The sequence below is a fragment of the Triticum aestivum genome, chromosome 7B, assembly GCF_018294505.1.
Source record: "Triticum aestivum cultivar Chinese Spring chromosome 7B, IWGSC CS RefSeq v2.1, whole genome shotgun sequence".
NCBI classification, from domain to species: Eukaryota; Viridiplantae; Streptophyta; class Magnoliopsida; order Poales; family Poaceae; genus Triticum; species Triticum aestivum.
Window position 1 is genome coordinate 332,340,602 of NC_057813.1, and position 144,179 is coordinate 332,484,780.

Here is a 144,179-nt window from a genome sequence, read left to right on the forward strand (position 1 = left end):
GACCCGGCGCACTAGGGCATGAGGATGTTGTTAATGGATCTGTATGTATCTTTATCTTTTCGTCAATTTCATGTAGTAGTATATTGTACTAGTAATTATCTTACCTTTCGCATCAACTTCATAGTTTTCGTACGTACTTCATGCATGAACCGCACCAGAACCGAACTTCTCATTGCACTAGGAAAATCGTTATTTCTATCTACCGGTCGCGCCGTAGAGCAGAACCAAATTTTACAAGTTACAAGTTCAAAAGGAAAACCCTGCTGTGTTCCCGTCGCACCCCCACATGGTTGGTCGGCACACCTCTCAAGGGGGGATGCGTGTTGTGTTGCATTTTCACTTACAAGTGGGACCGCAGTTGAGCAAATCGACTATCGAGAAACCCCCACCCCGCCCACCACGCGATGGCTGAGTTAGAGAAAACAAGAGGGAGAAGAGATAGCTATAGCTAGTCCTGGTCATCTCAGGCCCGGCCCTGTCGGCCCACCCAGGCCCTGCCCTAAATCCAAGGCCTAGGCCCGATGGGCTTGCCCGTGGGCCAGGTTTGGGCCTGAGTTTTGAGCACACCAGCAGGGCCTGGATGGCTTGGGCTTGGCATACTGGCATTTTAATAAAGAGGCCCGGCCCATAGCCCTAAGCCCTAAGGGCTTTTCACGGCTTTTTACCAGATTGGCTGGGCTTGGGCTTGAAAAGTAGGCACGATGGTAGGTCCCGGGCCTCAGTTTTCTACCATGGGCTTTTTAGGCCCGTACCAAGCCCGGCCCGGCCCATCCCATGGCCAGATATAGTTGTAGCACGGACTCCAAGAAATTGGTGTCAGATGGGACTCGTGTGGGTGGCGTGTGGCGTACTGCTAGATGTGAACACTAGGTATGGCGCATGCCACCCCACTATATCGAGGTGCTGGTTACATAGAGCGAACACATTATCTCTCTAGGAGTACAGTACACCACTAGTACTACTCACATTGTCGTGAAATTTTCTGGAGTCCGTGCTCAGCCGTCCTCTCTCTCTCTCTTCTCAGCCAGCCAGCAGACGCACAGAGTGTGCCCATCGTCTGTTTCCTCACATTCGGTCCCACATGTCAGTGAAAACACAAGACGACCCACTGAAATTGCATATCTTTCACCTCGACGTGCTGGTGATGAAAAACAAATCCAATAAAAATCTTCGGTGGCCGCTTTGGGAGTAACTCGAGAGTAAGATTCTATTTATAGTTTAACGAAATATGCACATCACATGGCTTCAACTAGCACTCCACTTTCTTGCATGACGTGACCTGGATACTAGATGTCCCATGTGTCGGGAAAAGGAGGAAGAACTCGGCCAAATCTTCTCCACATTTAGACCGGAGGAGTAGGAAACACGACAAGCCATGTGCCTACATCATACGTAGTGTATAGGCCCACCTCACGTATCACCATATTTCTCGGCCTCCGTGCGACACCTAGCTCTAGTTGATGGTATACTACTACTAGGACTAACTATTGTACTATCATACTACTACTAGGTTGCCTCTATGTGATGTGGCAACTTCATATAACTAGATGTTGGCTATACTACTACGATACTCACACTCCAAGAAGTGACTCAAAAACAATTCATAAATTGAGTTTGTCACATGCATATGCAAATGTACCATTCATTACATACAACAAGTCATCAACATACAATGATAACAAGGATACATGTTGGATTATAGATTATTTCCAGCAAAACATTCGAGTAAATACTAAAAATTTTATCACACAAAAAATAACAAGCAATGAAATGAACTTCAGGTCAACCAATCCTCGGTGTTGGAAACACTTGCTTTGAACCATAACTGATTCTCTGGGAAGGGCCAACTATTGTCAATCCCGAGACCAATACAGGACTCATCATCCAGGCTGAAGTGGCCTATAGCAGGACGCATATTGTGATAGCCAGTGTAGGGAACCATAGCAATATTCGAGGTATAGATACAACTGCTTCTCATAAATGCTTGTAACGTTGTGCCAACAGCAGCTGGATTGCCTTTCACCATCAGTGGATAGTTTTGTCCAAGGAAGATAGAGTTTTCTTTGAGATTATGAGTGCGGAACCATTCAGAAGGTCCTGGCGCTAGCACACTAGTATCCATCCTGAATACCCTGCAACGGATGTTGGAATAGGTCCAGAAAGTGCGACCATGGGAGACAACACCTGCTTCCTTAGTAATATCAGCAGGGCCTTGTATACATACAAGAAGAGGTCCCTATGGGAAACCACGGCCACCTATGGGGGTCCCTTGCTGGTTCGGCAAGGGGGATGCCACGTCGCACATAGAGCAGAAGAGCGTGGGGCAGCATGGCAGAGATCACATGGGCAATTTTACCCAGGTTCGGGCCGCCGTGAGGCGCAAAACCCTACTCCTGCTTTCGTGGATTGATGGTGGAAGGATGGTGGTGGGGCGCAGTACACTTGCCCGGCAGGGTTGCCTATGGGCGACAGTGGCTACGCATGTAGGAATGTGTGGGTATCCAACCTTCCAACCCCTCCTACGGTCGCCATGGGCCTCCTTTTATAGGTTAAGGGGTCACCACAATGGCAAAGTGGTCATAATGCACTGTTAAGATAGCAAGTAGTGCTATCATACGTAACCCCGTAGGCTGATAGGGCACATTAAAAGCCCCGCCCAACGTCACATCATCGCTTGCCCGACAAGCCTTGTCGGGCTGTCTTGCCAGCTTCACACCTGATCGCTTGACACGTCACAGGACTGGTGTCATTCGTAGGGATTTCTCATAGAAAGAGGCTGCCATGTGGTGAGTGGTTGCCACTTAATCACTTTGCGGCTTGACACCGCACTGATTGACGGCGTGGGTCATGGAAGAGTGGTTGGGTGAGGTGGTTTTCGCCTTCGTGAGTCCCGGCAGGCCCTGCCGAGATGTCATGGATGTTTTCTTCCGGGGGAGACCCCGCCCTTGCCGACCTCATCTGCCCGGTAAGGGAGATTTTTCTCCTGCCGACCTCTTGATTCTCTCGCTTGACCTTGGTCCTCTTGATCTGCATGTTACTCCTTCAAAGATCTTTGTCTCCTCTACTATGGCATGGCCTGGTGCCGTAATCTTGTTCCTGTGCCTGTGCACAGTCTAGGCAATAGACCCAGGGTTTATTGCACCGACAGAAGCTTTCGGGCCTGCCCTGATTGCCCTGCCGAGCGTCATTGGGGTAGGCCCTAATAAGTGCACAGGCAGGGGCACCGAAGAGGGTGGTCTTTTGATGTCTTCTTTGCTTCTTCATTAATCTTGACCCTGGGCTAGTTTCCTATTTCTCCGCGCGTCGTGTAAAGCAAATAGTTGTGGGGACTCTCTTGTAATGCCCCGTGAATGACTTTAACACACGGGGTAGAAACTGCCAATTCACTCTTCCCACCACGCCTTATCCCCTGCCACGTATGGTGCATGCATCGCGCGGGGTAGGTAATGGTGCGGGAGAGCATCAGGGCGAGGGCCTGGTCTTCTTGAATTGGTGGAGGAGGATGGTGGTCACTTGTTGAGGGAGAAACTCTCCTCCTCGGCCCGTCTATAAAAGAAGGGGAAAAGGGAGGGCTAAGCCATCAATCCTTGTGTTCCTGCTCCTCCTCTATTTTCTCCTGCCCATTGACGATGTCGAAGAGAAGAGCCTGGGGCCAGCCCCCAAGCTCCTATTTGAGGCTGGTGCCGCCAAATGTCGGTGCTGGTGCTCGGGGAGTGAGCCTGGTCCATGTTCAGAGAATGCGTCGTGGACGAACCACCAGTGCCGCGGGAGATATAAAGCTTCCCCATCGTGGGGAATCGCTTGCTCCTTCCGCCACGGTTGGCTGCTTGTTGAGTAGTGTCGTGCCCAGCTCTGGCTACTACTGGTTGTGGGCTGGGTGATTGGGTCCTCGGCATCTTCGGAGCTTGCCAGGGAGGCAGGGCTGGGGATCGTTGGTAATCCCAGCACTACCCCTTCTGGAGGTCCTGGGGCTGATGTTGACGAGAGGCGCACCTTCCTGCCTGCCGAAGTGGGGAACGACGCGCTTCGAGCCCCATGGCCATCTTGGTCGCTCGCCGTCTCTCCACAGAAGGCGCCGGGCTGGAGTCCTGGCGCTCTTCAGGAGTAATGATGACGGAGATAAAATGAGAGAAGACGGAGAAGGCGGGTGGTGGGGGGCTAGGTCGAAGTACGGTGGCGTGGATGCCTTCGCCTCCGACTGGCGACCAGCTGCCTCATCTTAACGTTCTTCCCCTACCTTCCTGGAACCATCATCACTGGCATCTTTGGGTGATAGCCGGGGAGGGATGTTCCCTTGGTGCCTTCGCCTCCCCTTCAGTAGCCTTCCGGCTGAGCTTTGCTGGATGACTCCACCGGGGCTCAAGCCGAGGCTTCTTGCCGGTCCTAGAGGTGGTGACCAAGGGAATGCCGCTCTGCTCACGCGCTCATCCTTCACAGCCTCGCCACTCCCAGTTTTGTCAGGCCGCACCAGGCAGACCGCGATGGGACCGGGAGGGGCTCCTGCTTGGGTGCCTCTCATGTCTTTTCCTCCTTCCACCGCAGTGCCTGGTGGAGGGAAAACAAAAAGAGGAGATTACAGGGAACTTATCTTTTTTCAATCTTAAATCTGTAGGCACTTGCCAAATTCTAATTCTAATAATGTAATCTCTCGAGTCCATGTGTGTGTTCTATAAGGCTTGTACTTGTAGGATCAGCATATTAATGAAAATGATGAACCTTGACGGGAACTCGTGCATGTATATGTCCATGCAGAGGTGAAAATGACTCTATCGTAAACAAACGAGTTTTCCTCTTCAGGCTATCCTACCGGTACCCTTTTCATTTTGTTGCCAGGGACTAGAGTCTACTGGGCAAAAAATAAAGGGACCAGCCCCCTGCCAAATCCTTTGCATCAAAGGCCACTGTGACCATCCAGGCCAAAGCAACGTTCGAGCCAAGGGTGGGAGCACCTAAGTTTTGAAGAGCGGCAAGGTTTTCTTATGCACAAGCTTAACTTACAGAGCACTTATGGACAAGAGGTAGAACTTATCTGTTAGGCTTGCCGGGGATCACAGTGCTGGTCGATCTCTCGAACTCCTTGTAGAAGCCAAGTTGACGGCAGGAACCTGTAGCTTCATGCAGATGAGAATGATGGATGATGCGATCCTATCTATATGCACATGCAAATGCTCATGAAATAGTTATGCAATGCTCTTGAAATGCTCATGTAGGTATGCAACTTGGTCGGGGCCCCTCCAGCGCTTTGTTTATTTCTCTGTTGCTCAGGGTCATCGCTTGGCTTTGTACAAGGGGTTACATGTAGCTGAGGCAAGGCCTATACAAAAGGGTGGCTGCCGGGCAGGGCCCGACAGCCGCGCCTTACGGGTAGAACTTGCAGAGATGCTCAATATTCCATGAGTTTTGCAATTGAATGTCATCTCCGGTCTCCAGACGGACTGCGCCAGGTTTGGTGAATCATACTACCCGGTAAGGGCCTTCCCACTTTAGCGTCAACTTGTTTGTACCCTTGGTGGACTGAACGCACCTAAGGACAAGGTCACCTTCCACAAAACACCGGGCATGAACCATGCGGCTATGATAGCGACGGAGGGCTTGCTGATAGAACTATGGAAAAATACACTTCCGTGATGATATGTGTTTGTCACAATAGGTCATGTTTTCTATCGTGCATGTACATCCATGACAATTTTATGACAGAATCAAGATAGTCATACCTGTGCTGTCGTAGAACTGTTCCATGACATTACCAAAATTATCATCACGTAAGTGTCCACTTCCATGATGATAAACCATGTGTCATGGAAGTGCCTTCGTCAAGGGTGATTGACACATGGCATCCACCATAACGGCTCGCCGTTACGCTATCGGGTTTGGTTTTGGATCCGATAACCCGTTAACAGTCCCGACCAATGGGGATTTTCCACGTGTAAAATCATCATTGGCTGGAGAAAACACGTGTCGGCTCACCGGTGGGACAGTTGTCATCCACTCATTGGACCGAAGGCGCCTATGATATGTCGACACGTGGCATGGCCCAACAGAGGCCCATTCCAATGAAAAGACTGGCCCGTTTGACTTGGTCAAAAGGTGGCGGGCCGGCCCACGGAAAGCCTGTTAATGGCCTGCTCTCATATAGCCCATTTACAGCCCGCTAACCTAGGGCCCGTTATGACCTATCCGAATTAGGCCTAGTAGCATCATCTGGGCCATCCTATATTATTCCAGCCCATTTTATCTTTCAGCCCATGTATGGCCCATGACATCTTTCGGCCCATATGAGGCCCTTTGTAACTCTTGACCCATTAACGACCCATGGTGAAACTGGCCCGTAATGAACAGTGTATCACTTTATACACATTAATGTCCCATCATTCCATTGGGCCGTTTCCATCCCATGTTATCTTTTGGCCTTCTCAAGGCCCATTTATTCTTGGGCTCATTTCCAGCATTCGGTTACTTACGGCTCGTTACTGTCATTTTCTTCTTCTGGGCCAATTTCAGCCCATAGTTATAGTCGGCCCGTTTGTGGCCTGTTAATACGTTGGGTCGTTTTCATAGCGTCATCAAATACAGCCGACTAACGATGGACCATTATGGTCGGCCCATGAACGGACAATTCCAACTCTAGCCAGTTTACGATAATAATGCGGTCTGTTATTGGCCCATGTTTGGCCAATCGATCATACGGCCTGTATAAGGCCCATTGATGATACAGCCCGTAGAAGGCCCATTGTGTCTACGGCCCATAGAAGGCCCATTGTTTCTACTGCCCATAAAAGTCCCATTGTTTCTACGGCCCGTAGGAGGCCTAGTGTTACTACAATAAATATGTAGCCCATGGTTATTGTGGCCTAGTTTTAAAAAATAGGTTATTGCGGTCACTAGCAAACTACGGAAAAAGAATTGCACTGACTACAAGCAAAAAAATAAACAAGATAACAAGGAAATAAATAAGCAAGCAACTTACACTAGGCTATTACACATATTACATCCACTGGGCATCAAAGTTCGACACCAGTGCAAATATAGGGAACAAAGCAGCATATAAACGCCGCAGCAAAACAAGTCCAGAACAGAAACCACTTCAGAAGAGCTTAAGAAACAATATCATGGGTACCCATAATGCTGGCAAGATGCTTAGCAAGCTTATTAACTTTCTCTTGTTTGGCGCTTAAATCCTCCAACGCTTGTTGTTGCACAAGAAAGTATGCACCTGAATTCTGCAGGGACTTCCTCAGTCCTTCGGCTTCTTGCCGCAGCACAGCTGACTGATGCCTTTCATCTTGTAGCTGAGACTGAAGAAGCCGAAGTGATTTAGGTAGCAAGTTCGAAGAGCTTGTGCCAGCGGTACTTGCCAGTAACTCGAACACTACATCAATGCAGGATTGTGGGGTTTTCTCACTGTCTACAAGATCGTTTTTATCACCTTTCTTGGAGACCTATAGGGTTGTCTCACTATCTTGAACCATATCTGCATTACTTTCTCTACCATTGCATAGTGGGGTGCTCTTCTCCAATATTCTATTCGCATACTACAAGAGAAACAAGCAGACACATCATAGGTTATAATGTAGTATACGAAACTCATTTTGATAAACCAGTTCTGTAGTAAGGTGGACAGGATAACAACATGAAACAAACATATATCTATGTACTATGGTCACTGTATTGTCCATATCATTCTAGTTTATGTTGCCTAATCAAGATAGAGACACAGTTCAACTCATATATTCTTAAGACAACAACATAGACAGAATATAAGGGTGAGAAACTACACAGCATTGGCAACACTTGTAATGTGCATCACATGAGAACATAACTATTTATACAACTGAACTGAAATCAACATAGAACAAGAAGTTATAACAACAATCCAGTTAAAGAAATAGGTTTAAAACATACCAGTTGCCCCATTGGAGTTTCAATTTGACCCTTCAAATTCGAAAGTAGTTGGTATGAGTAAATACAGTGATGCAACAAAAAAGGAGTATGGACCATAGCTACGGAATCTGACCTGAGAACAATTGTTCTTCTGCTTTAAACATGGAGTTTGGGTTCGCTGTGGTGGTCTTCGTGCTTTGGGCACTACAGTTGCTTTACAAACTGCTCGTGTGGGGGTACTCTGTTGTGGACATGGTGCTTTGTCAACTAGAAGTGGGTTACTATCCGTTGGGGTTGCGATTAGATGGGTTGTAGCTGGTTCTCTGCCCAACGGTGTAAGTGTGCAATCTGGAGAGTCTCGATTATGTGTGGTGGGGCTAGTTTGTGGGTCAGTACAACCATGGTTCTATCTGCATCGACGGGTCGCACCATCTTTTGTGAAGAACGAGTTTTTGCTCCCTTAGATACTGCCATCACCCCCTCCAATTCAAATGGCTTATAAACAAGAAAATAAATTGAACGTACAGACATTGTATGATAGACAGATGTGGTAATTCACATATATGTTGTCTAACCAAACAGGACAGCATGACACAATTTCACATATATGATGTCTAACTAAACATGATAGCATGACACAGTTTCGGATATATGATGGCTAACTTAACAGGATATAATGGCATAATTCAACATATGATGAGTATCTAAATAGGATGACATGACAAAACTATATGATGTCTTTCTAAAATAGGTTGGGATGAAATAATTCACATACATGTTATCTAAGTATACAGGATGGCATGATATAATTGACATAATTGATTCATATACTAAGAAGGTGGCACTCGCATGTATGATCTCTAAACTAAGCAGATGGAATTCAATATTGTGCATATGATGTCTAAACTAAGCAATGCAAGACACCATATGCATGATATGAGAAATACAAACATTGCAACTTAGAGCATACACCTCAGGTGGGATATAGGACTGGTCATTTGTCTCTGAAACCTCCTTTGAGGAGCTCCCTGTAACCATCGAGATATATGCTTCAACAGGTACCATTGCCTGCTCTGAAGACCTTGTTTTCACTCTAGATTTTTCCATAACCAGCTCAAATGGCTAATACACACGAAGAGTAGTTCAATATGCACAGATTGTCGACAAATGGAATACGTAATGAAAAAAAGATGTCATGAGATAATTGACATATATGATGCCTTGCTACATGGCGGTGCATAATTCACATATATGATAACTGGCTGAAAAACATGGCATTGCATAATTCACATATCTGATATAGAAAGAGCATGTCTAATCTAAGCAGATGTCATGGCAATGCAAGACACCATATGTATGATATGAGCAATATAACCCTGCCAAGTTAGAGCATGCACCTCGGGGGGTGGGGTGGGGGTATGACTGGTCATCTTGCTACCTCTTGAGCACTACATTGGTTTTCCCTTGAAGAGGAAAGGGTGATGCAGCAAAGTAGCATAAATATTTCCCTCAGTTTTTGAGAACCAAGGTATCAATCCAGTAGGAGGCTCCTCAAAAGTCCCTCGTACCTACACAAACAAACAAGAACCTCGCAACCAATGCGATAAAGGGGTTGTCAATCCCTTCATGGTAACTTGCGAAAGTGAGATCTGATAGAGATAATAAGATAAGATAAATATTTTTGGTATTTTTAGGATATAGATTGGAAAGTAAAGATTGCAAAATAAAGATAAATGGAAAACTTATATGATAAAATATAGACCCGGGGGCCATAGGTTTCACTAGTGGCTTCTCTCAAGATAGCATAAGTGTTATGGTGGGTGAACAAATTACTGTCGAGCAATTGATAGAAAAGTGCATAGTTATCAGAATATCTAGGCATGATCATGTATATAGTCATCACGTCCGCAACAAGTAGATCGAAACAATTCTGCATGTACTACTATTACTCCACACATCGACCGACTCCTGCCTGCATCTAGACTATTAAGTTCATAAGAACAAAGTAACGCATTATGAAATATGACATGATGTAGATTGATATACTCAAGCAATATGATATAAACCCCATTTTTTTATCCTCGATGGCAACAATACAATATATGCCTTGCTGCCCCTGCTGTCACTGGGAAAGGACACCGCAAGATTGAAACCAAAGCTAAGCACTTCTCCTATTGCAAGAAAGATCAATCTAGTAGGCCAAACCAAACTGATAATTCGAAGAGACTTGCAAAGATAACCAATCATACATAAAAGAATTCAGAGGAGATTCAAATATTTCTCATAGATAAACTTGATCATAAACCCACAATTCATCGGATTTCGGCAAACACACCGCAAAAAGAGTTATATCAAATAGATCTCTAAGAAGGTTGAGGAGAACTTTGTATTGAGATTCAAAGATAGAGATAAGAAGCCATCTAGCTAATAACTATGGACCCGAAGGTCTGTCATAAACTACTCACAATTCATCGGAGAGGCCTTGGAGATGATGTAGAGGCCCTCCGTGGTCGATTCTCCCTCTGGCGGAGCACCGGTGAAGCTTCCAAGATGGGATCTCGCGGATACAGAAGGTTGCGGCGGTGGAATTAGCTTTTCGTGGTGCTCCTGGATGTTCTCGGGGTACATGGATATATATAGGAGAAAGAAGTAGGTCGGTGGAGCCATGAGGGGCCCACGAGGGTGGGGGGCGCGCCCACCCACCTAGGGCACGCCGGGCACCCTTGTGCTCTCCTCGTTTACTTCTTGACGTCCACTCCAAGTCTCCTGGTTTGCATTTCTTCCAAAAAGATCACTCCCGAAGGTTTCATCCCGTTTGGACTCCATTTGATATTCCTTTTCTTCGAAACACTAAAATAGGCCAAAAAGCAGCAATTCGGGCTGGGCCTCCGGTTAGTAGGTTAGTCCCAAAAATGATATATAAGTGTAGAGTAAAGCCCATAAACATCCAAAACGGGTAATATAATAGCTTGGAACAATTAAAAATTATAGATACGTTGGAGACGTATCAAGCATCCCCAAGCTTAATTCCTGCTCGTCCTCGAGTAGGTAAATGATAAAAACAGAATTTTTGATGTGGAATGCTACCTAGCATAATTCTCAATGTAATTTTCTTTATTGTTGCATGAATGTTCGTATCCAAATGATTCAAAATAATAGTTCATATTGACATAAGAGTAATAATACTTCAAGCGTACTAACAAAGCAATCATGTCTTCTCAAAATAACATGGCTAAAGAAAGCTATCCCTGCAAAATCATATAGTCTGGCTATGCTCTATCTTCATCACACAAAGTATTTAATCATGCACAACCTTGATGACAAGCCACACAATTGTTCCATACTTTAGTATTCTCAAACTTTTTCAACTTTCACGCAATACATGAGCGTGAGCCATGGATATAGAACTATATGTGGAATAGAATGGTGGTTGTGGAGAAGACAAACAGGGAGAAGATAGTCTCACATCAACTAGGCATATCAACGGGCTATGGAGATGCCCATTAATAGATATCAATGTGAGTGAGTAGGGATTGCCATGCAACGGATGCACTTGAGCTATAAATGTATGAAATCTCAACAAAAGAAACTAAGTGGGTGTGCATCCAACTTGCTTGCTCACGAAGACCTAGGGTGTTTTGAGGAATCCCATCATTGGAATATACAAGCCAAGTTTTAGAATGAAAAATTCCCACTAGTATATGAAAGTGACAACATAGGAGACTCTCTATCATGAAGATCATGCTGCTACTTTGAAGCACAAGTGTGGTAAAAGGATAGTAGCATTATCCCTTCTCTCTTTTTCTCTCATTTTTTATTTTCCTTTTCCTTTTCCTTTTTTTCTCTTTTTTTATTTGGCCTTTCTCTTTTTTTATAAAGTCTGAAGTCTCATCCCAACTTGTGGGGGAATCATAGTCTCCATCATCCTTTCCTCACTTGGGACAATGCTGTAATAATGAAGATCATCACACTTTTATTTACTTACAACTCAAGATTACAACTCAATATTTAGAACAAAATATGACTCTATATGAATGCCTCCGGCGGTGTACTGGGATATGCAATGAATCAAGAGTGACATGTATGGAAGAATTATGAAGGTGGACTTGCCACAAATACGATGTCAACTACATGATCATGCAAAAGAAATATGACAATGATGATGCGTGTCATAATAAACGGAACGGTGGAAAGTTGCATGGCAATATATCTTGGAATGGCTATAGAAATGCCATAATAGGTAGGTATGGTGGCTGTTTTGAGGAAGGTATATGGTGGGTGTATGGTACCGGCGAACGTTGTGCGGCACAAGAGAGCCTAGCAATGGTGGAAGGGTGAGAGTGCGTATATTCCATGGACTCAACATTAGTCATAAAGAACTCATATACTTATTGCAAAAATCTACAAGTCATTGAAACAAAGTACTACGCGCATGCTCCTAGGGGGATAGATTGGTAGGAAAATACCATCGCTCGTCCCCGACTGCCACTCATAAGGAAGACAATCAATAAATAAATCATGCTCCAACTTCATCACAAAGCGGTTCACCATACGTGCATGCTACGGGAATCAATAACTTCAACACAAGTATTCCTCAAATTCATAATTACCCCACTAGCATGACTCTAATATCACCATCCTCATATCTCAAAACAATTATCAAGCATCAAATTGATCATAGCATCCAATTCACTTTCTATGATAGTTTTTATTATACGCAAACTTGGATGCCCATCATTCTAGGACTAATTTTATAACCATAGCAAATACCATGATGTTCTAAAATACACTCAAAATAATAAAAGTGAAGCATGAGAGATCAACAATTTCTACAAAATAAAGCCACCGCCGTGCTCTAAAAGATATAAGTGAAGCACTAGAGCAAAAATTATCTAGCTCAAAAGATATACGTGAAGCACATAGACTATTCTAATAAATTCCAAGTCATGGGTGTCTCTCCCAAAATGTGTGTACATCAAGGATGATTGTGGTAAACTAAAAGTAAAAGACTCATATCATACAAGACGCTCCAAGCAAAACACATATCATGTGGCGAATAAAAATATAGCTCCAAGTAGAGTTACCGATAGACGAAGACGAAAGAGGGGATGCCTTCCGGGGCATCCCCCAGCTTAGGCTTTTGGTTGTCCTTGAATTTATTGGGGTGCCATGGGCATCCCCAAGATTAGGATCTTGCCACTTCTTATTCCATAGTCCATGAAATCTTTACCCAAAACTTGAAAACTTCACAACACAAAACTCAACAGGAAATCTCATAAGCTTCGTTAGTCCAAGAAAGAAAAACCACCACATAAGGTACTGTAATGAACTCATTCTTTATTTATATTTGTGTTAAACCTACTGTATTCCAACTTCTCTATGGTTCATACCCCCCGATACTAAACATAGATGCATCAAAATAAGCAAACAACACATGAAAAACAGAATCTGTCAAAAACAGAACAGTCTGTAGCAATATGTAACTTTCGAATAATTCTGTAACTCAAAAAATCCTAAAAAAATAGGAAGTCCTCGGAAATTTGTATATTGATCTACTTCGAAAAGAATCAACGCAAAAGCACGTTCTGTGATTTAAAAAAATTATTCTCGTGCGTGCAAAAGTTTCAGCTTTTCAGTAGAATCAAATTAACTATCACCGCATGTTATCCTATAGGTTCTACTTGGCAAAAATACTAATTAAAACATAAAACCACATCTAAAAATAAGCTAGATGAATTATTTATTACTAAACAGAAGCAAAAAGCAAGGAACAAAAATAAAATTGGGTTGCCTCCCAACAAGCGCTATCGTTTAACGCCCCTAGCTAGGCATAAAAGCGAGAATAGATCTACGTATTGCCATCTTTGGCATTCAATTCATAAGTGGCTCGCATGATAGATTCATAAGGTAATTTGAATTTCTTTCTTGGAAATTCTTCCATGCCTTTCCTTAATGTAAATTGGAATCTAATATTCCCTTCCTTCATATCAATAATTGCACCAATCGTTCTAATGAAAGGTCTACCAAGAATAATAGGACATGAAAGATTGCAATCTATATCAAGAACGATAAAATCTACGGGCACATAATTCCTATTTGCAACAATAAGAACATCATTGATCCTTCCCATAGGTTTCTTAATGGTGGAATCCGCAAGGTGCAAGTTTAAAGAGCAATCATCAAAATCATGGAAACCTAGCACATGACATAAAGTTTTTGGAATCGTTGAAACACTAGCACCCAAATCACACAAAGCATAGCATTCATGATCTTTAATTTTTAGTATTTATAGTAGGTTACCACTCATCATAAAGTTTTCTAGGTATAGAGCCTTCCAATTCAAGTTTTTCCTCATAAGATTGCATCAAGGCACCTACAATATGTCTGGTAAAAGCTTTATTTTGACTATAAGCATGTGGAGAATTCAACACGGATTGCAACAAGGAAATACAATATATTAAAGAACAATTATCATAATTAAATTCCTTTAAATCCATAATAGTGTGTTCAATGCTATGTAAAGTTTTGACCTGTCCAGTCCCACTTTTACCAAATTTAGCATCAAGATCTAAAAACTCCAAATCATTGGGACGCCTTTTAAATAAAGTTGACTCATCTCTAGTCCCATCATTATAAAGATTCATATTGCAAAACAAAGATTTAATAGGGGACACATAAATAACTTTTAGATCTTCATTATTATTTTCATGGAAACTAGAAGAACACGCTCTTACAAAGCAATCTTTCTTAGCACGCATCCTAGCAGTTCTTTCTTTGCACTCATCAATGGAAATTCTCATGGCTTTGAGAGACTCATTGATATCATGCTTAGGTGGAATAGATCTAAGTTTCAAAGAATCAACATCAAGAGAAAGTCTAATAATGTTCCTAGCCAATTCATCAACTTTAAGCAATTTTTATTCAAGCAAAGCATTGAAATTCTTTTGAGAGATCATAAATTCTTTAACACTATTCTCAAAATCAGAGGGCATCTTATTAAAATTTCCACAAGTGTTGTTGTAGGATTACGATAATTATTAGAGGAATTATTAGGAAACGGCCTAGGATTAAAGTTTCCTCTATAAGCATTGTTACCAAAATTATTCCTACCAACAAAATTCACATCCATAGATTCATTATTATTCTCAATCAAAGTAGACAAAGGCATATCATTGGGATCAATAGGAGCACTCTTAGTAGCAAACAATTTCATAAGTTCATCCATCTTTCCACTCAAAACATTAAGTTCTTCTATTGCATGAACTTTTTTACTAGTAGATCTTTCTGTGTGCCATTGAGAATAATTAACCATAATGTTATCAAGGAGTTTAGTAGCTTCTCCTAACGTTATTTCCATAAAAGTGCCTCCCGCGGCCGAAACTAAAAGATTTCTAGAAGCAAAATTCAATCGGCATAAAAATTTTGTATGATCATCCATAAATTCAAACCATGATTAGGGAAATTGTGAATCATTAATTTCATTCTTTCCCAAGATTGGGCAACATGCTCATGATCAAGTTGTATAAAATTCATAATATTATTTCTAAGAGAGATGATCTTAGCGGGAGGAAAATACTTAGAGATAAAAGAATCTTTGCACTTATTCCATGAATCAATACTATTTTTAGGCAAAGACGAAAACCAAGTTTTAGCACGATCTCTAAGAGAAAACAGAAATAACTTCAATTTAACAATATCATTATCCGTATCTTTCTTCTTTTGCATATCACATAAATCCACAAAGTTTGTTAGATGAGTAGCGGCATCTTCACTAGGAAGGTCGGAGAATTGATCTTTCATAACAAGATTCAACAAAGAAGCATTGATTTCACAAGATTCAACATCATTAAGAGGAGCAATCGGAGTGCTAAGGAAATCATTATTATTGGTATTGGAAAAGTCACACAATTTGGTATTATCTTGTGCCATCGTGACAAGCAATCCAACACACATGCACACAAGAAGGCAAGCGAAAGAGAGAGGAGAATGGGAAAGAGAGGGCGAATAAAACGGCAAGGGTGAAGTGGGGGAGAGGAAAACGAGAGACAAATGGCAAATAATGTAATGCGAGGGAGATGAGTTTGTGATGGGTACTTGGTATGTCTGGACTTGAGCGAAGACCTCCCCGGCAACGGTGCCAGGAATCCTTCTTGCTACCTCTTCAGCACTACATTGGTTTACCCTTGAAGAGGAAAGGGTGATGCAACAAAGTAGCGTAAGTATTTCCCTTAGTTTTTGAGAACCAAGGTATCAATCCAGTAGGAGGCTCCTCAAAAGTCCCTCGTACCTACACAAATAAACAACAACCTCGCAACCAATGCGATAAAGGGGTTGTCAATCCCTTCACGGTAACTTGCAAAAGTGAGATCTGGTAGATATAATAAGATAAGATAAATATTTTTGGTAATTTTATGATATAGATTGGAAAGTAAAGATTGCAAAATAAAGATAGATGGAAAACTTATATGATAAAAGATAGACCCGGGGGCCATAGGTTTCACTAGTGGCTTCTCTCAAGATAGCATAAGTATTACGGTGGGTGAACAAATTACTGTCGAGCAATTGATAGAAAAGTGCATAGTTATGGCAATATCTAGGCATGATCATGTATATAGTCATCACGTCCGCAACAAGTAGATCGAAACAATTCTGCATGTACTACTATTACTCCACACATCGACCGACTCATGCCTGCATCTAGACTATTAAGTTCATAAGAACAAAGTAACGCATTATGAAAGATGACATGATGTAGATTGATATACTCAAGCAATATGATATAAACCCCATCTTTTTATCCTTGATGGCAACAATACAATACGTGCCTTGTTGCCCCTGCTGTTACTGGGAAAGGACACTGCAAGATTGAACCCAAAGCTAAGCACTTCTCCTATTGCAAGAAAGATCAATCTAGTAGGCCAAACCAAAATGATAATTCGAAGAGACTTGCAAAGATAACCAATCATACATACAAGAATTCAGAGCAGATTCAAATATTTCTCATAGATAAACTTGATCATAAACCCACAATACATCGGATCTCGGCAAACACACCGCAAAAAGAGTTACATCAAATAGATCTCCAAGAAGATTGAGGAGACCTTTGTATTGAGATTCAAAGAGAGAGAAAAGGCCATCTATCTGATAACTATGGACCTGTAGGTCTGTAATAAAATACTCACAACTCATCGGAGAGGCATTGGAGATGTTGTAGAGGCCCTCCATGGTAGATTCCCCCTCCGGCGGAGCGCCGACGAAGGCTCCAAGAAGGGATCTTGCGGATACAGAAGGTTGCGGCAGTGGAATTAGGTTTTCGTGGTGCCCCTGGATGTTTTCGGGGTATGTGGATATATATAGGAGAAAGAAGTAGGTCGGTGGAGCCACGAGGGGCCCGTGAGGGTGGGGGGTGTGCCCACCCCCCTAGGGCACACTGGGCACCCTCGTGGCCACCTCGTTTACTTCTTGACGTCCACTCCAAGTCTCCTGGTTTGCATTTGTTCCAAAAAGATCGCTCCCGAAGGTTTCATCCCATTTGGACTCCGTTTGATATTCCTTTTCTTCGAAACACTAAAAATAGGCAAAAAAACAGCAATTCGGGTTGGGCCTCCGGTTAGTAGGTTAGTCCCAAAAATGATATAAAAGTGTAGAGTAAAGCCCATAAACATCCAAAACGGGTAATATAATAGCATGGAACAATAAAAAATGATAGATACATTGGAGACGTATCACATCTGTCTCTGAATCCTCCTATGAGGATATATCTGTAACCAGCAAGAAGTTTGCATTGACAGGTAGCACTGACTGCTCAGAAGACCTTGTTTTCACTCCAGATTTTCCCATGACCGACTCAAATGGCTGAAGCATAGGAAGAGTAGATGAATGTATAAACATTGTTGACAAATGGAATACATTATGAAAAAAAATATGGCACGATACAATTCACATATACGATGACTGGCTAAACAGGATGGCATTGCATGATTCACGTATATGATGCCTGGCTAAAGAAGATGGCATTGCATAATTCCCATATACTCCCTCCGTTCCTAAATATTTGTCTTTTTAGAGATTTCAAATGGACTAGCACATACGGATGTATATAGACATATTTTAGAGTGTAGATTCACTCATTTTGCTTCGTATGTAGTCACTTGTTGAAATATCTAAAAAGACAAATATTTAGGAACAGTGGGGGTACGATATAGAAACCGAACAGGTGGCATTAACACAAAGCAAATCTAAACTAAGCTAATGACATATAAGATGTATAATGTAAGCAATGTGAGGCACCATATGCATGATTTGACCAACATCAACATGCCAGGGTAGAGCAAACACCTTAGGTGGTAAATAGGAGTGGTTGGCTCCCTCTGAATCCCCATCTGAAGAGATAAGTTCCTCTAGAATGCAATCTGGAATGGCGGGAGGGGGGCCCACTTTGCCCACCATGGAGCGGCGTATGCATGACATTATATTCCCACACAACGGTCTTCTCTTTTTCTCTACATGTTCAGTACGATTGTGTACAATAACTGACACGCATAATAAAAAAATAGTTATATTTTGTAAGGCCTAAGGGGTGCATGCAAAAATCAAGACTGATGGTAGCAAATGAGTGGATAGATCCAAAACTAATGATAGCAGGTAGATTATAGCTTCAGTTTAAAAAGATAGCAGTGGATCATCTATTGTTTGTTGCCCACCCAACATGAACCACATAGAAGATCCCAGATGAACCAGATAGTAGACAAATACTATTCGTTGTTGCCTCGATATGAGACCCACGGGCATTTTAAAACTCAAGTTTGAATGAAAAAGTAGCAGGTAATAATAACCGATGTGTAACGTAAGCAAACACAAAAGACTGTGATCTCTCTTCCGGAACTGTGTAGTCCTCAGGTTCACCTGCTCAGTCGATGATGGTAATGCAGTTGCCGTGGCTGCCGGCAACAGGGAAGATGATCTGAGGCGGCAAAAGAAAGTCTGCATGGGGAATCTCTGCTGCAACGAATGCTTCTGTTGATGGTGCACCTCAGGTGGGGTGGATGACGGCACGGCAGGAGCAGGACATAATACACAGAGTTTACTTTGACGCCTGTCTGAAAATGAAGTAAATCTATAAGGGCTCCTTAGAATTAGAGGATTATATAAACGCAAGGACAGGGAAAACACATGGATAGGATAGGAATGCGCGCGCAAAACAGAGCATTTGGAAACATAGGATTTCTGTCAACCCGGGTGTTTGGTTCACCTGAATTGGAAGAACACAGGATGGAGAAACATGGTCAAATTAAAGTCAAATCATGTGAAAATGAGAAAATAAGAATCTTATTACGCCAGTAATGCAATTAGTTCTATTCTTCATGCATATTAATTTGAAAAGGACGTCCAAGTGAATATTAAAATTCCTATGTTTTTTCTTTGAAAGAGACACCAAAGGAAAAAAAATCCTCCAGTTTTGCTTTGCTACACTCCTTCTAACCAAATGCATGAATAGTAGTACCATAGTAGTTCCATAGCGAAGGATCCCTGAGGGATCAACATGAATGTAGAGTAACAAAGTGATGTGACGAGTGTACAACCTCTTTGGCATAGCCTTGTGGACCTCAGCATCATTGCGTTGGACGTGGAGGATGGTGATGCTGGTGTGACTGTCGAAGGTGGGTAGAAGATATAAGGCCTCTAGAAACGGCGCCGAGGGTACTGCTCCACTGTGATGGACGGTTCCGTTGTTGGAGCAGCTCTGGTGAGGTGTACGGCAGCAAGGCCGAAGCAGGACAAGACAGACAATGTTAATCTGAAGTGGGACTCTAATATCATGTGCAATAGATGATGTAAAATACATCACCAAAAAGTGCTAGATGTAAAACGCATCAGCCACGCCACGTCCGCTCTAACAGATGTTGTAAGTACTGTTCACTCTGAACTTAACTGAAGAAACTAAACTTTATAGTCGAAACTGAATTTTACTGTCGAAACTGATTGAACTAGTACTAGTGCATTGCAATAGATGTTTAGGGCGTTCGAGCACTAGTAGCAGAGAAGCAGTGATCTAAATCAGTAGACGCTCGAGCAGGGAACACACTAGAAGAGAGCAAGTCATGCAGTAGCACTGCGAGCGAGTGCTAAAGAAGCAACTCATTTAGCTTCCAGAGGTTGTGCAGCAGCAGCAGCACGAGCGAGAGCAAGAGCAGAGCAGCAGCATGATCGAGAGCAAGAGCGGAGCAGCAGCGCAATCGACAGCAATAGCAGAGCAGAGCAACAGCACGAACGAAAGCAAGAGCAGCGCACCAGTGCGACTGACAGCAAGAACAGAGCCGCAACGCGAGCGAGAGCCAGAGGAGCAGCAGCTGCATGAGCGAGAGACAGAGCTGCTGCAGCTAGTGCCGGTGTGGAAGTCGCCGCCGAGGAAGCAATGACGTGGGGGAGAGACACTGTGGATGAAGTGGCCGGCGATGGCACCGTCGATGGAGACCCGCCATGGCTGCTCGGTATCGAGCACCGGCAGCCCCGTGAGTTGGAACAAAAGATAAAATGCAGCGATAAGTGCAGAACCTCCTTGGTGGCTCCGAGTTGGCCTCGGTTTCATCGGAGGAATTGGTGAGCGTGCTGCGGTTCCGGTGGGGCAGGTCAAGATGGCGTTGTGGGGATGGAGGTGGCGCGATAGACGAGGCAAACGTTGGGGTAACTCCTCGGAGGTGGAGGATGGGGCGGCTGATCCGGCGGGACGACGAGATCGATGATGGATCCTCATCCAGTGCGGTGGATTAGGGACGACGAGCTGTTGTGGTGGACGACGTCCTCGGGGTAGAGTCTTCGGCTGGGCAGCGGTTGGGAAGCCGATGGAGGAGCATGGGGTTTTGCAGGTTTTGGCAGCCTCGGTGTATGAATGGGGAGGGCCGAAGGGGAAGGTAGGGGGAGCCATGGCTTAGGGACGCGCTTGTCCGAAATGTAGGGTAAGTTATCATCATACCCCCACCGGTTTTGACACCGCGATGTCGAGCCGGCATTTCTGGCTGAGGGGTAGAAGGGGGATTTCACGTGTCTGGGCTGCGGGACCGATTTCGGATGAGGAGGGACTTTTCGTGCGTCGAAATTTCAGGATAACAAGGCGCGGTGCAGGTTGAAGAGGCGGGAGTTTCAAAGCAGGTGAGACAAAAGATACTCGAGCTTGAAAATTTCGGGATAATAAGGTGTGGATTCCTTGTTCGGCAGAACAAATTTAACGTGTACAAGAAAACAATTCATATCAGACACAAGAGAGTCATGTCCCCTTTTACTATATTGCTATAAATGCTATTGAAAAAACTACAAGAAAAATGTAAAAAAAATCGGGAGAACAAGATTACCCTGTACTGTACCAAATCGATTTGCATTTCCCTCGACAACAACAAAAAACAAATCAATTCCCACCAAAAGAAAGAGTAATGTCTCTTTTTATATGATTACAAATGCCAGGATCTCAAATTTCAATTTTTGAATCCACGTTATGTTGAATCCGAATATATCATTAGGTGACCTTGCAGTTTATAATTGATGTAGTTGTACATTTTGATCTTCCATCATATATGAACATTTTAGTCCACCCTATGAACATATATATTGTCGTCTACCATATAGACTAAATTTGAATCAATTTTCCTTATTTGAATACGATTGTTCTCAAGTTATACAATCATTTAAATATTATCTTCATAACAAAAAACATGCATGTAGCAGTAATTATATTTCACTATGAACTACATGTACCATATGATCTCCAATTCAAATATTTGAATCCATTTTATGTTGAATTCAAATCATAGTACATTGGTCTAGGTAGCGAGATGTTCGGGATAATCTAAACCATGTTTTCATATGTATAATTTTTGGCTGAATTGGGACAAGTTTTGGTATAAGCTTCTTGCAAAACCGGAGATTCTCTCAACAACCCTCGTGGTTCCGAGAGGGAACGTGTCACCTTTGTGTGCGAAACGATATACGCTGCCTCCCCCCTGATTTTTGTTTACAAAGGCAACATAGAACTATATGAGTGCCCTGTTAAATTTTGGAATTATTCCGGGTTCGTTTAGCCTTTTTATACATTAATTGAGTTTCTGGACATTTAATGTGCACAATCCAAATTTGAACTGCAAGCACATGCTCCGGTGCATCAAAGTTGGTTGAAAAATTACATGTGTGTCCTTGGTTGAATTTCTAGGCCCCATGCAAGAAATGAGAATGAAATTCAAACATCTGGGCATCGTGACTCGGCCGAGAACATCGAGAAACCTGCATTTTAAATTCATGAAAATCCAAAACTTGCCTGGAAATCATGAAACTTGGCATAGTGTCATGTCATGGAACAAACATGCTGTGGCAAAAAATTGGGCCGATTTGGAACAAGTTTTGGTATAAGCTTCTTGCAAACCAAAGCTTCTCTCAAGAAGGCTCGTGGTTCTGTGAGGGAATGTTCCACCTTTGAGTGTGAAACGATATACGCTGCCCCCTTGAGTTTCTTTACTAAAGCAAAGTAGAAGTACATGAGTGCCCTGTTAAAATTTGGAATTATTCCGGGTTCATTTGGCCTTTTTATACATTAATTGAAATTCTGGCCATTTAATGTGCATAATTCAAATTTGAACTACAAGCACATGCTCCCATGCACCAAAGTTGGTTGAAAAATCACATGTGTGTCCTCGGGTGAATTTCTAGGTCCCATGCAAGAAATGGGAATGAAATTCAAACATCTGGGCATCGTGGCTCGGCCGAGAACATTGAGAAACTTGGTTTTAAAACTCTTGTAAATCCAAAACACGCCTGAAAATCATGAAACTTGGCATGGTGTCATGTCATGGTACTACCATGTTGTGGTGAAACAATTGGCCGAATAGGAACAAATTTTGGTATAAGCTTCTTGCAAACCGGAGCTTCTCTCAAGAAGGCTTGTGGTTCTGAGAGGGAACATGTCACCTTTGTGTGTATAATTCAAATTTGAAATACAAGCACATGCTCCAGTGCACCGAAGTTGGTTGTAAGATCACATGTGTGTCCTCGGGTAAATTTCTAGGTCCCATGCAAGAAATGGGAATGAAATTCACAATCCTGGGCATCGTGGCTCGGTTGGAAACATTGAGAAACTTGGTTTTTTAATTCCTATAAATCCAAAACACGCATGAAAATCATGAAACTTGGCTTGGTGCCATGACATGGCACCAACATGCTGTGGTAATTTTGCTGTCCGATTTGCGAAGGCGCACACATTAACAATCAACGAAGTCATTTTGCAACAAGTGATGTCACGTTACAATCGGAAACACAAGTATTATTGAAACCGTGTGCATTCTATTTACCATTTACATGCCACCACGCGTCCCCTTTTTTATTAGCTAGGAGGCGTCGTGTGTTGGGGAACGTAGTAATTTCAAAAAAAATCCTAGGCACACGCAAGATCATGCTGATGCATAGCAACGAGAGGGGGAGTGTATCTTCATACCCTTGAAGATCGCTAAGCGGAAGCGTTTATCAACACGGTTGATGTAGTCGTACGTCTTCACGATCCGACCGATCCAAGTACCGAATGCACGGCACCTCCGAGTTCTGCACACATTCAGCTCAATGACGTCCTCGCCTTCTCGATCCAGCAAGACGGGCGAAGTAGTAGATGAGTTCCGGCAGCACGACGGCGTGGTGACGGTGTTGGTGAAGTACAATCTCCGCAGGGCTTCGCCTAAGCACTACGGAAACTATGACGGAGGATAAACTAGAGGGGACGGGGTTGCCGGCACACGACTTGGTGTTTCTTGATCTGTCTTTGGTGCTAGCCCTACCCCTCTATTTATATGTTGAGCCTTGGGGTCGAAACTTGGAGTAAAAGCCTCGACAAAGTCGGTTTCACCCGAAAGGCAAGAGTCCTTCTCGGACTCCAGGGCCAGACGCCAGGGTTCCCGGCGTCTGGACCCAGACACCAGGGACCATGGCGTCTGGCCCCTGGACTCGGCAAAACTTCCTTTTGCGCTTTCCAAAAACCTTGTGGGCTTTCCCCTTTGGCCCAAATAACGTGTTCTCGTACCCAAACATTTCGGGAAACATCTTGAACCCCTTCCGGTGAATTCCGGAACCTTTTCGGAGATCAAACACTATTATCCCATATATCAAACTTTATCTCCGGACCATTCCGGAGTTCCTCGTCATGTCCATGATCTCATCCGGGACTCCGAACAACATTCGGTTACCAACATACATAACTCATATAATACTATATCGTCAATGAAATGTTAAGCATGCGGACCCTACGGGTTCGAGAACTATGTAGACATGACCTAGAACTTGTTTCCGGTCAATAACCAATAGCGGGACCTGGATGCCCATATTGGCTCCCACATATTCTATGAAGATCTTTATCGGTCAAACCGCATAACAACATACGTTGTTCCCTTTGTCACGGTATGTTACTTGCCTGAGATTCGATCGTCGGTATCTCAATACCTAGTTCAATCTCGTTATCAGCAAGTCTCTTTACTCGTTTCGTAATACATCATCTCACAACTAACTCATTAGTTGTAATGCTTGCAAGGCTTATAGTGATGTGCATTACCGAGAGGGCCCACAATAAACATTTATCATGATATAAGGAAATAAATAATAACTTTATTATTGCCTCTAGGGCATATTTCCTTCAGTCTCCCACTTGCACTAGAGTCAATAATCTAGTTCACATCGCCATGTGATTTAACATCAATAGTTCACATCTTTATGTGGTTAACACCCATAGTTCACATCGACATGTGACCAACACCCAAAGGGTTTACTAGAGTCAGTAATCTAGTTCACATCACTATGTGATTAACACCCAAAGAGTACTAAGGTGTGATCATGTTTTGCTTGTGAGATAATTTTAGTCAACGGGTCTGTCACATTTAGATCCGTAAGCATTTTGCAAATTTCTATGTCTACAATGCTCTGCACAGAGCTACTCTAGCTAATTGCTCCCACTTTCAATATGTATCCAGATTGAGACTTAGAGTCATCTGAATTAGTGTAAAAGTTTGCACCGATGTAACTTTTACAACGAACTCTTTTATCACCTCCATAATCGAGAAATATCTCCTTAGTCCTCACTAAGGATATTCTTGACCGCTGTCCAGTGATCTACTATTAGATCAAAATTGTATTCCTTTGTTAAACTCAGAGCAAGGTATACGATAGGTCTGGTTCACGGCATAACATACTTTATAGAACCTATGACTGAAGCATATGGAATGACTTTTCATTCTCTTTCTATTTTCTGCCATGGTCGGGTCTTGAGTCTTACTCAACTTCATACCTTGCAACACAGGCAAGCACTCCTTCCTTGACTGTTCCATTTTGAAATACTTCAAAATCTTGTCAAGGTATGTATTCATTGAAAAACTTATCCAGCGTCTTGATCTATCTCTATAGATCTTGATGCTCAATATGTATGCTGCTTCACCGAGGTCTTTCTTTGAAAAACTCCTTTCAAACACTCCTTTATGCTTTGCAGAATAATTCTACATTATTTCCGATCAACAATATGTCATTCACATATAATTATCAGAAAGGCTGTAGTGCTCCCACTCACTTTCTTGTAAATAGAGGCCTTTCCAAAAGTTTGTATAAAACCATATGCTTTGATCAACTCATCAAAGCGTATATTCCAACTCCGAGATGCTTGCACCAGTCCATTGATGGATCGCTGGAGCTTGCACATTTTGTTAGCGCCTTCAGGATTGACAAAACCTTTTGGTTGCATCACATACAACTCTTCTTTTAAGAAAACCGTTAAGGAATGCAGTTTTGACATCCATTTGCCAGATTTCATAAAATGTGGCAATTGCTAACATGATTCGGACAGACTTAAGCATCGCTACAGTTGAGAAAATCTCATTGTAGTCAACACCTTGAACTTGTCAAAACCATTTTGCGACAAGTCGAGCTTTGTAGATAGTAACACTACTATCAACGTCCATCTTCCTCTTGAAGATCCATTTAATCTCAATGTCTCGCCGATCATTGGGCAAGTCAATCAAAGTCCATACTTTGTTTTCATACATGGATTTCATCTCAGATCTCATGGCCTCAAGCCATTTTGCGGAATTTGGGCTCACCATCGCTTCTTCATAGTTTGTAGGTTCGTCATGGTCTAGTAACATAACTTCCAGAACAGGATTACCGTACCACTCTGGTGCGGATCTTACTCTGGAAAACCTACGAGGTTCTGTAGTAACTTAATCTGAAGTTTCATGATCATCATCATTAACTTCCTCACTAATTGGTGTAGTAGTCACAGGAACAGATTTCTGTGATGAACTACTTTCCAATAAGGGAGCAGGTACAGTTACCTCATCAAGTTCTACTTTCCTCCCACTCACTTCTTTCGAGAGAAACTTCTTCTCTAGAAAGGATCCATCTTAGCAACGAATAACTTGCCTTCGGATCTGTGATAGAAGGTGTACCCAATAGTTACCTTTGGGTATTCTATGAAGACGCACTTCTCCGATTTGGGTTTGAGCTTATCAGGTTGAAACTTTTTCACATAAGAATCACAACCCCAAAATTTAAGAAACGACAACTTTGGTTTACTGCTAAACCATAGTTCATACGGTGTCATCTCAACGGATTTAGATGGTGCCCTATTAAACGTGAATGCAGCTGTCTCTAATGCATAGCCCCAAAACGATAGTGGTAAACCGATAAGAGACATCATAAATCGCACCATATCAAGTAAAGTATGATTACGACATTCGGACACACCATTGCATTGTGGTGTTCCAGGTGGCATGAGTTTGTGAAACTATTCCACATTGTTTTAATTGAAGACCAAACTCGTAACTCAAATATTCGTCTCCGCGATCAGATCGCAGAAATTTTATGTTCTTTTTACGATGATTTTTCCACTTCACTCTCAAATTCTTTGAACCTTTCAACTATTTTAGACTTATCCTTCATTAAGTAGATATACTCAATTCTGCTCAAATCATCTTGTGAAGGTCAGAAAATAACGATACCTGCCACGAGCATCAATACTCATTGGATTGCATACATTAGTATGTATTATTTCCAACAAGTCAGTAGCTCGTTCCATTGTTCCGAAGAACGGAATTTTAGTCATATTGCCCATACGCCACGGTTCGCAAGCATCAAATGATTCATAACCAAGTGATTCCAAAAATCCATCTTTATGGAGTTTCTTCATGCGCTTTACACCGATATGACCCAAACGGCAGTGCCACAAATAACTTGCACTATCATTATTAACTTTGCATATTTTGGCATCAATATTATGAATATGTGTATCACTACGATCGAGATCCAACAAACTATTTTCATTGGGTGTATGACCATTAAAGGTTTTATTCAGGTAAACAGAACAACAATTATTCTCTGACTTTAAATGAATAACCGTATTGAAATAAACATGAGCAAATCATATTCATGCTCAACGCAAGCACTAAATAACATTTATTTAGGTTTAACACTAATCCCGAAAGTATAGGGAGTGTGCGATGATGATCATATCAATCTTGGAACTACTTCCAACACTGATCGTCACTTCCCCTTCAACTAGTCTCTGTTTATTCTGTAACTCCTATTCCGAGTTACTAATCTTAGCAACCGAACAAGTATCAAATACTCAGGGGCTACTATAAACACTAGTAAGGCACATATCAATAACAAGTATATCAAATATACCCTTGTTCACTTTGCCATCCTTCTTATCCACCAAATGTTCAGGGCATTTCCGCTTCCAGTGACCATTTCCTTTGCAGTGTAAGCACTCAGTTTTAGGCTTTGGTCCAGCTTTGGTCTTCTTCAAGGGAGTGACAACTTGTTTTGCCATTCTACTTGAAGTTTCCCTTTCTTTCCCTTTGCCCTTTTCTTGAAACTAGTGGTCTTGTCAATCATCAACACTTGATGTTCTTTTTTGATTTCTACCTTCGTTGATGTCAACATCACGAAGAGCTCGGGAATCATTTTCGTCATCCTTTGCATACTATAGTTCATCACGAAGTTCTACTAACTTGGTGATGGTGACTAGAGAACTCTGTCAATCACTATCTTATCTGGAAGATTAACTCCCACTTGATTCAAGCGATTGTAGTACCTAGACAATCTGAGCACTTGCTCACTAGTTAGCGATTCTCCTCCATCCTTTAGCTATAGAACTTGTTGGAGACTTCATATCTCTCAACTCGGGTATTTGCTTGAAATATTAACTTCAATTCCTGGAACATCTCATATGGTCCATGACTTTCAAAACGTCTTTGAAGTCCCGATTCTAAGCCGTTAAGCATGGTGCACTAAACTATCAAGTAGTCATCATATTGAGCTAGCCAAACGTTCATAACGTCTGCATCTGCTCCTGCAATAGGTTTGTCACCTAGCGGTGCGTCAAGGACATAATTCTTCTGTGCAGCAATGAGGATAAACCTAGATCACGGATCCAATCCGCATCATTGCTACTAACATTTTTCAACACAATTTTCTCTAGGAATATATCAAAATAAACATATGGAAGCAACAACGCAAGCTATTGATCTACAACATAATTTGCAAAATACTACCAGGACTAAGTTTATGATAAATTTAAGTTCAATTAATCATATTACTTAAGAACTCCCACTTAGATAGACATCCCTCTAATCCTCTAAGTGATTACGTGATCCATATCAACTAAACCATAACCGATCATCACGTGGAATGGAGTAGCTTTCAATGGTGAACATCACCATGTTGATCATATCTACTATATGATTCACGCTCGACCTTCCGGTCTCAGTGTTCCGAGGCCATATCTGCATATGCTAGGCTCGTCAAGTTTAACCTGAGTATTCTGCGTGTGCAAAACTGGCTTGCACCCGTTGTAGATGGACGTAGAGCTTATCACACCCGATCATCACCTGGTGTCTGGGCACGACGAACTTTGGCAATGGTGCATACTCAGGGAGAACACTTTTATCTTGAAATTTAGTGGGAGATCAACTTATAATGCTACCGTCAATCAAAGCAAGATAAGATGCATAGAAGATAAACATCACATGCAATCAATATAAGTGATATGATATGGCCATCATCATCTTGTGCTTGTGATCTCCATCTCCGAAGCACCATCATGATCACCATCGTCACCGGCGCGACACCTTGATCTCCATCATAGCATCGTTGTCGTCTCGCCAAATATTGCTTCTACGACTATCGCTACCGCTTAGTGATAAAGTAAAGCAATTACAGGGCGATTGCATTGCATACAATAAAGCGACAACCATTTGGCTCCTGCCAGTTGCCGATAACTTGGTTACAAAACATGATCATCTCATACAATAAAATATAGCATCATGTCTTGACCATATCAAATCACAACATGCCCTGCAAAAACAAGTTAGATGTCCTCTACTTTGTTGTTGCAAGTTTTACGTGGCTGCTACGGGCTGAGCAAGAACCGTTCTTACCTACGCATCAAAACCACAATGATAGTTTGTCAAGTTAGTGTTGTTTTAACCTTCGCAAGGACCGGGCATAGCCACACTCGGTTCAACTAAAGTTGGAGAAACTGACACCCGCCAGCCACCTATGTGCAAAGCACATCGGTAGAACCAGTCTCACGTACGCGTACGCGTAATGTCGGTCCGGGCCGCTTCATCGAACAATACCGCCGAACCAAAGTATGACATGCTGGTAAGCAGTATGACTTGTATCGCCCACAACTCACTTGTGTTCTACTCGTGCATATAACATCAACACATAAAACCTGGCTCTGATACCACTGTTGAGGAACATAGTAATTTCAAAAAAAAATTCTACGCACACGCAAGATCATGGTGATGCATAGCAACGAGAATGGGAGTGTATCTTCACACCCTTGAAGATCGCTAAGCAGAAGCATTTATCAACGCGGTTGATGTAGTCATACGTCTTCACGATCCGACCGATACAAGTACCGAACGCACGGCACCTCCGAGTTCTACACACGTTCAGCTCGATGACGTCCTCGCCTTCTCGATCCAGCAAGACGGGCGAAGTAGTAGATGAGTTCCAGCAGCACGATGGCGTGGTGACGGTGTTGGTGAAGTACAATCTCCGCAGGGCTTCGCCTAAGCACTACGGAAACTATGACGGAGGATAAACTAGAGGGGACGGGGTTGCCGGCACACGGCTTGGTGTTTCTTGATCTGTCTTTGGTGCTAACCCTTCCCCTCTATTTATATGTTGAGCCTTGGGGTCAAAACTTGGAGTAAAAGCCTCCACAAAGTCGGTTTCACCCGAAAGGCAAGAGTCCTTCTCGGACTCCACTGCCAGATGCCAGGGTTCCCGGCGTCTGGACCTAGACGCCAGGGACCCTGGCGTCTGGTCCCTGGATTCCACAAAACTTCCTTTTGCGCTTTCCCAAAACCTTGTGGGCTTTCCCCTTTGGCCCAAATAACGTGTTCTCGTACCCAAACATTTCGGGAAACATCCGGAACCCCTTCCGGTGAATTCCGGAACCCTTCCGGAGATCAAACACTATTATCCCATATATCAAACTTTATCTCTGGACCATTCTGGAGTTCCTCGTCATGTCCATGATCTCATCCGGGACTCCGAACAACATTCGGTTACCAACATACATAACTCATATAATACTATATTGTCAACGAAACGTTAAGCATGCAGACCCTACGGGTTTGAGAACTATGTAGACATGACCTAGAACTTGTTTCCGGTCAATAACCAATAGCGGGACCTGGATGCCCATATTGGCTCCCACATATTCTACGAAGATCTTTATCGGTCAAACCGCATAACAACATACGTTGTTCCCTTTGTCATCGGTATGTTACTTGCCCGAGATTCGATCATCGGTATCTCAATACCTAGTTCAATCTCGTTATCTGCAAGTCTCTTTACTTGTTCCATAATACATCATCTCACAACTAACTCATTAGTTGTAATGCTTGCAAGGCTTATAGTGATTTGCATTACCGGGAGGGCCTAGAGATACCTCTCCGACAATCGGAGTGACAAAACCTAATCTCGAAATATGCCAACCCAACATGTACCTTTGGAGACACATGTAGTACTCCTTTGTAATCACCCAGTTACATTGTGAAGTTTGGTAGCACCCAAAGTGTTCCTCCGGTAAACGGGAGTTGCATAATCTCATAGTTACAGGAACATGTATAAGTCATGAAGAAAGCAATAGCAGAATACTAAACGATCATGTGCTAAGCTAACGGAATGGGTCTTGTCAATCACATCATTCTCCTAATGATGTGATCCCGTTAATCAAATGAAAACTCATGTCTATGGTTAGGAAACATAACCATCTTCGATTAACGAGCTAGTCAAGTAGAGGCATACTAGTGACACTCTGTTTGTCTATGTATTCACACATGTATTATGTTTCCGGTTAATACAATTCTAGCATGAATAATAAACATTTATCATGATATAATGAAATAAATAATAACTTTATTATTGCCTCTAGGGCATATTTCCTTCACCGTGCAGGGTAGCTATTTGAGTACGAGAGGGGCGTGATCAGACCCCTGCGCGTGCTTATCGGGAGGAGAGCCCTTTGACCTCCATCTGCCGCCCACCTCTCTCCCAAGGTCTCTGTTTAATGGCACCCAACCTCTGTTTAATGGTGTGCCTATGTCTCACCCGACTGAGACTTAAGAGAGAAAAAAGAAAATCTGAAAAGAAAATTTTGCACGGATCTTGATGTAAGATCCGACGGACCTATATATCATCTACTTCGACTTATATCAAGACTGATGAATATATAAGGACGACGATAGTGGATAATAATTGTCTTACATAATTAGGAAGATAATTGAAAAATCCACATGCGGCTACGCCCGAAACACACAATGGCAGAAGGAGAAGGAAGACAACAATATGGCTCACTGATCTCTACTTTCTTGATGAGTTGCTGCAGGCCGCGGGAACTAGTCTCTGCGGCGAGCGGCGATGTGCTCTTTCGTGTCCTCAAGACGCTTCTTGAGAGCATCCATGGATTCCTCCACCAGCCTTTGGCACCTGATGCGGAGCATGTCATTCTCATCGATAAGTTTCTTGACAATGACGCTGGTCCTCTTCAACAAGGCACTGGTCTCCTCCTGCTGGTCTGCACTTCGGACGATCTTCACCCTCAGCAGGTCGCGCTCAGCCCGGAGCCTCTCATTGCCCTCCCTTAGTTGCCGGATGACGCCGGTAGCCTGTTCAAACAAGGCTTTCATGTTGTCTTGCAACCTCGCCCAGCTGGAGATATGATCCATCTGGCTATGGACGATCACATGCATGTGCTTGTAAGAGTTGCCGCCTGCCCGTGAGACATTTTCCCAGGCCACCGCGGCGCGGCGGGACATCTGTGCTTTATTTGCGGCACAGCAGGACATCTCTGCTTCTTCCGCGGCGCGGCTGGACCAGCCTGCCGCATCGACGGTGTGGCGGGACCTCTGTGCTACTTTGGCGGTGCGGCGGGACCTCTGTGCTGCTACTTCCGTGCGTGTGTTCTCTCACACACGCATCTATAGCTACGAATTATAGTGTTCTCAACCATCTGATTGGATCTATCATAGGTTTCATGTTGCTCCTTGGCCTTGAGATTGAGAAGTTTAAAATGTGGAGGCTAAGCTGGAGGCACGAGGTTTTGGTTAATGTGCGGGCCGCACACGGCACTAACACGACACAAGCTTCATCTGCCTGGTGCGCAGTCAGGTGAGTTGTCCAACACAACCAGGCCCTGCTTGGTATCTGTGCCTTGACTTATGCGCAAAGAAATTAGGGTCAGAGGGAGTACTACTAGTAGTACTACTACTTTGATGTGTCGTGTCAACTCGCACAAGTATGAAACACTTCGTGAACAAACAAGCATATAAGCTCCCTCCGTCCGAAAATACTTGTCATCAAAATGGATAAAAAGGGACGTATCTAGAACTAAAATACATCTAGATACATCTCCTTTTATCCATTTTGATGACAAGTAGTACTTCTTTCCCAAAGGAACTTTATATCCAACAGACACAAAATATCCGTTCGACTATTGGAAATTACTGATCTGATGTCGAAGTAATTGCTGCATCGCCACCAAAACCCACCATCTCTTAAGCTAAAGTAGACCGAGCTAATCCCTATATTAGCATATTACTAAGATAAACAAAAGGCACTGTAGAAACATTTAGTACGTGAGCTTGTCAATCTGAATGTGGAGGGACACCAGCTTAGCCTCGTCCAGTAGCTTGGGCAGAACTGTGAAGAAGGTCAGCTCCTGCACGGCGACGTCCCCGGGATCCTTGCTGCTTGTCACCTCCATTTCCACCTTTACGGCATCGGTCGTGCATTTGGGCTCCCTCGATGGCCCGTTCTCCCACATCTTGGCCACGTAGTGCGGCAGTGGGGATGCCTCGGCTCTGATGCAGACGACCGGACGACGATAGGCACTCCGATGTCGAGCACACCGCCGACCAAAAAAATGCGTGGCCGTCCTGTGCACAGGCATGGGATGCACGATGCTAATGTGGTGGAGGAGCGTCGGCAGCGGGCCTTCGTAGCCGCAGACGGGCATGGGGCATTTGCAGGGCGTGAGTGGACACATGCTCTATTGATCGGCGAGCTTGTGGTAAGTGACATAGAGCCCATAGCCCTCGTGCGGGCACTCCATCCTCACCAACGAGAGGACAGCGTCCACCGCCATGTTCCTCATGTTGAAGCCACCACCACGCTCGCATTTCTGGCACTATCGCTGGTTCTCGGGGCGCTCGACGCGGCATTCCATGTAGGCAGGTGTCGTCCCTTGAACTTTACAAATCAATTGAACAACACATCAATCAAGAAATCTACACCTTGCTCAATCAACCAAACGGACGAGGTGTATTCGAACCTCATACACTGGAGGCTTCAAGGGGCGGAGGCACAAGGGGCATTGGAGCAAGGTGAGGTCCATCGAGACCATAGAGAGCTCCATCGTCGGGTCTTGTTCCGTTTGCATGATCTCGCCCTCCTCATGCACAACCATCCCTCGCTTTAGGGGTGGGGCATTACAGAGCTTTACTATCACATATTCATACTACTTCAAGGTGCATTAAATCAACACATGCAAGTACCAACAGGAGAGTCACGTCATGCATGCATGCGTTGTAATTAATGCATCGGTAAATGCAATTTATTGAAATATATCGAGTGCAGTTCTTTGATGTGTCGCGTCAACTCGTACAACAACGAGAAGTTTTATTTTCCTCTCCCTCGCGGACTGAGCTCCGGTGCCTTAACTACACCTGCCTTTGGCTGTATGACAGGTGGGACACCCACCTGTTGGACCCACCTATCATACACGCAAATGCAGGAGCACTAAGTCAATGAAGTTGAATCCCTCCCTCACCCATGAGCGTGGTTGCTGGCAGGACTAGGAAAAGCTTTCGCTACATGCTCCCCCCCCCCCGCACGCGGTGGACATGCAGCAGTTCAATCGGTGTCAGATGGCCAGAAGCATACAGTAGTACTCCTCCACTGTAGTAGTACTCCATCATTGTTCGACTTCCCGAAGAGGCGAAGAGCCAAGCACAACCCAGACGCTCGTGTGGAAGTTTCATGTGTAGTGTAGTCTAGGATAGCGTGTACCGTGCCTATAAGCTTAAAATCGTTGGGGTTGGCCCCATGCTATGTGGCCGTCTTGAAGCTTTTTTTATTAAAATAATCTTATGGCCCTACCTGTCATCCTGGTGATTGTAGTTTGCACGCTCATCTGGTCAAGATAGGAATATATATTTTAATTTACGGTGGGTAAATGTTAGAGGTTGTAGCAAATATATTGTAAACTACGGGTCTTTTAACCAAGTTCAGAGGCAAGCATGTGGGGCCTATGCTATGATGTGTTGCGTCAACTCGTACAAAGAGGAAAAGTTTGATTTTACTACTACACGCCTTCTCACTCGCCCATGCACGCGGTGGCTCGCAGATGAGGACAGGCTTTTGCTTATAGTACTACAACAAGCTATCCCTCCCCCTTCGCGGTGGACGGACACGAAGTAGTGGATTCGATACTGTAAAAGCAGTAGTAGTAACATCATTGTTCGTCTTCTTGAAGAGGCGAAGAGCCAAGCGCAACCCGAAAGTGGCAGGTTCAAACCTTGGAGCACGCATATAGCCAGGCTCTTGCATGAGACAAAATTGCTATGTCAGCTCACTATTATAGTACTTGCTAGTATAGCCCTGTAAACCAGAAAGGAGTATTTGCCTTTCTAGAGATTTCAACAAGTGACTAGACTACACCGAGATGGAGTACATATGGAGCAAAATGAGTGAATCTGTACCGTAAATAAAGACGTAGTTCTCTCGTTTTCCTCTCCGCCTTGGTCGCGGTGCACGATATTGAGTATACTGACTAGTCTCTTTTTGACACGCATTTATGTTTTTTAACACATTACAAACGCAAGCGCTCATATACATGTGCATACTCTCACCCCTATGAACGCAAACACACACACACCCTACCCCTATGAGCACCTCCGAAAGACTGAGCCGACACTATCATCTTGAAATTTACGAAGTCACCATAGGCACCTCGTCGTCGACGGGAACGTCTCCTGACACGCGATAGACGCGAGCGGCAGTCGCCTCCATAGGTGCTTGAATGCCAAGGAGGGAGAGGGTAGCAGTTCCCAAGACGTTGAATGGTCAATGATGCATCCTTAATTACATCCAGAGGGAATTAATTGGAGAAGCAAAATAGAGCTAGCACGATGTGAATGCAATAGAGTTTGGACTCTCATATAAATGCGCCCCACCACTCCAATCCATCTACTCCTAGTCTCTACGCAACACTGCTCACTCCAATCCAAGACCAAGTGACCAGAAGCCACAAGCACCTATGGAGGCAATGGACGCGAGCGGCAGTCGGTTGTGCCAAATCATCCAAGGCACCGGCCTGTGGCACTGCACAGCGCAGCGTTTCCATACGGTGCTGGCGACCACCGGCATCGTAGCCCTCGCTGACGCTGGCTTCTCCTCTCGCATGGATGACATGATGGTCAACTCCATCTGCAAGTTCACCACCGTCAAGAAGCGCGTGGATGACCTTGCCGTACTGCTCCAGCCCGCGCACCTAGGCTCCTCATTGCCTGCCACCCTCATCGGCCTCCATGGTGATGTCCTCTTTCAAGCCCTGGTGGTCCTGCAGGTGCCAGAGGTCGCGACGAAGAATGTGCACCTCGAGGCCGCGCTCGCCGCGCAGCGCCTGGCCATGCAAGAAACCGTCGACCTGCACATCCACGTCTATGAGGAAATCGTCTACATAGGCCACTACAAGGCAAGCAAGGACAGAAAGATGTTGGCCTTCTTCCAACGGCTGGAATCTTTGGACGCCATTGTTTAGAAGGACATCGACCTGGCCATGAAAGCTGCTGCTACTTAGCCGCCGTTTGGTGGGTCGGCGCCCTGAGTCGAGGAGGTGGACATCGTCGAGGGATGCATCTCTTCTTCTTACCTCATGTAACCAGCACTGCATCGCCTCGTGGCCTTAATGTTTTATTAGTATAGTACTCCCTCCGTTCCCAAATATAAGTCTATCTAATGATTCCAGCAAGTGACTACATATGGAGCAAAATGAGTGAATCTACACTCTAAAATATGTCTAAATACATCCGTATGTTGTATTCCATTTGAAATAGTATCTAAAAAGGCTTATATTTAGGAACAGAGGGAGTATGTGCAATTTTTATTCTAGTCGTAACATTTTCACTGTGAGGTGGGGCCGTAGTTGAGCAAACCGACCATCCCCAAATCCCTACCCCACCCACCGGGGGTCGGCCGAGTTTAGAATTAGAAGAGAGAAACGAGGGAGAAGAGCTAGCTGTAGCACGGACGCTGTTGTCAGATGGGACTCGTGTTGATGGAATAGGAGTACTGAGCACTCGTACCTCTTTTTGTGAGGGAAAATAGTCGTATGTCTAGTACCACTAGTTGGGTGCATGCGACCTATAGCTGCCATCACTTTAGGTCTTCTTTTAGAACCGCAGCTACGCTTCACAGTACATATTTTTTCACGTATTTATCTTCCTATATGTACTCCTAGGCTATTTCCACGTCCTCCCTTTCACCGACATGTGGGACATAGAACATCTGGGTCATAGTGCATGCACGACTCAGAGCATATGCCAGGGTACTTTACATTTCAGACCACATGAATTACATGCAAACCCTCGCAGAAGAATAAATAAATGAATGAATTACTACATGAAACCAGATTATTTTCGTAGAAACCGGAGCACGTTCATTAATTTTTGATCATAACACATTTATAAAAAATGACCGGACCTAAATGAGTCTAAGGGCCTTTTTTGATTTTTCCCGCAAAAAAAGGGCCTCTTTGATTCGCAGGATACTGAAAACACAGGAATGGGAAAAGTATGATGGCGATGAACTGAGATGAGGAGAACTCTAACTAAGTTAGAGGTTAGAGTTAGATTCTAACCCTGAACTAACTCTAAACCAAAGAGGCGTATGGATGGCAGGGTTAGATTGACAATAAATGCTCTTTCTCAATCATTTGACTACTTTGGACCCTATTTCCTGCCGGATTTGGTGTGGCCGGCTCTTGTGTGGCCTCCTCCCGCTCACAATTGACATAAACGAACCATCTTTACAAACCAAACATGCAAAACATGATAAATTTTACTTTTTCCATACAAATGAGATATCCCACTTAAACATACAAGTCAGCAATCAAGCTTGACAAAAAAATACACTCCATGAAACAAAGCATGACCTAACTCATCACGGAAGTCATTCACGATAGGGAGGGAGCCCGGAGCCCCTCACGCACCCAGGGAGGAGCTCGTCATCGTCGCTTTGGAGGAAGGCTCTGTAGAGCCCAAGCCCCAGGAACCCCTCCGACGCCGACGCTTGCGAGTTGAGGTCGACACCGGCATGGGTAGCAGGGCCGCTTGCCGACGACTACGAACTTATTCTTTTGGCCTCTAGAAATAATACAAGCTTGAAACTGAAATACCTAGAAATGTGAACTGAATTTCTAGGCCTCTAGAAATAATGCAAGCCTGAAACTGAAATTCCTGGAAAGGTGAACTGAGTCTTTGGGCCTCTAGAAATAATGCAAGCCTGAAACTGAAATACCTAGAAAGGTGAACTGACTCTTTGGGCCTCTAGAAATAATGTAAGCCCGAAACTGAAATACATAGAAAGGTGAACTGAATCTTTGGGCCTCTAGAAATAATGCAAGCCTGAAACTGAAATATCTAGAAAGGTGAACTGAATCTTTGGGCCTCTAGAAATAATACAAGCCTGAAACTGAAATACCTAGAAAGGTGAACTGAATCTTTGGGCCTCTAGAAAGATTTATTACCTCCTCAAGCAGCATCAAACAATTCCATGCGTGCACCACAAATCTATACCAAGTTCGATCAGGATCTACTTTTCCAAATCAGAATTAGTGCTAGAGCGAGCAAGATCAATGATATGGCTGTGAGATAGAGAAGGAATGAACAAACTCATCCCTCTCGCGACCTCCTTGGTAGATGCGCCGCCGCCGCACATGACAGAGGGAGAAAACGACCGGTGAAGGGGGAGTGGGGCGACATTCATAGTCCGGAGGGAGAGGGCGGCCGGAGGAGGGCGCTGGACGAGGGAGTCCTGGATTACGGGGTCCTCGCATAGCTGGACTATGTACTTGTGCCAGACTGTTGGACTATGAAGATACAAGATTGAAGACTTTGTCCCGTGTCCAGGTGGGACTCTCCTTTGCGTGGAAGGCAAGCTTGGCTATTGGGATATGTAGATCTCCTTCTCTGTAACCGTCTCTGTGTAACCCTAGCCCCCTCTAGTGTCTATATAAACCAGAGGATTTAGTCCGTAGGACAATAACAATCATAACCATAGGCTAGCTTCTAGGGTTTAGCCTCTACGATATCGTGGTAGATCAACTCTTGTAATACTCATATCATCAAGATCAGTCAAGCAGGAAGTAGGGTATTACCTCCATCGAGAGGGCCCGAACCTGGGTAAACATTGTGTCCCCCGCCTCCTGTTAGCATCAGCCTTAGACGCACAGTTCGGGACCCCCTACCCGAGATCCGCCGATTTTGACATTGACATTGGTGCTTTCATTGAGAGTTCCACTGTGTCGTCACGATAAGGCTTGATGTCTCCTTCAATCATCTACAACGATGCGATCCAGGGTGAGGTTTTCCTCCCCAGATAGATCTTCGTATTCGGCGGCTTCGCACTGCCTGCCAACTCGCTTGGCCATTTGGAGCAGATCGATAGCTACGCCCCTGGCCATCAGGTCAGGTTTGGAAGCCTGAACTACAACGCCGACATCCACAGAGACTTGATCTTCGACGGATTCGAGCCCATGACAGGTGCGCCGAATAGTCACGAGGAGTATGACCTAGATCTGCCATCGGACGGTGTTCGGGAGATCACACCTGCGGCTGCCCCGGCTCTTAATCCGGAGCAAATCGTGCCATCCGAGGACGGGTGGATGGACCCTGCCACGGAGGCCGCACACTCAGCGGCGTTAGAGCCGAACATAAACTTCGCCTCCAATGAGGCCTGTGTCATCGAACCCTCAGACTCGTCTCCGGCCATAGGCTCCGAACTGCATGCATCCATGCCTATCGAATCTTATTGGGCACCGATCATGGAGTTTACCTCCGCGGATATCTATCAGCACTCGCCCTTCGGCGATGTGCTAAATTAATTAAAGTCTCTCTCCCTGTCACGAGACTCTTGGCCGAACTATTCTGGCCTGAGTGGGAAGCGGACGACGAAGAAATTCGTCCCCCACCCACCACCCACTTAATAGCCATTGTCGACGACTTAACCGACATGCTTGATTTTGACTCCGAAGACATCGAAGGTATGGACGGCGATGCAGGAGAAGAACAGGAACCACCGCCCAAAGGGCGCTGGACAACCACATCATCATACAATATATATGTGGTGGACTTGCCCAAAGAAAGCAATGGCGATGAGGCAACGGAGGATAATCCCCTTGATAAGCAATCTAAACACCGATGGCGCCGCTCTAAGCCCCGCCATAGCAAAAATGGCGATACCGGCACAAGAGACAATAGCACTCTGGATGGTGCCGAAGATGAAAACAATCCTGCCCAGCCAAGCTTCGAGCAAGCCAGACATGAGGATGGGCAAGTTAGCCCTGATAAACAGGCAATGGATGGAGATTCGGAGGATGATAATTACATGCCCCTCTCCGAAGATGAGGTGAGCCTCGGCGACGAAGAATTCATCGTGCCTGAGGACCCCGTCGAGAAGGAGCACTTCAAGCGCCAGCTTATAGGCACCACGAAAAGCCTGAAGAAAAAGCAGCAGCAACTTCAAGCTAATCAAGATCTGCTAACTGATAGATGGACCGAGGTCCTGGCAGCCGAGGAATATGGACTCGAGCGCCCAACCAAAAGTTACCCAAAGTGTAGGTTGCTACCTCAACTCGAGGAGGAGGCACTAAAGCCTACACTACCAGCGCAGGATGCGGTGGACCGGCCACCTCGTGGCCGAGACAAAGCGGTGTATCAGCCCGAAGTCCAGCCCGCACCCCGTTACCAAACAAGCAAAAACACGAAGGCCCGGGGCTACACGCATGACCTGCAAGATAAATCGGAAAACAAAGGAGGACAGTCAAGATCGATCTACGGATCACGGGGGCGCGCCCCAACGCGTGATGATGACTGTCACGCCAGATATACTAAAAAAAATCCGGGCGGGCCGAATACAATAGACCAGACTCATTTGAACTGCGTCTTGATGTAGCCCGGCACAGAGGCACTGCCATCCCCTGTGCTTCACAGATGAAGTAATGGATCATGAATTCCCAGAAGGGATTAAACCCGTGAACATTGAATCATATGATGGAACAATAGACCCCACCGTATGGATTGAGGATTTCCTTCTCCACATTCACATGGCCCGCGGCGATGATCTACATCCATCAAGTACATCCCACTAAAACTCAAAGGACCATCTCGGCATTGGCTGAATAGCCTGCCAGCAAACTCCATTGGCAGCTGGGAGAACCTAGAAGACGCATTCCTTGACAACTTCCAGGGCACTTATGTGCGACCCATGGATGCTGATGACTTAAGTCACATAACCCAACAGCCCGGAGAGTCAGCCAGGAAATTCTGGACTTGGTTCCTAACTACAAAGAACCAAATTGTCGATTGTCCGAATGCCGAAGCCCTAGCGGCCTTTAAGCATAACATCTGCGATGAGTGGCTCGCCCGACACCTCGACTAAGAGAAGCCGAAGTCCATGGCAGCCCTCACGACACTTATGACCCACTTTTGTGTGGGAGAGGACAGTTGGCTGGCTCGTAGAAACAACACGTCAAGAAATCCTGGCACTTCAGATGCCAGAGATAACAACGGCAAGCCCCGAAGCAACAGACATAAGCGTCGCAACAATGGCGATAACACCGAAGACACGGCAGTCAATGCCGGATTCAGTAGCTCTAAGTCTGGCCAGCGGGAAAAGCCATTCAAAAGAAATAATCCGGGTCCGTCCAGTCTGGACCGCATACTCGATCGCTCGTGTCAAATTCATGGCTATCGGAGTAATGGGCAATGGGTAGCCTCACCCGAGTCCCTGAACCTGTCAAAACTTCAGGCCGACTTCGCCAAACAATACCCCAAAATGAAGCTCCGCCCTCCGGAGGCCGGCTGGCTTAATGGCCGGCCACTAGAGGACGTCCAACCACCAGCAGACGGCACCAGGAGCGGCTGGCTCTAGTCAGCTGGCCTCTAGAGAGGACGACATCATGCAGGTGGCCACCTGGCGCCCTTAGAGTCTGCACCCCCATCAAGAGGACGAGACAGGGCGTGGCTACAATGAAGTCCCTCACCCCCGAATCTTGGGCTTGACCTGGCCAAAGTGCCCCATACAGTCGGGGATCTCCGCACGGTGCGGCATTGTTGCCACTCCCCCCTTGACGTCACACCAGACAGATGGAGCCCTGTTCCCCACGACGACCTATCGGTACGGCCTACGGGCTGCGGGCCCTATCAGGCAGTGATAGCCCGGAAGACGGTGGATGCCAAACCAGTCGGACTTGGGGAAGGCCGGCCTCCAGCAGGCGGCCGACCCCTCCCTTGAAGTAAGTGCGCCATGAACCTGATGAGACAAGGTGTGGCTACAGTGATCTCCCACCAGGCGGCGGGACTGTAGCCACACTGAGCTGACCAAGCCCGTGTCATTAGCAGCACGGCTACAGTGAACAGCAACAAACCAGACCCGCTAGCAGCGGGAGCGGCCTGTCGGCTCCGTACCAGACCGGTCGGGGGGGCCACCAGGAGGCGGGCCCCAGTAGTCGGCGGAGAAGCCGGAGGCCAGAGATACTGACAGCCGGGTCCAGCACCCGGCCAGATTACCGTTGTACCCCTAGGGGGTAGGCCTATATAAACCCCCCAGGGCACCCATGCAAAGGGTTCCCCCTCCATTAGAACTAGCCACCACCCTAGAGCAGGAAGAGAGCTAGCCTTGCCTCCTTCTGCCTCTAGCACACAGCTCAAGGAGCACCATTGTATCACTTGTGCCTTAGTGATCATGCAGAGACCCCGCAGAGCAGGACTAGGGGTGTTATCTCCTAGGAGAGCCCCGAACCTGGGTAAAGTGCTCCAGCGTACGTATCTACGCCTTATCCCGCTTCCAGGCACCGGCGACATTCTACTCGCTCCCACCATGATAAGCCATCCATTGGCATATGTGGCACCCAACCCCCGACATTTGGCGCCCACCATGGGCGAGCTACATCGTCCCCCGGAGACCTGCTCTGGACGAGAACCTTGTTCCTTCCTGGCGAGCGAAGCCAACCCAGCACGCCCGACGGTGTCAGCCTCGACGCGCTGCACGGCACGGAGATTGCCTATGCAGCGAGCTGCCTCACCGACCTTGTTGGCGAGATTCACCTCTCCGACGAGCCGGCCTCCGACGCGAGCACTGGCTGCCCCGAAAGCCGTCTCACCAGCCTCCTCGACCAGCTTCAGGTCACCAGCGAGCCTGCTGTGGACCTGGAGTTTGTTGGCTCCACCGACCCAATGATCGTTGACTCCGACACGGTGTTGCTTGATGCGTTCCCCACCAACATGGTGATCTACGACGAGCCGCCTCCTCGCGAGCACAACGGCGGGAGCACCGTCACGGAGGTGCTTGTCATCAACAGTGGCTAGCATTCGGCCGGAGACGCTGGAGACCCACTCGATGCAGTGCTGTGAGACCTGTCAGTGCCTATTCCAGAGGATGCAGACGCTGAGATGTTGGAGGCACGCCGCGTCCAGCTCCTCGAAAGCGCTAGCCAACTGGCCAGCATGCGACGCCTCTCGGACGCCTACCGACGCGAAATGGACCGGGCCATTGGTGGCACGCCGGCTCCTGAGGGTCCTAGCCGCATCGGCTCGATCCGGCAGCATGGCACGACCATCGCCAGCATGTTCGGGGCAGAACGCCCCATCTACGCGACGCCTGCACAGAACATCCGAGCCGCCCAGGCGGTGACGGACGAGCTGGACAAGTACGAGGGCAACGAGCGTCGCAACATGACGGAGCAAGTCCAGCAGCTCCTAGACGCGGTGCTGAAGTGCCCGCCCAGCAAAACGATGAACCGCCCCCTCGCCAGGACCATGGCGCAACGTCCCAGACACCGACTGGTGGCGCCCGCGGAAGAAGAGGCAACAAGCCGGCTGCCAGCCGCAGCCGGACTCGCCTCTCCATTGAGCGTGACGAAGAAGGCCGCCCTCGAGCAGTGGAGTGGCGAGGCGACCCTCCTCCACCTCCGCCTCATGGAGCAAGGCATCCTACTCCGCCGCCTGTCACGCACCCGACACTCGGCGACCGCCTTGGTCGCCGAGAGGGAGTTGGAGAGAATGACGCCCGCCATCGGATCGATCATCTCAACCGATCCCTGGCACTAGAAGAAGAAGACTCATTGGGCCCGCCCTGTTTCGGCCCACGAATCCGAGATGAGCCTTTTCCCAAAGGGTTCACGCTCCCAAGAGATACGCCCAAGTACACCGGCTCCGTGAAGCCGGAGGACTGGCTGGTCGACTACTCCACGGCCGTCAGCATAGCGAACGGCAACAAGCGCATTGTCGTGAAATACGTCCCGCTCATGCTTCAAGGCACGCCCAGACGTGGCTCAACAGCCTGAAGCCCCGTAGCATCAACAGCTGGGTTGATTTCACCGAAGCCTTCATCCACAACTTCACCAGCACATACAAGCGGACTCCCAAGCCCCGACAGCTCTCCTTGTGCATCCAAGGGCCCAGTGAAACGACTCGCGACTATCTCACGTGCTGGGTCGAGCTGCGCAACTCCTGCAAAGGCATGCACGAGGTGTAGGAATTCGAGTACTTCGCCGCTGGGTGCCGAGAGGGCACCCTCCTCAAGCACCGACTTCTCTGCGACGAGCCTGCGACTCTCAACGAACTATTGATCATCGCCGACAAGCACGCCACGGCCGACTCCTCCATGAAGGCAGAAATCTTAGTTGACACGTCCGGCAAGGTGGCACCTCAGGCCCCTCGGACTCCGGCTGGTGACACCAGTCGGCGACAGCATCCAAGCGATAGCAAGCGGAAGGCTGCCTAGCTGGCATCCACCAGCCGGCAGGTGGCGACAGTCGAGGACCAGCAGCCGGAGGGGCAGCCAGCGCGCAAGCGTCAGATGGGCGGCAAGCCCAATTGGTTGCCCGCCTTCTCTTACGAGTATACCCTAGATGTACCCTGCAAGTTCCATAGTGGTGCGACGCCATCCAACCACACCACACGGAAGTGCCATTGGCTCAGCAGGATAGCCAAGGGAGATGGACTCCTGCCTCCTCCGCCTGCCGGCCCACCACCTCCTCAGCCCCAGCAGCAGGCAGCCCGGCCAGTCGGTGCCATACAAGACAAGTATCCTGAGGAGCACGGAGCTTATGTTGTGTTCACCAGCGTGGCCGATGACAGACCTAGCAGACGGCAGCAACAGCAAGAAGTGCAGGTAGTGGCCTCAAATACTCAAGAATTCATGCATTGGTCTGAGAAGCCCATCAGTTCCAGCAGGGCCGACCACCCGGAAGTGATGCCTTCCCCTGGTTCCTACACCCTGGTCCTAGATGCTACCTTTGCAACGGAGAGGCGGGTAGCTCGTTTCTCCAGAGTCCTGATAGATGGCGGAAGCAGCATCAATATCCTGTACCGTGACACGATGGAGAAGTTAGGAATCAAGCAGAAGCAGCTCCACCCCAGTCATACTGTATTCCATGGCATAGTCCCTGGCCTTTCCTGCTCACCAATCGGCAAGACCCAAATTGGAGACAAGAATCATTTCAGTCATGATCTAGTGTGGTTTGAAGTGGTGGACCTTGAAAGCCTCTACCATGCGCTGCTTGGCCGGCCTGCTCTGGCAAAGTTCATGGCGGTCCCCCACTATGCTTACCTCAAGATGAAGATGCAGAGTACCAAGGGGATCCTGACTGTAGTCGGAGACTACAAGAAGTCGACCACCTGCGCCGCGGACAGCAGCCGGCTGGCCGAGTCCCTCGTGATTGCGGCTGAGAAGCGGCTCCTTGACCGGGTGGTGGTGATGGCAGGCAAGAAGCCGGAAATGTCAGCCATCCCCAAAGAGTCAGAGGTTGAGGGCTCGTTCAAGCCGGCAAAGGAAACGAAGAAGATACCCCTGGAGCCGGAGCACCCAGAGAAGCACGCTGTCATAGGTGCCAACCTGGACAGCAAATAGGAAAGCGAGCTCATCGATTTCCTCCGTGAGAATCGGGACATCTTCGCATGGTCTCCCAAAGACATGCCGAGTGTTCCGACGGATTTCGCCGAGAACAAGTTACATGTACGACCTGATGCCAAGCCGATCAGGCAGCCCTTGTGCCACCTGTCAGAAGAGAAGAGAAGAGTTGTCGGAGAAGAGATAGCCCGGCTTCTAGTAGCCGGGGGCGTGATGGAACTATTCTTTCTAGAGTGGCTGGCCAACCGAGTTCTGATGTTGAAGAAAAATAAGCAGTTGCGCATGTGTATTGATTATACCAGCCTCAACAAAGCTTGCCCCAATGATCCCTTTGCCCTACCAAGACTTGACCAAGTAATAGACTCCACAGCTGGATGCGAGCTGTTGAGTTTTTTGGATGCATAATCTAGGTACCATCAGATAAAGCTGAACCCGGCCGATAGGCTGAAGACCGCCTTCATCACGCCATTTGGAGCCTAATGCTACCTGACCATGACGTTCGGCTTAAGAAACACCGGCGCCACGTTTCAGAGTTGCATGCAGAAGTGTCTCCTCAAGCAACTCGGCAAAAATGCCCATGTCTATGTGGATGATGTGGTGGTGAAGACAGAGAAGCGTGGCACGCTGCTGGAAGACCTCAAGGAAACTTTTGAGAACTTGCGCCGATTCCAGATCAAGCTCAACCCAGAGAAATGCATCTTTGGAGTACCAGCCAGCCAGCTCCTCGGATTTCCGGTCTCAGAGCGCGGCATAGAGTGCAACCCAGTAAAGATCAAGGCCATTGAGAAGATGGAGGTGCCCACCCGACTGCTGGATGTACAGAAATTCACCGGCTGCCTGGCATCTATCAGCCGTTTCATCGGTCGGTTGGGCGAGAAGGCTATCCCCCTGTACCATCTCATGAAGAAGACCACTTTTTTTGAGTGGAACGACAAGGCAGATGAAGCTTTTCTCCAACTCAAGAAGATGTTGGCCACCCCGCCTATCTTAACGGCTCCAATTGAGAAAGAGCCCGTGCTCCTCTACATCGCCGCCACCAGTCGGGTGGTCAGCATAGTCATAGTGGTAGAAAGCAAGGAGGAGGGTAGAGCATTTCCGGTCCAGAGGCCGGTATATTACTTGAGTGAAGTACTATCCGCCTCCAAGCAAAACCACCCACACTATCAGAAGATGTGCTATGGTGTGCACTTTGCCACCAAGAAGCTGAAGCCTTACTTTCAAGAGCACCCAATAACTGTTGTCTGCACTGCTCCGCTTGCTGAGATCATTGGAAGCCGAGATGCTTCTGGCCGAGTGGCCAAGTGGGCTATTGATCTGGCCCCTTATACCATCTACTACCAGCCTCGCACCGCCATCAAGTCAAAAGCACTGGCTGACTTTCTCGTCGACTGGGACGAGACCAAGTAATTGCCGCCAGCACCAGACTCTACCCATTGGCGGATGCATTTTGATGGTTCAAAAATGTGCACCGGTCTGCGAGCCAGCATCGTCCTCACCTCTCCCAAAGGAAACAAGCTCAGATATGTGCTGCAAATCCATTTTGCCGCCTCCAACAATGTAGACGAGTATGAGGCACTCATACACGGGCTCCGGCTTGCCAAGGAACTCGGCATTCGCCGGATCCTGTGCTATGGTGACTCTGACTTGGTGGTCCAGCAGTTGTTCGGCGACTGGGACACCAAGGACGCGAATATGGCAAGCTACCACTTCCTCGTGCAGCAACTCAGTGGATACTTTGACGGGTGCGAGTTCCTCCATGTGCCAAGAAATGACAACGAGCAAGCAGATGCCTTGGCACGGATCGGCTCCACCCGGCAGGCGATACCAGCCGGCGTCGCCTTGCAGCACCTCCTCAAGCCGTCTGTCAAGCCATCACCAGAGTCCGACTCCATCTTCATAACGGCCCCTCTTGAAGCAGTCGGATCCGACTTGAGGATACTAGAAGCCGGCGCGGGGACTTCGGCAGGCGGCCCGGGGACTGCAGCCGTTGCACCCAGCCCGGGGACTTCAGAACCCGGCTCGAGGACTGCAGCAGTAGGCCCGGGGACTTCTTCAAAGCAGCAGGCGGCAGTCGACTCCAACCCGCCGCCTCTCGGCCCAACCACCCTTGTACAAGTTGCAGTTGTGGCAGTCGGAGAGATAGCAACACCCTCATGGGCTCAACCCATCCTCAACTTCCTGGTGAACAAAGAGCTACCGGCCGATGATATCCTAGCACGACAAGTGCAACAGCGGGTAGTAGCATACACCATAGTCAACAAAGAACTGGTTCAGGGCAGTGTCACTGGTGTGTACCAGCGCTGCCTGGAGCCAGATCAGAGTCATGCAATCCGCATAGATATTCACCAAGGAGAATATGGTAGCCATGCAGCTTCAAGATAACTTGTTGCCAAAGCTTTCCGCCATGGTTTCTTCTGGCCGACTGCTCTAGAAGATGCCAAAGAGTTGGTCCAGAAGTGCAAAGGGTATCAGAGGTTCTGCTCCAAGCCACACTTGGCAGCTTCTGCACTCAAGACCATTCCCATTGCCTGGCCCATTGCTGTTTGGGGTTTGGATATGGTGGGGCCATTCAAGACGGCCCGTGGTGGCATGACTCATCTGCTTGTCGCTGTGGACAAGTTCACCAAGTGGATAGAGGCAAAACCAATCAAGAAGCTGAATGGGCCAACTGTCCTGACTTTCATCGCCGACATCACCACTCGGTACGGCATACCACATAGCATCATCACCGACAATGGCACAAACTTTCCCAAAGGAGCCTTGGCTCGTTTCTGCGCGACGCAGGGCATCCGACTGGACTTAGCGTCCATTACCCATCCGCAGTCAAACGGCCAAGTTGAGTGAGCAAACAACCTCATTATGTCCGACATCAAGCCCCGACTGGTCCAGCCCCTAGAGTGTTCGACCGGCTGCTGGCTCGATGAGCTGCCAGCCGTCCTCTAGAGCCTGCGCACGACTCCGAACAAGTCGACCGGCTTCACGCCCTTCTTCCTCGTCTACTGTGCTGAAGCAGTCACCCCGACGGACATAGAGTTCGAGTCCCCACGAGTCACCATGTACACCGAGGCGGATGCCAAGGAGGCACGAGAAGACGGCGTCGACCTCCTGGAGGAGGGCCGACTGTTGGCACTCAGCCGGTCCGCCATCTACCAGTAGAGTCTGCGCCGATACTACAACCACAAGGTGATGCCGAGATCTTTCCAAGAGGAAGACCTTATGCTCCGGCTGATCCAGCGAACAGCCGGCCAGCACAAACTCTCGGCACCTTAGGAAGGCCCTTTGATCATCAGCAAGGTGCTGGGCAATGATTCCTACTATCTGATCGACGCTCAGAAGCCCAGAGCACATAAAAGAGATGACTCAGGCAAGGAGACGGAGAGGCCATGGAACGCAAACCTCCTCCGAAGATTTTACAGTTGAAAGCAGTATGTATCATGCTACCTTTTGTACTATGTACGAAGACTCCGGGTCCTCCGAGAAGAACTCGGGGACTACCCTCCTTTTATCTATATGATAAGTGTTGTACCTATGAGTATGTATTGTTTTATTATCTCCGCCTGGCACCGGGTTCGACCAGTCGGCCCGGAGGCTCGCCACCTTCTGCTATATGCCGCCTCCTACAGCCGGACAAGTAGTGTGTTGGCACCAAAAACTTCCCCTGTCAGAAGCCGCAGCTCGTAGAGCGACCGAATGGCGGGAAGGGGCTGCAAAACGGTGCCCACATCAAAAATGACTAAGGAAAGAATGCATATAGTCGAGGCCGGGCATCGCGCTTGTTCGGCCGGCTTCTGCTTGTCTTGCCAACACTCCGAACAGCTAAGTACTTGCTCTCCCATCAAAGCTAAGTACTCAACCCAGCCGCAGTCCGCAGAGCGGCTGCTCGGCTGGCAAGAGGATAGCCCAGGGATGGCGGCAAAGAAAAAAAGCAAGGAGATTAAAAGCAAGAAAAGTTAGAAGCCGGCGAAGCAAAGCATCAATAGCGATAGAATATTTACATAGATAAAGGCCTATTAGCCAGCATTCAACAGAGTTTCGATATACATCCCGCAGGTGGAATTGTGCAAATTTAATCAAGTTGTCTAGACTAGCGAGCAGAAAAAGAAAAAGATAACATCCTAAGGGGCAGCAGAAGGATCCGGCTAGACGGTGGAGTCGGCGGTGCCGGTTGGTGCAGCAGAAGGCTCCGGCTGGATGGTGGAGTCAGCGATGCCGGTTGGTGAAGCAGAAGGCTCCGGCTGGACAGTGGACTCGGCGGCACGAGTTGGGGCGGTGGATGGCTGGATGGCAGAGTCGGCGGCGTCTGTTGGTGGAACGGGCGGCTGGTCGGTCTCCGCCTGGCCGCCTCCAGCAGCAGTCGGTGCTTTGGAGTGCGGATCATTGCTTGAGGCCCGGTTAGGTTGAGGCTGACCATCCGCTCCAACCTCTGGCACGTTGTCCTCGCTTTCCTCCTTGAGGGAGTTCCGGACTAGGGGGTGTCCGGATAGCCGAACTATCATCATCGGTCGGACTCCAAGACTATGAAGATACAAGATTGAAGACTTCGTCCCGTGTCCGGATGGGACTTTCCTTGGCATGGAAGGCAAGCTTGGCGATACGGATATGTAGATTTCCTACCATTGTAACCAACTATGTGTAACCCTAGCCCTCTCCGGTGTCTATATAAACTGGATCGCTTTAGTCCATAGGACGAACAACAATCATACCATAGGCTAGCTTCTAGGGTTTAGCCTCCTTGATCTCGTGGTAGATCCACTCTTGTAACACACATCATCAATATTAATCAAGCAGGACGTAGGGTTTTACCTCCATCAAGAGGGCCTGAACCTGGGTAAAACATCGTGTCCCTTGTCTCCTGTTACCATCCGCCTAGACGCACAGTTCGGGACCCCCTACCCGAGATCCGCCGGTTTTGACACCGACATTGGTGCTTTCATTGAGAGTTCCTCTGTGTCATCACCGATAGGCTCGATGGCTTCTTCGACCATCATCAACGACGCAGTCCAGGGTGAGACCTTTCTCCCCGGACAGATCTTCGTATTCGGCGGCTTCGCACTGCGGGCCAATTCGCTTGGCCATCTGGAGCAGATCGAAAGCTACGCCCCTGGCCGTCAGGTCAGATTTGGAAGTTTGAACTTCACGGCTGACATCCGCGGGGACTTGATCCTCGATGGATTCGAGCCACAGCCGAGCGTGCCGCACTGTCACGGCGAGCATGATTTAGCTCTGCAGCCGGACAGTACCCTGGAGGCCGCACTCGAACCCGCTCCGATCTTCAATTCGGAGCCGGCTGCGCAGATCGAGGACGGATGGCTAGACACCGCCTCGGGGGCTGCAACCTCTACAGCGATAGAGCCAAACACTGACCTTGTCCCTCATAAAGCTCGTGACTCCGAGGTGCCGGACTCCTTGCCGGACTCCGAACCTCCCGCGCCCCCTCCGATCGAATCCGATTGGGCGCCGATCATGGAGTTCACCACAGCGGACATCTTTCAACACTCACCTTTTGGCGACATCTTGAGTTTGCTAAAATATCTCTCGTTATCAGGAGAGCCCTGGCCGGACTGCGGTCAGGACGGTTGGGATGCGGACGACGAAGAAATTCAAAGCCCACCCACCACCCACTTGGTAGCCGCTGTCGACGATCTAACCGACATGCTAGACTACGACTCCGAAGACATCGACGGTATGGACGACGATGCCGGAGACGACCAAGAACCAGCGCCGACCGGGCACTGGAAAGCCACCTCATCATATGACATATACATGGTGGATATCCCAAAGGATGGGAATGGCGAAGGAACAGAGGAGGATGACCCCTCCAAGAAACAGCCCAAGCGCCGGCGTCAGCGGCGCCGCTCTAAATCCCGCCACAGCAAGAATGAAGATTCCGGCACCGGAGATAATAATACACCGGACAGTGCCGAAGACAACCAACTCTAGCAAGACCCAGCGCAGGAGGATGGAGACGCCAGCCCTCATGAGAGAGCGGCAGAAGAAGAGGTAGAGGATTATATGCCTCCCTCTGGAGATGAAGCAAGCCTCGACGACGATGAATTCATCGTGCCTGAGGATCCCGTCGAACAAAGCGTTTTAAACTCAGGCTTATGGCCACGGCGAACAGCCTCAAGAAAAAGCAGCAACAGCTTAGAGCTGATCAAGATCTGCTAGCCGACAGATGGACTGAAGTCCTCGCGGCCGAAGAGCATGAGCTTGAACGCCCCTCCAAAAGCTACCCTAAACGCAAGCTGCTCCCCCGATTAGAGGAGGAAGCGTATGAACCCGCATCACCAGGAGACAATACGGCTGACCGACCACCCCATGGTCGCGATAGAGAGGCCTCTAGGCCCTTCACTAGACCCGTACCCCGGCATCGCTCGAAAAGCACAAGGCCATAGGGGAACGCTCCGGACTTGCGAGATATATTGGAGGATAAGGCAAGACAATCAAGATCGATCTATGGATCGCGTGGGCGCCCCACGGTACGTGACGACAACCGTCGCGCCGGACACAGTAAGTCCGGCCGGGCCGAACAAAACAGACAAAGCTCTTTTGAGCTCCGTCGTGATATCGCCCAGTACAGAGGCGCCGCACACCCACTATGCTTCACAGATGAAGTAATGGATCATCAAATCCCCGAAGGGTTTAAACCCGTGAATATCGAATCTTACGATGGCACAACAGACCCCGCGGTTTGGATCGAAGACTATCTTCTTCACATCCACATGGCCCGCGGTGACGATCTTCACGCCATCAAATATCTCCCCCTCAAGCTTAAAGGACCAGCCCGGCATTGGCTTAACAGCTTGCCAGCAGAGTCAATTGGGAGTTGGGAAGACCTGGAAGCCGCATTCCTCGATAACTTCCAAGGCACGTATGTGCGACCACCAGACGCTGATGACCTAAGCCACATAATTCAGCAGCCAGACGAATCGGCCAGACAATTCTGGACACGGTTCTTAACCAAGAAAAACCAAATCGTCGACTGTCCGGATGCGGAGGCCCTCGCGGCCTTCAAGCATAACATCCGCGATGAGTGGCTTGCCCGGCACCTGGGACAGGAAAAGCCGAAATCCATGGCAGCCCTCACATCACTCATGACCCGCTTCTGCGCGGGTGAGGATAGCTGGCTAGCACGCAGCAACAACCTCAGCAAAAATTCTGGCAGTCCGGATTTCAAGGACCGAAATGGCAGGTCGCGTCGTAACAAAAACAAGCGCCGCATCAACGGCGACAATAGTGAGGATACGACAGTCAATGCCGGATTCAGAGGCTCTAAACCCGGTCAGCGGAAAAAGCCATTCAAAAGAACTACTCCGGGTCCGTCCAATTTGGACCGAATACTCGACCGCTCGTGCCAGATACACGGCACCCCCGAAAAACCAGCCAACCACACCAACAGGGACTGTTGGGTATTCAAGCAGGCAGGCAAGTTAATTGCCGAAAACAATGACAAGGGGCTGCATAGCGATGACGAGGAAGAGACCCGACCGCCGAACAATAGAGGACAGAAGGGTTTCCCCCCACAGGTGCGGACGGTGAACATGATATACGCAACGCACATACCCAAAAGGGAGCGGAAGCGTGCACTCAGGGATGTATACGCGATGGAGCCAGTCGCCCCAAAGTTCAATCCATGGTCCTCCTGCCCGATCACTTTTGACCGAAGGGACCACCCCACCAGCATCCGCCACGGCGGATTCGCCGCATTGGTCTTAGACCCAATCGTCGACGGATTTCACCTCACCAGAGTCCTGATGGACGGCGGCAGCAGCCTGAACCTGCTTTATCAGGATACAGTGCGCAAAATGGGCATAGACCCCTCAAGGATTAAACCTACCAAGACGACCTTTAAAGGCGTCATACCAGGTGTAGAAGCCAATTGTACAGGCTCAGTTACACCGGAAGTGGTCTTTGGATCCCCGGATAACTTCCAAAGCGAGGAGTTAATCTTCGACATAGTCCCATTCCGCAGCGGCTATCATGCCTTGCTCAGACGTACCGGGTTTGCAAAGTTCAACGCGGTGCCGCACTACGCATACCTCAAGCTCAAGATTCTAGGCCCTCGAGGAGTCATCACGGTAAACGGAAACACTGAACGTTCTCTTCGAACGGAGGAACATACAGCGGCTCTCACGGCAGAAGTACAATGCAGCCTCTTAAGGCAATTCTCGAGTCCGGCCGTTAAGCGGCCGGACATAGCTAAGCGCGCCCGGAGTAACCTACAACAAGACCACCTGGCACGTTCCGAGCACGCGTAGCAGTGCGGCCCCAACCGCAGCCCCTGCAAAACGTCAAAATAGGTCCTTCGTGTACACCATTATGCTCTGAAGATACCATGGGCATGGGGAGAGGGGCACGACCAGGATAAGCCCAGACTGTGGCTCAACCACACCAGGGGCTCTCAAGTGTGTCGTTCTTTTTTTCTTTTTACCTTTTATTTTTAACCCACAGGACTCCGTTCGTCAGAGGCCCTGTCCGGCAGCAGACCTGCCGAACTCATGATGCAACAGCCAGGGAAGGATAAAGGCTACAACGAATATACAGGTGGTCTCCATTACGAGCATTTTTATACACCAATCCGCAGCCTACCCTGGAGGGGGACATGTTTAACAGTCCCATCCCTTGCTTATCGCACTATTTGTATCGTTCTGCAGCACTTATTGAAAAAAACAATGCAACACCTTTTGCTTATAACTGCATTTCCTTTTTTATACATATGTTCATTTACGACATGTCGCATCCGTACACTTTGGTACGGTTAAAACACACCAGGGGCTTATGTTTCCCGCATCATGGTGTGATAAGTCCAAACACTTTCACAAGTGCGGCACCCCAAACTTATAGCATTATATGCATCGGCTCCGAATCATGTCTTGGGTCAATAGTTGGGTTTGCCCGGCTCCCATGTTTTGGTACCTTACGTTCCGTTGTATCGGCTAAGGTAGCACTGGGAGAACCACTGCGATTGCGCCCCAGTTGAACTGGGTTAACGCCTCAGTGGAGAAAGTTAAAACTGACCGTCATGATGAGGCGAGAGCCGGTCGCTGTTCGAGAGGTTTCTGCGAGTCCTTAAAGACTTATGCCGCTTAGAGCGAGGAGCCGGATCTTGTCCGGCCCAGCGTGGATAGCGCCCCAAATTCGGCCTTCCGAAGACTAGGGGCTTCGCCGAAATTTAAAATTATAGAATTCTATGGCTAAGTGAGAGTGTTCAAGCATTATAAGTCCGGTTGCCTTGTTCGCTGTGTTGAGCGCCTCCCTAGATGGACCCAAAAATGGGAACAAGAGTGCTCAAGTTTATCCCGAACACCCCAGCACTCGTGGCATGGGGGCTGAAGCCGACGACTTGCCATCTCTCAGATTTGATAAACAGCCGCACAGAAGGTAATATTTTAAATTAACAAGCGTTGCTTAGCGCATATGAACTAAGTTTTCAGCGCACAGGATAACAAAATGCGAGTCTACTCAAAATTACATCTTTGGAGCACTCCCCCGCAATAGTGCGGGCGCCCTTCAGCACACTCTTATAATACATCTCGGGCGTGCGATGCTCCTTGCCCTCTGGTGGCGGGTCCGTCACAAGCTTCTGGGCATCCATCTTGCCCCAGTGCACCTTTGCGCGGGCAAGGGCCCGACGGGCACCCTCAATACAGGCGGAGTGCTTGATGACTTCAACCCACGGGCACGCATCCACCAGCCGCCGCACCAGGCCGAAGTAGCTCCCAGGCATGGCCTCCTTAGGCCACAGCCGAACTATGAGGCCCTTCATGGCCTGTTCGGCCGCCTTGTGGAGCTCGACCAGCTGCTTCAGCTGGTCGCTAAGGGGCACCGGATGTCCGGCCTCAGCATACTGAGACCAGAAGACCTTCTCCGTCGAGCTCCCCTCCTCGGCCCGGTAGAATGCGGCAGCATCGGACACGCTGCGAGGAAGATCTGCGAACGCTCCTGGAGAGCTCTGAATTCGGGTAAGCAACAGGTAATTAACACTCACATGCTTACTTTGCATGAAAAATGCCTTACCCGCTGCTATTTTCTTCACCGCCTCAATCTCCTGGAGGGCCTTGTAGGCTTCGGCCTTTGCGGCTTTGGCACTCTCAAGAGCCGTTGCAAGCTCAGACTCTCGAGTCTTCGAGTCACTCTCCAGGCTCTCATGTTTTTTCACGAGATCCTGGAGCTCTTGCTGTACCTCCGCCACCCGCGCCTCCTGTTTCTCTCGCTCGGTGCGCTCTGCGGCTGCATTGCGTTCGGCCGCGGCCACCGCCTCTTTCAGGGTCGCCACCTCGTTAGTGGCCCCTGCAATACCCATGTTATCCTTGTCATTCTTTTTGCAACCAAAATCCTTTTCTGTAAGGTACAATTTTAATAAGGTGTTACTCACCTTCCTTGTCCTCGAGCTGCTTCTTGGCACGGCCGAGCTCGTTCTCGGGCCGCTCGAGGTTTTCCTTCAAAGTATTGCCTCCGCAGTCAGTGCGGCAGAGGTCAGCAGCGCAGCCTGCAATCCCATATTGACATATTTTTTATGACTCCTGCGTATATCTTTTTAGATCCTCAGTCCGGCTTTTCTTTCCGAACACCGAACCGAGCATCAGGGGCTACTGTCTATGAGGTACCATTTTATACATATCGAAATTCTTACCTCAAAGCCTGTTAGAAGGCTGCTGCAGGCTTCGGTCAGCCCGCTCTTGGCGAGCTGCACCTTCTGAATCACCACACTCATAACAGTGCGGTGTTCCTCTTCGATGGAGGCGCCGTTGAGCGCCTCCTGTAAGTTATCCGGCGCCTCCGGTTGGACGGAGGCAGCCGGCATCACGGTCTTGCCCTTCTTGTGAAGGGGTCGACCACCGGACTCCGGAGCCACTGTGGGTTCCGGGGCCGAGTCCGGTGCAAAGTCCGGGAGGTTGTCCTGTGACACCTTCGGAGCCTCCTCCTCCTGGTGGGTCCCCTCCTAGGATCCCACCTCGGCATCGTCCACGGCACGGGGGGTGGAGGCAGTCGGAAGAGAATCCATATCCTACGCACCTAAGGACCCGCTCGACGAAGCGGGAAGATCATCCTTGGGCGGACTGCAGGGTTGTATGCGGCATTAGAAAGACATTATGTGGCAAAAAAGACAAACCTTGAAGTTATTCGGGAGTCCGGATACTTACGATCTCGCCAGGGGCTTGGCCCTTGGAGGCCAGTCCTCGTCGTCGTCACTGGCGTTGGCGGAGTAGTCCGGGGGAAGAGTTTTTCCCTTCTTGGACCCCTCGGCCTCCCTTGTTGGGGAGGCCTTCCTTTTCTTCCCTCCCCCCGCTGGGGGAGAGGCTTTCTTCTTCTCCTCCTCGCCTTGGTGGGAGGAGTCGGCCTCGGATTCATCATCCGATAGCACCTGAAAACGGGAACTCTTCCGAGTCCCCGTGGCCTTCTTCTTGGCCTTCTTCTCTGGCACCACGTGGTGTGCCGGAGCCAGCAACCCTGTTAGGCGGGCGTCCGCTGGGTCCTCTGGCAATGGGGCTGGACAGATAGTCCGTTCGGCCTTCGCCAGCCAGTCCTGTCAAAGGTAAAGGGAGTTTAGATCCCGCATAGAGTCAAACTATGGAAAACAAGTGGCAAAATCACTTACCTCGTCAGCTGGACGCTGCGAGCGGAATCCGCGATCTTCGGTAGCGGATGCGGGAGCCTCGGCGCCCTTGAACAGCACCTTCCAGACATCTTCGTACGTAGTGTCGAAGAGCCCGCTCAGAGTCTGGTGCTGCGCCGGATCGAACTCCCACATGTTGAAGCCCCGTCGTTGGCACGGGAGAATCCGGCGGATGAGCATGACCTGGACTACGTTGACAAGCTTGAGCTTCTTGTCCACCAGCTTCTGGATACAGGCTTGGAGTCCGGTCAGCTCCTCCGAATCCCCCCAGATCCGGCCACTCTCTTTCCAGGAGGTGAGCCGTGTAGGGATGCCGGATCTGAATTCGGGGGCCGCTGCCCAATCAGGGTCACGCGGCTCGGTGATGTAGAACCACCCCGATTGCCACCCCTTAATGGTTTCCACGAAAGTGCCCTCCAGCCACGTAACGTGGGACATCCTGCCCACCATGGCGCCTCCGCACTCCGCTTGGCTTCCCTTCACAACCTTCGGCTTGACACTGAAGGTCTTGAGCCACAAGCCGAAGTGGGGCTGGATGCAGAGGAAGGCCTCGCACACGACGATAAACGCCGAGATGTTGAGGATGAAATTCGGGGCCAGATCATGGAAATCTAGGCCGTAGTAGAACATGAGCCCCCGGACAAAGGGATGAAGTGGGAAGCCCAGTCCGCGGAGGAAATGGGGAAGAAATACTACCCTCTCATGGGGCCTGGGGGTGGGGATGAGCTCTCCCTCGTCGGGGAGCCGATGCGCGATGTCGCTGGACAAATATCCGGCATCGCGCAGCTTCTGGATCTGCCCCTCCGTGACGGAGGAGGCCATCCACTTGCCTCCCGCTCCGGACATAGTTGGAGAAGGTTGAGGTGAGAAGTGCGGACTTGGGCGCTGGAGCTCGAGTTCGCGGAGATGGATAAGCCAAGGAGGAAGAAGGCACAGGTAAAAGGGTTGGATCTTTATCCCCTTATATGGGCGGACAAAAACATGTGTCCCCACCGGCCTGGTAAAACTCGCTTATCTCCCAAGCGTCACAATCAATGGCGCGGTTGGGTTACCCACATCCGTATTGATGGGAATCCCGGAATAAGGGGAACACGGTCTCTGCTTTGACAAGACGTGCCAAGGAAACCGCTTCGCTAAACGCACGGAGGTGGAACAATAAAAACAATTTGGGTAAAGGCTTGGTAGTGGTATGACATCACGCCACAAAATACGTCAGCAGATTGAACTTGTGTAATGTTATTCTCTCTACGGTGGTACGTGGAATTTACTTTTGCAGAGCCGGACACCATCCTGGTGTTCACAATCTCATATAAATTATTCAGAGGAAGAACCCGCCTTGCAATGCCGAAGACAACATGCGCGCCGGACTCGTCGTCATTGAAGCCTGGTTCAGGGGCTACTGAGGGAGTTCTGGACTAGCGGGTGTCCGAATAGCCGAACTATCATCATCAGCCGGACTCCAAGACTATGAAGATACAAGATTGAAGACTTCGTCCCGTGTCCGGATGGGACTTTCCTTGGCGTGGAAGGCAAGCTTGGCAATACGGATATGTAGATTTCCTACCATTGTAACCGACTCTGTGTAACCCTAGCCCTCTCCGGTGTCTATATAAACCGGATGGCTTTAGTCCATAGGACGAACAACAATCATACCATAGGCTAGCTTCTAGGGTTTAGCCTCCTTGATCTCGTGGTAGATCCACTCTTGTAACACACATCATCAATATTAATCAAGCAGGATGTAGGGTTTTACCTCCATCAAGAGGGCCCAAACCTGGGTAAAACATCGTGTCCCTTGTCTCCTGTTACCATCCGCCTAGACGCACAGTTCGGGACCCCCTACCCGAGATCCGCCGGTTTTGACACCGACACTCCTCCTCCTACTCTCCTTCATTGGTGGAGTCGATTACTTCAGCCGAATCCTCGCTGTCCTCCGGGTTCAGCCCGAGCCACTCCAGCAGTGCTTCGGCGCCTTCTTCGACCACCTCCGGGATGAAGACGCTGGTGTCGCTGTAGTCGGCGATTGCCGCCGCCCTGCTGATAAGTTCGGCTTCCACCGCCACCAGCTCCTCCTGAGCCTCCAGCCGAAACTTGGTCAGCTGGGCTAGATCTAGCCCAGGGTACCATGCCTTGACTAACTCCAGGGCTCGGTGCGCTCCTGCCCGGGCTGCAGAGCCCTTCCAGGCCTCCAGGCGGCCGGCCGCCACCTCCAGCCAGTCGGCAGTCCGACTGGGGGTGCGTGGAGCCTGCACACCTGGCCAGAGGGCCGAGGTCGCCTGGGCCCCGATGCGCTGAAGGCGGCGCAGCATCTTATGGGCAGGCCGAAGACAGGCCTGGATGCTGAGGAGCTGGTCATTGAGGGTTCAGGGGGCGTCAGCGGCAATTTGCACGCCTTCCGCCCTCCGCTCCTGGCATTGGGCCTCGATGATCTGGTTCGCAACGATGGAGTGGCCTTGGAAGAAGTCTGTTTGGACAGAAGGCAAGAAAAGCCAAAGGTCAGAAACTAGCAATCGGCCTAGATAAGGGCTGGCAACTCAAAAACAAGAAAGAAAAGAAAATGAAGCTCACCATCGACCAAGTCTTCGATGCTGCTGAAGCAGGTAGTCATCTGCGCCTCCTTGTCAGCCCAGGCGGAGCGCTCAATCTCAAACTCAGCGAGGAAGTCGTTCTCCTTCGCCTTCGCCTCCCTCAGAGCCGTGTTGAGAGCCTCCGCCTGCTCCGCGAGCTGAGTGACCAGCCGGTAAAGCTCTTCGGCCAGCTTGCTACACTCCGCCTCCTTACCGCGCAGGGCGGTTTTGGCTTTACCCAGCTACTGCTACAAGGCGGCGTTGGCCTCTGAAAAAAGGGAGGAAGAAAAGAATGTCAGTCAAACAACAAAGAAGGGACAAAGTTGCCGGGCAGATCCGGCCCGACTACTCAGCAGTCGGCCCGAATCTCGGGGACTACAGCCCAAGGGTGCGCTATCGCGCCCCCGCAGAGAAAAGGTCATCAACAGAAATAAATTCACTAGAAAGATTCGGCCCGACTGCTCACCAGTCAGCCCGAACCTCGGGGACTACAGCCCACGGGTGCGCCAACGCGCCCCCGCGAAGAAAGGAAGTCGCAACTTACACCGGCTCTCGGACAAGTTGGCGGTCTGCTTCTCCAGCTCCCGGACTCCGGAGTTGAAGGTGGCCACGCGAAGATTGTGGTAATCCTGCAAGAGGGATATTAGATGAAGTTAGCATTCGACACCTGCAAGTTAAAGTTCCGGACCGCCTGCTGAACTGCCGACCTTAAACTTGGGGACTACACCCGGTGGGTCTGCTGGCACGCCCCCACGAAGGAAGCAAGAAGATCAAAATAAAGAGAAGTAAGAAACTTACGCGGATGGCTGCCCGCGAATCCAGGAATGCCTCGTTGCATCGCTTGAGGTCTTCGGCCTCAGCCCAGAGTTTGGCCTAGATGTCGAGGGCCGCCTGGTTCAGGGCGCCCGTCCCGCCTCCACGTACCCAGCCAGCGGGCGCGGCGCTGGTCACCTCGGTGTCGGGGACCGATGAGCTCGCGGCACCGGCCTCCACCGGCCGCAGTGCCAAGGCCGCCTTCGCAAGACGGTGGTGCGCGGGCGTGCGGACCTCAGGAGTCAGGTCCTTCACCACCTCGTTCCCGGCTGGTGGCACCAACGGGGCAGCCGGTTGCTCGTCCTGCATTCCGCTGGTTGGCGGCGGCGGCGGCACGATGACGTCCGGCATGGCCACGTCACTGCCCTCCCTCTCCATGACCGGCTGCTCACCACCGGCTCCCCCGGTCGTTGCCACGAACTATGACGGAGGTGGCGCGATGTTCAGAGGGGCACGAGCAGCGGCTCCTGGCGGCGCGCGGCCTCTGCAAGCCGCTCTTTCTCCGCATCGTCAGCTTCCGCCTGCATCAGCTTCCTCGCCGCAGATGCGGCGTCCTTGTCCGCCTCCGCCTTCGCCAGGCGGTCGGCTTCATGCTCCTCGCGCACCTCCCGCGCATTCCGCTCTTGCGCCTCTCGGAGGTCGGCGGCCGGGTCGATTCGCCGGCTGGTGGTGGAGGTCTGTGCCGACCTGATGACCGACGCGGCGACCGACTTCTCGAGGGTGAGAGGGGCCCTAAGATAGGAAGGCAGGATAAAGAAGTATCCTAGGCCAGATCGGCAAAGAGGAAGAAGCATAAGAGGAGCACTTACGCTGACACCATGAGCGGGACCTTTGGCTGCCTCTGGAACTTGGTCACCTTGGCCGCAGCTTCTTTCCGCCTGGTCACCGCGGCCGGGTTCTTGGGCTTCTTCAGCACGCTGCCAAACAGGGCGGCGCCTTGCTTCCGCTTGCACTTGCCACCTCGGGCGGGCGGCCCGGTAGAGGGGCCTGTGCCGGTGTTGGCAGTGCTTCGGGAGGGGCGTGGCTTGTCTTCTTCGTCGTCATCATCGGGCCAGGTCTCCACGCCGCCGCCCTCCTCGTAGCCGCCTGCTCCGTCGCCGCCGCCTGCTGCATCGTCTTCCAAAGCGGCCGCCCCCAAGTCGGGGTCATCCACGTCGCTCACTGCCCGGTCTGGTAGGTAGTCATCACCCGGCCACACGATGGCGGCCTTCAGCGCAGACATATAAATCTGCGCTCCAGAAAAGGAGTTGCGTCACACCAGGAACAAGACTAAAAGTCAGAACTAAAGAAGAAATAGAGAGACTTACGGCAGGCGGCGGGTTGTCGCGGGAATACGGCCGCTTCCCGAACCGCCAGTCTCCCACCGACACCTTGAGGTCGAAGATCTCGTTCACCATCCTTGCGACCTCAGCAGTCGACATCTCCCTCGTGCACAACCTTCTCGGGTTGCGGTGCCCGCTCATCTGACAGATCAGATGAGGGCGGCCCTGAAGCGGGAGGACCTGGCGCTCGCCAAAGGCGATGAGGAGGTCGGAGGCCACGAGGCCCTCCTACTCCTGGAGCACCCGGAGTCGGCCGATGGCGGCTTCCGCGTCCGCTGACACCGGCTTCGGCTTGTAGCCCCTGTTGGGCCGAAGCTCGACAGGGTGGCCGGCCTCATAGGCCGGCAGGTTGATGAAGTCGACAGCCGTGTCGACGTTCTCAACGTAGAAACAAGACTGCTGCCAGAGTTTCACCGACTGTGATAGCTTGATGACTAGGAAGGTATTCCTCTTCGCCGGCCGGCGCTCGGCGACGAATCCACCGCACTCGGCCGCCGTCTCATTGGAGGAGGTGCCCATCTTGCCGTAGAAGAACGCTTCCCACAACTCGAGTGTGGGGAGGATGCCGAGGTAGCCCTCGCACGCCGTGACGAAGGCGGAGATCAGTGTCACGGTGTTGGGCGTCAGATGATGCGGCTGGAGGTGGTTGAAGTCCATGAACGAGCGGAGGAAGCTGCTCGCCGGGAGGCCAAAGCCGCGGAGGAAGTGTGAGCGGAAGACGACCTGCTCGTTCCCCTTCGGCGTTGGCGAAATCATCTCCACCGGCGGCACCCGCGCCTTGACAAATGACGCGTTGGTCATCCAGCGCGTGTTCCGGAGGAAGGTGAGGTGGTCTTCGATCACCATCGAGCTGTCCCAGTTGCCGCCCTTCTCGCGCGCCATGGCCTCGAGTGGAGCTGTGAAGGGAGGAGGAGCTTGACGGCGGCGAAACTGCGGAGCACCACGGCGAGCACTAAAGCAGCGGCAGGAGCAGTGGCGGAGAGAGCAAGAGGAGGAAGAGAGTGTGGGGAGGAGGGTGCGCGTGCTCCGCCGCTCCCCTTCTTCCCCCTACTTATAGCCCTCGGGCTGCGAAGCCGAGGGGGCGGGGCGTGGGCTCGTGGGATTAACTGCGCCCATGACCCCACGACCCCCCGATTACTGCATGAAGTTACCATGCCTTAAACGCGCACGGGAATCGCAAATGCCCGCCTTGGCCGCAGCAGATCCACCCGCGTGCCGAGGCCCAGTAGTGGCGGGTCTGGCCCACTATCACGTCCCATCAGGTGCGTGGGATGGTAGGCTGGCCGGGCTGACGTGCGCCGCGTGGCGTGCTTGTGACGGGCGGTGGGCCTGGGAAGCTTAGCAGGCACGCCACCTTTTTCCCGCCTGGTGTTCAAAATTGGCCGACTATCCCGCCTGGTTAAAGCCAACTCCAGCAGTCGGCGCCGCGAGGCGGATCGAACATTCTCCCAGATCTCGATGAGGGGGGAAGCTGTTGAGACTTCGCGACCTCTCGACCGCAACGCCTCATCGGCTTCGGGGACTACTGTCGGAGTAATGGGCCACGGGTAGCCTCACCCGAGTCCCTGAACCTGTCAAAACTTCGGGCCGGCTGGCTCAACGGCCGGCCACCAAAGGGCGGTCAACCACCAGCAGACGGCACCAGGAGTGGTCGGCTCCAGTAAGCCGGCCTCTAGAGAGGACGTCGTCATGCAGGCGGTCACCTGGCACCGTCAGAGTCTGCACGCCCATCAAGTGGACGAGACAGGCGTGGCTAGAGTGAAGTCCCTCACCCCCAAATCTTGGGCTTGACGTGGCCACAGTGCCCCGTACAAGCAGAGATCTCCGCACAACGCGGCACTGTTGCCACTCCCCCCTTGACGTCACACCAGATAGACGGAGCCCTGTTCCCCAGGACGACCTGTCGGTACGGCTTGCGAGTTGCGGGCCCTATTAGGCAGTGATAGCCTGAAACACGGCCGATGCCGAACCAGTCGGACTTGGGGAAGGCCGGCCTCCAGTAGGCGGCCGACCCCTCCCTCGAAGTAAGTGCGCCATTAACCCGATGAGACAAGGTGTGGCTACAGTGATCTCCCACCAGGCGGAAGGACTGTAGCCACACTGAGCTGACCAAGCCCGCGTCATTAGCAACACGACTACAGTGAACAACTACCAACCAGACCCGCCAGCGGCGGGAGCGGCCTGTCGGCTCCGTACCAGACCGGTCGACGGGGCCCACCAGGCGGCGGGCCCTAGTAGTCGGCGGAGAAGCCGGAGGCCAGAGATACTAACAGCCGGGTCCAGCACCCGGCCAGATTACCATTGTACCCCTGGGGGGTAGGCCTATATAAACCCCCAGGGCACCCATGCAAAGGGTTCCCAGTCCATTAGAACTAGCCACAACCCTAGAGCAGGAAGAGAGCTAGCCTTGCCTCCTTCTGCCTATAGCACACAGCTCAAGGAGCACCATTGTATCACTTGTGCCTTAGTGATCATGCGGAGACCCCGCAGAGCAGGACTAGGGGTGTTATCTCCTAGGAGAGCGCCGAACCTGGGTAAAGTGTATCGGCATACGTATCTACGCATTATCCTGCTTCCACGCACCGGCAATGTTCTACTCGCTCCCACCATGATAAGCCATCCATTGGCATATGTCAAACCTAACCCCCGACAACGGCACCCCTGATAAACCAGCCAACCAAAATAACAAAGAATGTTGGGTGTTCAAACAGGCCGGCAAATTGAATGCCGAAAACAAGGAAAAGGGGCTGCATAACGATAACGACGAGGAGCTCCGGCCGCCGAACACAGGAGGACATAAGCAATTTCCTCCACAAGTGAAAACGGTAAACATGATATACGCAACCCATATTCCCAAGTGGGAACGGAAGCGTGCACTAAGGGACGTCTATGCGATGGAGCCAATCGCCCCAAAGTTCAACCCATGCTCTTCTTGTCCGATCACTTTCGATCGCAGGGACCATCCGACCAGTATCCGTCACGGCGGTTCGGCCGCCTTGGTCCTCGACCCCATCATTGACAGATTCCCCATTACAAGAGTTCTTATGGACGGTGGCAGCAGCCTGAACCTGCTCTATCAGGATACAGTGCGCAAAATGGGCATTGATCCCTCAAGGATCAAACCCACTAAAACCACCTTTAAAGGTGTCATACCAGGTGTAGAGGCCTGTTGAACAGACTCAATCAGACTGGAAGTAGTCTTTGGATCTCCGGACAACTTCCGAAGCGAGGAGTTAATCTTCGATATCGTCCCCTTCCGCAGTGGCTATCACGCACTGCTCGGACGAACCGCATTCGCTAGATTCAATTCTGTACCGCACTATGCATACCTCAAGCTCAAGATGCCAGGACCTCGCGGGGTTATAACAGTCAATGGAAACACAGAGCGCTCCCTCCATATAGAAGAGCACACTGCAGCCCTCGCAGCAGAAGTACAGAGCAACCTTCTTAGGCAGACCTCCAATTCGGCAATAAAGCCCCCGGACACCGCCATGCGAGTCTGGAGTACTCTACAACAGGATCGTCCGGCACGCCTTGAGCTTGCCTAGCAATTCAGCCTCCGCCCTAGTCCCAGTTAGGCGGAGAAATTTGTGCCGTGCGTACATAACTACGCACTTAAAATACTGTGGGCATAGGCGGAGGCACAGCTAAAGTACGGCTCACAATGTGGCTCAACCACCCCAGGACCCGTACACTTTCCCCCTTTTTTCTTTCTTTCAGGTCCCTATTTTCTGGAGGCTCCTTCGGTAACCTGACTATTAGACCCATCACGGGACGGAAACACCAAGGAAGCAAGGAGCTTTGACGTACAAAGGAATCCCCAGGTGGTCTCTGATAACGATCGTTATACCTGTTTTACATACCCACACGCAGCTCGCTTTTGGTCAGGACATGTCAAATAGTCCTATTTTGCTTATCGCACTACTTGTATATATACGCTTTGATGTATCATTCAAATAACAAGGGAAAATAATGTACAACGTCAGCTTATTATTACGTGTCTTTTACTTTTTCCGTGACTGCTTATTTTTTTACAAATTGCGCCCGTACATTCCGGTACGTTCAATCCGCCAGGGGCTTCAGTGTACCCCATAACACGGCAAGAAAAGTCCGAACACTTTCAACAGTGCGGCACCCCAAACTTATAGCATTATATGCATCAGCTCCAAATCATGTCTTGGGTCAATAGTTGGGTTTTCCCGGCTCCCATGTTTTGCTGCCTTACGTTCCGCTACATCGGCTAAGGCGGCATAGGGAGAACTACTGTGATTGTGTCCCGATTCTTCCGGACGAGCACCTCAGTAGAGAAAGCCAAAAACTAACTATCATGATGCGCCCAGAGCTGGTCGCTGTTCGAGAGGTCTCAAATCGTTAAAGATTTTTTTCGCTTTCGGCGAGGAATCGGCCTTGTCCGATTTAGGTGTGTATAGCGCCCCAAGTTCGGCCTACCGAATACCAGGGGCTACGCCAAAATTTAAAATTATAGACTTCTATGACTAAGTGAGAGTGATAAATATGTATAGTCTGATTGCCTTATTCGTTGCACTAAACACTGTAACGCCCCAGATACAACTTTCCATATTCGTAACTCCAACTCTTGCCATTTTCGGCTATGTGATATATTATTTTCTCCGTGGTTGGGTTTTTGTCTTTTGTTTTGCAGTTTGTTCATGTCATGCATTTCGTCTCATGGCATCATTCGCTTTGCATCTGCATGTTTTCATAAAACTTGCATCCGCTCGTAGTTGTCGCGTCCCCCTTGCTTTCGTTGACCGCTCCGAGACCAACCAGATTTTGTTTCCCTCTTGCCTGGCTTCCTAACCTCTTTACGCAACCCGCAAACCCCTTGCGTGCGCGTCCGAAACTTCTCCCAGACCCGACCCGAGCTGTCGTTACCGATGGGTCCGGATCATCCCCAAACATCTATAAAACATCTCCGTTTACTCATTTGGACTTCCGAAGCCTATTTTATCTCGACCATCCGATTTCGATCGGATGATCCAACCTCATCTCGCTTTTTCCTATATATAGAACCCTAGTCCATTTTTAGACCAAACCCTAAATCCTAGGACATTTGTCCCCCCTAGCCGCCGCCACCTACAGCCTCCTCCCTCCTCAGATCTGCCGCCGCCACCCATCAAATCCATCCGTCCGCAGCGCCACACACCTCCCTCGTTTTCTTCACCGGACCAATCCCGCGGCCTCGCTTCGATCCCCAGCCGCCTTTTTCCCCGAATCCCTCGCGCGCCTCCTCCCTACCTTCTTCGGGGCCACTGCGTGCGAGCCCGCGGGAGCTCGAGCTCGAGCGGATCGAGCCAGCCGCCCGCCGACAAACACAGCAGCAGCGCTCCCTTGCTCCTTCTCCCCTGCCTCTCCTCCCGTGCGCCTCATCGGACCAGCCGCTGCTGGCGACCCGAGACCAGGCGCCATCAGAAGGCCGTCCTCGCCGCCCCTGCTCCCTTCCCTTTTCTCTTCTTCGTTGAAGCTCTCTCTGACCACCTCCCTCGTCCTGTTTCTCTCCCAGGGAAGCCAAGGCCCCGCCATGGATGCTTCGTGCCGCCGCCACCGGTCACGTTCCTCGCCGAATTCGGTGACCTTCGCCTCGGATCCGCCGGCTCTGTCCCGTTCTGGGTCTTCCCCGCCTCAAGTTGCAGCGCCCTCGTCGGAGAACGCGCCAAGTCTGCCGCCGCCGTCGACCTGCTTCCTCTGCTTCGAGGATGAGGCCCGCGCCAAGTCCCCTACCACGCCGGAGCCAGATGCAGCTCTGTCCCCGCCGACCATTTGCCTCGCCGCCGTCCAGGACCCTGTGCCGCCCCGCTTCCTCCACTCTCGGCCTCGCCTAGTTCATCTCCGCCGGAGTCCCGCCGGCGCTGCTCCTCTGTATCGTCCCAGGGCGCTCGAACCTGTCTGCTTCTAGCCCTGCTTCCCCCTGTAGGCGCGGCCCCTATTGGCCTCCAGCCGCGCGCCTGCATCGATGGGGTCAGCGCTCCCGAGCGCGTAGACTACGCCCTGCCTCGCCTCGATGTGTCTGCGTGGCCCGCAGCAAGCGCCAAGGCCCAGCTCGCCCTCCATCTCCTCGAGCCAAGCCAGCCACACCGACCGGGCCTCAACCCATGGGTGAGCAGCCCCTCCAGCCACTCTCCTGTCTTGTGCAGCCCGTTAGTAGATGCGGCCCATATCATGTTTTTTCCATTTCGGCGATTTTGCTATTTATCTACTAAATTACTGTTTTACAGAAAAGACCCTCATGTTCATGCATTTATATCTCTCCCGTGCATTGGACTAAAATGATTTTAATATGTAAAATGCTTAGATTTTCATCTAGTTTCTTAATTTGCCACTTTCAACCATGTTTAAAATGTTTAACTTGCTGTTTGTTTAAGTTTGCATAAATAACATGCTAAAATGATTTATTTCATAACTACTTAACCGTAGCTCCAACTTTAATAAACTTTATATGTAAATGGGGTGGAAAAATGCATAGAATAACTTGGTGGCATTACTTCGCATGTTTAACAACTTTAAAATATGGTTTAGGGCAGAACAATACCAAATTCGAAATATGGACATGGGGTTTTCCGGAATTGTTGTTTGTTGTTTCAGCCTCATTTAAACTTACCTAGATAGGTAGTTTAATTATGCTTGACCTCTTGCCATGTTTAAAAACATTTAATATTGTTGGGTACATAAATGAGAGAGAACTAAATAATTGCATGTGGTGTTTTGTCAATATGCAACTCGTTGCATATTGAGCTCCACTTAATTTGTAGTATTGTTTGTGCACTTTGCCATGCCATGCCTCATTAAACCGGACATGCATCATACTTGTTTGTGCATCATGCCATGTTTATGTGATGGTTGTTTACCATGTTGTTTGCTTCTTTCCGGTGTTGCTTCTTAGTTCCGGTAATGTTGCGATTGTGAGGATTTGTTCGTCTACGCTTGGTTTGTCTTCGTGGCTTCATCTTCTTCATGGACTCGTTCTTCTTCCTAGCGGGATTTCAGGCAAGATGATCGTTACTCTGGATATCACTACTGTCATTGCTATGCTAGTTGCTTCGTTCTATCGCTTTGCCGTGCTACCTATCTCTTGGTCTCGTTGCACTGAAATGGCAACCTTTGCCTGACGCCTCGGTACTCCACGCCTATGCTTGCCCCCTTTGCACCAAAGAAGAAACAAGGACACTGCGCGGGCCGGCGCCCGCCTAGCGCCCGCCTGGTCTCGATCATCATGGCTTGCGTCATGAGCACCTCGCGAGGTACCCTGCCTTGATCTCTCCGCCTCCTCGCGAGCCTACGTGGTGAGGCCGTTCCTGATGAAGCCTTGTGTTGTCCGCCCCACGAGGCTTGGCCCCTCGCGAGGGTCTTGAGTCTTGTGCTGATGAAGATGGGCTGTGCTGGGCCACCACTGGAGCCACGCCGCAGGCCGCAGGCAGGCAAGTCTAGGGACCCCGTTCCCAGAACGCCGACAGTCTATACTGTCATATTTTCTTATAACCTTATTACTTACCTCAAAGCCTGTTAGGAGGCTGGCGGAGGCTTCGGTCAATCCGCTTTTGGTGGACCAAACCTTCTCGATCACCATACTCATAAGAGTACGGTGTTCTTCATCAATGGAAGTGCCCTGAAGCGCTTCCAGCAAGTTGTCCGATGCCTCTGGATGGACAGAGGTCATCGGCACAGGCGGCTCTCCCCCCTTAGTGAGAGGCTGCCTGCCTGAATCTAGAACCACTGATGGTTCCGGCGCAGTATCCGGCTGGGGCCCCGACTTGTTGCGGCCCCCGTCACTAGAATCCATGGGGGTCTTCCCTCCCATGTGCCCGGCGTCTGGGATTTCTCCTTGGGGCGTCTCCAGAACTGTCTCCCCTCGGTCCGGTATCCTTTGAGACAACACCTCTGTGTCGTCCGTGGGCCGGGGGGAGGTGGCCGTCAGGAGTGAATTGCTGTTCATCGCCGACTGGCCCAAAGACCCATCTGAGGAGGATACGTTCATATGGGCTTTGGCCGGACTGCACCATCATATTTGACATGATAAGGAGCAATAAATCAAAACATACAGGAAGTATTATAGTGTACGGATACTTACGACTTGGCCAGGGGCTTGTCCCTGGGCAGCCACTCCTCGTCGCTGTAGGCGGCTGTGGTGGAGTGGTCCAGAGGCAGGGTCTTTCTCTTCTTGGACCCTTTGGCCTCCTTAGGCGGGGAGGCCTTCCTTTTCTTTTCCCCTCCAGTTGGGGGGGGGGGAGGGCTTTCCTCTTCCTCCTCGTTTTCATTGGAGGAGCGCGCCTCGCTGTCATCGGACGATGAGTCTGATACAACCTTGCGCCGGAGACCTTTCCTGGTCCTCGTGGCCTTCTTGAACGGCACCTCATAGGGTGCCGGAAATAGCATATCCGTTACGAGAGCCGTTGCTGGATCTTCAGGTAGTGGAGCTGGATAGTCAATCTGCTCCGCTATCGCTACCCAATCCTGTTGAATTGGTGTGGAGGCTTAGATTCCTCCCACGAATATACTGGGGAAAGAAACATCTTGCAAAATATAAAGAGCTTACCGGATTGGCGGGGCACTCTGCGAGTCCGCGATCCTCGGTTATGGGAGGAGGTACCCTCGGCGGCCTTGAACAACACCTTCCAGACATCTTTATGCGTCGTAACGAAGAGCTCTCGCCGTGTCTAGTGTTCGGCCGGGTCAAGCTCCCACATATTGAAAGCCCGTCTTTGACATGGAAGGATCCGGCGGAAGAGTATGACCTGGACCACGTTGACGAGCTTGATTTTCTTGCTTATCATATATTTGATACAGGTCTAGAGTCCGGTCAGCTCCATCGATGAGCCCCAGGCTAAGCCCTTCTCTTTCCAGGAGGTGAGCCGCATGGGTTTGCTGGATCCAAATTTAGGGGCCGCTGCCCAGTTGGTGTCGCACGGCTCGGTGATGTAGAACCACCCCATTGCCACCCCTTCACGGTCTCCACATAGGAGCCTTCGGGCCAGGTGACATTGGGCATCTTGCCCACCATGGTGCCCCCGCACTCCGCTTGCTGGCCGACCAGCACCTTCGGCTTCACGTTGAAGGTCTTCAGCCATAGGGCGAAGTGGGGCGTAATGCGGAGGAAGGCCTCGCACACGATGATAAATGCCGAGATGTTGAGGATGAAATTGGGGGCCAGATCATGGAAGTCCAGCCCATAGTAGAACATGATCCCGCTGACAAATGGGTGGAGGGGCGATCCCAGTCCGCGGACAAAGTGAGAGAGAAACACTACCCTCTCCCGAGGCTCCGGTGTAGGAATGATCTACCCTTCGGTAGGGAGCCGGTGCGTGATGTCTGCGGCCAGGTATCTGGCCTCCCGAAGCTTTGTGATGTCCTCCTCCTTAACGGTGGAGGCCATCCACTTGCCTCCCGCTCCGGACATGCTTGGAATAACTTTGCGGAGAAGGAGAATGCTTGGGCGCTAGAGTTCGAGCGAGGGGGAATGGATGAGCAGAGGAAGAATAAGGCGTGGGTGGAGAAAGGTGAATCCTTATCTCTTTATAAAGGTGGTAGAAACCATGTGCCTCCCCACTTGCCCCGTAAACTCGCTTATTCCCCAAACGTCGTGTTGACGACGCGGTTGGGTTACCCACACCCGTATTGATGAGAATCCCGTGATAAGGGGACACGATCTCTGCTTCGACAAGACGTGCCAAGGAAACCGCCTCACAATATGTGCAACAGTTGGTTGAGGAAAACGGTTCGAATAATGACCGGTCCGTGGCGCGATGTCATGCTGTGAAAAGTTGTCAGCGGATTAGATTTGTGGAATATTGTACTCCCTACGGTGGTATGTGGAATTTGTTTTGCAGAGCGGACACGATCCTTGTGTTCAAAATCTTCTATGGAGTATTCGGAGAAGGAACCCGCCTTGCAATGCCGAAGACAATCTGCGCGCCGGACTAACCGTCATTGAAGCCTGGTTCAGGGGCTACTGAGGGAGTCCTGGATTAGGGGGTCCTCGGACAGCCGGACTATGTACTTGTGCCGGACTGTTGTACTATGAAGATACAAGATTGAAGACTTCGTCTCGTGTCCAGGTGGGACTCTCCTTTGCGTGGAAGGCAAGCTTGGCTATTCGGATATGTAGATCTCCTTCTTTGTAACCGACTCTATGTAACCTTAGCCCCCTCCAATGTTTATATAAGCCGGAGGGTTTAGTCCGTAGGACAACAACAATCATAACCATAGGCTAGCTTCTAGGGTTTAGCCTCTACGATCTCATGGTAGATCAACTCTTGTAATACTCATATCATCAAGATCAATCAAGCAGGAAGTGGGGTATTACCTCCATCGAGAGGGCCCGAACCTGGGTGAACATTGTGTCCCCCGCCTCCTGTTACCATTAGCATTAGACGCACAGTTCGGGACCCCCTACCCGAGATCCTCCGGTTTTGACACCGACAGCGGAGGCCGGAGGGAGAGGGCGGCCGTAGGAGAGAGAGGGCGAGCGGCAGAGCGGCGCTTGGGCAGGCGGCCCGGTGGGGAACAGAGAGGAGTCGTGCGGGGGGGGGGGGGGGAGGGAGGGACCGATCTGGTGCGGGCAAGGGAGATTTTTTTTAGTTCTCTTTTAGTGGGCCCGACGATAACTAACCCAATTAGAACCTCTCCACCGGGCTAGTTTTTTTAGCTGGGTTAGAACAAACTAGATCAAACTAACCCCTCCTGTTTCGATAATTTGAGGCTATTTCAACCCAAACTAGCTCAAACTTAGGGATCCAAACAAAGAGGAGTATGACCATACATGCTACAGCCTGGACCGTAGCACATTGTTTTATGGCCATATCACCACATTGTTTTCTACTGCTGGTTCACCGGGCTACTGTGGTTCGCACTGCTGGTTCACTGGGTCGCCAAGGTTCGCACTCCTCTGACGTGTGTAGTAGTAGTAGTAGTAGTATATACCACATGATTCTTTGCTCCTTCTTACTACATACTTCGCCGACATGTGGGAGAGCCAGTATCCGGGTCGACGTATCATGCACCAGATTAGAGTGCATAATGTATGGGGGCCAACACCCCGGTCGTAGCGCCAGTAATTCATGACTATAGTGAGTAGTCATATCACAAGTCTTTCCAGCAGTAACGCGCCATCAAATCGCACAACCCGACCTTTCCAGTAGTAAGTAAGTTGAATCCGCTACTCCCTCACCCTCCTCGGCTCTTTATCAAACCGCCTACGCTAAAACTGCCACGCTTACTGCCTGGGAAAAGCCCCGCCCTCAGCTTTTAACTATGCGAAAATAGTTCGAGCTTGTTCATTCTATATAAATACTAGTACTGTATGTTTATTCACCCGTGGGGTTGTTCAATGAATGGAGGGCTGGGGAGCACAAGTGAACAATACTAGTACTACTAGTAGTAAGTAGGAGTCATACAGTTAGTGACCTTAAATAGAGAGTTTCTTTTCTTTAATGCCACGTATACAAATTGAAATGCTTGTTGTGGAGAGAAAAAGATAATCACTCCACTATATATGTACGCAGGGGCGTAAGCGCTTGCTTTACTAGGGTTGCTCTCTTCATTCTCTCATCCTCTTTAGATCTAAACAAGACAGCGGTAGCAACATTTTCTCTCTGCTCACCGCTGGTCACAGATCCGGCCGGATCCCTTCGGCCGGTGTGTGTAGAGGACTAAAAGGTGCATCGTTCACGCAGTCATCACCGCCAAGGGAGGAAACCAACAGCTGCCGGCGGGGCCCGATCCTCTGCCCATGCCGTTCTCTCTAACACAAGGCTCAGGAGGTCCTCCGACCCTTCTTCCTGCCTGCCGTATTGTGCGCAGATTGGACCTGCCGCCGCCGACACCCTGATGAACCTCAGGTACAAGTTATTCCAAAGAGGCCTTGCTCTACTGCCCCAGCTCCCCACGTGTCTGCATGTGCATATTTTTCTACTTCCATCAGCTCTTCCAAATCCACCTAAATTTTTAGTATTATTAGCAGTAAAGCTACTTCATGCATTCGTATGTAGGACTTGGTTCAAACAACGAAGAAAGGGGGCAGTCGTAGCATGAATTTTGGACTTGATTGAAAGAGGAAATAACAGGGGGAAAGTAGTAGAGACCGGATACCCAACCAGTATCTTGGTTGAAAAGGGAAATAATGGGAAAACTCAGTACAAACTGGATAAGGAACAGATCTATTATTGGTTGAAAAAAGGATAGAAAGTGGCGGCTGGTGGACAAGTCAACAAAGTATGTCCAGGATTAGATTTGTTTCCCTCACATAGTAAAAGGTCTCCAGGATTAGATTTGCTTCCCTCACATAGTAAAAGTTCTCCAGGATTAAATTTGCTGCCCTCACGGAGCATGAACAAACTCGGCATCACCACTATATGCCTCCTTGTAGGTACATTGTGCTGACGCGTCCACTAACGCATGTCCTTATACCAACCTTTTGTTGTTCTTATTGTAAGGGCGCATGTAAAATGAAGCGATCACACTGTTACCTTAAGGACATGTCTAACACTGTTATTGTTAATCTAATGCCTCTAGTGATATGATGCAATTAAATTGTGTTAACAAATGGTACTCCTGCTGTTTTCCCCAGTATGATAAGGAAGTTGCTTATTTACACTGCTGAGTGACCTGGTGTTCCCACGGTCCCATGCCCTTAAACCAACTCTTTAGCTGCTGTTGATTTACTATATATGGTAAACAAGTAATGCCACCATTAAACTAATCCCATATTTGACGAATGTCATAGTTGATCGTAATGCTTCCGGTAACAATAACCATTGCTAATGTTTTAAAATCTCTGTTGTCCTTGCGTGATTGCCATGAACATAATTAAGATGCTTATTTTCATTTCGTGTATGTTTCATATATTCATATTGACTAGCAACTGTTTAGTTTCTATCTTCTTGTGCAAATAGGGATATCCATTTCACCTTGTTGCTATTGTGACCTATTGGTGAACTGCACAAAACACTTTTTTTTGGAATGAGTGTCTTGTGCAGTTCAACTAAAATATCATGTGGGCAACATCTCTCAATTTTGGTGGAACTACACAAAATGGTGACTGGAGTTCCCAAAATCTCCGTCTAATTCTGTTGGTAATCTCGTGCAACATTTTATTAGCCTTTGCAAGATGAGTCGTCATTGTCACCACAATGGCACTTTATTTTAGTGGAACTGCACAAGAGGATAAGCAAATTATTGTTGCACCTTACATGAGCAGAAGAGCCAACCTTAATGTTGCTCAATTTTAGTGCAACTACTAAAGAAGAACCTGCCAGCTCATGAGACCAAGTAATTCTAGTTAGCTGAATGATGCAATCTTTGCTTCATTTCAGGTGAACTGCAAAAAAAGGCGCATGAATTGAATCATGGAACTGCAGGTTGACCTCATCCGAGTGGAGTTGCAGGTTCACCAAATCGAGTCGTGGCGGCACAGGGCCCCGCATACTAGTCAGTACTGTCCTTTACCAACATGATTGTGCTTCTTCATGCTGTGCCAACGTTGTATTTTTTAAATAAAGCTATTCTATCGCAATCTTTTCTCATTTTGGAAATAAAGTTTGCTTCAACTAGTTCCACTATTATAGTAATTTCAAGGGATGAATCAAAGATTGACGCATCAGGAACATAGATAGAATTGGTGGCCAAAAGAAAAGGCCAATGTTTGTACAACCATCTCTATGGCTGCTAGAGTCCTAAATCCATGCTCTTTCTTATCTGTGCAAACAGGAATACTCTACTACGGATGTTGTGATGGTCAAGAGCATTCATCAAGTTCATGGGTTGTATGACACAGCTAGCCAAGATGGATTTAATCCCAATATTCACTTTATCAAAAGGATCTAATGGGTTGGTTCTGAATCTTGCAAGCTGGGAATCAATGAGATGTGTAGGCATCTTTGTTGTACTTATTATTTGAATCTTATTTGTTGGTTCTGAATCTTGGAAGCTGGGAATCAATGAGAAGTGTAGGCATCTTTGTTGTACTTATTATTTGAATCTTATTTGTTTGTTCTGAATCTTGCAAGCTAGGAAACATGGCATGATGATGCAGAGGACAGCAACCATAACAAACTATTCAAACTTGGTAGTATTGTCTGTGTGAAAGTGCGGCAAATGTGCTTATCATGTGCGTCCTGAGAATAATAATTCTAATTGTTGTGCATGTTGATCTTGTGGCACTGATAGAACGAGCCAATGCATTGCTTGTTTTAAGAATACATTTTAATTAAAGCTAATTAAATTTACGTAAAGTGACCACTAACACTTGTTATTATAGTACCAATACAGACCTGCTCATGAACCAACGTGTGTGGCCGGAATAGGTTTCCTAATGGAGGTGTTTGAATGCGCCGAGGGTGCATATTCTGTTTACTGTTGTCGAGGGAGGGGTAGTAACTTTTTGTCGCCTATACACACTCAGTTTACTGTTGAATCTAGTTCCCCAAGAGCTGAAAAATGAAATGCTGATGCCTCCTCCTCACTCGTTCACTTGAAGAGACTCCAATGGCGATCCGAGGGGTGAGCCTGCTGGATATGGACTTCAGCAAGGAGTTCGCCTTTGAGTTCTCCGTTTAGTACCATGGCGGAACCAAGTTGAATGTGATGTACACCAACGATCCAGACTCGGTGAAGCTCTGCCTCACCGAGTTCAAGTAGTACCTACAGGACGATAAAGCACAAGGTCGTAGGACTAGACCTTGCGCCCATCCATCCGTCTCATGATAGGGACCAGCGGATCACGGTCACCTAGGTATGTGTGCGGGACGAGGTTCTCGTCTACCACCGTTGTAGGGCCATCAGAGGTTCTAGAGCATTCGCCCGTTTCATCGGCAGCGCCGACTGCACCTTCACTACGGTGGGGAGAAGGAATAATGCGACGATTCGGCCATCTGGTGCAACAAGCTTGTCGACATCCATAAGCAATACAAGATCATCGGTAACGGTCAGGAGAAGGACTATGTGGTTGACCTCTCCGAGACCATCATCAACCCCTGCTACACCAACATATGAAAGAATACAACGATACCAAGGACCTGAACACGTGGGAGGTACCTCTGAATCTAGCCTACATAACCTACACGGACAAGGACGCATACGCATGCTATGACATGTATAGGAGGATCTTGGACATGTGGGCGTGTGTGCTTCCCATAACTGACGAGTACACGGTCAGCCGCAGTGTCATGATCAAGCGTGCGAGGACGGTCTAGATGTCGTACTTTATCTGTTTAAGCACCTTTATCATTTGAGTGTTTCATGCATTAGCCTATGTGTTGTAGTTATCTATTTTGTACGAAATATTTCTTCTAAGAACCCATTAACATGTTTGCTTTTTTAGTCGCTATTTGCTTATGTATGTAACTAGTTCACTCGCCCGTTTAAAAAAAACTTGTTCACTTGGCTGCCATGCTTTGAATCTCCTTCCTCCCAACATATTCCCCTTCTTAGGTGGACCAAGCAGGTCTCGTACACAGACATATGGGACCAACCACCTATCCATTTGTATTTCTTTATTTTGTTCAATCTTTCGTCCTCTTCATATACAACGGCTGGCCATCATAGCCTATGGTGTTGGCCAGGCCATCCCTCTACTCCCACACATTGTCCGGCGGCGACAGCTCCACCGGCCCACCCTGCACCCGAACAAGTCAACCCTCGTACTCCCCTCCGCCTGTGTCTTCCCCCACTACAGTTTGTTCAGTCTGTGGTCTCAACGTTGTCCTCCGCCTTGGTGCTCTCGCCGCGGCGCCGCCATCTGTCGTTCCCAACATGGTCTGCAAAACAAGAGGAATCGGGAGACAACTGTTCGTCGAGAGGCTGACAGTCCCGGGCCCACCAGGTCCATGGCCTAGGTTTTGTTGCTTAACATGGGCAGCCCACGATATGTTTCAACATTTTTTGGATCAAGCGGCCTCTAGCCCTCCCAACCTATCGTGTCTATAACATCAGCAACCCAAGTTATGTTTGGTTTTTCAAGATGACACATAGCTCAGTTCTATTTTTCTATAAGAATGCAAAACTGAACCTATGATTTCCCTTATATGTATATACATATCTTATTATATATATATATATAATAGAAACAACATAAGGTTCTATTAAACCTATCGTTTGTCCAATCATTTTATGGACCTTCCCACTTCCTTTATTTTTTGTTTTCGTTAATCCAATATCTGAATTTTATTCCACTTTCTTTTTCGATGTAAACTCAGTTTTCTCCCAGTACTTTTCCCTAGAATCAACTCAACTGTCCCACGTCTAGCCTAAAAATAATAATACCCCACGTCCTATTAACTCATCAAATTAAAATGATATTTTATTTCGTAAATTGAAAGTTCTTTCAAAATAGTAATTATAATTGTTTATATATAACTTGGGAAGTTAACTCCTAGTGATTGCGTACATAAGCTTGCAAGGATTTTACTGACCAATGCAGTAATAGACGTGCAATCATGTGTTTATGTTTTTATAACATTTCTCTGTCCATCCCAACATGATATTTTAACCTAGACCAGCAAGTCCGCAGATTTCGAGAAAAATGCAAATGTGCTTTAAATTCTACCATATATATAAACGGGCTGCATAGATGCTACATCATTGTTTCACCCAGCCCACTAAATGGACTAAAAACAAATGGACTGGCTGACATGTGGGCCAGTAGGTCGAAGCCTAAGCAAGGCATTGGATTTACATCCAACAGTCAATATTATTCTTCAATCTCTTGTCTTCTTCCCCCAGTGCTGCCGGGACCGCCTGCTCCAGCCTCTGGCATCCAGCCGTGTTATTTTGCGTGCCTCGCAATGAAACGCTACCCCACCGATGCCCAAGACATCCCTCCACTCCGCACCTCCTATTATTCTCTGCCGAGTGTAGGCCCACCCCGCACCCAAACCTGTCAAGTTTTCAACTCCTCTCCGTCTGCGACTCCACTGCCGCGTCTTACCCATCTCCGGGTCATTCCAGTCTTGGGCCTCGCCGTCGTCCATCGCCTCGCTATGCTCGGCACAGCGTGGTCAACAAACGAGTCATCAGAAGAGGACTATACTTGAGAGCCTGACGGCTGGGACCCACGACATCCATGGTTGCATGCAAGGAAAGTTCCTCCTTATTAAGAAGTTTCCTCCCCCTGACAGCCGGGACCCACCAGTTGTATCTTCGCATGGAAGGAAGTGCCTCCTCATGCGAAAAAACTATTCCTCCGGATGACAGCTGGGACCCGGCAGATTTGGTGGCTGACTTGTGAGCCTACTAAGCAGACGTATATGCAGGGCTTTGTCAACTTAATCAACAAATGATTCTAGCAGCTGGAGCGTTGGATGTTAATCCAATAGCCGTGCTCCTTTTTCAACCTTTGTTCTTGCTCCTGTCTCCCATGGGCGGCAGTGCTGCCGCGCACTCGAACCAGTCAAGTTTCCCACTTCTCTCCATCTGTGACTCCACTGCCGCGTCTTCCCCATCTCCGGGTCATTCCAGTCTGGGGCCTCGCTGCTTGGTGCGCTCGGCACGGTGTGGTCAACGTGGTCAACAAACGAGAGTCATCGGAAGATGACTGTACGTGAGAGGCTAACAGTGGGGACGCACCACGCCCATGGACGCATGCATGCAACTGCATCCTTTTTACCCTCAAAATAATGTTTTCCCCCTGATTGTTGGGACCCACCCATTACATCTTCGCACGCAAGGAAGTGCATCCATATTACGGGTAAAAAAACGATTCGCCCCCTCACTGCTGGGACCCACCAGCTACATCTTCGCATGCAAGGAAGTGCTTGATAGTCGGGACCCACCTGGTCAAAGCGTACATAGCATTGTCATTCTGGTCGCGAACATGTACGTACATACTGATTAATGTAGATGCGCGCACGTGTCGTAGTAGAGGTGCGCACGTAGCATGTACACGTACATACAGCGGCCAGGGTGTAAGAAAGTAAATACGGCCACGTACGTACGTACGGGTGGGGTCTCAAATGCCTACCCGCGCATACGTATGGCCAGGGCTCGTGTAGATGGCTAGGTCGGAATGGAGAAACTGCGTCGCCATCGTGTTCATGGGGAGGTAACAGAATGCGTTGTGTTCATCGGGAGCAATGGAACACGTGATGTTCATCGGGAGCCAACCGGCTTGGATGGAACAACCAATGGAAATGAGGCTTGGCGTACCGCAGAACAGAGGAAACGACCTTGTGTTTGACCAGCCATGGTCGAAATGGGATCCTGTTCATCAGGAGGGGTCTGGCGAACTGCAAAACGGACGAAACGGACTTCTGTTGGACCTCCTACGGTCGAAATGGGGTCCTGTTGATCGGGAGGGGTGTGGCATACCGCAAAACGGAGGAAACGGACTTGTGTTGGAGCGCTACGATCGAAACAGGGGTCCTGTTCATCAGGAGGGGTGTGCCATACCGCAAAATGGGACCCCATGGGATACTGTTCATCCACCGTCGACCTCCTCCGGCCTCCACCTGCGACTGTTCATCCATGGGCTCCTGTTTATCAAGCCTCCACCGTGCGCTACTCCACTAGCTACTTTCAACCAACCCTCTGCACGGGGTCCTGTTAAACCACCCCACCACGGGCTATTGTTCATCCAGCCCTCCACCGGCTACTGTTCAACCATTCCTCCACCGGCTATTGTTCAACCTTCCCTCCATGGGGTCTTGTTCCTCCAGCCCTCCACGGGGTCCTGTTCATCCACGCCCAACCGGCTCGATCAATCGGGGTCCTGTTCATCCAGCGACAACACCACGGGGTCCTGTTAATCCAGCCTCCCACTAGGAACTATTCATCCAAACCCCCCAACAAGGCTCACCGTTCATCCAGAGGCAGCATCGATCAGCTTCAGTTAGCAGCAGTAGCGAAGGAATCGCTCGATTAGGTTCAGTTAACAGCCATCGATCAATCGCTCGGGTTCAGTAACGCGTAGCCTGCAGTGTGATCGCTCGGGTTCAGTAGGCAATCGCCTCACTCGGGTTCAGTTAGATTTGAATGCCTCGCACCCACGCGCGTAGGTGTATGAGAGAAACGCGCAATCCCTCTATGCATCGCTCGTCCTCGACCACCCACCGTAACCGAGAACTTCCTGAAATTTTCCTCGCCCTTGCCTCAACCATGATTTTTTCCATCATGGACGTCCCAAAGAATGTCATGAAGGTGCATCTCCGGCCCGCCCAGGATGAAAAGCCCGTTTTCTCTCATGATTTTTTATCATAGAAGTAGGAGCTCACCACATCTATCATGATACCGGGGTTTTTCATAATTATCGTCATATAAGTGTCATAAGTATGACAGAAAAAAAAATCGTTCGGCCCAAAATGTCACGGATGTGTGTTATTTTGTAGTGTAGCATGCAGTATGCATAGCAGCCCGGAGATAGTTCTCCTTGAGTAGCACATTGTCGTTACGCCAATGCAGATCATGCACTACTTCATCATAGGCAAGCACTCGAGGCAACCCGTAAATGAGTTTTGTGGGGATAACTGCTTCTGTCCCATAGACCAGGGAGAAAGAAGTCTGCCCGGTAGCTTGATTTGGTGTCGTTCTTAGGGACCAAAGGACTACCGGAACCTCATCGATCCACCGTATGTCGTGCTTCTGCAACGTATCAACGGTTCTTGTCTTGTGTCCCTGCAACACTTCAGCATTCGCCCTCTCAGCTTGCCCATTGCTTCTAGGATATGTGATAGAGGCAAATGAGATCTTGCTTCTGAGGGTATGAACATATGGCATGAAGGCGCAGCTCGTGAACTGGGTGCCGTTGTCGGTAATGATCCTTGCTGGGACTCCAAAACGACACAACAGTTCTTTCAAGAACATGATAGCTGACTGAGTAGTCACCTTTCTCATGGCAGTCACTTCCGGCCACTTTGTAAACATCTCGATAGCAACGAACAAGATTCAGAGCCCCCGATTTCTCGGGGGACAGGTCTAAGGATATCGAGCACCCATACCAGAAATGGCCACGATAAAGGGATTGTCTGAAGAGCTTGGGCATGCAGGTGGATGTTCTTGGAATGGAACTGGCAGGCTTCACATTTGTGACTAGCTCGACCGTATCTTGGAGGGTTGTGGGCCAATAGAAACCTTGTCGAAATGCTTTCCCAATCAATGCCCTTGATCCAATGTTGGAGCCGCAGATGCCTTTGTGTATCTCAGCAAGCAGTTCCTTTCCTTCTTCCCGGCAGATGCACTTCAATTTCACACCGTTGGGCCTCCTTCTGTACAGAGTGTCATCGCCAAACTGATACATACTGGCCCTCAGGGCTACTCTTTCAGCTTCATCTTGGTCATTGGCGAGTTCTCCGATTTGGATGAAGTGGAGTATGTGCCGTTCCCAAGTTGGAGCTTGGGGGTCGGCAACGAGGACTAGCGGCACCTCCTCAACTACGGGGGCACATTCCTTGTCCGCAGGGACCATGGGCCTGGCTGCAGGTTGCGGTCCGGAAAGTTCTGAGGAGTTGTTTCAGGTAGGGTCCCTGCCAGGAGCATTGTTGCTGGGGATACGACATGCTGAGTAAGATGGAGAACAAAAGTTCCTGGTTCCACAGGAAGCTTTTGCGCAACACACTTTGATAGATGATCAGCTATGTTGTTTTCCGCACGGGGTACGACCTCTATTTTCAATCCGTCAAAGCGCTCCTCCAATCTCCTCACTTCCTCAACGTATGCATCCATCAATGGACTTTTTTAATCCTTGTTGACTTCTCTCACCACAAGCTGTGAGTATCCTCGAATGACCAGCTTCTTGATTCACAACTCTGCGGCAATCCTGAGACCGGCAAGGATACCTTCATACTCTGTTTTATTATTGGTTGCCTCTTCCCGGGCAAAATGCATCTGGACGACGTACTTCAAGTGTTCCCTAGAGGGGGCGATGAGAAGCATGCCGGCCGCCACACCTTGTAGGGAAAAGGCACCATCGAAATACATAATCCATTCTTGGGGCACATCCTTGCTGGGGATAACTGTTTCTGGCACTTCCTCTTCAGGGCTTGGCGTCCATTCCGTAATAAACTATGCCAATGCCCTTCTCTTGATCGTTGATGTGCTCTCAAATTTCAGACCAAAACTGGACAACTATCAAAGCCCACTCCACTATTCTGTCGGTGGCCTCAGGTTTTCAGAGTATCCTTTGCAACGGGAAGTGAGTGACAACTGTGATCTCATGGGCTTGGAAGTAGTGGTGCAGTTTCCTTGAGGCCATGATGAGACCAAAGATCAATTTTTTCCACACCAGAGTACCTCGATCGAGCTCCATGTAGTAAGGAACTGAGGAAGTACACTGGGTGTTGCACCACTTTCTTCCTTGTCGTGTCCTTGGGGTTGCTCTCGCTGTCGTGCTCACATCTGCCCTGATCCTTATTTGACTCTACCGGTCCTTGCTCACTCCATCCTTCGTCCACTTCCCACTGCGCCACCAAGGATGCGCTAACCACTTGGTTGGTTGCCACTAAGTATAGCAGCAATGGCTCTTGTCTCTTGGGAGCAACCAAGGTGCGCACACAGGACAAGTAGGCCTTCATTGGTTGCCGCTAAGTATAGCAGCAATGGCTCTTGTCGCTTGGGAGCAACCAAGGTGCGCACACAGGACAAGTAGGCCTTCAACTCTTTCAAGGCCGCATATGCTTCTGGGGCCCACTTCATGGGTCCTGCCTTCTTCAGGATTTTGAAGAACGGGAGGGCGTGCTCGACAGACTTGGAAATGAATCTGCTTAGCGCGGCAATGCACCCTATCAGACACCTCACATCCTTGACTGTCCTTGGTGCTTGATATGCTTGATAGCTTTAGTCTTGTCGGGGTTAGCTTCGGTCCACCGATGGGACACAAAGAACTCAAGTAGCTTGCCGAAGGGAATGCCAAACACACACTTCTTCGGGTTGAGCTTGAAGTTGATCTTATGCAGATTTGCAAACGTCTCCTCCAAATACTAGATAAGGGATGCTCTATCCTGGATCTTGACCACAGTGTCATCCATATAAGCTTGAATGTTTCTGTGCAGTTGTTGCGTGAAACCAATCTGGACTACCATTGCAAAACTAGACACGAAACTCTTTAAACCGAATGGCATGCAGATAAAACAATACGTACCACATGGAGTGATGAACAAGGTCTTCTCTTCATCTTCCTTGGACATGAAGATCTGGTGGTACCTAGAATATGCATCCAGAAAGGAAAGCAAATCGCAGCCCGAAGTGGAATCCACGATCTGATCAATGCGCAACAAGGGAAATGGGTCCTTTGGGCAAGCCTTGCTGAGATCTGAGAAATCTATGCAAAGCCTCCATTTCCCGTTAGCCTTTTGGTCCACCATTGGATTTGCTAATCATGTGGGATGTAGCACTCCTCTGACCAAAGCAGCTGCTTCAAGCTTCTTGATATTCTCTGCAATAAACTGCTGCCTCTCCAAGGCCTACTTCTGGACTTTCTGCTTGACAGGTCGGGCATGTGGGCAGACAGCAAGGTGGTACTCGATTACCTCCCTGGGAACACCAGGGATATCAGATGGTTGCCAGGCAAACAGATCGATATTCGCCCACAGGAAGGCAACGAGCGCGCTTTCCTGTTTGTCATCGAGGGTGGCGCTGATGGTGAAAGTACCATCAACGCCAGCCATCCCTGTCGAGACCTTCTTCACTTGTGGAGTTGTAACCTTGGACCTTTTGTTGTTAGAACTCTCCGGCAAGTCATCAACAGGCGTAGCATACTTCGAACAGGTATGCTTCCTAGATTCCTTGCCAGTTTCATTACTATCCTTCTTCTTTCCTCTGTTCTCCTTGGCGGGAACTGCTGCTGCCGCTGCCGCGACCGCGTCCCAGTACATCTTGTCCACGCAAATGATTGTGTCCTTCTCATCCGATGGGATGGAAATGACTCCAACTGGCCCAGGCATCTTCAAGGTGTTATATGAATAGTAGGATGCCGGCATGAATTTAGCCAGGGCTGGGCGTCCAAGGATCCCATTGTATGGAAAGGGGAGGTTTGACCACATGAAACACAATCTTTTCAGTCTGATAGTTCAACTCCCCTCCAAATGTTATAGGCAACATGATCTTTCCCTTAGGATGACTCCTGCTGGGATTTACTCCTTGAAACGTGCCGGTGACATTTAACTCTTCTTCTGCTATCTGAAGTTTGCTGATAACCTTCGGGGAAATAAGATTCAACATGGCCCCGCCGTCCACCAACATGTTTGTGACCTTGAGGTTGCGAATTGTTGGAGAGATCAACAATGGCAAACACCCTACTGCAGTGGTATGGTTAGGATGATCCTCTTCATCAAAGATGATGGGCGTGTGTGACCATTTGAGTGGTTTCTGGGCCTCTGGTGCTGGTTCCACGGCATTGACATCACGCGCCCACCGTTTGAGTTGGCGGTGAGAGGTGCACGGGGATGCGCCCTTATCAATGCACATGGCATTAGTGGACTTCTAAAACTCTTGCTCACTAGTTTCCTCTTCATCCCCTCCATCACTCTCATCATCACATGCTTCCTTCTCTCTACCTATGGTGGGTTTTCCTTTGTTCTGGACGGGTTTGCCGGGTGATTTATTTCACCGCCTCGACCCTTACCGCCAGCGACATTTTGACCCTTTTCCTTGTCATGCTTCCCGTACTCGGCTCTCTGCCTCTTGACGAGCTACTCAACCTGATAACACTCTTGAATGTCGTGGCCCTTGGTCCCATGAATCTTGCAATACGGCCCATCGCCTTTCCTTGCCTTCTCGGCAGCCGCAACCTCCCGGAAGTCAGCGCACGCGGCAGCTTCCTTACCGGGGCTTCAGCCTTAGCCGTCTTGCCGGTACTAGGTGTACCCGTTCCTTCAACAGTCATCACTGCCTTATCTTTGTGCTTCTTATTGCGCTTCTTACTCTTCTTCTGATTGGTGGATTCGTATCCTCTGAATTGACATTGATGCAGTCCTCCTCCCTAGGTAACTTCTTTTCCTCCTCCATCCGAGCACACTTATGCACCAAGGTGTAAAGCTCCTTCACAGTCTTGGGAAACCGTACGTTCATTTTGAAATGAATCCTGCTGTTGCGCACATTGGATTGGAAGGCGGCTATCACAGCTGTTGGATGGATGTTTGGGATGTTCCTGTGGACTGTGCAGAATCTTTGCAAATACTTCCGGAGAGTTTCTCCTTCTTTCTATCGACGAAGCTACAAATCGCTGGGCCGACTTAGTTCTTGATGGCCGTCAGTGAAGTCGCCAATGAACTTATGGCACAGGTCAGTCCATGACGAAATGGAGTTCTTCGGAAGGTGCATCAGCCAGGACCTCACATTGCACTTGAGAGCCAAAGGGAAGTAGTTGGCAAACACCTTCTCATCTCTTCCCCCGGCAGCTTGAACAGCAATGGTGTAGATGCTTAGAAACTATGCCGGGTTTAGCCTCCCATCATACTTCTCGGGTATCTCTGGCTTGAACGTGCGGATGGACGGCCAACATACTTGCCGCAGATCAAGAGTAAAGGCAGGGTATCGAACCTCGAAAGGCAGGCATCCGCCAATATCGAGCGCAGGCTCGTCAACGTCAGGACCATCGCACCCATTGGTCCCGCGGCAGTCGTCGCGGCATCGCTCAACGACAACACGAGCGTCTCCCCTAAGCCTGTCCTCCAGGGCCCGCCACCGATCTGGACGCGCTCGAGGGTCAGAAGAGGCCATCGAGACATCGTCAGGTTCTTGATTTTGCTGTGCTCGCGCCGGCTGTCGTGGCGGGGGCTGTACTGTGGGGGCGTGCCCTTCATACGACTAGTAGCATGAGCCATTATCGTCGCTTAGGGAGGCCGTGGTGGGCCAGCTCCCTGCGAGCCCCCAGCCTCAGCGAAACCGAGCAGACTCTGGATTGTGACACACCACTCGTCTATCTACTCGGCCACTGGCGGGAACCTTAGTAGCAGCTGAGCCCGCGCCATGGCCTCCGTAGTCGTACTTGGCATGGGTGATGACGACGTAGATCGTACCGTCGCTCAGCTCCTGACAGTGCTAGCAGCGACTGTACCACGTCCCCGCTGTTGCGAGGCGGCCACCTGTATGGCATGGTGGTGTGGCGAAGGCGCTTGAGGGCCAGCGGCTCCATCGGGTGCAGTGACTTGGTCAACTCGCCCCCATTGTGGGAGCGACCGCAACCATACCTCCCTCACCACTCTGTGCGTCCATGGAGGTACATCATACTGGTGCGTCCACTGTCCGAATGGGCCTCCCGTGATCTTATTGCTAGTGTTTTGTTGTTAGTGTAACGCTAGCGGTAAAGTCAAGCAATGCTACTGCTAAAGTGATGCCACATTTAACTAATGCCGCACTCAGTATAATGCCACCGATAAATTTAAGCAATGACATTTAATGTCACTGGATTATTTTTCAGGGTTAGCTATTGATTGTGGATGTATTAAAGATGGTATAGCTAAGGCATGCTAATGCTGTTGCACACCAATATACCAATGATGAAACTTGTTACTACCTTTAGATTTTTGCACTATTAATGCTTATAGATTACATACTTCACTTTCATGGGATAAGTCGATTTTTTGTACAGTGTCACCAAAATGCCAAGGTGCTGATGTCATTTTATTTTGGTTAACTGCACAAACAATTATGAAGAGAAGAGGAATGGTCAAAAGTTGGCACCTCCTCCTCTGGCTGTTTTCTTGATTCGGTTGATCAAGTTTTTATGTTTGATCGATTATCAAGATTGGGACAGCAATTTTTCAAGTCCCCTTGAGTTCAAAATGATATTTACCTTGAAGGTACATGGTTTGCAATTTTTTTATACTGTCATTAGTAAATAAAGCTAGTTACCTTTAGACATTTGTATTTCGTTTAATGTTGTTGCACAGCTAGTATACCAATGTTGAGGCTTGTTACGTTTACATTTTATATTGTTAATGCTTATAGAAATCTTCCAGTGCTAGCTTATAGAAATCTATTCAATAAACCATTGTAGCGTACCCCGTAATAAAAAACTACTCTACTATTGCACTAGCCACTTGAATAGTGTATATTTGTACTATTCGAATGGTGTTGCATTAGCGTGTGGAAATATATAAAGTGTGGCAAGCTTTCCTAGATATGTGCTCAAGAAAACTACTACCTGTTTTTCTAAATATTAGACGTTTGGGTACTTTAAATTGAACTGTGACACAGTCTTATATTAAGGAACAAAGGGTGTAGACTTCACTCAAATTATGCCGGTAAAGCTAGTCACACCTTTGTTAAAATTAATGTTCATTATGTTATCGGAGGAGGTCGGTATGTTTGTCTCTAATGCCTATCGATTGCTTACCTGACATCATGATGTAGTGGTAAGTCATTTCTTTTTGTATAGTGTCACTGAATTGTCAAGGCGGTGATGGCATTTTATTTTAGTTGAACCGCAAAAAATATGCTTAAACGAAGAGGAAAGGTCAGGAATGGTTCAGTTTTTAAGAAAATACTATCTATGCCTTTCTGACATCAGCCGTTGTTGCCTTATTTATTCCTTCATACAGGTGGTTAGAAACAGTATTGCTACCTTTTCCCATTAAGAAATTGGAATGCTTATATTTGTGAGTCTATGCTTCAACTAGGCCACTTTTATAGTAATCACACTTTCAATATCTCTGCAGACAGGGATGCTCGATTTTAGTGGAACTGCACTAAAATTCCAAATGGTTCAACATTAGGAGCATGTTTTCTTCCAAACCATTATATCCAATTGGTGGCACTATGAGTTGTTCATTACGAAGGTACATGGTTTGCTACTCTTTTTGTACTATCATTAGATAGTAATATTAGTGGTTTGCATGTGAATTTATTGGCAGGGTGGACCTACATTGGAGATGCAGGACATGATTCAATGATTGGATGCTCAATTTTGGTTGTATTGATTTCACCTCTTCCATCACTGTGAACATGGATATCCTTGGTATGATGAAGAATAGGCGCTATATTTCTGCTCTGTACCAGCAAATCAATTCAGTACAAATTTGTCCAGGGCAAAACATGACAATATCAAATTGTGAAGTGCAAAACATGACAGGTGCTAAGTGGAAGAGACGTGTTTAAATAAAAAATACAAGGTGGGGTATATGTTTACTTGCTGCTTGATATTTGTGCAGACAGATGTCTAGCCATTGCTATTTGGCAAACAAACAAAGTGATCGCAATTTTGGTGGAACTTGACAAGAGAATAGTATAGTCACTGCATGCAGTGCCATTTGAAAATAGACACAGAAAGATTGGATAGTCACTTCATGGACTACACAAAAGTAGTATTGTACTATTTATTTGCCAACACTTCATGGTGCTTCCTTGCTTTGGTCTAATTATACAATGGGCATCATTTTGCCTAAGTTAAAGTTTGTATGACGAAAATAGTCTCGTTGTGTGATCGAGAAAAGACCAAATCATATTGCAGTGGATGTTCCTCCATCATGTACGGTTCATTCTCATGGTTCTAGCTGTTGGTGAAACCACTTACGTTTGCAAGAGGAATTGTACACTTCACAAACAAATTTGTCTTTCACTCTATACTGAATGTTGGCCCAGAGAAGCATCCATGTTAGTAGGAAGAACATATGTTTTTTCTAGATCTTTGCTTTTGGAGCTACATATTTGTATATGATCTGTGAATCATTGAGATGCATTAACATGTTGATGTTATCTAAGGGAATCATACTAGTTGGTTGTGAATTCGAGCTACTAATGTGAACATATTACAATGCTAGGCATGTGAGTTTCGTGTGAACATTTCGAACGGATCGGCTCTTACTACTGTGCACATCATGATCCCTATTTTGTGTTCTCAGTGTTCACAAGTTACTAGCAGTTCCTTATTTCTGTTCACTCAGTGTTTACAAGTTACTAATCAATCACTAGCTTGCCTACTAATACGCTCCTGGCAGTTTTAGTTGCGATGCTAGATCCAAAGGTGGCAGTTTTTTGAATAAAAATGCATACCTCTGAAGAAACTGACATGCCGTTCTGAAGAAAATGCCATGCGAATCTGAAGAAACTACCAGCAAAACATTTGCAAATGCCTTATCTCCAAGTGAACGTTCATCAGCTATTGCGGTCCTACACATACACTATCCAACCGACTCGATCCTACGCGAATAACTAGCGAATCACGCACGTACCTCATCTGGATGAATCAAGCGCACTCGTTTGACCATCATGCCGACGTGCAACCCAGCACGGATGGGATGCGCCACTGACGGCACAGTCATAATTTTAGTTTTTCTAGTTTTCCACGGCAAGATGGCACGCTAAGCCATGCCTGCTTATGCATTGAATTCCGATGACCGCGATGACCATTGCGTTTCCCGCGACATGCTGGTTCACCTACCTTCCGCCTATAATTACTAGTTCCCGACGTTCTCCAGTAGCACCATCACCCAATTTTCCCTATCCCCATAAGCCCCCACCAGCCCAACGTCGCTCGCCACTTGCCCTCGCTTTCGCCATGTCTGTCACGCCCCCGCTAGTCCGCAATAGGTGACGCCGGAGGCGGTCATCGCCGAAACTAGTGTTCGGTTTTTCACTGGAAGGAAGATGGAGGGAGGAGGCATTCTATCGGTCTTTAGATGGCAATGTGGAATATGAGGACTTGTTGGAGAGACACCGCCTGGCAGAGGAGCAGCATATCACCGATTTGCACCGCCAGTAGGGCATGGAGCAGCAGCGCACCAACGCTCTGAGTGGCGAGCAGAGCGCCCACAACTGGGCCAACTACATGGAGGCCGGCACCCGCAAATAGCCCTAGAGTCTGTCGGGCGCGCACGCGTTTGCGACGCTGAATTTTACTACCAGCTCATCAACTGGGTTTCCCGCTTAGAAGCCGAAGCTTCGGTGGACCACGCCGGCATGGAAAGGGCCAACGCGCGTGAACAATGCGTCCTATCGCACCTCTGGCAAGTCTGAGGCAAGGAGGAGGACGTCGGTGCCGGTGTTTAGCGTGTACTGCAGATGGCGGCTGGCATCATCTAGTTATCTAACAGTAAGTTAGTACTTGTACACTACTAGAGTATTAGTGGGAGTAGATAGTTAACTTGGCTATGATGGTTGTCAACGTGGAAGTTTAGTACTCTATATCTACATCAGAACTGTTACTTTGCTCTGAATGTTGAACTTTCCGTTTGAACGTATGGAATGGGTTGTTATTTGTTTTAATGGGTTGTATTTGTCCGCCACGGGTTTAGAGGCTGACTTGTGGGCCTACTAGGTTGATGGGTACACAATCAGGAGATGATTGTATGTGGAGAGGATGACAGCAGGGACCCACTAGGGTGATGGCAGTACGCAAGCAACTGCCTCCTTATTTCAAGCTAAAAAATGGTTCCTCCTAATGGATTTCTGACATATGGGTCCCATGCCATTGTTAACGTAGTCAATGAACGACAGAATTACACAATGAGCGGCTGACACTAGGGACCCAGCAGCTTGTCCATTTATTTTTGTTTTTTAGATTGAAGCAGGGATTTCAACTGGGCTATGGGGGGCACTCTGGCCTATCTAGCCAGCCTTTTCTTTTATGTTTACCACAAGACCAGCCCAATAGTTTTTTTTCTTTCTGGAAATGGCTAGCCCAGTTTTTTTTGTTCTTTTGTAGAATACCCAACCAAGGCATACTTGCTTTGTCAGCCGTGCTATGCTGCAAATCTTGCAAGACAAGGAGAGCTTCATTTAGCTCGCCTAGAAAATGGGCTATCAGTAATGAGAAATGGGTTGTACATTTTTAAAACACTTCAAACCGACAATTAGTTTCAAATTTCTTTTTTTTCATTTTGAGATTTTAAATTCCATTGATTTTTATGCGTGGACAATTATTTAGATTTTATATTGGTTTAAATTTATTTTTTAAATTAGTTTGAATGTGACTCGAAATTTCGGGATTAAAAACAGTTCGAACTGCACCGAAATATGCAAAATTTCATGTAGTTTTTTAACCGGGGCCACAATATGGGTTGTAGTGCTAACATAAAGAATACAGGCTCCAAAAAACCTAAAGAATTAGCAAATGGGCTGTAAATTATTAGAAATAATGGTAGATGGGTTGTATTGCTATTTTCCAGAGATTTGAGGCTGACTTGTGCGCCTACTATAGGTTGACGCGTACGCTTTCCTAAAAAAAGGTTGACGCACACGCAACGACGTGTCAACTTAGTCAACACACAAGAGCAGTGATTGTTGGATGTCCATCTAATGGCCGTCGTGCTTCTTCAATCTCTGCTCTTCCTGCTCCAGCCACTCAAGCAAGCGTCGGCGGCACTGCCTTCTCCCTCCTCCAGCGACCGGCTGTGCTACCCTGCAGGCCTAGCCATCCCTCTACTCACCCATACCTCTTGTTATTCTCCGGCGACGGCAGCCTCACACTGCAGCCAAAGCAGTAAACCCTCATACTCCCCTCCGTGTGGGAAACAACTACGGAGTCTTCCCCGGCTCCTGGTCATTCCCTTCCTAGGCCTCGCCATCGTCCCCGCCTTGGTGCTCTCGACACGGCGTGCTCAACATGGTTAAGGAATGACTTCCATTGGAAGAGGACTGTACGTGGAGAGGCTGAAATCTGGGTCCACGGCCGCAACAAGGAAGTGCCTCCTTATTACGTGCAAAATAATGATTCCTCCACCTGACAGCGGGGACCCATTGGAAGGGCCTCTGGATTTTGCAAAAAACATTCCCCCCACTGACAGCTCAGACCCACCACCTATATCGCTTCGCACGCAAGTGCCTCCTTAATACGCACAAAAAAATGAGGACCCCCGCTGCTAGGTGGGACCCACCATATTTGGAGGCTGACTTGTGGGCGTACTAAGTTGCGGGGCTTTGAAAACTTAGTCAATATAAACGATTCTAGTTGCAGAGACCGTACGATGTCCATCCAACGGCTGTCGTGCTCCTTCAACCTATGGTCTTTTTGCTCTAGCCGCCCAAACCATCGCAGGTCGTGCCACCTGCTCCTGTCTCCCGTGGCAGGTTGTGCTGCCGCGCAGGCCTCTCTGCCCCCTCCTACTCCAACCGCTGGCCAGGTCATCCCTCTAGTCACCCACAAACCCTGTTATTCTGCGACGACGCCAGCCTCACACCGCAGCTAAACTAGTCAACCCTCATACTCCTCTCCACGTGGACATCCACTGCTGCATCTTCCCTGGCTCTGTGTCGTCCCCTTCCTAGGCCTCGCCGTCGTCCACCGCTATGGTGCTCTCGGCACAGCGTCGTCAACGTGGTCAAGGAACAACTTCCATCGGAAGAGGACTATATGTCGAGAGGCTAACAACTAGGTCCACGGCCGTAGCAAGGAAGTGCCTCCTATTACGTGTAAAATAATTATTCCTCCACCTGACAGCAGGGACCCACCAGAAGGGACTTTGTGTTTTGCAGAAAAAAACATTTCCCACTTGACAATTGGGACCCACCAGTTACATCTTCGGACCCAAGGAAATGCGTCCATACTATGGGAAAAAAAGTTTCTTCCCCCTGACAACTGGGACCCACCAGCTATATCTTCGCATGCAAGGAACAGCTGGGACCCACCCAGTCGAAGTGTACGTAGCATTGTCTATCTGGTCGCGAACATGTGTACATACTGGTCGAGCAGTCTCTCTGCAGCGATGAACTATGGCCGAGTAAGGAGCGGCACGTGTCGTAGTAGAGGCGCTGATATAGCATGTCACACAGTCCCGTCTATAACGTGTATACATATGTACAACCATGCTGCAAGAAAGTAAATACGGCTACGTACGTACATACGGGCGTGGTCTTGAACGCGTACAACGACATCATCCTGTTCATCAGCAACCAACCAGCTCGGTCGGAATGGAGGAAACAATGTCGTGTTCATCGCGAGGCAACCGACTCGATCGGAATACTTCGTGTTCATCGGGAGCCAACCAGCTTGGATGGAACAGCCAAAATGAGGTCTGGCATACTGCAGAATGGAGGAAACGGGCCTTCTGTTTGACCGCGTACAGTCGAAATGGGGTCCTGTTCATCAGGATGGTCTGTCCTACCGCAAAACGGAGGAAACAGACTTCTTTTCGAATGCCTACAGTCAAAACGGGGTCCTGTTGATCGAGAGAGGTGTGGCGTACCTCAAAACAGAGGAAACAGACTTCTATTGGAGCGCCTATGGTCGAAACGGGGTCCTGTTCATCCACCACCTACTGCCTTGCTCCAGTCTACACAGGTTGTTGTTCATCCACCGTCGACCTCCTCCAGCCTCCATGGGATACTGTTCATCCACGGCTACTGTTCATCCATCCTCCACCGCCTGCTGTTTGTAGAGCCTCCATGGGGTCCTGTTCATCCACCCCCAACCGACTGGGTGCGTCTATAGGCGTTCTAGATATGGGGTATCCAGACTTGCCTGCCTACGGCCCACCGCGTGGCTCCATCAATGGCCTGGTATGGTCCAGCTTCCTCATCGACAGCTGAAGACCCTCGCGAGGGGCCAAGCCTCGCGAGGCGGACAACGCCAAGACCCCCGAGGGGATTGGCCTCTTCAGGCTGGCTCCTGAGAGGCGGAGAGTTCTATGAAAGGTACACCTCACGAGGCTCGACTGACGTGAGCCGTGATGACCAAGGCCAGGCGGGCGCCAGCAGGCGTAGAGTGCCAGTTTCCTCTTCGGTGCAAGGGAGGCAAGCCACGGGCGTGGAGTCCCGAGGAATCAGCCAAAGGTTTCCATTCTGGTGCAACAAGACCAAGACCACCAGGACGGCAGGACGGAGGTCATCATCGAGCCCACCGCAGCGTCATGACTAGGGGCTTTTCATAGGCGAAGACCACTTCTTTCAGGATAAGTTGTACTACTTGTCGCCTTCCAAATCCGGCCATTGTGGGATCCCTTTCCGCCAACATTTGGGAGGAGGACCAACGCCACTATAAATAGGACTTGGCCACCACCATAGAGGGGGATCGGATCCATTCTCACCTAACCACCTCACCAGCTCCCTTGAGCTCAAGAACACCTCTCCTCCTGAGGCCAGTTCATCCACTTTACTAGTTCATCCTCAGCCCTTCGAGGCAATCCACGAGAACGCTGGAGTAGGGTATTACACCACAAGGTGGCCCGAACCAGGATAAACTGTTGTGTCTCTTTGTGTATTCGATCTCGTCCCGCTAGGCTTAGTAGGATCGCGAGTAGGCAGGCTGGGTAGGTTGAGATTTCCGCACGCACCCTAGAGTTTGAACCTTTCAAGGGTTTGCGGAACCCGTAATCCGACATTTGGCGCGCCAGGTAGGGGTGTGTCGGATCTTCCCTTCCATCGATCGATCCACCGTCACTCCGACACCTCCATGGCTGACGGACGCCAAGCTCACGCCAAGCGTCAGGCCGCAGTCGCCGCTCGTGTTGCTTAGACGGCTCCGGCGGGCAATGGTTGTGCTCGTCACGCTTCGTCTCAGGGGGCCAACGCCACCACGGGCCCTGCCAGACACGAGCAGCAAGCTTCTTCACTGCACCCTTCGGTGCGCCGCGACGGGCGCACCGCCACTCCGTCACTGACTCCAGCAGCTTCATCCTCCCACACGCGTCACGGCACGGCGAAAGCGCAGGTCGCTCTACTCATGGCGCGGGAGCTCCTTCGCTACCGCCCGATAGACGATTTCTACGAGGAGTGGCTTGAGCGGATTGCTGAGCTTGTCAGCATGGCTGGGGGCTCCACTTCACCGGCCCGCTTGCTGCCTCAGTAGCCACCTGCCGCCGGCGACGTGGCTCACGGGGCTCCTCCACCTCCTCCGCCCCAGGGCATCATCATCGAGCCAAGGCGTGTGGCACTGCGGCGCGACTCGCCACGCCCGGCGAATGCTCGGGAGGAGGTGAGCTGCCAGGTGGAGCAGCGGCCTCAAGGGGAGGCGCGTGTGCTTCCTCCGCCCCCGCACTAGGCCCGCGTGCACTAGGACCATGTTCCACCTCCTCGACGGGCCCCAGTGGCCATAGCAGGATGTCGCGCGTTCACCTCGGAGATCCACAATGTCGTATGGCTGAGCAAGTTTAAGCCTGACCTGCCGCCATGCTACGATGGTACCGCAACATCGTCTGGCCGAGCTCCACAACGTCGTCTGGCCGAGCAAGTTCCTACAGCTCTACGAGCTGAGCTTCGAGGCGGCCAGCGGCGACGAGAAGATCATGGCGAAATGGTTCCAGATGGCCCTCAAGGATGGTGCACATTCTTGGCTCCTGAACCTTCCCGAGGGATCGGTCTCTTCCTGGGGGGAGATGCGCGGCCGCTTCATCGCCAACTTTCAGGGCACTCACGACCGTCCGCCGGCTGCGGGTGACCTGCGTTGCATCAAGCAGCAGCCAGGAGAAACCTTGGAGAAGTACATCCATCGCATCAACAACATTCACCTCAAGATCCCCAAGGTGTCGGACGAAGCCATCATCTCAGCATCCACTAATGGCGTCCGTGATGTCAATATGAAGGAGGAGCTCGCCATCCACGAGGACTTGTGGACAGCCTTGGAGATGTTCAACATGGTGAACAAGTGTGCAAGGGCTGAGGAGGGGCATCTCTCCCTCCTCGAGCTCCCCGATGCTGACCCAGAAGACAAGAAGGCCAAGGCCAAGGATGTAAAGTGGATAGGGCCGGCTGTGCTCACGGCAGAAGCAGAGATCAAGCGTGGCTGCGATCACCCCGAGTCCTCCAAGAGCAACCGACCGTTCTGCGTCTTCCACGACATCCACATCCACAACACCAACGACTGCCTGGAGCTCAAGGCCCTCCGCGACGGGCGCCTCGATCGATGCCCGAGCACAATGATCAAGGCTACGACCGTGGAGGTGGCCGAGGTGGAGGACGCTGGGATGGGCGCGACCATCGCCAGGACTGGCGCGACCATCCTCGGGAGGACCGTTGGCAGGGCCAACCTCGCGAGGGCGCCTGGAGGGAGCAGGCTTGTGAGGAGCACCCTCAGGGCAATGCCGCTCTGCCTCCACTGCCTCCACCACCAAGAAGGAATGAAGATTATCACCAGGACGAGGGGGCTCTGGGCTTCAAGGAGCCTCGAGCCATCGCCTGCATCCTGGGCGGCTCATAGGCCCCGGCTTCTCACGGCATCTTCAAGAAGTTCATGCGCAAGGTGAACGCAACGCTCCCCAAGCCCGAAGCAACTCACCCTCTGAGGTGGTCCAAATGCACCATCACCTTCAGCTCCTCAAACCAGCTCAAGTGCGCGGCCACTGCTGGCGCGCTCCCCATGATCTGCTCGCCCATCATCACCAACATGGTCGTCACCAAGACTCTCATCGATGATGGAGCCGGTGCTCAATGTCCTATCTGTTCAAATGTTCGACAGACTCCCAGTGTCGTACTACCAGCTTTAGCCAACCAAGCCATTTTCAGGAGTGACTGACGGTTCCACACACCCGATAGGGCAGGTCCGCCTCCCTGTCACCTTCGGCGAATGTAAAAACTACCACACCGAGCTCATCGACTTCGATGTTGCCGACATTCGTCTGCCATACAATGCCATCCTAGGGTACCTAGCACTGGCCAAGTTCATGGCAATGACGCACCACGACTACAACGTCCTCAAGATGCCAGGAAGCGGCGGCGTCATCACGGTTGCATGCTAGGAAAAGGACGCGGTGTGCTCCATTGAGTGCGCCTTCCAAGCTGCAGCAGTCTAGAACCCTAAAGATGAGGGCGGTGCCCTACCTCCTGAGGTCGCCCCAAGACGAAGAAGCTGCAGCTAGGTTAGGGATCTCGCTAGGAAGCCTCGCCCGAGGACACCACGCTGAGCGTCACATCCCAGAATGGGGCGCCTTCACCCATCGCATCGGAAGGCGCGCCCGGCGCCCCTCTCGGGTTGTGCTCGGGGGCTCTCCTCGGGAGGGCCTCGGACCTAGCCAGGGTCATGAGGGAGGCGCTCGGGCACCACATGGAGGTGCTCTTCAGAGCACGCTTCCCAGGAGAAGGCATCAGGCGGGAGGCGCCAGGCGTTTAGGAGTTCATCAGCAAGGCAATTCAGGAGATTCAAGAGGCAAGGGTTCTGCAAGGCGATCGCCGCCTACCGCGAGGCGCGGCTCACTGCCCTAGTGAGGGTAAGGAGTTACGCCTCTGCATCGACATCCCCGGGCTAAACATAGCTGCATCTCGGTAGCTCTCCTAGCCGTCTCGTGTCTGCTGATGAGAGGGTCCACCCCACAGCTACGTCTGCATGCCCTTCGGCCTACCAAGCGCAGCCGTGGTGTTCTAGCGCTGCACAAGGGATGCCCTGGCGGCTCGCGAGGCCAGGCATCCGGCGATCCTGGCGGAGATGGAGGAGCACCCCTAGGAGCCTCCTGGGCCCTCTGGGCCTCTAGAGGCTCGGCTCCAGGGCGGCTCATGAGGAACGACTCCAGCAGCGCGCGCCTTTCGCTACCCCTACACCTCTTCAACAATGGTACCAGGTGACATCTCTCCAGTTTGTTCAGTTTGGGGGCGCCCCATGGGCTGCATCATCCCCAACCTGTATGGGTCCGTCCCTGCGGCATGTATCCCTTTTGCATCTACCAGAACTAATTTACCCTCCTTCACAAGCTACCTTAAGATACCTGACCGGCGCTTCATCGCCAAGAACGTCTCGCGCCCTTGCGAGCCCTCCTGTGACCGCCTCATGATTAAGGACTGGCACGGCGTCTGTGCTCGGGTCCGTCCCTACTGCGTCACTAAACCCAAGAGGCTAAGCTCTAGCTCATGGGCTAGTCCCCGTGTACGTCACCTCCCATGGCCCTTGGTGCCTTTTTCTCGCGTGTGCTAATCGCGGGCGGATGAGTGAGGGAGCGCGACCTGGTGCCCCCATGGCCACAGGAACCACGCGGCGGTTGTTTTTCTTCAGGATCTTTGCATGAGAAAACTGGGCACGGTGTCTATGCTCGGGTCCGTCCCTGCAGCGGCGATAAACCCAATGACTGAGCTTTGTTTGGCGGGCCGGCTCCATTCACGTCACCTCCTAGGGTCGTTGGTGTCTGTCCTTCTCATGCAATAGCCTCAGGAGACTCATTTGGCGCAGTCTGCCTAACCATCTTGCAGGACTAATACAAGTATTTCCAATCAAGCTCAGGCGTAACCCGCCTTGAGGTAGGGCCTCGTGAGTCTCGTGCTTGCTCACGGGTGCCCATATACACCTCCTCCAGCCCTACCGTGCAAGCTACATGTCAGGGCGGGGCTGTACACGCCCCGGGGGCTCTCCTCTGAGGGAACCCTCTCCCACGCACCAGTGGAAGCACCATGCTCTGTGCTGGACATCGACACTGCCAAGGAGCGGCTATGCCCGTGCAGGAGCGGAAGCGCTATGGTCCGCACTCGCGATAAACAACTAGGGGTGGCCTCGCGGCTAAATTAATCTCAGGTAGCTTCTGAGCTCGGTGACCAGCCTCACCGCGCTGCTCGCCCTTGGGAGAGTAGCGCGAGGGGGCTGGGCACGGGGGCTATGCTCAGGTCACGCCTGGCGTACCCCTTCTCACAAGGCCCAATGGGCCTGGTCTTCACACGCCCCTCCCGAGCGAGAGCCTGGCGAGGAAAGGTAGGATGGTCGGTTCGTACTTCAAGGGGGACTCCTGAGCATCGCCTCTCAGGAGCCTAACTGGCCACGTAGTCCCTCACCCCTTTGTCCCATCCTGGTAATCCGGATGACCCAATGGCGGTTGAGGCATGCACGGGGCTGGGCCCTGCCATCGCAGAACGCCAAGGCCAGAATTTCGCCCTTTTCAAGCTGTTCGTACGTCAAGGGGGACTCCTGAGCATCGCGTCTCAGGAGCCTAACTGGCCATGTTGCCCCTCACCCCTTGGTCCCATCCTGGTGATCCGGATGACCCAACGGCGGCTGAGGCATGCGCGGGGCCGGGCCCTGCCGACGGAGAACGCCAAGGCTTGCCTTCACACTTTTTCCTAAGCTGTTTGCACGTCAAGGAGGACCCCTGAGCATCACGTCTCAGGAGCCTAATTGGTCACGTAGCCCCTCACCCCTTGGGCTCGTCCTGGCAATCTAGACGACCCAACAACGCTGAGGTATGTGTGGGGCTGGGCTCTACCGACGCAGAATAACAAAGCAAACAGAGAAAGTCACGGAAACACAATCTAATTATTACAAAACACATTGTTCCAAACAATCAGTTTTAAACGCCTCCACGAAACATGCTACATGATACAGGACGAACAGGAAGGAGTAGCGTTGCCAAGCCACCTCTTCAGCCCTGGGTGCCGCCATCACCCGCCAGCGGAGCCTCGATGCTAGGCGCGTCGACCGTCCCCTCGGCCCAAGTCGGAGGACCTATGACAAGGAACTTTCTCAGCAGGGCGTCCATGAAGCTCTTCATGGCGGTAGCAGTAGCGTCATGGGAGTCGGAGTCTGGATCAAGGAAGGTGGAGAAGTCGAAGCTAGCATCCCAGAGATAAAGATGGTTGACGATGCACGTAAGGGCTGAGGAAGAAAGCAAGCGAGCCTCACCTTACACCAAAGACCCAAACCCGTCGACAGCGTCCTCGAGCACTGCCACGACCTGAGGGAGTAGAGCAGCAGGGCTCTCCCTCAGGGCTGTCACCACCGGCTTCTTCAAGAGATCGTCCCCAAAGAGTGACCCTGAGCCTCGTGGAACCTTGCCTCGAGGGAGGCGAGGGTGCCGCGCTCCATGGTGGCCGCTTCCTTGGCCTCGGCAAGGGATGCCTGGGCCTCCTCCGCCTCCACCTTCAACTTCGTCAGGTGGTCGCGCTTCGCAGCCTGCTCCAGGGCTGCCTTCTTCATCTCGGCATATCGATTGGCAACGGCAGCCTCCTGGGCCTTTAGCTTCTCCTCTCGCTCCTGGATTTGGCCAGCCTGGACGGCCTATTGGCCCTGAAGAGCCTTCAGTTCAGCCTCCACCGTGCAACACCAATCCCACTACAAGAAATATGTCAACTAGTGACCTTCTGTCAGTGATCCTGGAAGAATTGATCATAGATCTATGACCATTTGAGACCAATTGGTCAAAAGCTGTTCTGGGGGCTCCAAACCCTAAACCATTGCGACCATTTTGGTCAGAAAGGTCGTAATTTCCTTACACGAAATGGTCATAAAGAAAACAGTGCTGGTCCCCTGCCTTATTTCTAGTTGTTAACGACCAATATAGATGGTCATAACCTTGTAGATTGTGGTGGGTTGTGATGACTAGGCGCCATCTCATCAGTTTTGCCTATGTGTCATGTCCATATGTCATTTTTTCCCTACGTTGTGAAGCAACCTATATTTCTGTTATTCCAAAAATTCCCAAAAAATTCTCATAAATTGTTTGGATCATATCTTCATCAAATATGTCAAAAACTTCCTTGCCTAGTTCAAAAATAACTCAACAATATTCATTTTCCTATTCTGTTCAGAACAACACTTTGTGAAGGAGGTACCACTTTGGTATGTCCAAATATTATCCATTTTCTATGGTGCTTTCCTATGCCCAAATAACCATCCTCCACCAAATGCCACCTCAATCCATTCATTATTTTGAGCACAACTTCAACATTCATATTTATGTCCAGTGTGGTACTTTGCAAAGCAAGTACCACCTAGGCTCCTCCTTTTGAGCTGAAAATTTGTGAAGACGGTCTTCTTAGTAACTGATCATCCTCAGCCAAAACTCACGCCCATTAGCCATGTACATTTCCCGTACTGCTAATCAAACACTTGGCTGCTAATTCATGTTTGAGGATCGATCAGTCTCCTCATGAGAATCTTATGTTGTAATTTTCTTCCTTGCACCTACCTGGGGAGTGCCCAACCCACTAGACATGCCTAGACTGCCCAAAACACATGGCAACGCCACTGTCACGCGTGACCACACGACGGGCATGCGAGTTTACACGCTCTAGAGTTGGGGGCCTGGGCCACCACCCAAACCTCGATGTATCGCCACCAAACCATGTATTTATGATTAAATAGGTACTTATGTAACTAGAAATGATTTTTGGAAAAAATAAATAGCAAACTATGAGGCAGCTGCAGTTCAAATTTGACACGCTTCCAGCTGAATCGGCGGAAATTTGTCTTTTTCACGAGAGGTGGATTAAAACTTTTTACACCCATCCATTTGGTCAATTGTGCATTAAATATGTCCTAGTATTTTAGAAAAATGATTTGATCCAATTTTGCAACAATTATTTGGGAGGTCCTTCACAAAAAAAACTCCTTTTGGGCACTCGAAAAATGGAAAATGGTTTTTTCGTCCAAAGAAAATGAAAACTTCCTTAGGCAACATTGTTTGCCATTCCAATATGCACCCTTGTGCACAATATGAGATCATTTGAACAAACTATGCCATGAATGTGGCCATAAGATTGATCATTTCGCTTGAAAGCCATTGATCTCCACACGTGATAGCTCGTTTCTGAGAACACTTTTTTAAAATAATTGCCTTATTACAAGTTTGTTATTTTTCCTGGGAAGTTGGCCACATATAATGACACAATGCGAAGGTTTCCCAATTTTTTGATTTTTTTGAATTATTTATGCCAGTTTCAAAATGCGGTCAAAATGGCAGGAATGACCGTTCCTAGCTAGTGGTTGAATCTTGGAATTTTTTTGGTGTTTCTCTGATTAAATAGATACTTATGTACCTAGAAATGATTTTTGGAAAAAATAAAGGGCAAACTACAAGGCAGCTACAGTTCAATTTTGACCCGCTTCCAACAGAATCGGCGGAAATTTGTCTTTTTCACGAGAGGTGGATCAAAACTTTTTACACCCAACCATTTGGTCAATTCTGCATTAAATATGTCCTAGTATTTTAGAAAAATGATTTGGTCCAATTTTGCAACAATTATTTGGTAGGTCCTTCACAAAAAAACCTCCTTTTGGGCACTTGAAAAATGGAAAATGGTTTTTTTGTCTAAAGAAAATGAAAACTTCCTTGGGCAACATTGTTTGCCATTCCAATATGCACCCTTGTACACAATATGAGATCATTTGAACAAACTATGCCATGAATGTGGCCATAAGATTAATCATTTGGCTTGAAAGCCATTGATCTTCACACGTGATAGCTCGTTTCTGAGAACAATTTTTTAAAATAATTGCCATATTACCAGTTTGTTATTTTTCCTGGGAACTTGGCCACATATAATGACACAATGCGAAGGTTTCCCAATTTTTTGATTTTTTTTGAATTTTTTATGCCCATTTCAAAATGCGGTCAAAATGGCGGGAATGACCGTTCCTAGCTACTGGTTGAATCTTGCAATTTTTTTGGTGTTTCTCTGATTAAACAGATACTTAGGTACCTAGAAATGATTTAAAAAAAATAAAGAGCAAACTACGAGGTAGCTACAGTTCAAATTTACCAGCTTCCTGCTGAATCGGCGGGAATTTGTCTTTTTCACGAGAGGTGGATCAAAACTTTTTACACCCAACCATTTGGTCAATTGTTCATCAAATATGTCGTAGTATTTTAGAAAATTGATTTAGTACAATTTTGCAACAAATATTAGGTAGGTCCTTCACAAAAAAGCCTCTTTTCGAGCACTCGAAAAATGAAAAATGAATTTCCCGTGCAAACAAAATAAAAACTTCCTTATTCCAATTACAAGTTTGTTAGTTTTCCTAAAAACTATGTCACATTTGGTGACACAATGAGAATGTTTCTTTTTGAATTTCTCATATCATAAAATTATTTATATGATTCAACACCTTTTTTTGATAAAATATGGTTTAACACCTTATTTTTAGTCAAATATGACCAATTTAGAAGGTCATAACATGTACTGGGTTCTGATTGGTCCATGGACATGTCACGCGGATCATGCTCAAACACCGTCGGATGCTCTCGGATCAGAAGATAGCCCTTTCTCCCTCACCCCCTCCCCCTATTTGTCTCAAAAAAAGAAAAAGAGAAAAAACTCCCTCACCCTCCCACCCCACGAATCCTAGCGCTCCAGATCCTGCTCACGCGCTCCCTCTCCCACATCGCCGCCGCCACCCCGCCGATTCAGATCCGACATCGTGGCCCGCGGCCGCACCACCACCCGCTCCTCCTTGCCTCCCGGAGGATGTCCACCGCTCTTCCTCCGCCCGTCCCGGAGGCCTCAGTCGGCGCCCTCCGCCGCATGGCCGCCACACTCGTCCCGCCCTCGGCGCCGCACCTCCACCGCCATCTCTGCTGGATCCTCGCCGACGCCTCTGCCCCTTCCTCGTCCAGCGCGCCGCTCAGGAACAAGCACTAGAAGGACCTGGTGGTCGCCGTCCGGGACGGCGTGCTCATCCCGCGGCCCAAGAGGGGGGCGTCATGGACATGGTCGCCACCACCGACTGCGAGCGGGGGTCCTAGTCCTCTCCCTTGTCGTCCTTGGCGGTGGCATCGCTGCTTGGCGCCATCGTCGTGCCCTGCGTCGATGTCTCGATCAGCTTCACGGATCACCGTCTTCACGGTACGCACGCACACATGTCTGAAATCAACAGTCAGTAGTTTGGTGTACACGCTGACTACTGAGTCATGAGTCATGCGTGTGGTTGGGCTTGTGCAGAGGTTGGTCGAAGAGGGCTGGAGTTCATGACGTTCTTGCTCTCCCTGTCTGTGTTCCTCTTCGGCACCTCCCCGTCCTGCTCGGCCTCGACCCCTTCATCTTCGACCTCATCCTGGTGAGATTTCCCTCCAACCATTCCCGTCCCCATGGTGCTCTTTCTAGTTAGTACTCATCCGAGAGAGTTCCAGTACCAACCGTTAGAATCCTCCTTCTATTATTCAGTATGTCTCCCGCTGTCGACTTGTTGTGCATAAACATCACCGTCAATTTGCTTGATATTCTGGTATAGGATCATCATATATTGAAATCTGGGACTTGTTTTAGAGTTCAGACTCCCTATTTCGAGGCAGCAACAAGGAAATTTAAGGCCTGTTTGTAGTGATTCACAAGGATTTTCAGCAACTCTTATTTTTGTGTACTTAATATGGAGGTTGCAAAAACTCTTCTACAGCTCTACAATTTTGTTTCCCTGTAATTTTGTAACATATTTAGTCCTGACTGAACTTTTGTCATGATCAGGTTGAAAATATTGGAGATAAATTGGTCAGGTTGAAAATACTGGAGCTAAAGAGGTTGATTATTGGGTAGTTAGTCCAGTTTTATTTAGATTAAATATGTGTGATTCAGCTGTGAGATGCACAAGTTTGTATTGTGATTTCTGGAACCCTGCTATTTAGATGCGGTTTTGTTGTCCTTTTGAATGGTTGGTACCCCAGATTCGTGTTTCATTTGCTGAAAACTATAGTTGTGTTTACTGTAGAGTGTATACTCGTGGCATGTACTCTGACAAAATATTTGAAGGGTTAAATAATGCTGAAATGCCCTGCTACTATGTAGCTCTACTGATGATGCAGATTGACAGATCTTTTATGCTTGTGTTTGATTTGATGCCATGTCTACTTGCTTGCTTAATAATGAAGTAAATTTCTTGGTGCAGTTATTTTCTCTTAAGATTTTTGCAGTATATGTCATCTAAATAAAACTGCAGGCAGTGATCTTCTTGGATGAGTATATATGTCTGCATTGCATGTTGGTTTCGTGAAAATATGATGATTACTTCCTAGTACTGCATATTTTGTTTAGCTTGAGGTTTTGTATGCACTAGTATTACTCTGTTTAGCTTGAGGTTTGGAGCTCTTGTATGCTTAGAGTGACCGGTTTCATTAGTCTCTTAATCGACAAGTGAACTGGACTATTTTACTGTATTTCCGTCATACTCCTTTCATTTATTTAGTGACTGCAGACTGGGAAAATGCCATGTGTACCTTAATCCTTGTGGTTCTCATTTGTTCCCGGTTTGGTGAGCTTGCCCTGAGGTCTGTGGCTGCGTGCAGGGACCAGGCCCATGGTGGTGAGGGACTACTACGACGTGCTCGTTGTGAAGAAGGACGCCGGCCAGGGTGAGATCAAGAAGGCGTATTACATGGTATGGCTCGCTACAATTGGGTCTGGCACTTATATTGTAATCTTTGGCTTGTCTAAGACTGAACTTGAAGGCTGCTTGTGGGTAGTAATTTTACTTGGTAGATGCTCGAGGCCAAAAACACACACATTATGTACTAAATGTGGTCGCGTAAGCTCGTGCTTAGAAATCAAAACTTTTTGCTGCAAACATTTTACAATGGTACGAGCAGAAATCTCTGGTGGAGCAAGCCTTTTTGCTGCAAACATTTTACCTTCCAATGCTTGGTGGTAGCCACTGTCTAAAAATAAATGAATTGTTCAGGCTTCAGGCTAGGGGGTGTGTTCTTCTGATTTGCGATTCAGATAGGACTTCTGCTCGTACCATTGGTCGATTCGGTCCAACTGAATTGATGATACAGCATATTAAACACTTAGGAAAAGTACTTGGCTTTGTGCAAAATTTGCTTTTATAAGAATTAATTTTTTCTGTCTCTAATTGATGCTGACGACAACAGTTATGTTCTATCTCTGATTTGCTGATGACATCTCCATTCATTTCATCCAGTGAGAAAACATGTCACCATCCATGAGTCTTGCAGCGAAAGGTCCGCTCCCCTTTGGAGCGCTCCCCTCGAGCGGCATCGCGCAGAGGCCGGTGTCGGTGACCGCCTCACTAGAGCACAAGAGCGATTATAAGAGGAAGCTCCTGAAGTGGTTGCCTCCCTGGCCTTACTGCTATTGTTGGTTGCTTCCCCGTCCCCTTCCCCTATAGTGCTATATTGCATCACTGATCTGCACTGTTTGGTGTGTCTCATTCCTAGTATTGTTATGTTCAACCACATTGCTAGTGTTCAAAAATAACACCTACTCACTATGCAAATGCATGCAACATAATCTGAAATTCATTCAGTTTGACTGTGTGTAAACACTATAGTGTACAACTATCAACTTGTTTCACTATTTAGTTTGTCACCCATTCAGCTTTCTTACTGGGCATCTTTCTTGTGAGAGTTTACTTGATAGTACAATATGTTAGAAGAAACTACAATGTCTCCGAAATGAATCATTGATCGCTCTTTATACACTTACAACTCGGTTTCTTTCATATAAGTTCTGCTGCCTTTCTTTAGGTTGAGCTACTGCCCTGTTAATTATTGTAACAAACATTATCTTTTGCTAGTTTGCCCTGTGTTGAGAACTGACCAATAAGTTTTGTTTGCCAATTAGCTTTCTGTGTGCATGCTGTAATCCCCATTTTACTAATTTTTGAATCAAACATTATTCTTTTGTCCTCAACAAGTCGCGGCGCCATGTTCTCTTTTTGTTCATTTAGCTCTGTCAAATATAATCAACCTTCCTATGTTCCATTTTGCTATTTCTACTTAGGTAGAAAAAGCTAAATTCTGTACATGTACATGTAATGCTGAAGCTATATTGGTTGCTTGTTTCTTGATTTTTTCTTCTGTAATGATGATCTGAAATGCCACGCAGGTCACTATTGGTGTTGCTACTGATGTGGTTGTTTGAGGTGTTGCTGTTGCATCTGGCGGAGCTGCCGTTGGGGCCCCAAAAGGTAACCTTCCTCAGCCACAACCCCACAACAAGGGCTCAAGGTTTTGTGCCCCATCACCCCTCTTTCTAAATTACTGAAATGAACCAAGATCTCATAATTTTAGGAACAGAGGTAGTAGTAAGGTTAAAATAGAACAGCAAGGGATGTTTCTAATTTGGTTATGCTAGAATAATGCATCAACTTGTGGTATTCTTGGATGTTACTCTAAGGTGTCAAAATGATAGTAAAACCTAGGCTCTTGCATGGTTCTTGAATTAACTTTTCTATTTTATTGCTAACAAATATTGCCTATGTTGAGACTTAAACATGTGGATGTTCCTCTCAATTACAGGTATTCTACCCAAAGAAATTCGGAGAAAGCTTGAAGCCCCAGTGAGCGACTTGCTTTATGTGTTATTGACTTGTAATGCTAAATTTGTTGAGAATTTTGATGTACTATTGCACATGTTACTCGAATGCTGGTAGTTATGTACATATACTCACTATATTATCCGTTGTTTACTTGAAATGCATTCTTGGGCTGAAAGTGGCTGAAAAAGTATATGTTGTATTGAATTTGTGCTAATTGTGTATGTCTATTCTACAAAAGAAGAGGCACGGTCCAAATGGAAGAAGTACTGAAATGTCTACTGGACCTAATCTATTTGGGCTTTGAAAAGAGGCCCGAAACATACTGGCAGCAATTAAGGCTGAAAATTAAATAGAAATGCGTAAAAAAGGCCGAGGCCCAAAAAAGAAACAGATAATAAAAGGCCATGGCCTAGAAAAAAATGCTAAAATGTTGGGCTTGGCCTGTGAAGTTGACCAAAAATTGATAGGAAAAAAATATAAAAGGCTAAATTATTGGGCTAGGCCAATGTAGAACAGCGAATCGGACCGGGCTGAATCATATCAATGACCTTTTCAATTGGTCACAATTTTGCCACGTCAGATTGCCACGTCGGATCCGACGTGGCCTGGGCAGACAGCCAGTGACCAAAACAAAAGGTCATGGGTTCCACGACCTTCTATTTTGGTCGTAAACGTCTACGACCTTCTCATAGAGAAGGTCGTTAATTTCAATTTACGACCGCCAGCTTTTGACCTTCTGTTTTTGGTCACAAAAACGTCACAAATGAAAAACAATGACCTTTCAGTGACCAATAGTCAAGGTCACAAGTTGTCATATTTCTTGTAGTGTCCTCAGCTTCCATGGCCTCCTTTCGCGCCAGGTTGCGCTCGATGGCAGCCACCCCAGACACCATCTGGGCCTCCTCCACAGAGCCCTAGGCCGATCGGACCGACGCGTCGGCCTGGAGCCAACCAGAGATTAGCTCCAAGCGCCCCAACGCTGCGCGCTGGTCCGGGCCCCGAAGTTCACCTTGGAGAAGGTCCAACGCCGTTCGTGCCTCCTCCAGTGCTCCGGAGGTGGCAGGGGCGCGATCGCCCAGATGCACGCCGGGCAGGAGAGAAGACATCCTCAGTGCCAGGACAGGAGAAACCACAGTAACAGGAAGGACTGGGGGCTCCGGAGGCTGGGCGACCTCAGTAGCCGCAGCAAAGAAGGGTGCCGGCGGGCTCAGCCCTGCTGGAGGCGCCGGCACCTCCTGAGGACGGGCTTCCGTGCCCTGGGGAGATGACATCGCCACTGGATCTACAAGGGCCATGATGCTCTCCTTTGCCAAGGCTGCGACAGCCACCCCAACACGCTCGACCACCGCAACTCCCGTGCCCTCCTTCTTCTTCTTCGACAACTGCTGCCTAATGACGGACGAAGACGCTAAGCATCGCATCAGGAATCAATAACGAGATCAAAGGAAGGCACTCACTGGTTAGAGAAGACGTAGTTCCCCTTTAGGCCCACCAGCGGGGGCTTCGCCGCAGCAGTCGGAGCAGCAATCTTGGGAGCAAGAGAGCATGCGGTCGACACCACACGGGACGCTGCTGGCGAAGGCGGAGCGCTGCCCAAGGGGATCAGTGCAGTCCTGCCCTTCTTCGCGGCCGACCGCTTGGGCTGCTTCAAGGAGGTCACCCCGGATCTCGTGGTGACCCCAGAGGGGCAAGCCACCTCCACCACCGGAGGCACTTCATCATCATCGTCATCAGGGAAGTTGCGAAGGAGCTCCCTCTCCCTCGGGGCATAGGATTCCCCCTCGCCCTCATCCTTGGTAACATCAGAGGATTGGTCGCCGGAGGACAGGTCCACCAAGGAGGTAGGCGGCGGGGGAGGCCCCGTCTGCACGGGCACGTACTCGTCGAAGACCGGCATGGCAGCAACAACCTCCTCCCCATTGACTCGGCGGTATAGTGGAGCCAATCCTTCGGAGGACCGCTTGGATCTTTCCCAATCAAATAAAGAGACACCTTGCTCAGCTCCTCCTCGGGAAGGGCGTCCTAGCGCAGGCGAATCTTGTCATCGGTGCCCCCAAGCTTCCACAAGGGGCGGGAGCGATCTTGGAGCGGCGCTAGGCGCTGCATCAAGAACTCCTTGACGATCATGGGCCCCATCAGTTTCTCGCTCTTCAGGTCCTCCTCCATCTTCTTCATCAACGGCTTCAGGGAAGGGCCGGTGATCTTCTCAGAAATCCACCCCTTCTCGGAAGAGGGGAACTCTGTTGGCAGCTCCAGCAAGTCATGCGAGCACTTGGCGTCCATTAGAACACACCTCTTCATGGCATCCTCCACCTTCTTCCCGATGCGGGAGATCGCGTTACCGCCCCGGGCTGCAACGAAGCTGTCGGCATTCTGGATATGGGGTATATAGACTTGCCTACATGCGGCCCACCACGTGGCTCCATCGACGGCCTAGTACGGCCCAGCATCAACATTAGCAGCTCAAGACCCTCACGAGGGGCCAAGCCTTGCGAGACGGATGACGCCAAGACCCCCGAGGGGATCGTCCTCTTCAGGCTGGCTCCTTAGGGCTGGAGAGTTCTATGCGAGGTGCACCTCACGAGGCTCAGCTGACGTGAGCCATGGCGACCAAGGCTAGGCGGACGCCAGCGGGCGTAGAGCGCCAGTTTCCTCTTCGGTGCAAGGAAGGCAAGCCGCATGCGCGGAGTCCCGAGGAATCAACCAAAGGTTTCCATTCTGGTGCAACAACACCAAGACCACCCGGATGGCAGGACGGAGGTCATCACCGAGCCCACTGTAGCATCACGATTAGGGGCTTTCCACAGGAGAAGACTACTTTTGTCAGGATAAGCTGTACTACTTGTCCCCTATCAAATCCAGCCGTTGTGGGATCCCTTCTCGCCAACATTTGGGAAGAGGACCAAGGCCACTATAAATAGGACTTAGCCACCACAATAGAGGGGGACGGACAGATTGGATCCATTCTCACCCGACCACCTAACCAGCTCTCTTGAGCTCAAGAACACCTCACCTCCTGAGGCCAGTTAATCCACTGTACTAGTTCATCCTCAACCCTTCGAGGCAATCCACCAAAACTCTGGAGTAGGGTATTACACCGCAAGGTGGCCCAAACCAGATAAATTGACGTGGCTCTTTGTCCCCTCGAGCTCGTCGTGCTAGGCTTAGGGGAATCGCGAGTAGGCAGGCTTGGTAGGTTGATATCTCCACATGCATCCCAGAGTTCGAACCTTTCAAGGGTTTGCAGATCCCGTAATTAGACATTTGGCGCGCCAGCTAGGGGTGCGTAGGATCTTCTCATCCGTCGATCGATCCACCGTCACACCGACAACTCCATGGCCGACGCACGCCGAGCTCGCGCCGAGCGCCGGGCCGCAGTAGCCGCTCGCGTTAATCAGACGACTCCGGCGGGGCGATGGTTGTACTCGTCATGCTCCGTCTCCGGTGGCCAACATCGCCACGGGTCCTTCTGGCCACAAGCAGCAAGCTTCTTCGCTGCACCCATCGGTGCGCCACGACGGGTGCACCGCCACTCCGTTGCTGATCCAGCGGCTTCGTCCTCCCATTCGTGTCACGGTCTGGCGAACGTGCAGGCCGCTCTACTCATGGCACGGTAGCTTCTTTGCTACTGCCTGGTCGACGACTTCTATGAGGAGTAGCTCGAGCGGATTACTGAGCTCGTTAGCACCGTCGGGGGCTCCGCTGCACCGGCCCGCTCACTACCTCAGCAGCCGCCTACCGCGGGTGACGTGGCTCACGGGGCTCCTCCATCACCTGCGGCCCAGGGCATCATCATCGAGCCAAGGCATGTGGCACCACAGCGCAACCTGTCGCGTCCGGTGCCTGCTCGGGAGGAGGTAAGCTGCCAAGTAGTGCAGTGGCCTCAAGGGGAGGCGCGCGTGCTTCCTGTGCCCCCACGCCAAGCCCGCGTGCCATCACAGGAGGTGGCGGTGCGCGTGCACCAGGACCAGGTTCCACCTCCTCAACGGGCCCCAGTGGGCACAACAAGATGCCGCGCGTTCACCACGGAGCTCCGCAACGTCGTCTTGCTAAGCAAGTTCAAGCCTAACCTGCCCCGCGCTACAACGGCACCGCCGACCCCACCGAGTTCCTGCAGCTCTACGAGCTAAGCATCGAGGCATCCAGCGGCGACGACAAGATCATGGCAAATAGGTTCCCGATGGCCCTCATGGATTGTGCACGTTCTTGGCTCCTGAACCTTCCCGAGGGATCGGTCTCTTCCATGGAGGAGATGCACGGACGCTTCATCGCCAACTTCCAGGGCACCCACGACCGTCCTCCAGCAGTGGGTGACCTGCATCGTATCAAGCATCAGCCCAGAGAGACCCTGCAGAAGTATATCCAGCACTTCAACAATGTTCGCCTCAAGATCCCCAAGGTGTCGGACAAGGCCATCATCTCAGCGTTCACTGATGGCGTCCACGACGTCAAGATGAAGGAGGAGCTCTCCATCCATGAGGATCTCTACACAACCCTGGAGATGTTCAACATGGCGAACAACTGCGCAAGGGCTGAGGAATGGCGCCTCTCCCTCCTCGAGCTCCCTGATGCTGACCCAAAAGACAAGAAGGCCAAAGCCAAAGAACGTGAAGCACAAGTGGCCATCCGTGCTCGTGGCCGTGCTAGAGACGAAGTGCGACTGTGACCACCCTGAGTCGTCCAAGAGCAACCAACCGTTCTATGTCTTCCACAATGTCCACAGCCACAACACAGACGACTGCCAGGAGCTCAGGGCCCTCCACGATAGGTGCCTCGGTCGACGTCCCGAGCGCAACGTTCGATGCTATGGCCGTGGGGGTGGCCGAGGAGGAGGACGCAGGGACGGACGTGACCATTGCCAGGAGTGGTGCGGCCATCCTTGTGAGGACCGTTGGCAGGGCCAACCTCGCGAGGGCGCCTGGAGGGATCAGCCTCATGAGGATGCCCTGGCGTCTCGCAAGGCCAGGCATCAGGCGATCCTGGTGGAGATGGAGGAGCACCTCCAGGAACCTCTCGGACCCTTTGGGCCTCCCGAGACTCGGGGCCAGGGCGGCTCATCAGGTACTACTCTAGCAGCGCGCGTTTTGGCTACCCCAACACCTCTTCAGCAACGGTACCAGGTGCCATCTCTCTAGTTCGTTCAGTTTGGTGGCGCCCCTAGGGTTGCATCATCCCCAGGCCACATGGATCCATCCCTTTGGCGTGTATCCCTTTTGCATCTATCAGAACTAGTTTACCTTCCTTCACAAGCCACCTTAAGATTATCAATTTCCTGACCGGTGATTCGTTGACAAGAACGTCTCGCGCCCTTGCGAGCCCTCCCGCGACCGCCTTATGATTAAGGACTGGCACGGTGTCTGTGCTCGGGTCCGTCCCTACAGCGTTGCTAAACCCAAGATGCTGAGCTCTGGCTCACGAGCCAGTCCCCGTGTACGTCACCTGCCATGGCCCTTGGTGATTTGTTATTGCGTGAGCTAATCACGGGCGCATGACTGAGGGCGCGCAACGTGGTGCCCCCATGGCCACGGGAACCACACGCCTGTTGTATTTCTTCAGGATCTTTGCATGAGAAGACTGGGCATGGCGTCTATGCTCGGGTTCGTTCCTATAGAATCGATAAACCCAACGGTTGAGCTCTGTCTGGTGGGCCGGCCCCGTTCACGTCACCTCCTGGGGTCGTTGGTGTCTGGCCTTCTCATGCAATAGCCTCAAGAGACTCATTTGGCGCATGCTACCTAACCATCTTGCAGGACTAACACAAGTGTTCCCAATCAAGCTCAGGCGCAACCCACCTTGAGGTAGGGCCTCGTGAGTCCCACGCTGGCTCACGGGTGCCCATATACACCTCCTCCAGCCTTGTCGTGCAAGCCATGTGTCAGAGGCTCTCCTCAGAGGGAGCACCCTCCCGCGCACCAGTGGAAGCACCCTCAGGGGCTCTCCTCAGAGGGAGCACCCTCCCACGCACCAGTGGAAGCACCATGCTCCGCGTTGGCCGTTAACACTGCCGAGGAGCGGCTATGCCCCTGCAAGAGAGGAAGCGCTATGCTCCGCGCTGGTGATAAACAACTGGGGGTGGCCTCGCGGCTGCATTAACCTCAGGGGGGTTCCGGGCTTGGTGACCAGCCTCACCGCGTTGCTCTGCCTCAGGAGGGTAGTGCGAGGGGGCGGGGCACGGGGCTATGCTCAGGTCACACCTGGCGTACCCTACCTCACCAAGCCCCACGGGTCTGGTCTTCGCACGCCTCAGGAGCCTAACTCGCCACGTAGCCCCTCACCCCTTGGTCTCGTCCTGGTGTTCCGGACAACCCAACGGCGGCTGATGCATGCGCGGGGCCGGGCCCTACCGACTGATGACCCACAAGTGTAGGGGATCTATCGTTGTCCTTTCGATAAGTAAGAGTGTCGAACCCAACAAGGAGCAGAAGGAAATGACAAGCGGTTTTCAGTAAGGTATTCTCTGCAAGCACTGAAATTGTAGGTAACATATAGTTTTGTGATAAGATAATTTGTAATGGGTAACAAGGAATGAAAGTAAATAAGGTGCAGCAAGGTGGCCCAATCCTTTTTGTAGCAAAGGACAAGCCTGGATAAGTTCTTATATAGAGAAAAGCGCTCCCGAGGACACATGGTAATTATCGTCAAGCTAGTTTTGATCACGTTCATATGATTTGAGTTCGTTAGTTTGATAATTTGATATGTGGGTGGACCGGTGCTTGGGTACTGCCCTTTCTTGGACAAGCATCTCACTTATGATTAACCCCTATTGCAAGCATCCGCAGCTACAAAAGAAGTATTAAGGCAAACCTAACCATAGCATGAAACAAGTGGATCCAAATCAGCCCCTTACGAAGCAACACAGAAACTAGGGCTTAAGCTTCTGTCACTCTAGCAACCCATCATCTACTTATTACTTCCCAAATAATGGTGAAGTGTCATGTAGTCGACGTTCACATAACACCACTGGAGGAGAGACAACATACATCTCATCAAAATATTGAACGAATACCAAATTCACATGACTACTAATAGCAAGACTTCACCCATGTCCCCAGGAACAAACGTAACTACTCACATAGCATATTCATGTTCATGATCAGAGGGGTATTAATATGCATTAAGGATCTGAACAAATGATCTTCCACCGAATAAAGCAACTAGCATCAACTACAAGGAGTAAGCAACACTACTAGCAACCTGCAGGTACCAATCTGAGGTTTTGGTACAAAGATTGGATACAAGAGATGAACTAGGGTTTAAGAGGAGATGGTGCTGGTGAAGATGTTGATGCAGATTGACCCCCTCCCGATGAGAGGATCATTGTTGATGACGATGGTGATGGTTCCCCCTCCCAGAGGGAAGTTTCCCCGAAAGAACAGCTCCGCCAGAGCCCTAGATTGGTTCCGCCTCGTGGCGGCGGAGTTTTGTCCCGAAAGCTTGCTTATCATTTTATTCAGGGTAAAATACTTCATATAGCAGAAGATGGGCACCGGAGGGCTGCCAGGGGGCCCACGAGGCAGGGGGCGCGCCCAAGGGGGTAGGGCGCGCCCCCCACCATCGTGGCCAGGGTGTAGGCCCCCTCTGGTACTTCTTCCGCTCAATATTTATTATTAATTCCCAAAATGACTTTCATGGAGTTTCAGGACTTTTGGAGCTGTGCAGAATAGGTCTCTAATATTTTCTCCTTTTCTAGCCCAGAATCCCAGCTGCCAGAATTCTCCCTCTTCATGTAAACCTTGTAAAATAAGAGAGAATATCCATAAGTATTGCAACATAACATGTAATAACATCCCATAATGCAATAAATATCGATATAAAAGCATGATGCAAAATGGACGTATCAACTCCCCCAAGCTTAGACCTAGCTTGTCCTGAAGCGGAAGCCGATATCGTAAAATATGTCCACATGTTTAGAGATAGCGGTGTCGATAAAATAAAATACGGTCATCAGGGCATCATGATCATTCTTATAACAACAACAACATATATATATATATATATATTGTCATATGATTTCTCATGCTCAAGTAACAATCTGTCCACAATGTCAAGTATGAATCAGAAACTTCATTGAGAACCAACAAACTATGATCTCGGTCATCGAAGCAATTGCAATTTATCATAACATCGGAAAGACTCAATATTGGAGCTTTTCAGCAAGTCCACATACTCAACTATCATTTAGTCTTTCACAATTGCTAACACTCATGCAATACTTATGGTTATGGAGTTTTAATCGGACACAAAGAAAGATAGGGCCTTATAGTGTTGCCTCCCAACCTTTTACCTCAAGGGTAATGTCAACAATAATAGTTCATGCTAACTTACATCCAATTGGATATATATATATATCAGGATCTTTCCAACATGAGGTGCTTGCCAAAGGATAAAATGTAAAAAGGGAACAATGAAGATCACCATGACTCTTTGCATGAGGTAAAAGTAAAAGATAGGCCCTTCGCAGAGGGAAGCAGAGGTTGTCATGTGCTTTTATGGTTGGATGCACGAAATCTTAATGCAAAAGAATGTCACTTTATGTTGCCACTTGTGATATGAACCTTTATTATGCAGTCCGTTGCTTTTATTGCTTCCATATCACAAGATCGTATAAAGCTTATTTTCTCCACACTAATAAGTCATACATATTTAGAGAGCAATTTTTATTGCATGCAACATGACAACTTACTTGAAGGATCTTACTCAATCCATAGGTAGATATGGTGGACTCTCATGGCAAAACTGGGTTTAAGAATATTTGGAAGCACAAGTAGTATCTCTACTTGGTGCAAGGAATTTGGCTAGCATGAGGGGGAAAGGCAAGCTCGACATGTTGGACGATCCATGACAATATACTTTAACGAAGATGTGAGAAAACATAACCCATTACGTTGTCTTCCTTGTCCAACATCAACTCTTTAGCATGTCATACTTTAATGAGTGTTCACAGTCATAAATGATGTCCAAGATAGTATATTTACATGTGAGAACCTCTCTTTCTTTATTACTTCCTATTAATTTTAACGATGACCAAAACTATGTTTGCCAACTCCCAACAACTTTTAATCATCATACTCTTTATATGTGAAGTCATTACTATCCATAAGACCAATATGATCTCTTTTATTTCTTTTCTATTATTTCTTTTATTCGCTCAAGATCATAGAAAAATAGCAAAGCCCTTGACTCAACACTAATCTTTATTATATATAGCTCACGGACTCAATTACATAGAGGGATCATAAGGCAAAACTCAAAACTAAATCATACCAAAACTTTATTCTACTAGATCAAGATATTACTAAAAGGATCGAACTAAGAAAAACAGTAAAGATAGGAGTGTCATGGTGATACGATACCGGGGTACCTCCCCCAAGCTTGGCGGTTGCCAAGGGGAGTGCTCATACCCATGTGATTATGTCTCCTTCTGCGGAAGTGGTGGTGTGATCTTCTTGGCGATGATGCCCCTTAGGATACGATTCTGCTCCTCGAGCTTATTGACCACCTGCTTGATGTCCATATTTTCCTTGCGGAGCTTACCCGTGATGGCTAAAGCTCCTTTAACCCATGGATGTTGCATAGCTGCTGGAGAACAAGTGACACTCTTTTTCATGTTTTTATAAGAAAGAAATTTAACATTGGAAGGGATGACCGAGTTTGGAATGGCTGAGCTCTGTAGTTCCCCCATCGTGAATCCGGCCTGGAAACGAGAGGTAACTTCTTGATCCTCCTCCATGGCATCTATCCTTTTCAAGTCGGCCTCCATCTCATCCTCCGTGGATGGCCCAAAGTGATAAGCATCGCTGTGTGCTCCTAGACATGGCGTCGGGTGAGACACCCGACTCTCCCCGACTGACTCTTGAGAAGACATCTTGCTCTAAATCTGCGACAGAAACAACTCAAAACAAAGACAGAGGATATTTGCGTGATACGGTGCTCAAAACCTTCGGGAGATTATATAATGAATTTTTACCGACCGAAAGAATTATCGTGCAAGAAAACAGAGTCTAGTGAGCACATGAGGTGCCCACAAGGCAGGGGGCGCGCCCAGGGAGGTAGGGCGCGCCCTCCACCCTCGTGGATGCCTCGTATCTTTCCCGGACTAGTTATTTTCTTAAATTCCAAAATGGAGAAAAATTGCTATTAGAACTGTTTTGGAGTCAGTTTACTTACCGTACCACAAACCTATTCCTTTTCGGAGTCTAAAATGTTCTAGGAAGTGTCCCTTATGTATTCCTCCGGGGTTACGGTTTCAATAACATTAGTTTCAACATTTATTGGATTACCTGAGATATAATGTTTGATCCTTTGACCATTCACCACCTACGGATTTGTGCCTCCAAAGTTGTTGATTTTTTATGGCACCAGAACGATAGATCTCCTCGATAACGCAAGGGCCTTCCCATTTAGAGAGAAGTTTTCCTGCAAAAAATCTTAGATGAGAGTTGAAAAGCAAAACAAAATCACCTACATTAAACTCACGCTTTTGTATCCTTTTTTCATGCCATCTTTTAACTTTTTCTTTAAATAGTTTGGCATTCTCATAGGCTTGGCTTCTCCATTCATCAAGTGAGCTAATGTCAAATAAACTCTTTTCACCGGCAAGTTTGAAATCATAATTAAGCTCTTTAATGGCCCAATATGCCTTATGTTCTAGTTAGAGAGGTAAGTGGCATGCTTTTCCATAAACCATTTTATATGGAGACATACCCATAGGATTCTTATATGTAGTTCTATAAGCCCATAATGCATCATCAAGTTTCTTAGACCAATTCTTTCTAGATCTATTAACAGTCTTTTGAAAAATTAATTTGAGCTCTCTATTACTCAATTCTACTTGGCCACTAGACTGTGGGTGTCGGCGTTCTGGGAATGGGGGTCCCGGAAATACCTGCTTGCGGCCTGCAGCATGGCTCAATTGGTGGCCCACTACGGCCCATCTTCATCAACCCACACTCAAGACCCTTGCGAGGGGCCAAGCCTCGCGGGGAGGAGGACACAAGGCCTCTTCAGGAGTGGCCTCACCAGGTAGGCTCGCGAAGAGGCGGAGAGATCAAGGCAAGGGGTACCTCGCGAGGTTCCCATGACGCAAGCCATGACGATCAAGACCAGGCGGGCCCCAGCCCACGCAGTGTCCTCGTTTCCTATTTGGTGCAAAGGAGCAAGCGCAGGCGCGGAGTACCGAGGCATCAGGCAAAGGTTCCATATAGGTGCAACAAGACCAAGACCCGCAGGATGATAGGACGGAGGTCACCGTGGAGCCCAAGACGGCATCATCACCAGCGCCTTTGGCAGGCAAAGACCGGCTTTAGTCAGGATAGCTTGTACTTGATGTCCCCTTTCAAAATGGCCGTTGTTGGATCCCTTCCCACTCAATATTTGGGAAGAGGACCAGGGCCTCTATAAATAGGGCTAGCCACCACAGTAGGCATGCATCTCATCTAGAGACAGATCGAACCCTTCAAAAGCAGAACACCACACCAGCCCAAGAACACCTCTCTTCGCGAGGCTGTTCTTCCTCTGTACTGTTCATCATCAACCCAAGAGGCAATCCACCACCACACACACAAGTAGGGTATTACACCACAACGATGGACCGAACCTACATAAATCTTGTGTCTCTTGTGTTGTTCATCGACCTAGTTTAAGGATCACGGCGAGGCTGAGAGCGAGATTCGGTAGGAGGGGATCTTCGTGCACACCCCAGTGTTCGAACCTTAAGGGTTTTGCCGGAACCTGATATCCAACATTTGGCGCGCTAGGTAGGGGTGCGCCGGAATCTTCCTGCCGCTGATCTGCGTCCCACCACTTCGTCGCATCCATGTCAGACGCCCGCCGAGCCCGCGCCGAGCGCCGGGCTGCTCTCACTGCCCGCATCGCCCAGACGGCTCCTGTCGGCGGGCCTCCTTGTCATTCTCCATCACCTGCTGCCAACGCCGCCACCGGCCCGGTGGGGAATGAGCAGCAAGCATCTTCACTTCACCCCTCGGTGCGGCAGGAAGGCCGCACCGCCACTCCGTCGCTGACCCCAGCTGGTTCGTCATCTCACACTCGTCGCGCCCCCATGGACGCGCAGGCCGCATTGCTCCTGGCACGTGAGCTCCTGCACTACCGCCCCGTCGACGACCTCTACGAAGAATGGCTCGCTCGTATCACCAAGCTCGTCAGCGCCACATGGGGCTCTCCCGCGCCGCCAATATCGCTACCTCGCCCTCCGTCGAGCATGGGCGACGCGGCTCGTGGAGTGCCTCCACCCCCTCTACCCCAAGACGGCGCCTTGGCTCCAAGGCGCGTGGCCCTGGGACGTGACCCGCCGCATCCAGCGCCCGCGCGATAAGAAAGAAGCTGCAAAGAAATCCCTCGACCTCAAGAAGGCGCCCCTATGCTCCCTGCACCTGCACGATAAGACCGCGTCCCGGTGCGACAAGACCGCGTGCTGCCCCTGGCAGTAGCGCGCGGGTACCATCAAGAATAAGCTCCGCATCAGCAAAGGGCTCCTGTGACCATAGCAGGTTGCCGCCCTTCACCACCGAGCTGTGTAGCGTCCCCTGGCCGGGCAAGTTCAAGCCGGACATGTCTCCTCGCTACAACGTTACCGCCGACCTCACGAAGTTCTTGCAGCTCTATGAGCTGGGCATCGAGGCGGCCAACGGAGACAAGAAGGTCATGGAGAACTAGTTTCCCATGGTGCTCAAGGACGGTGCCCGCACCTGGCTCCTGAACCTGCCTCCCGGCTCGATCTCCTGCTTGGACGAGATGCGTAGCCGCTTCATTGCCAACTTCCAGGGCACTCGCGACTGCCCTCCGGCCGCGGGTGACGTGCTCTGCATCAAGCAACAGCCCGGGGAGACCCTCTAGAAATACATCCAACACTTCAACAGCGCCCGCCTCAAGATCCCCAAGGTGACGGATGAGGCCATCATCTCTGCGTTCTCTGATGGCGTCCGTGACGTCAAGATGAAGGAGGAGCTTTCCATCCATGAAGAGTTGTGCACATCCCTAGAGCTGTTCAACCTGGCGGCCAAGTGCACAAGAGCTGAGGAAGGATGCCTCTCCCTCCTCGAGCTCCCAGTTGCTTACCCAGAAGAAAAGAAGGCCAAGGCCAAGGACGTGAAGCGCAAGGGAGCAGCCATGCTCGCAGCAGAACTAGACACGAAGCATGGCAGAGACCAACCGGACTCGTCCAAGGGCAGCCAACCGTTCTGCGCCTACCACAACCTCCACATCCACAACACCAACGAATGCCAGGAGCTCAGGGCCGTTCAAGAAGGACACTTTGGTCGACGCCCCGAGCACAATGACCGAGGCTACGACCGAGGAGGACGTGGCGGAGGATGATGGGATGCCCGTGGCCCTCGCCAGGAGTGGAATGACCGACCTCGTGAGGATCGTTGGCAGGACCATCCTCGCGAGGGTGCCTGGAGGGATCAGCCTCGCGAGGACCGTCCGCAAGGCAACGCGGGCCTTCCTCCTCTGCCGCCACCGGCAAGAAGGAATGACGACCAGCACCAGGATGAGGGGGCTGGGGGCTTCCAGGAACCACGTGCTGTCACTTGCATCTTGGGCGCGGCCTAGGCTCCAGCCTCTTAGCGCATCTTTAAACAGTTTGCTCTCCTGGTGAATGCTGTCCTCCCCAAGCTTGAGGCCACACGCCCGCTCAAGTGGTCCAAGTGCGCCATCACCTTCAGCTCGGCAGATCAACTCAAGTGCGCGGCTACTGCTGGCATCCTCCCGATGCTTTGTTCTCCAGTCATCAGCAACGTGAAATCACCAAGACCCTCATCGATGGCAGCGCAGGGCTTAACATCTTGTCTGTCGAGATGTTCGACAACCTTCAAGTGCCAAATAATCGGCTCCAGCCTACCAAGCCTTTCTCAGGAGTCACCGACGGTTCCACCACCCCGATAGGGCAGGTCCGCCTCCTTGTCACCTTCGGCAAGAGTGACAACTACCGCACCGAGTTCATCGACTTCGACGTCACCCACATCCACCTACCGTACAATGCCATCCTCTGGTATCCAGCCCTGGCCAAGTTCATGGCGGTAACCCACAACAGCTACAACGTCCTCAAGATGCCAGGAAGCAGCGGAATCATCACGGTCCCCTGCAATGAGAGAGATGCGGTGTGCTCCCTCGAGCGCGCCTTCCAAGCTGCATCAATCGAGGACCCAGACAACAAGGGCAAGAACCCTCCTGAGGCAGTCCCGAAGAAGAAGAAGACACCGCTTAGCTCAAGGCCTCGGGAGGTTGGCATCTCAAGATGTGTCGCGTTAGGATTAGCGCCCGTGCAAGGGGCCCCTCCTTCCATCGCATAGGAAGGCGCGCCCAGTGCCCTCCTTGGGCAGGGCTCAGGGGCTCTCTTCTAGAGGGCCTCAAACTTTTCCAACATCACAAGGGAGGCGCTCGGGCACCACTTGGAGGCGTGCTTCGCGGCACGTTTCCCTCAGGAAATCGCAGGGCGTGGAAAGCCCAACGTTCAGGAGTTCATCACCAAGACCACTCAGGAGCTTTAGGAAGCAAGAGCCATGCACGGGGACTGCCGCTTGCCTAGCATGGCCTCCCATCCAGGCGAGGATGGTGGGCTACACGTCTGCATCGACGTCCTAGGGCTCAACCGAGCCGCATCTCAGAAGCGCTTCTGGCCTTCACGCGCGGGACACTGCGAGGGTCCACCGCACAGCTACGTTCGCATGCCTTTCGTCCTGCCGAACGCGGATGTCACCTTCCAGCGTCACCTGTGGAGCATTCTGGCGGCTCAGGAGGCCAGGCACCATGCGGTCCTAGCGCTCATGGAGACGGTCCTCGAGGAGCCACCTGGACCACAGAGCCTCCCAAGGCTCAGGGCTCCAGCGGCTCGTGATGGTTGGCCTCTTCACCGCGCCTTCAGCTACTCCAACACCTCATCTACAACGGAACCAGGTGAAATCTTCCAAGTTCATTTTAGCTGGGAGCGCCCTCAGGGCTGCATCATTCCCAGGCCGTGTGGGTCCGTCCCTGCGGCATGTATCCCTTTTTCTTATGTCTTCAGTTTACCATGTTGGGGGCGCCCCTCGGGCTGCATCATCCCCAAGCCGCTTGGGCCTGACCCAGTGACATGTATCCGTTCTGCGTTTACTTAAGCTGATTTGCCCTTCATGCCCAACCTGCCTTTGATTGTCGCCTGTTACCTACCATGGGTCCGCCCCTCTCTCATGTAATTCGCTTGCGTGTTAATAGGGGGGCTCCTGAGCATCGCGACTCAGGAGCTCTTACTGGTTCTCCATCCCTCACCCCTTGGCCTTGACCACGGCATCGCGACCTGGCATACCAGCGGCGGCTAAGCTCACTCGAGGGCCTAGACCTGAGGACGTAGAGCGCCTATGACTAACCGTCTTGCAGGAACATATAGCCGTCCAAGACTCAAGACCAGGTGCAACCCGCCTTGATGTAGGTCCTCGTGAGTCCGTGATGGCTCACGAGTGCCCAGATACACCTCGTCTAGCCCTGCCGTGCAAGCGACATGTCAGGGCGGGGCTGTACACGCCCCGGGGGCTCCTCCCGAAGGGGGCCCCCTCCCATGCACCAGTGGAAGCACCATGCTCCTTGCTGGCTGACGGCACTGCCGAGGAGCGGCTATGCCCGTACACATGCGGAAGCACTATGCTCCGCACTGGTGATAAAAAACTAAGGGCGGTTCATGGCCGTATCAACCTCAGGGAGCCCAGAGCTCAGTGTCTGGCCTCATCGCATCACCTCCCCTCGGGAGTGTCGCACGAGGGTGCTGGACACGGGTGTTGCGCCCGGGTCACGCCCGAGCGCACGCCACCCAGCCAGGTACCTCGGACCTGGTCGTCGCACGCCCCTCCCCGAGCGGAGCCAAGGTATGAAGATCATTTGAACATCAAGGGGGACTCCTGAGCATCGCGACTCATGATCCTAACTGGTCACGTAGCCCCTCACTCCTTAGTGCCGTCCGGGTGATCCGGTCGGGGCTAATGGCGGTTGAGGTATGTGCAGGGCCAGGCTTTGCCGACATAGAACAACAGATCTACTCCTATGTTCCCTCCCTATTTGTTGTTTGCGCGTCAAGGGGGACTCCTGAGAATCGCGACTCAGGAGCCTAACTTGCCATGTAGCCCCTCACTCCTTGGTCCCGTCCTGGTGATCCGGTCAGGGCCAACGGCGGTTGAGGTATGCACGGGGCCAAGCTCTGCCGACTTAAAACATAAAGCAAATAGGGAGGAAACCGCAAAATCTCGAAGCAAATCCCGGAGCAAATATTACAAACCATAATTGTCTTCACAATACCAAATGCAAGTTTAAACGCCTCCACGAGGCATGGTGCATGTTGCAGGAATTAAGCAGGAAATAAGCTGCCACCCTTGGACATCGCCGTCGCCCGCCAGAGACTCCACCCCCGTGGTGGCGCCACTCGGGGCCGCAGGATCAGCAGCACCGCCTCCCATGGGCGTAGGAGCGAAGGCGCGGAACTTGCCCAACAAGGTTTCCACCTGGCTCTTCACAGCTTCAGCAGCAGCAGTATAGCGCTCGCTGTCCACGGGCTCCAGCAGCTCGTCGAGATTGGCTCAGGGTCACAAAGGTGTAGGTGGCTGAAGAAGCTGGTGAGTGCCGCAGAAGAGAGGACGCGAGCTTCTACCTGGGCCATGGGGCCGACGCCGTGCACAACTTCCTCAAGCGCGTCGACGAAGAAGGGAAGCAGCTGGGCGGGGCCGTCCTTGGCGCCAGCCAGCGGCTTCTCCAGGCCCTTCTCGTAGAGCGTCTTCAACATCGCGCGAGACCTCTCCTCGAGGAGTGCGAAGGCCACGCGGTCCTCGGCCAGGACCTTCGCCTTGGCGTCCAGCTCGGCCCTCTCCGCCCTCAACTTCTGCTCCAGTGTCTCCAGTCGGCCGTGCTTAGCGGTCCGCGACTCCGCCAACTGCGTCAGCTTGGCGTCATGATCCCTGACGGTGTCCTCCCGAGCCTTCATCTTCTCCTCCTCCGCCTGGTGGCTACGAGATTCTTCAGCGTGCTTGTCGCGCATATCCTTCAGCTCGGCTTCCAGCACCTTGCAGCGGTCCTAGGCGACGGCGGTATCCTTCAGCGCCGCCTCGCGAGCAGCTGCGGCCCGGGTGGCGGCCTGCTTCTCCGCCTCAGAGGCTGACGCGATCCGCCTCAGCGCCGCTCGGACAGAGGCGTCAGAGTGAAGCCAGCCGGAGACCAGCTCCAGGTGCCTGGCTACCAGATGCGAGTCGGCGCCCTGGAGGTCTTCTTGCAGCTGGACCATCCCGGAGAGGGCACGCTCCAAGACATCGGAGGAGGCAGCAGAACCCGGAACCAGCGGCGCAGGAGGAGGAGGCGGCAGCGTAGCCACGGCTCAGGAGACTGGGGGCTCCTGAGCCTTTGCTACCTTAGCAGCAGCGTCAGGCACCGGCACCTCCGGAGCCAGCGGGGCCATAGGGGCTGGCACCCCGCCAGGGCGCTCCTTTAGGCCTCGCAAGGATGACCAGGCGGGGGAGGTGCGAACGTCATCGCCTCCCCTCCCCACGAATGAAGGAGCGGTTGCGGCAGATGAGTCTGCCCTAGACGGAGTGACCGCATCCCCCTTCTTCTTCTTCGTCGTAGGCGGCGGCCTAACCAACCGGTGGAGAAAGTCAAGCTCGGGAAGCATAATCAAGAACAAGATGGAGTTCGAGCACTTACTGGTCTATCGCGGCATAGTTCACCGCCCTCTTGCCGAGCTTGAAACCCGAGAGCCTCAAGACTCTGGGCGCAGTTGTAAGGGCCCCAGGAGCAGGGAAGGCGCACCAGAGGGGCTAGAGGTGGCTCCAGGCGGTGCCTGAGCAGAAGCGGCTTCTCGGGAGATCAACGCCGACCTGTCCTTCTTCAGGATCGTGGGCGAATCCTCCTCCATCCGCGTGGCGTCGGCCTCGTCGTTGTCTGGCAAGGTGCGGAGGTTGTTGGCCCTGCACGGGGGAGAGGTCTCCCCCGTCCCCTCAAAGGTCGCCTCCGAGTCGCGCTGCTCTACTTCTTCTTCATCTCCTCCCCTGTGGGAGTCACCCGAAGACACGTCCACTGGTGTCATTGCCCCCTGGGCCACAAGGAGGTGCCGCCGGCACCAGGCCGCGGCCGTCGAAAGGTGGGCATAGCAGCCAGCACCTGTGCCCAGTCCTCACGGAGGAACAAGGGGGCAGGGGCCCCTTCCGGACATTCCTGGTCGTCTCCAACCAAGAGGCGAAGAGCTGAGGCCAGTTCATCGTCAGCCAAAGCCACCAGATTCAGGTGGAGCTTGTCATATGCATCCCCAAGCGTCCATAAGGGGCGTGAGTGCGCCTGAAGCAGAGCCACCCACTGCGTTAGGAACTCCCTCAGGAGTGTGGCCCCCATCATCTTCGCGGCCTTCACGTTGCAGTCGGTGTTCATCTTCTCCAGCACCAACTTCGCCCGATCGTCAGCAAGCTTCGCGTGAGACCACCCTTCGTCAGGGTGAGGCGCCTCCGTTGGCAGCGCCAACCGGGGGTGGACACACTTGGCGTTCACCATGACTCACTTGCTCCGGAAGTTCTCGTCCCTCTTCCCGGCCTTTGAGATCGGGTTGGCCTTATGGTACGCAACGAAGTTGGCGGACGCCGAGGTGTGGTTGTCGTTGATTCAGAGAGAGAAGAAGTGGCACAGCGGAGCCACGGACGGCATCACCGAAACATGCGCCTCGCAGTAATAGACAAAAATCGGCAAGAGGAGAACAAAGTTGGGACGGAGATGAAGGGTCTGCAACCTATAATGACGAAGGACGGCGTAGAAGAAGTTGGAGAAGGGAGGAACCAGGCCTGCGACGATGGCGTTCATGAAGAAGGGGTAGAAGGTACTCCCCTTAGCCTCCGGCTCGGAGGAACCGACCCGGAGTTCAGTCTCCCCCCTCTCGCTCCCCTTGTAACACCCCGGATGTAATTTTTCATAATTGTAACTCCAACTCTTGCCATTTCCGGCTATGTGTTGTGATATTTCCTTCGTGGTTGGGTGTTTGTCTTTCGTTTTGCATTTTATTCATGTCATGCATTTCATCATCGCATCATCCGCATTGCATCCGCATGTTTTCATAAAACCTCGTAGCCATTCGTAGTTACCACTTCTCTCTTTGTCTTTGTTGACCTGTTGTCAGACCGCTTGTCCTTGTTGACCTTCTCTCAGACCAATTGGACCCCTCTCTTCTCTCTTTCTTCGAGACCAACAAAACCACCCTTGTCCCCATGGCCTTTTGTCAGACCCCATTGTCTTTATTTTCTCCTCTTGTCTAAATGCCCACTTTCTTTGCACAGCTACCAACCCCTTTGCGCGCGTCCGAAACTGCCCCGAACCTGACCCGCTCAGTCCTGACCGATGGGTCCGGATCATCCCTAGAATATCTTCGGTTTCTTATTTGGACTTCTGAAGCCTATTTTTTTCTTGACCATCCGATTTAGATCGGATGATCCAAACTCCCCTCCTATACATATATATAGTCCACCCCTAGTCCATTTTGGCAAACCCTAGAAATCCTCTCGGTTGTCACATCATGTTGCCACTCTTCCTGTCTTCCTCGAGATCTCATCCCAATCCAATACCACCGACCAAGCCAACCAGTTCGACCTCCAACACTGTGCTCCGCAGCCACCCCCAACCACCAATCGATCCAGTGGATCGAGGGCCCAAGCCAGCTCCCCCGAGCTCCTCCCATTCGCTACTCCCTCCACGGCACCGTCGCCTGCAGCGAACCCAGCCTCCCCTGCCCCGCGCCATGGATCCACGCTCGACCTTCCTTCTCGGAGCCCGGCGGGTCGCCGATCCGGCCTCTCCTTCCTTTGGTCCTCCTCTGTTGTTCTCTCACTCACGTCTCTCTCGACTGCTCTCTCTTTACCGCTGCAACAAGGAGGCGCCATGGCCATGGATGCCGTCTTCCGCCTCCAGCTCAAAACTCCGGCGGGCCCAAGCCTCGAAGGTGACCGGATCCGGTCCGGATTGACCTCCCCAAGCCCTCATCACCGTCCTCCCCTACTTCTGCGTGCAAGGACGACGACGACCAACGACAAGTCCCCTCGCCCGAGCGTTGACCCATCCTCTGCCTCACGCTAAGCTCGCCCGAGCCTCACCTCCAGGACCGCACCGCCGGAGCAGGCCTGCGCCCGCCGTCGCCGGTCACCGAACCATCACGACGTCCCCTGGCCCTTGCCTTTTTCTTCTGTTTCTTCTCGATGTATCTCCTCTCTAAACTCTTTCGTTCTCTGCGTTTGTTCACACGAGCATTCCCCTGCATCAAGCCGTCCCTGACCTCCATCTCGTCACCCACGCCGCTGCCCCGCTCCTAGTCCCTCGCCGTCGTCCTCTGCTCGGGAACGAGCACGACGCTCGCCAGACCGCGCGCGTTGACCGCTCCCCCTCCACCTTGTTCGATCTAGCCTGCCAGCAGCCAGATCCACCAAGCCCAACCGGCCTCCTTTGCTTCCAGCTGGGCCATGGCCCATAGTGAGAAACCCCCCCAGTGGTCATGCCCTGTTTCAGCGTGTAGCCCTAATTCGGGCCATGTCATGTTTTTTTCCTACCTGCGATTTTATCAATTTTCAAGTGAATTACAGTTTTGCAGAAAAACCCTAGTGTTCATGCATCTAATAACTAATTAACCATGCATCATATGGAAAAACTTCATACATGTAAAATGCTTAGTTTTTCATCTAGTTTCATAATATGCAACTTTCATCCATGTTAAAATGTTTAAAATGTTGTTTGTTTAAATTTGCTTAAATGCCATGCTAAAATGATTTATTTCACAACTAAATAACCGTAGCTCCATTTTAAATAAACTTTATATGTAAATGGGGTGAAAAAATGCATAGATTAACTTGGTGCACTTTGTTTTACTATTTAACAACTCGAGCAGTACAAAATTCGAAATATGGACATGAGGATTTTCGGGAATTGTTGTTTGTTGTTCCGGCCTCATTTAAACTTGCCTAGATAGGTAGTTTTATTATGCTTCACCCCTTGCCATATTTAATAACATTTAATATTGTTGGGTACATAACCGAGATTAAACTAAATATGTCAATGTGGTGTTTTGCCAATATGCAACTCGTTACATATTTAGCTCCACTTAACTTGTAGTATTGTTTGTTGCACTTTGCCATGCCATGCCTCATTAAACCGGACATGCATCATACTTGATTGTGCATCATGCCATGTTTATGTGATGTTTGTTTATCATGTTGTTTGCTTCTTTCCGGTTTGCTTCTCTCGGTAGCTTCGGTTTCGTTCTGGAGTTGTGAGGATTCGTTCGACTACGTCCGTGTGTCTTCTTCATGGACTCGTTCTTCTTCCTTGCTAGATCTTAGGCAAGATGATCATTACCCTTGATATCACTTCTATCTTTGCTTGCTAGTTGCTTCGTTCTATCGCTATGTTGCGCTACCTATCCCTTGTTTATCAAGCCTCCCAAATTACCATGTCAGCCTCTAACCTTTGTACCCTTCCTAGCAAACCGTTGCTTGGCTATGTTATCGCTTTGCTCAGCCCCTCTTATAGCGTTGTTAGTTGCAGGTGAAGTTGAAGATTGCTCCATGTTGGACAGGATTATGTTGGGATATCACAATATCTCTTATTTAATTCGCATCTATATACTAGGTAAAGGGTGGAAGGCTCGGCCTTACGCCTGGTGATTTGTTCCACTCTTGCCGCCTTAGTTTCCGTCATACCGGTGTTATGTTCCTTGATTTTGCGTTCCTTACGCAGCAGGGTGTATGGGAACCCCTTGACAGTTCGCTTTGAATAAAACTCCTCCAGCAAGGCCCAACTTTAGTTTTACATTTGCCTAACAACCTATTACCTTTCCCTTGGGTTTTCGCGAGCCCGAGGGCCATCTTTATTTTAACCTCCCCGGGCCAGTGCTTCTCTAAGTGTTGGTCCGATCCGAGCAGCCTGCGGGGCCACCTCGGGGAAACTTGAGGGTTGGTTTTACTCATAGCTTGTCTCATCTGTTGTGCCCTGAGAACGAGATATGTGCAGATCCTATCGGGATTTGTCGGCACATTCGGGCGATCTTGCTGGTCTTGTTTTACCATTGTCGAAATGTCTTGTAACCGGGATTCCGACACTGATCGGGTCTTCCCGGGAGAAGGAATATCCTTCATTGGTCATGAGAGCTTATAATGGGCTAAGTTGGGACACCCCTGTAGGGTATAAACTATTGAAAGCCGTGACCACGGTTATGTGGCAGATGGGAATTTGTTAATGTCCGCGTGTGTAGCCGTGATGGTCTCTTTTCGGTGGAGTCCGAGAAGTGAACACAGTCTTTGTGTTATGATTGTTTGTAAGTAGTTTCAGGATCACTTCTTGATCACTTCTAGCTTCTCGACCGTTCCGCCGCTTCTCTTCTCGCTCTTATTTGCGTATTTAGCCACCATATCTGCTTATTGCTTGCTGCAACTCCACCTCTTTACCACTTCCTACCCATAAGCTTAAATAGTCTTGATCTCGCGGGTTTTGAGATTGCTGAGTCCTTGTGACTCACTAGATACTATCACAACAGTTGCAGGTGCAGATGATACCAGTGCAGGTGTAACCGAGCTCAGATGGGACCTCAACGAAGATCTTGGACGTTGCTATGTTTTGTTTCATGTTGATTAGTAGTGGGGCCCAGTTGGGACGATCGGGGATCTAGCAGTTGGGTTATCTTCTTTTCTTTTGGCTTCGTCCATAGTCGGACTATGTGTCTGCTCTGAATGATGTATGAATTATATGTTCATTGTGTGAAGTGGCGATTGTAAGCCAACTCATTATCCCATTCCTGTTCATTACATGGGATTGTGTGAAGATGACCCTTCTTGCGACAAAACCACCATGAGGTTATGCCTCTAAGTCGTGCCTCGACATGTGGGAGATATAGCCGCATCGTGGGTGTTACAAGTTGGTAATCAATGCCATCCCCGACTTAGGAACCCCCTGCTTGATTGAATCACTGACGTTGTTGAGTCTAGAACAAAAAAGTTTTGAGTCTTAGGATTATATATATCAGAGAGTAGGACTCTTTTTACTCCTCAGTCCCCTCGTCGCTCTGGTGAGGTCTCCTGACGTAGATGTTTTGACTTTCCTCTCCTCAAATTTCACTATTTTTTTAGGATCACGCGGGTATCTTGGGACAGTTCCGATAGTCTTGTGACAAGAACACTGTTCTTGGTGCCTCCTGACATTTATGGGTTGTGGCAGTGTCCCGGGGAGTTGAGCTCCGAGGTGTTGTCGTCACAATTTTATCGTTGCAGTTTTGGAATACCCGAGTTTTGCCGACATCAAAAATTTCTTTTATGCAGTTGTTGGTGAGATAACCTCGACGCCATCCAGTACTTGGCCAGGAGTTCGGGAGTATTGCCACAGCTTGTATAACGGATGCTTTTCGAAGGTTGAGGTACATGATTTCTGAAGGTTTCTTGGTTATGTGTTGACGGATGGATACATCTTGGATGTAGGTATTGTTAGTTTGGGTGAGATATTTATTGCTTCCCCTGTATCCCCAACACCAGATTGCATAACCAGAAATTTTCGGGAGTTTTATAGGTGGGAATTCAAGTAGCTCTAGTTTTTTCTTTCCGACAGATGCATGATATGAGATTGGGGTTCGACGTCTAGTGGTCCGCCTATCCATGGTCGTTTTATAGTGGTCTCATTTTTTCTTAAAGAGCCCTTGGCTATGCTGGTTCGGGGACGCTTCGTATGTCATGTGCACCGCCTTGTCATAAAGGTGCTATACGATCGAGCCCGTGTGGGCCCCACCACGAAAACTTTGGACGAAATCTCTATCATATGTTTGTTTCCGGCTTATTCTTCAAGCCAAATCCTTTGTTTTGTTTTATTTGTTGTATTTGAGTTGCTTCAAAGTCAAGTGTTGAATCCATACCTTCCCTAAATGGTGTTCTCATATTTCTATGGGAGTGCTAATCCTTCTTGATCATTGAGGTCGTCATGTTAATTCTTTTCCAACCGGCGTGCTTCTCTTCAAGCGGATCCGATCATTTCAACATTTCCGAGATCAATTCTAAGTTTTCTCAACGGTGTTTCTTCCATCCATCCCAAGTTGCCTTTGTTTTTTCCGCCCTCCCACCCTTTTTCTTCAAGGACTCATATTTATTAATGAAGTATCCTTTTATTAATGGGAAGTCTCTCCATTCTTTTCCATCAATGCTCTTATCCGGTGATTCTCAGGACGATACTAACGGAGCTTCTACTTTATTATTCTTCGTTCTCTTTTCTTCTCCAGTGGATACAATTCAAGCTTTGTCGATCATATCCTTTCCTCGTTTCAAATGTTTCCCATGCCGGTGCACCTCTCAATCACTCACCTCTTGCTATTCATTTGTTTCAGAGTGTTGAAGATATCTCAGACGATTTGTGTTCCCATTCTTAATCCGTTCAAGCTATTTGGAGATTGTTATCTCATTCAAGCCATTTGATTCAACCGGTGCAAGCTCTCTTTAAAATCATTTCCAACGGTGTTTTCTTTTGAGTGGGCCCTAACCCACAGGTCTTTTCCCAGGATCTTACCTGACTCTTCTAATTATCAAGAGCGATTCTCAAATTCATTTCCAAGTTTGACATAAGAATGAATCTTCATCAGTCACATGCCTTCTCCATGGTTGTTTTCAAATTCTTTTCATCTTTGGCTCAACCTTTTTTCTTTTAATCCTTTTGGAGTGTCTCAACAATTCATGGTGGTGTTTCTCGTCGTCATTCTCGAATTTTGAAGACTGAAGAAGAGTTCCTCTTAAATCCTTACCCGTTCTTCTAGAGATTCATGGTTCTAGCTTCATGCCATCCTCATAATTGTTTTTGATTGTGACAATTCTTTTCTTACCATCCGGAGCATTTCATGAGTTGTTTCCATTTCTTTCCTCCGAAGGCCATCATGTCATAATTCTTCATTCTCAGCATGTAGCTATCGTTCTCAAAATCTTACCGGTGCATCGTTCAAATACCCTCTAATCAGTTCATGATCTCTTCATTCTCATGTATCTAAATCCCCTCAAGTATCTTCATTCGTTTTCCAACTCTTCCCGGTGAATTGTGCCTTTGCTACTTTCATTTTCAATTATTTCGGTGGTTCGTTCAAGATTTCACTTCCTTCGTTATCATATTAATTCATTCGTTGTTTCCAAATCCCACCGGTTGTTTTTTCAAGTTTTTCCCAAGTTTACGTTATATCTCTCTTAATCCTTTCTACAGAATAAGTAGTATGCCAAATCCATTGCTTGTCATCAATTTAAATTGGTGAAGGATACAGATAATGTAATTCTTATTATTGTTCCATCCAAGTGATCTAGTTTCTTCTTTCCAGAGTTGTTCATCATGTCACATTTCTCAGTTCGAGATGCTTCATCTTTTCTTTTCCGGAGTTCCAAGTTTTCCGCATTATCTCGTCGCAAAGCTCCTTCTAAATCATCGCAAGGCTTCACCTTGTGTTTTCAAGTTCTCTTTCTATTTATCATCCTTTTATTACCAGAGTTCTTCATGGAGGCTCTACATGGTGGTTTGTAAAGAATTCCTTTCATTCTTCATTTGTCCTTCAAGATTTCTCTTAAAGTTATGACCCGCCAAGCTATACTCAAAAATAAACATGGTGCCCAACACATGTTTTTTCTGAGGAGTTCAAGTATTCTTCTTCTCGCATTTCGAAGTGCAATTCCTTCTACCTTATCTTCGAGATGGTGTTATATCATTCTTGACAATTTCCATTTATGTTTCGCGATTCACATGTTGTCAAGAATGAGGTATTTTAAATCCATTAATCTCTTCGTTGGAGTTATCTTGTGTCATATTTCACCTAAAGCCTTCCCTAAGGTATGTTGATATTGTGGTGATTATCAATGGTCCAAGTTATCTCTCTATCATCTTGGTGGAAGAAGTTTTTCATCTCTTCGCTGCTCTCAATCAAATCAATGGTTTCCATTAGTGGCCGGTTGTCACCTCATAGTCTTGAGATGTTTTCCATAAGCCCACTACAAGTTTATTCGTTCGTTGTTGGTTTTCCATCAACTCGGTTGTAACCTTCTTGGAAGGGTGCTTTCCAAGCTCATTTTGTGGCAAAAGTTGGCATTTTCTTCTCCATTCTGTTATTCCAATGGTCTATCTTCTATTCTTTCTTCCGGAGGCATTGTGATGTTTCTCTTTTCACTCATCATCTCGAATTGTGAGGATTATGTTCTTTTCGAGCTTATCCATTTAACTGGAGTGTTGTGTCATCTCTTCAAGTTCTTTTCATCTTATCAAGTCTTGCATCTCTTTTCAACCGGAGTGCTGTCCGAATTTGGTCTTCCTTGTTCCTTGTTTATCCCATTTCAACTAGAGTGGTTCCAATTCCTTCTTGTCCTTTCTACTCGTCATTCATAGCTTTGTAACCTCCAAGGTTCAAATGGTGTTCCTTGTTTATATTTTTCTACCGCAGTGCTCTCAATTGTGTTCAACTCTGTTATGTTATTTCTTTCAACTTTTCAACCTCTCAAGGTTCTTTGGTTTCACTCATTGGTCGAAGAAGCAGCATAGTTTTATCTCTTCTCTTCCTTTTCCGTTTCTCTCTGGTGCCATCCTAGATCTCGGGACGAGATCCTCTTGTAGTGGTGGAGAGTTGTAACGCCCTGGATGTAATTTTTCATAATTGTAACTCCAACTCTTGCCATTTTCGGCTATGTGTTGTGATATTTCCTTCGTGGTTGGGTTTTTGTCTTTCGTTTTGCATTTTGTTCATGTCATGCAATTCATCATCGCATCATCCGCATTGCATCTGCATGTATTCATAAAACCTCGTACCCGTTCGTAGTTACCACTTCTCTCTTTGTCTTCGTTGACCTGTTGTCAGACCGCTTGTCCTTGTTGACCTTCTCTCAGACCAATTGGACCCCTCTCTTCTCTCTTTCTTCGAGACCAACAAAACCCTCCTTGTCCCCGTAGCCTTTCGTCAGACCGCATTGTCTTTGTTTTCTCCTCTCGTCTAAATGCCCACCCTCTCTGCACAGCCACCAACCCCTTTGCGCGCGTCCGAAACTACCCTGAACCAGACCCGCTCAGTCGTGACCGATGGGTCCGGATCATCCCTAGAATATCTTCGGTTTCTTATTTGGACTTCTGAAGCCTTTTTTTCTCGACCATCCAATTTCGTTCGGATGATTCAAACTCCCCTCCTTTTCATATATATATAGTCCACCCCTAGTCCATTTTGGCAAACCCTAGAAATCCTCTTGCTTGTCCCATCACGTCGCCACTCTTCCTGTCATCCTCGGGATCTCATCCCGATCCAATCCCACCGACCAAGCCAACCAGTTCCACCTCCAACATTTCGCTCCGCAGCCACCCCCAACCACCGATCATTCCAGTGGATCTAGGGCCCAAGCCAGCTGCCCCAAGCTCCTCCCGTTTGCTCCTCCCTCCATGGCGCCGTCGCCTGCAACGAACCCAGCCTCCCCTGCCCCGCGGCATGGATCCGCGCCCAGCCTTCCTGCTCTACGCCGTTCCTCGCGCGCCTGACCTTCCCAACCTCGTCGGAGCCCCGTAGGTCGCCGACCCTGCCGCTCCTTCCTTCGGTCCTCCTCTGTTGTTCTCTCACTCACGTCTCTCTCGACTTCTGTACCACTGCAACAGGGAGTCGCCATGGCCATGGATGCCGTCTTCCACCTCCAGCTCGAAACTCCGGCGAGTCCAAGCCTCGGAGGCGACCGGATCCAGTCCAAATCGACCTCCCCAAGCCCTCATCACCGGCCTCCCCTACTTCTACCTGCGGGGATGACGATGACCAGCGACAAGTCCCCTCGCCCGTGCGTTGACCCGTCCTCTGCCTCGCGCTAAGCTCGCCCGAGCCTCACCTCCAGGACCCCGCACCGCCGGAGCAGACCTGCGCCTGCTGTCGCTGGCGACCGAACCATGAGGCCGTCCCCTGGCCCTTGCCTTTTCCTTCTGTTTCTTCTCGATGTCTCTCCTCTCTAAACTATGTTGCTCTCTGCATTTGTTCACAGGAGCATGCCCCTGCACCGAGCTATCCCTGACCTCCATCTCGTCGCCCACGCCGCTACCCCGCTCCTAGTCCCTCGCCGTCGTCCTCTGCTCAGGAACGAGCACGACACTCGCCAGACCGCGTGCGTTGTCCGCTCCCCCTCCACCTTGTTCGATCCTTCCTGCCAGCAGCCAGATCCACCAAGCCCAACCGGCCTCCTTTGTTTCCAGTTGGGCCATGGCCCATGGTGAGAAACCCCCCAGCGCCGATGTCCTGTTTCGGCCTGTAGCGCAAATTCGGGCCATGTCAAGGTTTTTTCCTGCCTGCAATTTTATCAATTTTTCAGTGAATTCCAGTTTTGCAGAAAAATCCCTAGTGTTCATGCATCTAATAACTAATTAACCATGCATCATATGTAAAAACTTCATACATGTAAAATGCTTAGTTTCTCATCTAGTTTCATAGTATGCAACTTTCATCCATGTTAAAATGTTTAAAATCCTGTTTGTTTAAATTTTCTTAAATGCCATGCTAAAATGATTTATTTCATAACTTAATAACCGTAGCTCCATTTTAAATAAACTTTATATGTAAATGGGGTGGAAAAATGCATATATTAACTTGGTGCACTTTGTTTTACTGTTTAACAACTCAAAAATTATGTAATAGGCAGAACAGTACCAAATTGGAAATATGGACATGAGGATTTTCCGGAATTGTTGTTTGTTGTTCCGGCCTCATTTAAACTTGCCTAGATAGGTAGTTTTATTATGATTCACCCCTTGCCATATTTAATAACATTTAATATTGTTGGGTACATAACCGAGATTAAACTAAATATGTCAATGTGGTGTTTTGCCAATATGCAACTCGTTGCATATTGAGCTCCACCTAACTTGTAGTATTGTTTGTTGCACTTTGCCATGCCATGCCTCATTAAATCGGACATGCATCATACTAGATTGTGCATCATGCCATGTTCATTTGGTGTTTGTTTACCATGTTGTTTGCTTCTTTCCGTTTTGCTTCTCTCGGTAGCTTCGGTTTCATTCTGGAGTTGTGAGGATTCGTTCGACTACGTCTGTGTGTCTTCTTCATGGACTCGTTCTTCTTCCTTGCGTGATCTCAGGATGACCATTACCCTCGATATAATTTCTTTATTTGCTTGCTAGTTACTTCGTTCTATCACTATGCTGCGCTACCTATCCCTTGTTTATCAAGCCTCCCAAATTGCCATGTCAGCCTCTAACCTTTTTACCCTTCCTAGCAAACCGTTGCTTGGCTATGTTACCGCTTTTCTCAGCCCCTCTTATAGCGTTGTTAGTTGCAGGTGAAGTTGAAGATTGCTCCATGTTCGACAGGATTATGTTGGGATATCACAATATCTCTTATTTAATTAACGCATCTATATACTTGGTAAAGGGTGGAAGGCTCGGCCTTATGCCTGGTGTTTTGTTCCACTCTTGCCGCCTTAGTTTCCGTCATGCCAGTGTTATGTTCCTTGATTTTGTGTTCCTTACGCGGTCGGGTGTATGGGAACCCCTTGACAGTTCGCTTTGAATAAAACTCCTCCAGCAAGGCCCAACTTTGGTTTTACATTTGCCTAACAACATATTACCTTTCCCTTGGGTTTTCGCGAGCCCGAGGGTCATCTTTATTTTAACCCCCCCGGGCCAGTGCTTCTCTAAGTGTTGGTTCGAACCGAGCACCCTGCGGGGTCACCTCGGGGAAAATTGAGGGTTGGTTTTACTCGTAGCTTGTCTCATCCGTTGTGCTCTGAGAACGAGATATGTACAACTCCTATCGGGATTTGTCGGCACATTCGAGAGGTCTTGCTGGTCTTGTTTTACCATTGTCGAAATGTCTTGTAACCGGGATTCCGAGACTGATCGGGTCTTCCCGGGAGAAGGAATATCCTTCATTGGACGTTACAGCTTATAATGGGCTAAGTTGGGACACCCCTGCAGGGTATAAACTTTTGAAAGCCGTGCCCGCGGTTATGTGGCAGATGGGAATTTGTTAATGTTCGGTTGTAGAGAACTTGACACTTGACTTAATTAAAATACATCAACCGCGTGTGTAGCCATGATGGTCTCTTTTCGGCGGAGTCCGGGAAGTGAGCACGGTCTTTGTGTTATTATTGTGCGTAAGTAGTTTCAGGATCACTTCTAGCTTCTCGACCGTTCCACTTCTTCTCTTCTCGCTCTTATTTGCGTATGTTAGCCACCATAATTGCTTATTGCTTGCTGCAACTCCACCTCTTTACCACTTCCTACCCATAAGCTTAAATAGTCTTGATCTCACGGGTTTTGAGATTGCTGAGTCCTCGTGACTCACCAGATACTATCACAACAGTTGTAGGTGCCGATGATACCAGTGCAGGTGTAACCGAGCTCAGATGGTAGCTCAACGAAGATCTTGGTCGTTGCTATGTTTCATTTCATGTTGATCAGTAGTGGGGCCCAGTTGGGACGATCGGGGATCTAGCAGTTGGGTTATCTTCTTTTCTTTTGGCTTCGTCCGTAGTCGGACTATGTGTGTGCTCTGAATGATGTATGAATTATATGTTCATTGTGTGAAGTGGCGATTGTAAGACAACTCTTCATCCCCTTCTTGTCCATTACATGGGATTGTGTGAAGATGACCCTTCTTGCAACATAACCACCATGCGGTTAGGCCTCTAAGTCGTGCCTCGACACGTGGAAGATATAGCCGCATCATGGGTGTTACAGCCCTCCACCGCAGTCATCAGGCGCCTGGCGGCGAGATTCTTCTCCGACACATTGGGGGCGTCCAGGGCCGGCGCATACCAAGCTGGCAGCGCGTCAACCTTGACCTTGCGGGGCACCATTGCTCGCTGAAAGGGAAAGAGTGGAGTAGATCTGGAGATTACGGAAGCAAGTAAGCAAGAAAGAGAAATGAAGGCAAGCCTAATCCGCGCCAGCCTTTTTGTCGGTCGAGCAATTGCCGAGGTAGCGTGGGGAAGCGGAGGTGCCCACGTCCAATTAGTCGCCACCCGGCAACTAAGGCCGCAGGTTGTTGGGGCCCGCGGCGCTCCACACTTTCCCTTTGACTTTGTTGCTAAGCCAAGTCCGATCACGCCTTGGGCCCGGGGGCTACTGTCGGTGTTCTGGGAATGGGGGTCCCCAGACTTGCCTGCCTGCGGCCTGCAACGTGGCTCAATCAGTGGCCCAGTAGGGCCCGTCTTCATCAACCCACAATCAAGACCCTCGCGAGGGGCCAAGCCTCATGGGGTGGACGACGCAAGGCCTCTTCAGGAGTGGCCTCACCACGTAGGCTCGCAAAGATGCGGAGAGATCAAGGCAAGGGGTACCTCGCGAGGTTCCCATGACGCAAGCCATGACGATCAAGACCAGGCGGGCGCCAGCCCGCACAGTGTCCTCGTTTCCTCTTTGGTGCAAAGGAGGCAAGCGCAGGCGCTGAGTACCGAGGCATCAGGCAAAGGTTTCCATATCGGTGCAACAAGACCAAGACCCGCAGGATGGCAAGATGGAGGTCATTGTGGAGCCCAAGACGGTGTCATCACCAACGCCTTTAGCAGGCGAAGACCACCTTTAGTCAGGATAGCTTGTACTTGTTATCCCCTTTCAAAATGGCCGTTGTTGGATTCCTTCCCGCTCAATATTTGGGAAGAGTACCAGGGCCTCTATAAATAGGGTTAGCCACCACAGTAGGCAGGCATCTCATCTAGAGACAGATCTAACCCTTCAAAAGCAGAACACCGCACCAGCCCAAGAACACCTCTCCTCACGAGGCTGTTCTTCCTCTGTACTATTCATCATCAGCCCAAGAGGCAATCCACCACCACAGACAGGAGTAGGGTATTACACCACAACGGTGGCCCGAACCTGTATAAATCTTGTGTCTCTTGTGTTGTTCATCGACCTAGTTTAAGGATCGCGGCAAGGTTGAGAGCGAGATTCAGTAGGAGGGGATCTTCATGCGCACCCCAGTGTTTGAACTTTAAGGGTTTTGCTGGAACCTGATATCCGACAGTGGGTGATATGGAGATGCAATTCTATGATTAACATCATACTTAGCAAGCATTTTACGAAAAGCACCATGAATAAAATGTGAACCAACATCAGTCATTAAATACCTAGGGACTCTGAACCTCAGAAAAATAACTTATTTAAGCATCTTAATAGAAGTGTTATGATCAGCACTACTAGTTGGAATAGCTTCTACCCACTTAGTAACGTAATCAACAGCAACTAAAATATGTGTATATCCATTAGAGGCAAGAAACGGTCCCATATAATCAAAGCCCCAAACATCAAATGGTTCAATAACAAGAGAATAATTCATAGGCATTTCTTGACGTCTACTAATATTACCAATTCTTTGACATTCATCAGAAGACAAGACAAACTTATGGGCATCTTTGAAGAGAGTAGGCCAATAAAAACCGGATTGCAATACCTTGTGTGCAGTTCTATCCCAGCGTGGTGTCCTCCATATGCCTCGGAGTGACACTTGCGTAGGATCTATTCCTGTTAATGCTCAGGTACACAACGTCTAATAACACCATCTACTCCTTCTTTGTAAAGGTGTGGGTCATCCCAGAAGTAATTTCTTAAATCACAGGAGAACTTTTTCTTTTGCTAGTATGTGAAACTAGGTGGTATGAATTTAGCAACAATGTAATTAGCATAATCAGCATACCATGGAGCAGTACAAGAATCATTTATCACAGCTAATTGTTCATCTGGAAAGCTATCATTAATAGGTAGTGGGTCATCAAGAACATTCTCTAACCTAGACAAGTTGTCTACAATGGGGTTCTCAGCTCCCTTTCTATCAATAATATGCAAATCAATTTCTTGAAGTAGGAGAACCCATCTAATAAGTCTAGGTTTAGCATCTTTCTTTTCCATAAGATATTTAATAGCAGCATGATCAATGTGAATAGTTACTTTAGAATCAACAATATAAGGTCTGAACTTATCAAAAGCAAATACAACTGCTAAGAATTCTTTTTCAGTAGTAGCATAATTTCTGTGGGCACTGTCTAGAGTTTTACTAGCATATTGAATAACATTTAGTTTCTTATCAACTCTTGTCCTAGAACAGCACCTACATCATAATCACTAGTGTCACACATAATTTCAATGGGTAAATTCCAATCAGGTGGTTGAACAATAGGTGCAGAAATCAAAGTTTTCTTAAGCATTTCAAATGCTTCTACACAATCATCATCGAAGACAAAAGGAATATATTTTTGCAATAGGTTATTCAGAGGCCTAGAAATTTTAGAAACGTCCTTAATGAACCTCCTATAAAACCGGCATGACCAAGGAAACTTCTTATACCTTTGATGTGTTTGGGACACGACATCTTTTCAATAGCATCAACCTTAGCTTTATCAACTTCAATACCTTTTTCAGAAATTTTATGCCCCAAGATAATACCTTCATTGACCATAAAGTGGCACTTTTCCCAATTCAAGATGAGACTAGTATCTTCACATCTCTGCAAAACTCGTTCAAGGTTGCTCAAGCAGTCATCAAAAGAAGATCCATAAACAGAGAAATCATCCATGAAAACCTCACAAATCTTTTCACAAAAGTCAGAGAATATACCCATCATGCTTATTTGAAAGGTAGCAGGTGCATTACATAAACCAAAAGGCATACGTCTATAAGCGAAAGTACCGAAAGGGCAAGTAAAAGTGGTCTTCTCTTGATCCTCTACTGACACGGGTATTTGAGAGAAACCAGAATAACCATCTAGAAAGCAAAAATGAGTATGTTTGGATAGTCTTTCTAGTATTTGATCAATAAAAGGTAAAGGGTAATGATCCTTTTTAATAGCTTTATTTAATTTGCGGAAATCAATTACCATCCTATAACCTGTAATAGTTCTTCGCGGGATCAGTTCATCTTTATCATTAGGAACGACAGTAATACCTCCATTCTTAGGGACACAATGGACAGGACTTACCCACTGACTATCAGCAACAGGATAAATTATTCCTGCCTCGAGGAGCTTTAGTATTTCCTTTCTTACCACTTCTTTCATCTTAGGATTTAATCGCCGTTGGTGATCAATAACTGGTTTGGCGTCTTCCTCCAATTTTATTTTATGTTGGCATAGAGTGGGACTAATGCCCTTAAGATCATCAAGAGTATATCCAATAGCGGCACGATGCTTCTTTAGAGTTTTCAATAATCTTTCCTCTTCCTGCTCTAAAAGGTTAGCACTAATAATAACAGGATATATCTTCTTTTCATCAAGATAAGCATATTTAAGAGTATCAGGTAATGGTTTAAGCTCAAACACTGGATCACCCTTGGGTGGTGGAGGATCCCCTAGGATTTCAATAGGCAAGTTGTGTTTCAATATAGGTCCCTATTTAAAGAATACTTCATCTATCTCCCTTCTTTCATTCATAAACATATCATTTTCATGGTCTAGAAAAAATTGTTCTAAAGGACATTAGGAGGCACGACAATAGAAGCAAGACCAATAATTTCATCCTTACTAGGAAATTCTTTATCATGGGGGTGTCTACGAAATTTAGCAAAGTTAAGCTCATGAGACATATCTCCCAAACCAATGATAACAACATCCTTTTTGCAATCTATCCTAGCATTAACAATATTCAAGAAGGGTCTACCAAATATGAAGGGACAAAAGTTATCTTGGGGGGAACCAAGAACAAGAAAAGCAGCAGGATATTTAACTTTCCCACACTAGACTTCAACATCTCTAACAATCCCAATTGGTGAAATAGTATCTCTATTGGCAAGCTTAATTGTAACATCAATATCTTCTATCTCAGCAGGTGCAATGTCATGCATAATTTCTTCATATATGGAATGAAGTATTGCACTAGCACCCGCACCCATATCACATAAGCCATGATAACAATGATCTCCTATTTTAACAGAACTAACAGGCATGCCTACAACAGGTCTATGTTTCTTAGCATCGGGTTTAGCAATTCTAGCAGCTGCATCACAGAAATAAATAACATGCCCATCTATATTATCAGCCAAAAGATCTTTAACCATAGCAATACTAGGTTCAATTTTAATTTGCTAGGGTGGTGTATATGTTCTAGTATTACTCTTACGAAGCACAGTTGAAGCTTTAGCATGATCCTTTATCCTAACAGGGAAAGGTGGTTTCTCAATATAAGTAGTAGGAACAATAGGATCATTATAAGTAATAGTCTTTTCTTCAACTATAATAGGTGTAACTATTTAAACCACTTCTCCTTAGGGAGGTCAACATGAGTAGCAAATGATTCACAGAAAGAAGCTACTATCTCAGAGTCAAGTCCATATTTAGTGCTAAATCCACGAAAAGCATCGGTATCCATAAAAGATTTAACACAATCAAACTTAGGTGTTATAACGGACTCCTCACCTTCATCGGAATCCCAATCTTCAGAGTTGCATGTAATTCTTCCAATAAATCCCATTTGAATTCAATAGTCTTCATCATAAAAGGCCCAGCACAAGAAGTATCGAGCATGGAGCGATTGTTGAGGGAATGCCGAGCATAAATTTTTTGAATAATCATTTCTCTTGAGAGCTCATGATTGGGGCATGAATATAACATTGACTTAAGCCTCCCCCAAGCTTGAGCTATGATTTCTCCTTAGTGAGGCCAAAAATCATATATATAATTACGATCACGATGAACAAGATGCATAGGATAAAACTTCTAGTGAAATTCCAATTTCAATCGTTTGTAGTCCCATGATCCCATATCATCACATAGCCTATACCATGTCAATGCATCTCCCTTCAAAGATAAAGGGAAGACCTTCTTCTTGGTAACATGATCGGGCATACCTGCAAGCTTAAATAATCCACAAACTTCATCCACTTAGATTAGGTGTAAATCAGGATGCAATGTTCCATCTCCTGCAAAGGGATTAGCTAGCAACTTCTCTACCATATCCGAAGGAATTTCAAAGTAAACATTTTCAGTAGGTTCAGTAGGTTGAGGAGCAACTCTTTGTTCTACTGGTCGGGGTGATGATACCCCGAACAAGCCCCTCAAAGGATTATGTTCCGTAGTAACAAGTGACAGTAAATTTCAGCACACTATATAAGTGTTTCCTTACCAAGTTCCACTTACCATAGGCGCTTCACTCCCCAGTAACAGCGCCAGAAAAGGGATCTATCGTAGTCCTTTCAATAAGTAAGAGCGTCGAACCCAACGAGGAGTAGAAGGAAATGACAAGCGGTTTTCAGTAAGGTACTCTTTGCAAGCACTGAAATTGTAGGTAACAGATAGTTTTGTGATAAGATAATTTGTAACGGGTAACAAACGATGAAAGTAAATAAGGTGCAGCAAGGCGGACTAATCCTTTTTGTAGCAAAGGACAAGCCTGGACAAGTTCTTATATAGAGAAAAGCGCTCCCGAGGACACATGAGAATTATCGTCAAGCTAGTTTTCATCACGTTCATATGATTCGCGTTTGTTACTTTGATAATTTGATTTGTGGGTGGACCGGTGCTTGGGTACTGCCCTTTCTTAGACAAG